The sequence below is a fragment of the Arachis ipaensis genome, chromosome B4 (assembly GCF_059453495.1).
Source record: "Arachis ipaensis isolate K30076 ecotype BB chromosome B4, ASM5945349v1, whole genome shotgun sequence".
Lineage (NCBI taxonomy): Eukaryota > Viridiplantae > Streptophyta > Magnoliopsida > Fabales > Fabaceae > Arachis > Arachis ipaensis.
In genome coordinates this window covers 128824733-128968306 of record NC_142439.1, presented here as the reverse complement: position 1 = coordinate 128968306, position 143574 = coordinate 128824733, and the positions used below count along the sequence as shown (strand labels likewise).

The window sequence follows — 143574 nt, the reverse complement described above, 5'->3', positions numbered from 1 at the left end:
CAACCTGGCGTTGAATGCCCAAAACAGCCCAGGCACGTGAGAAGCTTTAGTCTCAGTCCCAGCACACACCAAGTGGGCCCCAGAAGTGGATTTCTGCACTATCCATCATAGTTTACTCATTTTCTGTAAACCTAGGTTACTAGTTTAGTATTTAAACAACTTTTAGAGACTTATTTTGATCTCATGACATTTTAGATCTGAACTTTCTACTCTTTGACGGCATGAGTCTCTAAACTCCATTGTTGGGGGTGAGGAGCTCTGCTGTGTCTCGATGAATTAATGCAAGTATTTCTATTTTCTATTCAAACATGCGTGTTCCTATCTAAGATATTCATTCGCACTTCAACATGAATGTGATGAATGTGACAATCATCATCATTCCCCCAAGAACGCGTGCCTAACAACCACTTCCATTCCACCGTAGAATGAATGAATATCTCTTGGATCTCTTAATCAGAATCTTCGTGGTATAAGCTAGATTGATGGCGGCATTCATGAGAGTCCGAAAAGTCTAAACCTTGTCTGTGGTATTCCGAGTAGGAATCTGGGATTGAATGGCTGTGACGTGCTTCAAACTCGTGAGTGCTGGGCGTAGTGACAGACGCAAAAGGATAGTAAATCCTATTCCGGTATGATTGAGAACCTGCAGATGATTAGCCATGCGGTGACAGCGCACCTGTACCCTTTTCACTAGAAGGATGGATGGTAGCCATTGACAACGGTGATCCACCAACACACAGCTTGCCATAAGAGGAACGTGCATGCGTGAACAAGAAGGCAGAGGAAAGCAGAGATTCAGAAGACAAAGCATCTCCAAAACTCCAACACATTCTCCATTACTGCATAACAAGTATTTATTTCATGCTCTGTTATTCCTTGCAATCAAATTTGATAAGTGAATTGTTTTATTATTTTCCTGACTAAGAGTTACAAGATAACCATAGCTTGCTTCAAGCCAACAATCTCCGTGGGATCGACCTTTACTCACGTAAGGTATTACTTGGACGACCCAGTGCAGTTGCTGGTTAGTTGTGCGAAGTTATAAGAGAGTAATGTGAATATTGACATTACAATTTCGTGCACCAATATACATAGTTAAATATCAATATAATGGCACACTAGACAGGTATAAAGCAAGGTTGGTTACAAAAGGATATACCCAAACTTATGGAATCGATTAGGAGGAGACATTTGCTCCGGTGGCAAAAATGAATACCGTCAGGATTATCCTCTCCTTAGCAGTACACTTTGGTTGGGAGATGCATCAATTTGGTGTTAAAAATTCCTTCTTACATGGAAGTCTGGAAGAAGAAGTGTACATGCAGATTCCACCAGGATATGGTATCACTAGTGAAGCAAATAAAATGTGAAGACTAAAAAAGGCTTTGTATGGTCTTAAACTGTCACCTCGTGCCTGATTTGGAAGATTTACTCGAGCTATGATATCTTTAGGGTATCGACAAAGCCAAGGTGATCATAATTTGTTTATAAAACATTCACATGAAGGCAAACTCACTCTACTCTTGGTCTATGTAGATGATATGATTATTGCAGGTGATGATGAGTTAGAAAAACAGACTTTGAAAGAAAAGTTAGCAACTCAGTTTAAGATGAAAGATCTTGGCAAGCTAAAGTACTTCCTTGGGATAGAGGTTGCTTACTCTAGACAAGGTGTAAAATCCCTACAATACCCCTTGTTCCTCTTTTTTTTCAAACCAAACCCTAACCCTCTTCTAACACACTCACTCACCTCTCACTACCGCACACACTCTCACTCCCCTCACACCCTCTTCCTCACAGGTTACACACTCAGACTCTGACGGAAAAAAGAAAGAAAGAAAAAGGAAAGAGAGAAAAGGGAAGACCGTGAAAAGAGAAGGGAGGAGGAAGGCGGGAGCTGTCGACGCCGAGCCACCATGCGAGGAGAGAGAGAGAGTCGCACCTCATCACCGCCGGCCTGGAGCACGCCGTTCGTGTCCCGTCGCGTCGCCACCAGCCGCGTCCAGCTCGCTGTAGTTGCGTCACCATCAGAGGCCAGAACCGAGAGAGGTGCATCCGAGAAGGGGGACGAGTGCGAGAGAGGAGACGCGGAAGAAGGACTGCCGCCGTTCTGCCTCGCCATCGTCGAACTGCTACAGCCGCCGTGCCTTGTCTCTGTCGCCGCTAAGCTTCAACCGCTGCCATCTCTGTTGGGGGTCATTGTCATTGCTGAATGAAGAGGGAGAGTTTAAGTCGGCCAGTGAAGGGAGGAAGAAAGAGTCGCGATGGAGGAGCCGTTCACCATCGTCACGTCTATTGTTGCCATCAACGGAGCTCGTCGTCAGGGGAGCATCCCCGACGTCACTGCTAATGAACTGTCTCCGTCCCTGTTGTGATCTTGCTCAGCCCTTCACCCCCTTTATTCTTGTCTCTAAATCAGCACAATTTTTCCCCTGTTCTGACTTCATTTATGAAACTGTAACGCTTCCACCTTTAGTCTGCTATATTTTCTTCTTTTCTTACATGCACTGGTTTTAATTGCGATAATATGTCTCTGTTTTAGTAGTGTCGCCTTACTTTTGTTGCGTTTCTGCTGAAAATTATCTTGAGTACTGATATTAGTACTATCATGGAACGGTTGGAGCTGTTGATGTTATGATTACATCTACGATGTAGTTGTGGAAGTTGCTGCCACTGTCTCGATCTAAATTCAGCGCTCATTCGTTTCATTTTAATTCAATCCTCCTCACCTTAGATTCTGGCACTCCGGGTTCGATATCTTCGGTCCCTTAGGACCATGTTGTGAGTAGGCTTTACATTTATAATTACTTTGGCTTTGCTATAATTATTTTGATATACGGTGCCTGAGTTTATATTATACTTACAAATATTTTTATCAAAAGATTTTAAATTAGTTTTAATGATCGATTTATTAGAACTAAATGTTTATCCTTGTTAAGCTCATTTTAATATGCACATGAGACTATACGTTTTTATGAGACTATATGTATGTTTGAAGAAGTTTTATATTATTTTAAAGTATTTGATTTTACTTGAATATGTATTTTTGAACCATTGAAGTATTTGTTGGTATTCACTTATTTTGAAATTGTGAAATATATTTGAAATGCCTTAAGATTGAGAAAATATAATTGAATATGATTTGGATGAGAAAGTATTATTTGATTTGATTTGATACTTCGTGTTTGAAAGACCGAAGAATTTGTTATATTTGAAATTATATGTTTGAATCGGTTTGGGAGGCTCGTATTAGAAAATCGTAGTTAGCGACGGTTATGACGTTAACCTAGATGCATCTGGCTCAGACCTCAGCTAGCAGGGGCATTGCTAGCCTAACGTGTAGGCCACACGTTGGATCTGTTATTCCGTACGGACACACGAGAGGAAAGGGCTACCCTTAGAGGTGGAGCCGCCCAAGTGTGGACTATTTGATTTGATTTCTGTATGAGAACTCCCTTATTGATTCACTCATTCATATAAATTATTATTTTCTAAATAAAATTATTTTTATAATAATATTTATATGGTCTCATGTGAATTATAGATGTACTGTCTAGTCACTGGGTTGCAAAACTCACTCCGTTTTTTTTTAAATATTTTTCAGGAATAAATATTTGATTATGTGAGTATTTCTAGTCAAGAGTAATGTTCTGCAATGGGTATCTATTTCTTGTTGAGTTCTTAGGCGTCATCTGCTCCATATGTCACAGGCAGGATTCATTCATATTTATTTATTTTATTTTTGATAAAAATATGTAATTATTTATCAAAAAATATGTGTAACCTTCTTATTTATCTTATATTTAAATCAGTTAGGCTTGCTGGGGAACTATTTTCCTGAGCGCCAGTCATGGCTCATTTTGGGCTGTGACAAAGTGGTATCAGAGCTTAGGTTTAATCTGTGTAATATGGAGCAAGTGTCCTATGATAGGATCACAATTGTATAAATAGAAGCGCGCCTATTTGTACAAATTGTGGCACTATCAAAGGCCTATAGGAATGTCATCTTTGTCCTCTTTATCATTGTTGTCTTCTGATTATTGAGAGCATGCGTCCTCTGCCGCTTCTTACTACTCTTGTCCTTTTGTACCCAATCTTGACATATCCTTTGGTAGATTTTCTTGAATGTGTTTTTGCAAGGATTTCAGTTTTGGTTCCGGTTCGCGATTTCTTTCCTAGCTAGTTCTAATTTTCTCCGATTTTGTGAATGTGTGCTTTAATCTTCTTCGTCTTTGGGTTGTTCTCTATGATTCCTAATATCAATAGTTCACGAGTTACTTAAAAGATTCGATTTATGTTTGCTGTGAATTACCATCTGATTTCCTTATAGAATTGTATTTAGATTTATGGATTACATGAAATTGTTGAGTTTCTAAACGAGATGCTTTGTTTTGGATTTGATAAGCGATATTGAGATTTTTCTTCTTATGTTGATGATTTTTTAAGCTAACATAATTTTGATTAGCTTTTGATTCTTTTTTTCAAATCAATAATTTTGAAACAGCTATTTAGTTGCTCAAGAAGGACTATATGATTAAACATATAAATAGAGTGTTATTGTTGTTTGTTCGATTGTTGATTTTCTTTGCTTAAGTGTAGTGAATTATTTGGGTAATAAGTTAGCTGGATCAAAAGTCTTTTTCGATTTAGAAGTTTAGTTGTATTTTTTTAATTTGATGATCTATTTCCATTGTGGTTCTTTGTTGCTGAATATGACTTTTTGTTACGGAACTATTTCCTGCTTGATAAGTTGAGAGAAAATTGTGAACGCTTGTCTTTTGGTTGGTGATTATAAGATGAATTTTGCTTTTGAATATGATCTGAAACCTGAGAATTTTCTTAACCCTTGTTTTTCTGAAAATTTTCTTATTTTCAACTATTGTTCTTATTCTCAGAGATTTAAGGAGATTAATTTTCTTGATTTGTAGTGCCTTTGTGATATTTGGATTGTAGATCTTAGAGATTGGAAAGAATTGTTGACGATTTTTGATAAAAAGACTAGATATCTAATTTCTTAAAGCAAAATAAATTACTTATACGATTTTTTTTATTATATTCAACTAATTATTATAAACCATGCTTTCTTATTATGTATCCCTTAATAACTCTAGTTTTAAAACTATCTGATTGGTTGGGTTTGTGGAATAAAATAGTGTAAGTAAAATTATGTACTTACTTGAGCTATACAATGATACTTTAAATTAAATTTTCACTAGGATTGAAAATATATTATTTATTTTAATGTGATAATATAGGATTTTTGTGAACTTTGTTGCTTTTAAATTTATAAGTGGGAATCAATATTAAAACAACTTGTGATTTTATTAGGAAAATCATAATATATAGAGACTATTTTAGTAAATTTTTCAACAAGTTAGGATTTTTTTTATTGAAAGATTAGTAATTTGAAAGTCTTTTCTCTTATAACGAAGTTATTGCTAATTTTATTATTAGTATTTACTTGAATATTTCCTTGCTTTACATCTTAATCATTAACTTCTTTGTCACGATTATGGAAGCTCTATTCTCTTGCTTTGCACTCATTTAAGTATTTAATTATTATAATTCTTGACTCTTTGCGAAATTGTTAAAGTATTTCAGCATTTGGCGTTTTGACTTCTATCTCCTTTCCTTTTTCTTTTGAGAATTTTTTTTTACAAGGATTTCACATCTTCTTCCAACTATTGATTGATTATATGCTCCTATTTTCATTTTATTTATTCTTATGCATATTAAAATTTTAAGAGCCATTAATATCGGTTGAAAACTGCTGCAAAGCAGATATAGATATTTGTCTATATAAAATATGTGCATCAGTGTATGCATAATGACTGGTTCACAATTGGCAATTTATAGTTTATAGTTGTTGTTCTTCTTTTCACATAAAAGATAGTCAGCCTTTTTCTATAACCATGGTTATACTTGTATGTGTGTTTTCCATTTTTTTAAATATATATATATATATATATATATATATATATATATATATATATATATATATATGAATTTGTCTTTAGTTCGTGAGCTTTAAGTTCAATAAATTATTTATGAAGATGAATTTTCTTTTTGGTATTTTATATTTACAAGAAATCTAATTTTATACTAATTTTTTAAAATTCTTTTACCATTATGTTAAAAGCAAATTTATAATTGGAGATTTAGACCTAAAAAAAAAAAAAGGAAGAAAGTAGTTATTATAATTGATCCTAGTGTGTTAATTGCCAATACTTTAAATTTTAGTTTTATTATTATTATTATTTTATATGTGAATTTATTTGTAACTTCATACTAAGTCTAGCTTCATGATTATAGGGAATTATTTAACTTTATTTTATAATAATGACAAAAATGAGTTAAATGTACAGGTGAATTTTGGCCTTGACAATAATGAGATGATTGCTTACATTTTTCTCGTTATGTTTTATGTTATTTATCTATTATTTATAGTCAAAAGCTATTAAATTTTATTCTAGTATACTTAATATTCAAGGTTATGGCAATAATTATTTCAAATGGTTTTTGTCAAAGAATTCTAGATAAGAGAAAATGAGGATGTTAATTTTTGTGACAATTACTATTTTTAATTTTCATAACTGTACAATTGTCTTTTTAAAAGGTGCGGTCAAATCTTCTATTTGTTGTTTTGCTTTGTCCCTATGTTATTGTCTTTGTCTTGTTGCTTGGGATTTGGATTTATAATTGTTGTGGGTATTTTATTTACGTTGTATGTTTGTTGCTGTTTAGTTTTCCTTACCTATAGTGCTGTTGCTTCTTATTGTTTTCTTTAACTTCATTTGTCCTAGTGTTCTTATTTTGCTCGATAAATATTATAAAATTATTAGGCCTTGTATGTTCTTCCTCTTTTTTGATTCTAAAAGATTGTGTGTTATTTAATTGTGTTCCTAGTCATTCTCTTAAATCTTTGTGAATATCACCGTTGATTTTAGTGGCCATCTCTTGTGAACTTCGTATTTTTTGGATCCAACATAAACTTGTTTTGACTTCATACACCATCTTTTCTTTTATTGTTCTATCGAAGTTTCTTGATTCAGATTTTCTTGCTAAGATGCGATTGATTCTCTTTTTGGCATGCTTCACTGTTTTTGTATATCCTTGTTTAGTTGCGATCCTACGCATCTCCCCGAATTCTTGCGAACACCATCTGTGATGTTTGCTCTTTTATGCTTAAGTTTTGAATCCTTTTAAGCAAACTCGTGTTTATTTCAATGTCACGTGCGATTCCCAGATATAGCAAGTGATACGTTAGCTCTTTAGGACATAGCTATCGATGCGGAAGTTCAAAAAGTTGAAATTCGAACACTTGACATAAGACTGGTTGCTACCATGGATATGTACTACAGAACCAAGATTGTATTGAGAAAAGATTGACGAACAACATGAAGCGGGCTATGTATATCTGAGTTGTCAAGGGAACGAGAATAGGGAAATGCCAATGACATCGTTTTATCAAGATCCTATCTTGAAACTTTTACACCTCGTTATACTCATTTCTCATGTTCGGTAAAGTGCTAAAACCATGTAAAGTTTTGAAGATTATATCAATTTTCGAGGACGAAAATTTTTATAAGGAAGGTAGAATGTAAAATCCCTACAATACCCCTTGTACCTCTTTTTTTCAAACCAAACCCTAACCCTCTTCTAACACACTCACTCACCTCTCACTACCGCACACACTCTCACTCCCCTCACACCCTCTTCCTCACAGGTTACACACTCGGACTCTGACGGAAAAAAAGAAAGAAAGAAAAAGGAAAGAGAGAAAAGGGAAGACCGTGAAAAGAGAAGGGAGGAGGAAGGCGGGAGCTGTCGACGCCGAGCCACCATGCAAGGAGAGAGAGAGAGTCGCACCTCATCACCGCCGGCCTGGAGCACGCCGTTCGTGTCCCATCGCGTCGCCGCCAGCCGCGTCCAGCTCGCTGCAGTTGCGTTGCCATCAGAGGCCAGAACCGAGAGAGGTGCGTCCGAGAGGGGGGACGAGTGCGAGAGAGGAGACGTGGAAGAAGGACTGCTGCCGTTCTGCCTCGCCGTCGTCGAACTACTACAGCCGCCATGCCTTGTCTCTGTTGCCGCTAAGCTTCAACCACTGCCATCTCTGTTGGGGGTCATCGTCATTGCTGAATGAAGAGGGAGAGTTTAAGTCGGCCAGCGAAGGGAGGAAGAAAGAGTCACGATGGAGGAGCCGTTCACCATCGTCACGTCTGCTGTTGCCATCAACGGAGCTCGTCGTCAGGGAAGCATCACCGACGTCACTGCTAATGAACCGTCTCCGTCCCTGTTGTGATCTTGCTCAGCCCCTCACCCCCTTCATTCTTGTCTCTAAATTAGCACAATTTTTCCCTGTTCTGACTCCATTTATGAAACTGTAACGCTTCCACCTTTACTCTGCTATATTTTCTTCTTTTCTTACATGCACTGGTTTTAATTGCGATAATATGTCTCTGTTTTAGTAGTATCGCTTACTTTTGTTACGTTTCTGCTGAAAATTATCTTGAGTACTGGTATTAGTACTATCATGGAACGGTTGGAGCTGTTGATGTTATGATTATATCTGCGATGTAGCTGTGGAAGTTGCTGCCACCGTCTCGATCTAAATTCAGCGCTCATTCGTTTCATTTTACTTCAATCCTCCTCACCTTGGATTCTGGCACTCCGGGTTCGATATCTTCGGTCTCTTAGGACCATGTTGTGAGTAGGCTTTACATTTATAATTACTTTGGCTTTACTATAATTATTTTGATAAACGGTGACTGAGTTTATATTATACTTACAAAGATTTTTATCAAAAGATTTTAAATTAGTTTTAATGATCGATTTATTAGAACTAAATATTTATCCTTGTTAAGCTCATTTTAATATGCACATGAGACTATACGTTTTTATGAGACTATATGTATGTTTGAAGAAGTTTTATATTATTTTAAAGCATTGGATTTTACTCGAATATGTATTTTTGAAACATTGAAGTATTTGTTGGTATTCACTTATTTTGAAATTGTGAAATATATTTGAAATGCCTTAAGATTGAGAAAATATAATTGAATATGATTTGGATGAGAAAGTATTATTTGATTTGATTTGATACTTCGTGTTTGAAAGACCGAAGAATTTGTTATATTTGAAATTATATGCTTGAATCGGTTTGGGAGGCTCGTATTAGAAAACCGTAGTTAGCGATGGTTATGACGTTAACCTAGATGCATCTGGCTCAGACCTCAGCTAGCAGGGGCGTTGCTAGCCTAACGTGTAGGCCACACGTTGGATCTGTTATTCTGTACGGACACACGAGAGGAAAGGCTACCCTTAGAGGTGGAGCCGCCCAAGTGTGGACTATTTGGTTTGATTTCTGTATGAGAACTCCCTTATTGATTCACTCATTCATATAAATTATTGTTTTCTAAATAAAATTATTTTTATAATAATATTTATATGGTCTCATGTGAATTATAGATGTACTGTCTAGTCACTGGGTTGCAAAACTCACTTCGTTTTTTAAATATTTTTCAGGAATAAATATTTGATTATGTGAGTATTTCTATTCAAGAGTAATATTCTGCAATGGGTATCTATTTCTTGTTGAGTTCTTAGGCGTCATCTGCTCCATATGTCACAGACAGGATTCATTCATATTTATTTATTTTATTTTTGTTAAAAATATGTAATTATTTATCAAAAATATGTGTAACCTTCTTATTTATCTTATATTTAAATCAGTTAGGCTTGCTGGGGAATTATTTTCCTGAGCGCCAGTCATGGCTCATTTTGGGCTGTGACACAAGACATCTTTATTTCCCAAAGAAAATATTTCATAGATCTCCTCAAAGAGATTGGTAAGTTGGATTGTAAGATCACTGGAGTGCCCATAGAGCAAAATCATAGAATTGGAAATGATGAGGAAAGCCCAAAGGTGGAGAACACACGGTACTAGAGGCTTATGGGAAACTCATCTACTTATCACACACCAGACCTAACATAGCCTATGCAGTTAGTGTGGTTAGTCAATTCATGCATGATCCAAGAGAGAGACACTTGCAGGCTGTAAACAAGATTATTCAGTACTTGAAAGCCTCTCCGGGAAAGAATTGCTATTCAAAAAGGAAGGGATTTTATCCATGAAAGTATATACTGATGCTGACTACGCTGGATCAATTATTGATAGGAGATTCATCTCAGGATATTGCATGTTCTTGGGTGAAAACTTGGTGACATGGAGGAGCAAGAAGCAAAATATAGTTGCAATATCAAGTGCAGAGGCAGAATTTAGAGTCATGGCCTAAGGGATTTGCAAATTATTATGGATGAAGATCATACTCGATGACCTCAAAGTAAAGTATGAAGCTCCTATGGAACTGGTTTGTGATAATAAGTCTGTCATTAGTATTGCACACAATTCAGTTTAACATGACCGAACAAAGCATGTAAAAATAGACCGATATTTCATTAAGGAGAAATTGAACAATGGTCTTATAGCCACCAAGTACATCCCTTCAAGATTCCAATTGGCAGATATGTTAACTAAGGGACTTCCCACAGAACACTTAAAAGACCTTACTTGCAAGTTGGGAATGATAGATATACATTCACCAGTTTGAAGGAGAGTGTTATAATTATTCTATAATTAGTATGGATTTGTTTATATTAAGACAGATTTGGTGCAGATTTGTTTTGAATAGCTTTTATTACCTGTTATTTTCTTTCCTTAATTAGGTTGTAAATAATCTTTATATTCTGTATGTAATCACTCTCTAAGTGAAACAATTCAGGAATAATATCAAAAAAAATCTTCTTTTCAAGTTTTCTTATTCTATCCAATCGCGTATGACCACTCATCTATCTCAACATCTTCATCTCTGTCACACTTATGTTCGTGCTCTCCTTTAGCCGCTCAACACTCTGTACCATAAAGTATAGCCAGTCTGATAATAGTAATAAGTATATTTAATAAATGGTGAAAACATGCATGCTGTTATCTCCATATAAAGTTAACATTTAAAAATTGTTAGATGATTTGATAACTTTGACTAAATTATTATTTAACAATGTTCAACTATGAATTTCCCTTAAAAGAACTACATGTGAGTAAACAACTGCATATAAGTGCACATCATTAATAAATATGCTTAAGGACCTTAACTAAAGCAATGTTAGGTTTAATTCATTAGCAATACAAACCTACCAGGTATGAATATCATATATGACCAAACTGGTTCTGCCACCTCTCGGAGTTGGATGTTTAACAACTTCCTTGCAAGGGTGAACTGCCACTTCGCCTTCCTCTGAGCTCCTCTACATTGTTTATATATATGTTTGGAAATCCATCACTTACCTTGAAGAAACATAAATCTCATCACTTTTCTTCAGTTTTAGCTCTTAAAATAAAATATAGATGATAACTAGCCTCCAATTTTAACTTATGCACGTCCTTTGTTTGTTTAATTTGTTTGCATAATCTCAGATGCTTTCTTTACTTTCTTCGTTAAATATACAACTCACATAGTAATGGTGGTGTTTGGCTTTTGTTTTTGAGAGCATACAACAACAAATGATAACATTCCTTAGATGAAAATCATGAGTAAAGATGATGAGATCAGAGAATGATAGAAAGAGAAGAAAGTAAAGATGATGGTAAAGAGAGACAAATTAGATCCCGAACTAAGTGTTACTGTGAAAATGATAGAAGGATCGCATTATTTCATAAAGAACAGATTCGAAGAGCGAAATAACCTTTTGTTTTAGTCAAGAATTGCATTGTTTTTTGTGAAAATAGAGAGGATCCGACTGGGTCTACACTCAAAAAATGATAAGGTTTTGGCAAAATATACCATCGGATATCATTATTCAAGTTCGTTAGCCACTACCATGCCTTGACCCTTAAACTATTGACTAAAACACAAAATAGAGCCTTCCCTTTCACTATCAAGGAGGCAACACAAAACAGAAGCATAACCATAAAAAAAAACAAAAGATTCTGAAAACAACTAGCCAATCATGATCATAATGGGATCAAAGATGCGTTTGACCTCATTTAGCATAACCTTGATCACATTTATTTCCTCCTGCTTTTGGTCACCATCAAGAAATTTTCTAGCCTTTGTGATTGCATTACTAATATTGTTCTTGTCATATTGGGAAAGCTTATTACTAATGCCCTTATCCTTTAAAGCTTTCTCCATTTTGTAAACGTAATCATCCAAAGCATTTATAGCTTTAGCCTTTTCAAGAAACTTCATATCTTCAGCCTTGTATTTCTCAGCTTCCCTAACCAGTCTTGCGATTTCTTCACTTGACAATCTTCCTTTGTCGTCGGTTATGGTAATCTGGTTCTTATTGCCAGTGGTATTTTCCTTAGCAGATACACAGAGGATACCATTAAAATCTATATCAAAGCTTACCATAATAGGATGGCCTCGAGGAGCAGGAGGAATACCAGAAAGTGTGAACTGGCCCAGCAAGTTGTTATCACTGGCTTTCATCCTCTCACCCTCGTAAACTTGTTGAAGTACAGAGTATTGGTTATCATCGATTGTGACATATTTTCTGTCTTCTTTATAGGAATAGTAGAATTCCTAGGAATCACTACACTCATGATATCTCCTTGTACAGCTATACCAAGTGACAATGGTGTAACATCACGTAGCACCATGTCTGGAACATTCTTCATGCCTTCACTCAATAGTGCAGCCTGAACTGCTGCACCATAAGCTACAGCTTCATCAGGACTAATGCTATTGTAAAGATCTTTCCTGTTGAAAAACTTCTGCAATAACTCCTGCACTTTGGGAATCCTAGAAGATCCCCCAACGAGGACAACATCATGTATAGAATTCTTCTCTATCTTAGCATCTGTAAGACACCTATCAACTGCTTTCATACACTCTTTAGAGGTAGCTCGAGTGATTGAAGAGCACAAGTCAATGCCTTGGGATAAAGCATCTACTTCAACAATGGTATCAACTGCGAATGACAGTACCCTTTTTGCCCTCTCACATGCACTTCTCAATCTTCTTAATGCTCTTGGGTTTCCACTAATATCCACTTTGTTCTTTCTTTTGAACTCCTCCACAAAGTGGTTAACCATTCTGTTATCAAAGTCTTCTCCACCAAGGTGTGTGTTTCCGGCAGTGGCCTTAACTTCAAACACCTTATCTTTAATAGTAAGAAGAGACGCATCGAAAGTACCACCACCAAGATCAAAGATGAAAATGTTTCTCTTTCTAGCACAATCAGCTCTCTTGTCAAGGCCATATGCAATAGCTGCAGCCGTGGGTTCATTGATTATGCGCAACACATTGAGGCCTGCAATGGCACCAGCATCTTTGGTAGCTTTGCGCTGAGAGTCATTGAAATAAGCAGGCACAGTAATCACAGCATTATTTACATGTGACTCCAGATATGCCTCTGCAATCTCACGCATCTTTGTGAGAACCATAGCTGAGATTTCTTCCGGAGAAAAACGTTTCTTCTGACCTTATACGTAACAACAATCATTGGTTTGTCATTAACACCATTTGTGACCTTAAATGGCCACAACAAGAGGTCATCCTTAATAATGGGTCGTTATATTTTCTACCAATCAACCTCTTTGCATCTGAGAAGAAAATAATAATAATAAATTACCATGAGCTATTAATAGGAAACACATAAACATTGAAGAACTGACTAAAAGAAGTAACATACAAAGGAAGATCAATTACCAAAGACAGTGTTGGTTGGATTAAAAGCAGCCTGGTACTTAGCAGCATCACCAATCAACCTCTGCTGATCTGTGAAAGCAACACAAGAAGGAGTTGTTCTATTTCCCTGGTCATTATGAATGATCTCCACTCGGCTTTGCTGGTCTTTCCACACAGCAACACACGAGTAAGTCGTACCAAGGTCGATTCCCACGGCATGTCCCTTATATCTTCTGGCCATCCTAAGGTAAAAGAACGTTCATATTATGCTTAGGAAGATACAGAGCATAGGGTCTTTTGGTGCAAAGTAAGAAAAAATGCAGGTTGTTTTCACATGGTAATGCTGAAAGGCATTCTTTTATCAATAGTTTATGACAGTAGACAATGAAAAAAGTTCACATTTTTTTCTTCAAAATCAAATGAATAACTTGAGAGTGACATCTAAAAGCTTAGAGCATCTAAAATTCTAATCTAGCCCTAATAGCTCAAGACTTGAAAGTTGAAAGTTTTTGTGGATATAAGCAGCAAAGTTTCAAACTTCATTTAAAAAAGAATGATGTTTGGATTATTGAATAGCACATGAGAAGAAAACTCATCATGCTCCTTTCTACTTAATCTGCATGTCTGATCTCTCTCTCTCTCAAAGACTCAACAAGAAATTAAAGATAACAAGCTGAAGCAAGTGCAAATTAAAGTGACATCAAGATTATAAGGTGTCATGAACAAGCATCATTTGCTAATTTCATTTGTGATTATCAGAAGACAAAAGTATGGAACATAACATTGTTTTGAAACAATACCCATACGGCCATACCTTAGAACTCAAAAACCACAAAATTCAAACTTCAGACCCAAAAACAACGAAGAAAAAAGCAATAAAAAGAAAAATTCTCATCCCCTTTTATATAGTTAATATTACTCATATTAAAGTATTAAACTATTATAACATTTTTGAAAAAAAAAATAGACTATTATAATTATAACATTATTATAAAAGGTTTAAAAAACTGAAAAGTCAAACATATTTTTTGGTATTAATTTTAAAAGACTAAAATATTTTTTAAGATTAAAGTTATTTAATTTGAATTAAAAAATTAATTTAATTTTAAAAAGAGTAAAACTCATTTTAGTTTAATTATAAAAAAAGACAAAAATATACCATTCGGGTTAGAGTTGTTTAATTATTTTAAAAACTAAAAAACTATATTTAAATTTAAAAAGATAAAATTATCTCTTTTAAAGATTAATTTTAAAATTCTAAAATATTTATTTAAATATTAATAAAAAGGCAAAAATACCCTTTTGGTATTGATGTTGTTTAAATGCATCAAAAAATTAGAAATTTAAACGATAAAATTATCTTAGAATTAAATTTGTTTAAATGAATTAGAAAATATAATTTTAAATTTTAATTTATCAAATACTCTTATAAGTAATTTAATAAAAACAAAAATGCCCTTATGAAAATTAATGACCGACTTACAAGTTCGAACAACCAATCCAAGACGAATTATATAATTTTTACTTAATCCTAATCTCACTTCAATTATCATTCACCTTTTTTTTTTCTTTATTCATATTGTTCTTCGTTGCAGAAAATTTTTTTCTTTTCTTTTTTCTTTTATTTAGAAATCTAATTCTAATTTGGATTGATATCATTTAATGAATTTATAATGTTAAAATTTAAATTTGATTTTAAAAGACTAAAATGCACTTTTCATATAATTTTAAACGATAAAAATGCTCTTTAAATAATTAAAGTTATTTTATTAAATTAAAAAATAAAAATTTGAATTTGAATTTTTTTTTGGTAACTAAAAGAAACAACAAGGGAATTTGAATTTGAATTTAATTAATAGAACCAAATATATTATTTAGTATTAAGTTTAAATATTAAGATGTTCTTTTAGAATTAGATTACTTAAATGAGTTAGAAAGTAAAATTTTGAATTTAAAGTTAAAACACTAAAATAGAGACAAAATAGAAGACTAGAACAACCAAAATATATCTAATATATGTTAAAAAAATTAAGAAAATTATTAATATTATTGTTTGATATTATATCATTCTTAAGTTTTTAGTTTAATTTATGTTATATATAACTATGGTTATATAAATTTTGTAATTTAATTTTATTTATTAGATTTTAATAATTAATAAAGGCAGGTAAAGACGGGGCAGGTATCCTAAAAATAGGGACAATTTAGGGTATAGATTTTTAATATCCACAGATAGGATTAAAGCAAATTTTATACGGACTTCTGTAGAACGGAACGGGATGGGATAGGATAAAACCGCCCCTACCCGCTCTGTTGCCACCCATAATGCAAATAGTGCCTTTTGTTTCTTTATTCTCTTCAGTTTTGGGCCTAACCAAGGTAATAAAGTTAAGCTACTTAGGTCAAATTTGCTATATGCCATTACTGGAAAGCAGAACATATCTTTAGTCTTGACTTCTGAATTAAAGATACATGATTACATGCAGTTTCTTTGAAAACACTTCCATTTTGCATTTTTACTTTAAGCTAATATATACTTCTACTATGCGGCTTAAGACAATATCAAGATGGATCAAGCTTGTAGATTTTAATCATAAATCTATCAGAATTGATGAATAGAGAATAACCACATTTTACATATTTAATTGAATCCATAAAATTTGCTAAGATATTTGAAACTAGCTTATTCCTCTATGATTACATTCAGTATTTTTTATTCATGTATGCAAAAAGCCAAAAACTTGCTTTACATTTGAGGTCATTCTACAGAACTGCAAAGAATCACAAAAGGTTGCTACAATTTTATTCCTAATGATGCTTAACACATCCAGTGACACACTAACAGAAATTAAAGAGACTAGAGTCCCAACCCTCAAGCAGTGATACACAAAAACTATGATCACACTTGATGTATGAGAAAACACAAAAATTGCCAAAAAGAATGATGCAACAGCAGAAGATCAAGAAGCCTTAAGGAATCCTTTTTACACTCACAATTCTCAAAACAAATGCTAAACCGCACCCTGTCCCTTCTTCATCTTTGAATCATAGGAGAGCCTCACAGTGGAGTAAATCACCGCGGGATCAGCCATCTCTGGGTTATTCCCGGAAGGCGGGGGGACTAAATTAATGCCAAGGTCTTCAATGGCGATGCAATGCTTTTCTGAAAAAGGGTTTTTCCACATTAAAGTGTTCATGGATGTTGCAACAAACACTGGCTTGCTGTAGTCCCAAGCTCTTACAATACATGTCAGTAAATTGTCACTAAACCCAGCAACAATCTACAGCAGCACATATGTCACAATGTTAGACATAGCTTTATACATAATAACAACTGAACATTACATGATGCCAAGGAAGTAGGAATTAAATAACATTTTGCGAGAATCACCAATTTGGTCCATAAAAGACACAGCATTGTGATGCCAAATTAGTCCTTAAAAAGTAACATACTAACAAACTAATCCTTAAACTATCAATTTGCTAGCAAATTAGTCTCTGAAAAATTAGTTTGTTAACGCTAAGAAAATCTATTAGCAATAACATAATTCATCAATGGAGTACCTCAGACCAATGTAATACCTTTTGGGAACTAATTTGTTAGCACTATGATCTTTCAGTAGCAAATTGGATTCATTATAACAATTTTTATCATGTTATATGAACATAATTTATAAAATAAAAAAAGAAGCAAATCTCAGTTTGATTACCTTTGAAAGAGTATTTGCTGATAAGGGGGCAATGACTAAGATTTCAGCCCAGTTAGCAAGTTCAGTGTGAACAACTGGATCACCCAATTTTTTCCAAATAAACGATTCATATTCATCCGTATATATAGCCACAGTATGGGGAATATCAGAAACTTTAACAAATTTCTGAGCAGCTTTTGTTACAACTGTTCTAACTTCTGCCCACTCTAAGAAATAGTTGCAAAGGATTGCAAATTGGTCAGCAGCCAAACATCCGCAAGCAGCGAGTAGAATTTGAGGCTTCCTTGGAGGGGCAGGTGGTACTTCGAGTTTCCGTTTTCCGCGTTGAGAAGCCATCATCCAGAGATTCCAACAACGATTTCTAATGATGTACAACAAAAGACAATGTCTGTAAGACTGTAGTATGCCCTGAAATATTTGAAAATACAACCTTATGTCAGTTTTTGACTTTTCATATGCCAGCTACAATGTCTATATCTACAGCAAAATTATTAAACTTTAGACCATCAAGACAAACAATGCAGGTCCAATCCATAAAACAAACAGGAAGCATAAATGTTAAACAGGATTAATTCTTCTTACAATTTAATAACATAAGCACATCCTAATTAATGTATGAGAAATCATAGACATAAATCATTGTCAATAATTAAGGGATCATAGTTAATTTCTAATGTTTTTTAACGGAATTTTTATCAAGTGCAAAGTTCAGTATCCACATCACTAGATTATTGTCACTAGTTTTAGCACACCAATATTCCACAAGAAAATGATAATACCAATAATGAAAAAGAGCACCAAATCATAAAATTTTCATAATTTTTGTATGCAAACCCCTAATCAAAGAATCTAGATTCTCATGCAATCACTGGACGGGAAAAGAGGTGATTGTAGCAATAACAGTGAACGACTTAGTTGACAAACCGGAAGCTGCAAGAAATGATACAGCTTTGAATTCACCAACAAAACAGATTTTGTTACACATTGAAATGAAATTATTTTTTTCTCGAATAAATTAGTAACAGTTTCACACCACCCATGATCACAAGAAGAAGAAAGCAGAGAGAGGTGGATTGATATTCTACCAAAAAAATGCAAGAAGTGCAACGATACATGATTAAAAATGCCAAATTCCCATCAAAGACTCGATTTTGAGGCTAAAACTTTAATGGGTACTAAGAGAATCCATTATCGTATGACACCAAAAACCAAAGGGAAGTAAAAAAGAAAAAGAAAAAGAAAAAGAAAAAGGAGAAGAACAACAACACAAGAAGAATTACCTTGTGAGCTTGGTCTCTTTGAAGATTCAAGAATCTCTGAATTTCTCAGCATTCACAATCAGAATGAAAGAAAACAGAGCCACGCCAAGCACAAGCTTTATTTTTTTGAATTTTTGGTGGGAGACTGGCAAGTCACAAAATTTAGTTATCTGTTTTCCTCTTTTTTCTTTTTTCTTTTTTTTTTTCCGTTGACGTAAAGAAAAAAGAAAAATTATTCTAAAACATCGGCTTTAATTATTAAAAAACATTTTTAGTATCAAATTATTAAGGAGGATTAATTTTTGAATATTTTTAAAAAAATGACCAAATAGTAATTAAAATTACTAACTAACTGATATTTATTAAAATAGTATCTTTTATAATAAAAAAAAATATCATCTTGGTTTTATTAAAAATTTATAGTAAGTTTTTTCATTCATTTTTTGCGTTGTTGCCTAATAATATGTAGTACAAAATTATTAGCATCGTCATATATCATATTTAGCATATCAACAAATATAGATTGAAAAGAATTAAATATAACAGATTCATTATAAATTAATAATATTTCTCCAATAAATTATTAATAATGGAGTTCAAGACATTTTTTAAATAAAAAATAAAAAAGGTAAAGAGAGTGAATTTATGTAATGTAGTGTGAATGAATTAACTCTAAGTTGTATTTATATTTTGTGAATTAGATGCAATAAGAAGTTCGCCTAATATCTAGATAAACTCATTAAAATGGAGTGCAATTCATCTAATCATCTTGACATGAGGCGAACTGACAAAAAAAAAATTTAATATTTAAAGTTATTTTAATTTTTTTTAGAAAATAATAATTTTTTTCAGATTTATTCTAGAAAAAAATCTTGGACTTGGTCTAAAATAAATGTTTGTCTAATATTTCAATTGCAAAAGTACCTTAACTGCTCTTTTTGAGGATATGCAGCAGCCACATGAGAATTAGAAACAAAATGATTACAAATAGATACATGGTTGGTGAATGAAAGTCAACAGAGTAATTCCAGCGAAGATTCCCTTGCCACCCTTTCCAGAGTAGAACACAACCCATGCAGCTTCTACCCACTTTGGTGTATTCACACTGGAATTCATTTTAGTAATACTATTTATCTGAGAAATGTGTTGAACCCGGAAGAGAGGCACCGCCGAGCAGCATATAGCTGAACATATATGGCGTCTGCTTTAGGTGAAGGTGAAGCCTCTTCTTCTACCGCTACCGGAAACTCTTGTAAGCATCAGGTGTTCTTGAGTTTTAGGGGAGAAGACACCCGGAAAGGCTTCACTGATCATCTATCTGCCTCACTAGAAAGACGAGGAATCACAGCTTACAGAGACGACAAGAACCTTGAGAAAGGTGATGTTATTCAAGATGAACTTTTGAAAGCAATAGAAGAATCTATGTTTGCTGTCGTTGTTCTGTCGCCAAACTATGCTTCCTCCAGTTGGTGCTTGGACGAGCTACACAATATCCTTGAGTGCAGCAAGAATCATGGGCTATCTGTTGTGCCAGTCTTCTACAATGTGGAGCCTTCTGATGTTAGGCATCAAAAAGGAAACTTCAAGAAAGCTCTTAGAAAGCATCAGAATAGATTTGGTCAAGACAGTGATAAGATTAGAAGATGGACAGATGCTTTGACCCAAATTGCTAGCTTTTCTGGTTGGGACTCCAAGAACCAGTAAGTTTTCTCACATCGTTTTCTCCCTCATAATATGTACCATAAACATTTATCTACCAGAATATTTTAGTTACTTTGAAACGGTTATTCATCAACTTTTATCCCTGGTGAACAAAAGAAATTTAAAATCCCACCAACTTGAAAATCTGATCCAATTTCATTTTTTTAATGGGTTGGATTAGGTATTTGGGTTAATATCCATTCTCCAATTTGATCATTCATGAAGAGAGGAGGGGGGGGGGACCAATTTAATCCTTTAACTCAACGAATTTCTTGGTACATCTTTCTTAGAAGAGATGGGGGCCAATAAATTTTGGTAATTTTGGCCAGCTCAAATACCAAATTGTTTTCGATAAATAAATTTTACTGATTCATATGTGTAAACTTCGCTAAATGTGGATGCAAGTTGTGTTGACTCCGGCATAAATTCTAGTAAATATAAGTGCAAATTATGTACAGAAAGTGTAAACCATGTAAACAACATGGGTGCAAACTATTGTTAGCTAAGTGTTAGTGTAAAGTAATATTTGCTAATTATGTAGCATTGTTGTTCTTAGAATTAGCCAGTGTTTCTTGTCAGATTGGGTAGATGTATGATTTACCTTTCTTCTCTTTATCAGGCAGGAGGCAAGACTAGTGGAGAACATAGTTGACCACATACAAAAGAAGCTACTTCCAAAATTTCCATCTTGCCCAGAAAATCTTGTTGGGATTCTTCCAAAGATGGAGGATGTGTTCTCACTTCTAGGTATGGGGTCAAATAATGTTCACTTTGTAGGCATATGGGGCATGGGTGGCATAGGTAAAACTACCGTTGCTAGAGCAGTCTATGAAGCCATCCAATCTAAGTTTCAAGTTTGTTGCTTTATGAGGGATGTTAGGGAGGTTTCCAAGGCAAAAGGTTTTGTTCACTTACAAAAACTTCTTCTCTCAACACTAAATGTTAGTGATGAATTTTATGACATTGAAGATGGAAAGAAGATGATACGAAACTGGTTATGCAAGAAAAAGGTTCTTCTTGTTCTTGATGATATAAGTGAGGAAATCCAGTTGGAAAATTTGGCTGGGAAGCAAGATTGGTTTGGTCCTGGAAGCACAGTAATAATCACAACTAGGTACATGCATTTGCTTGAGATACATAGAGTGAATGGAACATATAAGGTTGAAGGGTTGGTGGAAGAAGAAGCCCTCCGCCTCTTTTGTTTGAAAGCCTTTAAAAGAGATAAACCAGAAGAAGGCTATTTGGATTTGTCCAAAGACATTGCCAAATATACTGGTGGCCTTCCATTGGCACTTAAGGTATTAGGTTCCTATTTGTGTGGCAGAGATCTTCATTTTTGGCATAGAACTGCTAGAGAATTGGGGAGCGTTCTACCCTCGGAAATCCTCAATACATTGAAAATAAGCTTTGACCATTTAGAGCCAACAGAGAAATATATCTTTCTGGATATTGCTTGTTTCTTCAAAGGAATGAACAGAGACGAAGTAGTAAATATATTACAGATGTGTGATTATTATGATGGAATTGAAAATGGGATTGTTACTTTGATTGAAAAATCTTTGATAACTCTAAGTAAGGATGAGATGTTGGAAATGCATGATCTGCTTCAAGATATGGGAAAAAATATTGTATTTCAAGAATTTCCAACTAATCCCGGGAAACGAAGCAGGTTGTGGTCTAAAATGGACATTGATCAAGTTTTGACAAATGATATGGTAGGTGCCAATTTCCTTGCAACAAATGTGGTATGATTGTGTTACATAAACAAATCATTTTGTAAGATGACGGTATTGCATTTTGCAGGGAACTGAAGCAATTCAAGGAATTGTTCTACACTCAAGTTATGAAGCTCGGTGGAGTATTGAAGCCTTTTCAAAGACAAGTCAACTGACATTTCTCAGTTTACATGGCATGAAACTTCCACTTGGTCTCAACTACCTTCCTAGATCATTAAAAGTCCTTCATTGGAATTACTGTCCCTTGAAGACTTTACCCCTGGCGGATCAAAAGTATGAACTGGTTGAAATTAAACTGCGGAATAGCAAGATTGAGCAAGTTTGGCACGGGAAAAAGGTAAGTTCCTTTTGTCAATACCTCATTTGAATGAAATTTAAATGATAAGTTAAGATCACTCGTTCTTCAAATTGATCTCCGAAAGTTTTTTTTTAATCAAATTCGTCCTTCAAAAATTTTAAGTTAGTCACATTAGTCCTTTTGTCATTTACGTTGTTAACAATGTCAAAATTTGTTGATGTGACACGTTAAAGTGACACTATATTGACCATAGTATACTCCTAGCTGTCCTAATTGACTGTTAATATGCTAAGTTTATACAATTAGATCAAATCAGTTCCAAATTGAGCAAGACTTTGAAACATTGAAATTTCTCAAATTAGGATTGATTTGATCTAATTTTATAAATTTATCATGTTAGCACCTAATTAGGATAATCAGATGTCTGTTGTGGCATCACTTAAGGTGCCATATCAACAAACTTTGACGCCATGAGAAATGGAAGTGACGGAGGGACTAATGCGACTAACTAAAAATCTTTAAAAGACGAATTTAATTAAAAAAATCTTTCAGTGACCAATTTAGAGAATGAGTAACCTTTTAGGGACGAATTTGACTATTTACTCGATAACTTAAGGTTATATCATATTTCTCTTTTTGGTTCAGTTTCTTGAAAAGTTGAAGTACCTGGATTTGAGTGTGTCTGAGAACCTAACTGGAACCCCTGATATTTCTGGTGCACCAATGCTTCAAAAGCTTAATCTGCAATTCTGCTCAGGGCTGAGTGAGGTTCACCCATCCCTTACACACCATGAGAACCTTGTTCAATTGGATTTCAGCAATTGCACAAGTCTCAAAACTATTCCAGGCAAACTGAAGATGAGTTCACTGGAGGAATTAGACCTGAGCAATTGCAGCAGTTTTGTAAACTTGCCAGAATTCGCGGAATGCATGAAACTATCATTGCTTTCATTGAAACGAACCTCCATAAAAAACCTGCCACGTTCTGTCTCATCAAGTCTACCTTTGCTATGCAGTCTAGACTTAAGTTGCTGCAATCTAACTAAACTGGCATTCCCTTGCAACATTTTCCACTTGCCATTGTTGACTGATTTGAATCTGTCTCGTAACAAATTTGTCCATGTACCAATAAGCCTTCATAAACTTCCCAAGCTCAAACGTCTTTGTCTAAATAATTGCCCAAATCTTAAGTCTCTCCCGGTGCTCCCCTCAAGTATTGAGAAATTGGAAGCATGCAATTCTTTCATTGCTTATCATGAATCAGGATTATTTGATCGTTGTGAATCCATATTCAATTTCTTTCGATCATCGAGCAGTGATCGTTCTCAGGTCTTTATCATGGAGTTCACATCATGGGTATATACGAAAGAAAAATTTTCACCGTGGCAATCTTTTTTAAGTTTCAATCTAGAAGATGGTGAACATCTTTCTCTCCCACCACAAGGTGATTTCGCTCCAAATGATAGGTTGGGAATTATACTATGCTTTCAGACAGCTACTTATTTGAACAAGACGGATTTGTGTGTCTGCAATGGTAGAAGATGGATCACCAAGAAGAATTCAGGTGAAAAGGGCAATCGCGTGTATTTTATCCTTCTAACCAATGACTATTTTAGTGATGAATCATGCCCTGATTATACGTTTAAGCTCTCTGTCAACAATGACCTTAATCACAACATGCACAAACAAGCATGGAGCTATGGCTCCAACCAATGCTGGGGCCGCTGGGTGCATCAACAAGATTTTATTGACTAAATGTATGATTATGATTAGAGTCATGTTAGGGAGGCAAGGGCTTATTTGTAAGATGTGTACAATAGGTTATATGAATTAATTTTGGGATTTACTAAAGATCGAACTCTTGATCTTTCGGATCTAGAGTTTTAATACCATGTCATGATACTACTCATCCTAGAAACTTACGCTGATGATTAAAGGTAACACTAATGGTTATATCTCTAATACTCTCTAAATCCCAATTGTTTATATTGTACAAATATTCCATTAGCTCCCATACTTTTTCTTATGGTTATTACAAATTAAATTATACTTCTGCCACTTACACTGATTTATTAATTGAATGACAAATTATTAATGATTATCTATAACAAAGTCATTTTAGTGTAAGTCTTTTTATTTTACCTTCAGAGCACTTAATAATGCCTTTATGTTGTATTTGCTTACTTAAAAAGACACTAGAGTATAGACAAACTCAAAATATTAGTGTGTGTATTGTGTTCGGAAATTGCGGACCGTAATTAGATTTGGTCATTTGGACCCGTGCTCGATGTCGCTTTTTTATTTCATTGTAACTAAGTATTTTTTAAATATTATTTTTTATTTTATTTTAAAAAATAAAATAAAATAAAAAAACAAATAAATTTTTAAATTTTTTGAATAATTGATATATAAAAATAAATATTTAAATAATAATTAATTTTTTAAAATTGACCAAAAATTAAATTTTAAAAAATAAATAATATTTTTATTTTTATTTTGATGTTGAATTTTTAATGGTGTTTTTGAATAATATAAAAATTTAAATGTATTTTATAGAGTTAATATTCAAAATGACACTCGAAATTTGATCACCGATTTAATTTGATCTTTTAATTTTTAATTGACCAAATTTATATCTTAAAATTTAAGACGTATTTTAGATTGGTCCTTTCGTTCAACTCCATTACTGGAGTGATAACGTAGCACCCAAATCTCACCACATGCTTCTCCTTCTTCTTCTTACCATGGTCACCACCACCTCCCCTCTACCAACACCCTTTCTTCCCCAACAAACAATAACATTCATAACCCACAACACCCACACATTTTCACGACCGAAAAGTCTTTATATTATCCGATCCTTTTCTTTCTCACAATCACCGTCTTTCCTCTACCAATCACCAACAAACAACATTAACAATCACTATTAACAAATTGAAGAGAAATAGAAATAGAAAAAGAAAAAGAAACACAACACCACACTTTAGATCGCTCTTAATAGGAACACAAAGATTGGTGCAATAGGTAAGGGTGCTTCGAATTTGGGGCAATGGGTGATGAGACCTTGTGTTGATGGTAACATTAAAAATGTATTTCTTAACATGTATGCTAAGTGTGGTTACATGAAAATGGGGTTCAAGATTTTTAACACAATTGTATATAAGGATGTTATTTCTTGGGGTGTTGTTATTTGTGGCATAACGATGAATAGTCAGGGAAAGCAAGCATTGTAGCTCTTTTCACAAATGGTGGTTCATGGTGTTTCTCCTAACGAGGTCACATTCATTGGTTTGTTGTTTGCTTGCAGTCATGAAGGAATAGTGAGTGTAGGTGTTATGCTCTTCAAAGTTATGGCAGTGGAAATGTGTGGGTATTGGTAGGTTGTGAATATTGTTGTTTGTTGGGGGAGAGAGAGTGTTGGTAGAGGGGAGGTGGTGATGGTGATAGTAAGAAAAAAAAAAAGAGAGGCATGTGGTGAGGTTTTAGTGTCACGCCCATCACTCCGACGATGGAGTTGGACAAACGGATCAATCTAAACCACACCTTAAAATTTTAAGATATAAATTGGATCAATTGAAAATTAGAGGGTTAAATTGAATTGGTAGTCAAATTTTGAGAGTTATTTTAAGTATTAACTCATATTTTTTATGTGGAGAGCATTCTCTTATATTTGTAATTTTAACATTTTTTTAAACATACAAATTTGAGGGTCATGTTTTTTTTTTATTTTAATTTTTTTAAATATACAAGAGTTTAGGATTTTTTATTTTATTTTTTTAAATATATAAATTTACTCAAATTTATATTTTAATATTAAAAAAATTTAAATGTACAAATTGAATCTTTTAATTTATGTACTATAAAATTTAATTTTCAAATTTTTTTACAAATTTTATTATTTTTTAAATTTAAGAATTTAATTTATTATTTAAAATAAAAAAATCATATAAAAAATCACACAAATTAATCATTACGATGAATTACACACTATCTTTTTCTATTTCCAAAAAAAAATTAGCCTCAGAAAGCTAAAAAAATAAAAGTATGAAATTATATAGTATTTTTAAAAGGAAAAAAAAAATATACGTAAATAATATAAATATTGAACTATGTGAAGAATAATTTAAAAAAAAATTAAATTAATTATTAAAATCAGATTCTCAATTCAATTTTAAATATTGAATTTAAATTATTAGAATTAGATAATTTAACTTTCTCTTTAAGTCTTAGGCTTGGTTTGGTAAAATTTTTTGAAGAGGTATTTGTGTTTTTTAAAAGGTCAAGCTTCTCATTTTATTTTTGATAAATAAAACAGATCATGTGCTTATACTTGCAGCTTTTAAAAGATCAGAGTATTTTTGAAAGCACCTAAGATAGAACTTTTTAAAATTGGCTTGTACTTTTTAAAATTTAAAAGTCTAATATAACCTCATATGTTAACTAATTTTCAAATTTAATACTTACATTTTATGTCTATTATAGTATTTTTAAAATTTAAAAACTATTTTACCAAACATAAATGTTACAACTTTTAAAAAGCTATTTTTTATAAGTTAACTTTTATAAGTTACTTTTGAAAAATTTTACCAAACAATTATGTCCTTGAATTGTGATGTGTTGGTATACGAATGATTATTTTTGTCTGTAGATGGTTATTCTTTAGTGTCGATGAGGGTCTTTGTTGATGAACCAGCGACAGTGAGGAGGATTCCGACGGCGACAATGAAGCTGGTTAACGACCAAGCGACGGCTAAAAGAACCCAGGAGGCAAGGATGATGTCCGGTGAAGGAGAGAGTGATGTCGGCGAAGAGGCTGGTTGGTGAGGCGGCGACGATAAAAGATTTGGGGAGAAGCTGGTGTTTTGGTAAATTAGGGTATAATGAATATTTAAAATTTTTGAATTACTAAATGGAGTTTTTTTATTAGATAATTTAGATGAAATTTTTTTTTAAATTTTATTGAGCTACATTTATAACTTATTTATTCTCTATCTAACAAAGTTGTTTCTCATATGTTTATTAATCTTTGGTGAAACTAAGTCTCTGCCTCACAATGCCGATTTGAAACTTGAAAGTATCAAACGATGTAACTTTCTAAATAACAATTAATAATTGACAATTTATTATAAACATATCCATCCGTATAAACAAAATTAAAGAACACAAAAATGATTTGTGTGCAAAAGTGTAAGATTTTTATGACAAATATTTCATCTTTTAATTCAGTGTTTTTATTTTTTTTTTAGAAATGAAGTGTTTCTATTAATTATGCAGATATGTATGCCACTGTAGTAAGTCTAAATAATTAGAAATTTTTATGTAACATATATTCTTAATATATAAAAGTAGATACACAAGTTTACTCATATTACTTTGAAGCTATTCTTCTTCTTCTACGAACGCCATGTCAGCAATATTGTTTACTTGACAAAATATTAGAATCAACTAATAAATCTTGCCAAATCAACTCTTATTTTCAAAAAAAAAAAATACAAAACAAAACTAAAAAAACACAAAACTAAAAAACACAATAAAAACCAACTTAACTTTTTCCAAATCAATCCTTATTTCTAAAACAACAAAAACACAAATTAATATTTACTCAAAAAAAACCCCTTACCTTTCTCATACTTCTAGAAACCCTCTTCCTCTTCGCACCTCTCCGTACCATCCTATGAGCCATTGTTTTTTCCTACCTACATCCTCTTCCGATCCCATGAACCATTGTTTTTTCCTCGAAATAAATTGTCCATCGCGATGTCCATCTTCGATGGAGTCGCATTGCATAAATTGCAGAAACCAGACCAAACTCCATTCCACCTATTGCGGTTTTCTGCCGGAGCTCGATTCTGGATCTCAAGTCAACGTCACCATTCTTCCCAGATATTTTCCTAAAGATTTTTAAATTTGTCGTTTACTCTTCTCATTCTATTGTTATAAATAATATTTTAATTGTGAAATCATTGCAAGTAGCACAGGTTTATGTATTCCTCTTTTTTTAACAGGTTCTGTCCAACGGTCACAACTAAAATTAATGTGCATTTAAAATTATTCCACAATTTACATTTATGTGTTCTTCTTTTTCAAATTGTTATTCCACATGTGCAATATTGCTTTCACAATTTACTTGGAATGGATTATTATTCTTTGACCATGTCTTATTCTCTTTGTTGTAGAAGGATTTGCAGTGGTACAGACTAGAAGAGTTAATACCCAAAATTGCTAGATTAAAGAGGCGGAGAGCAATTCTTTCAAAAAAAAGAAGACAAGAAGATATGTGCCTCTAACATATGATTCTGCAGCTTGCTTTGTTTAACATAATTTTTATTGCACTTTTTTTTATTTTATTGTAAATTGATTCATAAGGTGATTTTGATACCTATTTTGAAAATATAGAAACACAATTATTTGAAACACTTAGATTTATCCAATTTGGACAAGCAAAAATGAGGAGAAAGCAATATCTCCGGTCGAAGAGGAGTGCCAATTTAGCTTCCAGTTCAGGTTAGTACAAAAGAGTCTTATAACATATCTGTTCTGTTTTTTGTATTAATTTTTGGTACGAATAGAAAAAAATTCTTTTGTAATTGTTTACGAATCATTACATAGGATTTAAATAAAATATTTTGTATTATATTTAAAATCATAAAAATCGGTGAAAAAAGGATAATTTTTGGGTCAAAAAATCACATGAATAGTAATTTTGTAGTCCGTAGAAAAATATGGATATCTTTCCAATTTTATTGTGTAATAAGATTGTCCAATCCATTAGTTAAATCAAATTGTTGAGAAAGAAATTGAGAAGTCTATTTGTATTTTTAATACTTCATGGGATAATTTTAGAAAAAAAATTACTTCAATAATAATTTTACAACCCTTGAAAAGAAAGCTATGTCTTAGATTAAGAAGTATTGCCAATTCAGCTTTCACTTTAGGTGAGTACAAATTATTTTATAACATGTTTTATTCTAATTGTTGCTACTCATAGTTAATTAATAGGAAAAAATCCGTATAATTTATTGTAATTGTTTGCTATGTAGGACGAAAATGAAATCTTTTGCATCTATCTATCTATCTATCTATCTATCTATCTATCTATCTATTTAAAAGCCGATACCAACTCTCTCCACAATGAGTTTGAGCCATCTTTTCTTTGCTAATGATGCCACATTAGCAATTCTAAAGACTTGGTACAAGATGAAAATTAACCAATCACTATTTAATAAAATATTTAAAAAAAAATAAAACAAAAAACTCTTATCTATTATTATTCAATTGAAACATCAAGTGCTAACTAAATGCAATAAACATATATTAAAAGTGTCATAATAATAATAGTTATAAAAAATTTCAGTTACAAATATTCAAATTCTACAACTTATACATATTAAGATTCTTACTACTCTTTATTTTTTAATCTCTCGTACTAATTGTCAAAAATTCCTTAAATTTAATATAATATCCACAATGAGTTTAAGCCGTTTTTTCTTTGCTAATGATGCCACATCAGCAATTCTAATGACTTGGCAAAAGATAAAAATCAACCAATCACTATTTAGTAAAATATTTTTAAAAAATTAAAACAAAAAACTTTTATCTATTATTATTCAATTGAAACATCAAGTATTAATTAAATGCAATAAACATGCATACATTAAAAGTGTCATAATAATAATAATTATAAAAAATTTCAGTTACAAATATTCAAATTCTACAACTTATACATATTAACACTCTTATTACTCTTCATTTCTTAATCTCTCATACTAATTGTCAAAAATTCTTTAAATTTAATATAACATTTTTATATATTTTTCATTCTCATTCATTTATTTTTTTAATTATTTACAAACAAAAAAAACTACAAGAAAAGACAAAGTGTAGCCATTAATGTAAATTAAAAAATAAAAAAAAATAAAAATACAGTTTTGTATAACTCTAATATAAATAACCTATGTCTTTTTTAAAAATAAATAAATTCAAAATCTATTTATAATATATTCTCTAAAATATTTTTAATATAACATTTATTAAAATATACTATAGTATAAATAATCTATCTCTCCGCGCATTGCGCGGATCTCACTCTAGTTGTAATAAACTCTTATCACTTATAATTTTATTATGTAAATTATAAAAGTTGAGTTTGTTTATTACATTCTGAGTTTGGATGGTTGTTTATGTGATTCTAAATTTAGTTTGAATGCTGAGTTTGACTTCTTTACTTGATTTTTTTCCTTTTAAATTTTTTAGCTTTAGAATTAATTCTTTGCCACTGTTGATTTGAATTTTGTGTACATTTATATTTTCCATTGTTGTTGATTACTTGAATTACTTGAACTCTACGGTGTTGTCTTTTTTCACCTTTTTCTTGACAGTCCTTGTCTGGATTCTGATTTTTAAAAAATTTCGCTTTATCAGTAGCTTCGACTTACGCATTTGAATCTCTATTTCTGGTGAAAGTCTATCAGATAGAGAGACTTGACTTGAAGGGAGCAACGGCATTCCTCGTCGTTTGTGGTGTAGGTGGAAGTAAAGCATTTTTTTTTTTGGTGATGGACTTGAGGTTAAAGATAAAGGACGAAAGTAATTTAAAGATTTTATTAAAAGGTCAATAAAAAATTAGAATTTGAATACTTTTAAAATACCAAACTCATCTTTTATGATATAATGTTAGTTTTTTTATTTAATGAATTTTTATCAGCATTTATAAATGCTGATGGATATAAATGATTATTTTTCATATAAAAGAAAGAAAGATGCAACATGCAACGCATTTCTTTTTCTGTACATAGTAAAAGTGTACAGAAAACAGAGAAAAAGTGAGAGAGAATGATAAATTTATGTGGGTTTCATCAATTTTTATTTGAAGAAAATATTCTTCCACCACTAAACATATCTAGTTTCTGTAATCTGTGTACATTAGTAATATGCAGCGAGTATTGGTCTTATTTTCCACGTTACTTATATTTGGAGGCGCCACTTGGTATGAAAGTAGAGATTCCAAAGGCTTGTACACACTTGAAACTACAATTTATGGTGATGATTTGGGCCCCATGCATCGGTTTAAGAGTAAGGAAAATGACTGGAGCATGTGCATATGCAGGGGAGAGCTCAAATGTGAAGCGTTGTAAAAGCAATGTCAAGAATATCTTTGCTTCCATTAAGGAGAAGTTTTGGCCAATGCATATTCTAGGCCCCCATCCAAATGGAAAATATGAGAGCCGACCCTTAGTCGCTTTAGCAATTCCTTCTGAAAATCTTTCTGGTTTGAACTCTGTTGCATCATCACCCCATAATTCACGATCCTTGTGTATCAAAAGTATTGGTAATGTAACCTTAACTCCGGCAGGTAGTGATAGATTTTGCATCTTTATATCTTTCTGGACTCTTCGATTGAAAAAAAGGACCGGCGGGTATAGCCTTAACACCTCGTTTAAGATAATTGTCACCTATGTTTAAAATCATCTTATCAATCAACATCTCAAGGGCTAATACAATTAATTATACTAAGTAGAACAAATTATATATACATGCTTACAGTTTTAAGGCGATTCAGGCCATCACTGTCTGGCTTTCGGTTGCCAAAGACTTGGAATACTTCCTCCCTCGCACGCGTTTGCCATTCCGGATACCTACTTAGCATCACCACTGTCCATACCATCAAATCAGCTGTCGTTTCTTGGCCTGCAAGGTAAAATGTGTTGCATTCTTCCACTATCTCTCGATTACTCATTCCATGTTCTTTTATTATTTCTTTGCTGTTTGATTCCAAAAGTATCCCTAATAAGTCACTCTTGTTAACCTCCTCATCATCCTTCATTGCTTTCTCTCTTTTGCTAACGATTCGATTGATGCTTGTATCTCTCTATCAATTTTAATCATACTCCTGTTAACACTATTAGGAAGCAACCTACAAGATAAATCATCATTAACAACAAGCTAGGCTGTTCTCATTCACAACATGATGAGAACCTAAATAGAATAGATTTGAACTAGTTGTGTGTTATTACCACCATCCTGGGATGTGAACATATTTTAATCTCATTATAAGTCTAGCTTGCTTGGTAAGGAGTTCAAAAATTCTTTTTCCTTCTTGGTAACTGCTTCCAAAGGCTGTTCTGGAAATAACATCGCAAGCCAAATTTTGGATGGAAGGCCATACATCAATGTCGCATTTACCCTCTGAAGACAGCATCTCCTCCCATTTAGTAATCACATCATCGCAGCATTGGACCATTGTTGATGTTAGAACCTATATATATATATATATAGAAAGTAGCAGTCAGCAGTGCTTAACATACATATTTAAATAAATAAATGTAAGAGAATTTATTTGAATAAAAAGCAAATTAAGCCAACTTTTAATTTTTCGAGATGGAAAGCAGGGTTGATGATCCTTCGATGTGTGTGCCATTGTTGGTCCTCATAGTTCGGAAGTCCAGATCCCAGTAACGTGGCAAGACGCATCATATTAGGCTTCTCTTTCTTGAAGTAACGGTTATTGGTAAGAACTTCTTTAATATGCTCAGGGTTTGTGATATTCACCTTGAGTGTCCGACCTTCCCAAAAGAATGAATTCTTCCCTGTCGATCACACGAGTTTTTGATGTTATCAACAGCAGAAGCAAAAAAACTTATACGACTTGAAAATTATATAAGTGGGAGCGAACCAAATTTCATGATAGCATGATCGGCTTGAGAATAGACACGTGGAGTTATGTCCTTGTCATCAGAGAGAGTCATTGGCTTCGTGTTATTAGAAGAGTTGTTGTTGTTGGCGAAGAGCGTGTAGAGGTTGCCATGGAAGCCTTGCTCCCTGAGAAGGGTCTCGAGCTTCTTAGGCCTCAGCCAGAGCCAGTTCAGCAGCTTCCATCCCCCCACCGCCACCAGTAGTCCAACCGCCGTGACAAACCATGTTAATGAAGAGGAAAGCATCCCCTTCTCCATTAGTGTGTCTCTGTGTGCGTGTGTGGGATTGGATCGGAGAGCACAATCAATATTTCAACGCACATCCAGAGAAGAAGGAAGGTGAGAGTGCAATTGTGCAAACAACCAGCCAACCTTTATTTTGTTTTCTCAAGAGCTCTAGTTGTGTTAGATAAAATTTTTGTCAAATTAATTAAATTATTTAATAATTCTTAACTATTTAACTTCACATGACTATACCTGAATTTATTTTCACTACTATTTATAATATGTACAATACATACAGATAATATTTTTATTTTAAACGTGGTGTTGGAGTAGTTAATCTTAGTGAGGCTTTTTTAATCAATTCAAAATACGTTTGTTATAAAATATTGATTCTATTTCTTTTACGCAACCGCGGTGGAAGATTATTAATTTATTATTGCTTGCTGCATTCATCGCGCCATGTGCAATTAATTATACTATATAATATATTTTAATAAATATTATATTATTTAAAAAAATTAATTAAATAATATATAAACTAATATTAAATTTAAATTATTTATATTAAAAATATTTTATAAAATATTTATTTTATAATTTGTATATAATTTTGTATAAATTAAAATATGATTTATTAATTTAAAAATTTGTATTTATTTATTTTTAAAAATGATCTAAATTTTTTATATTAGAGTGATATAAAATTATATTTTTATTTGTTGGTTTGTTATTTTTATTTTTATATTTGTTTTAGTTATCATATTTTATTTTTTTATATGATTTTTTGCCATGTAAATAATTAAAAAAAAAACTAAAATTAAAAGAATAAAAATGAGAAACAACAAAAATATAATATAAAATTATAAATTAATTTTATAATTATAATATATTTAAATATATCTAGTAAAGAGATGTGTCAAATTTAAACTTATATTTAGAAAAATGAATGAGAATAAAAAATACCAAAAATATGATATAAAATTATACATTAATTTTATAATCACGATATATTTAAATGTATTTAGTAAGAAAATATGCTAAATTTAAATTTTTTGAAAGAATTTATGCTAATTAGTATGAGAGATTAATAAATAAAGAGTAATAAGAGTCTTATGTAGCATGCATAAATAGACCTAATAATATAGTAATAAGAATATTAATATATATAAGTTATAGTATTTTAATATTTGTAATTGAAATTTTTATAATTATTATTATTATTGTTACACTTTTAATGTATATTTATTGTACTTAATTAGTACTATATGTTTTAATGAATAATAATAAATCAGAGTTTTTTCTTGTAATTTTTTTAAAATGTTTTACTAAAAGATGATTGGTTGATTTTTAAGTTTTGTCAAATTATCAAAATTGCTGACGTGGCATTATTAGAAGAGAAAGCATGGCTTAAACTCATTGTATAAGAATTTGGTATCAACTTTTACATTTTTGGTATTTTTATTTTCATTCATTTTTCTAAATCCAAGTAAGTTTAAATTTGACACATCTCCTTATTAAGTATAAATATATCATAATTATAAAACTAACTTATATTTTTGGCGTTTTTCATTCTCATTCATTTAAAAAAAATTAATTATTTACAACCGAAAGAATACCATATATATGAGAAGACAAAGTATGATAACTAAAACAAATATAAAAATAGAAGCAACAAATGAAGATGTAATTTTGTACAATTCTAATATAAAAGGTTTATGTCTTTTTAAAAATAAATAAATTTAAATTTTTAAAATAATAAATTATATTTTAATTTATATTAAAATTTTAGTTGAATAATTACATGATTATATACAAATTATCAAATAAATATTATGCAAAATATTTATAATATAAAAAATTCAAATTTAATTAATATTAATTTATATATTATCTAATCAATCTCTAAATAATATAGCACTTATTAAAATACACTATATAATATAATTAATTTACATCTCTATACATTACATAGGTCTTACTCTAGTTATGGTGAATGAATGACACATAAAATTTTAAGTTTCATATAAACTTGTCATATCATCTATGATAACAACATAAAAAAAAATATCTATCTTAATTAAAACTACATTTATACTACTATAAAAAATAGCATCTATATAATCAATTTAGTATTAATCTTATCATTTTATATACTAAATTATTTAATTTTATAAAAAGAATTATATTATAAAAAATATTAATTCATAACAATGGTCTAAATTTTAATATTATATATCTTATTTGGAGAAAAAATTTATTTTATGAAAAATTTTTTGTTTATATTATCTATCTATCTGTCAATTTATTTATAATGTATAGAAAAGAGAATTAAATAACAATATAATAAACTTTTGGCATATTAGATAACCTCTAATTGTATCACGTGTATATTTTAGTAAAATTGTCATTTTATAATTTTCTATCATCATAGCACTTTTTATTCTTCTTATGTATTAGCCTTACCTTTTAATATTTTTTTTACTTTTTATTATTGTGTAGGTTATTTTATACCTTTAGTAGTAATGTTTTATCTTTTATTAATAGATATAAATCGGTTAATAAATTCTAATTCATTCCTTCTTTTTATTTCTAATTCTATTCATGTTTATTATATAAATTAATATTCACTTCATACATTTTTTTTTATCTCCTTTCACATAATTTTATGTCTCTCACTCTTTTTCTTCTATCTTTGCTAATCTTTTGCATAATTATAGGATTTTTTGAGGCGACGTCGGAAGATCGCCCCAACCCAACCCAACTTTATATAGAATTTCGAAAAATGACTAACTTCTGATTCACGATCGAATATCGCGATGTTCTGACTCTGCAGGAAGTCGCACTACTATCTGTCCATTCAGTCATAGGTTCTCCATCAATGGGTAAGTTAAATATATGAGCGACATCTTCCAATGTCACTGTAACCTCACTCACCGGCAATACAAATGTGTGAGTTATCCTCTACCTTTCAACCAGAGCAGCTAATAAGGGGTAAAATCCTCTTATCACCCCAATCCTAGAGACGTGGTAGAATTCCGTAGCGCGTAAATAGTTTTTATCTTTTCGACCATCGGGTTCCACGTCTGTAGCGGATCCAGTTTACGCACCAACAAATTTATGTTAGGTTGCATCAACAAAAATATATTTGTTAGTTTAAATAAATAATAATTCTTACTAATAATAAATCGACATCAATATAAATATTTTAATAAATATTCACATATTTATTTTAATATTTTATTTATTAAAATATTTAACAAATATTAGCATATTTATTTAAAAGGTATATGTATTCATTTATTAATATACAAATTGTTTATTAATTAAATTCATAAAAAAATAATTTCATTCTAAAAAAATTATATATTAACATTTTTTCTTTAAATATTATAAACAAATATTTATACTTACACTTCTTTTTTTAAATAAATAAATATAAATGATTGATATTTTTTCGAGATAAAAAATATTTATTTTTTCAATATTTAATAACAATATATTTTTTAAATATTTATATATTTATTTTAATATTTATTAATTAAAATTTTGAAAATAGAAGACATGCATATTTATTTTCAAAAAATTCGAATATTTATTTATTCATGAGTATATTCATAACAAAAATTATAATATATATATTCCTTTATAGTATTTTTATAACAGAAAATTAATTCAATTATAATAAAAAAAATTATATATTCACATTTGGATCATATAAAATAAAATATAATATAATTATATTTTATAAATAAAAATTTTATTTTAAAATATTCATAAAATACAAAAAACAATAATAATGCTACTATATTTTAATATGTTAAATAATAAAAATTAAAAAAATTTAAATACATAAAAAAATATAATTTACCATCTTACATAAATTAGATGATTCAAATAATTTATAATATGTTTCTCGGAAGCCGTATAATAATTACGTACTATTTTTTAAAATAAATACAAACTAATATTTTTTTCTATCTTTTTTTCCATTCTTTTTCTTTCTTTCCTCGGAACTCCCTTCTTCTCTCTAACATACACTACCAACAACCCTTCTCTCTAACATACACTAACACTAACACACTCAAACACTCTAACGCGCATACTGGGGGAGGGAGGGAGAGGCTCTCTTTTTATAGAGCCATGAGTAACGTTTGCTACTTATCGGAGTAGAGGAGTTGTCCCCTGCATGTAGATAGCTTCCAACACACCCACCCCCGTGTTACTGCAGCACATTGGAAAGGCACAAAACTCTGCAAAGTCTGTTTCAACACGCCCCCTGCATGTTGCTAGGGAACTACATGCGCGCCGTGTCACCACGCCCTCCGCGTGTTGTTGGAGTGCTGACACGTTTCTGACAAACAGCGGTACCACGCCTCCTGCGTGTTAACCGCCGTAACGTCCACATACCGACAAAACATCCACTTCTTAATATTCAGCCAAAATATCAATACACTCTCCATATAAAAAATAATTTCTGCAATAATTGTTATATAATACTTTTGATTTTGTAATTTTAACTTTCTTCCCCCCTCCCTCCTCTCCTATTGTTATGACTTTTTTCTTGAACACTTCAAAAATTCTTTTTAACAAATAAATCAATAAAAATAGGTTTTTTTATTTAAACAAATTAAAAAAAAATCTAAAATTACATAAATCTCTTAAATCAAATTTCAACATATAAATCTTTTTTTTATATATTTATATAACTCGTTCCAATCCAATTAGCTTTAAATTAATTTGTTAAATATAGCACTTTAACAGGACCGAACTAAAACTCTTATTTAGAATGAACTAACATAAAAATTTAAATTAGTGTCTATCTCTGGATCTCTATTATTTAATTTTTATCTCTCTTCTAACTACATCCTAAAAGAATCTAAACACATGCAATACATGATGATCAAGTTTTTACAATTATTGCCAAGACATGACTACCTCAACTATCACCTTCTTTTCTTTTAACTAAAGTGACTAGATTTTCACAAGGACCCACAATAAAATGACCATTTAACATTAATCTCTTGTACCGTACACATGACTTTGAAATAACTAAATATGTACCGTGAAAAAGGTTACAGTGCTTTAAATAAAGATTCACCTTTTTTTAAATATATATATATATATATATATATATATATATATATATATATATTCAATTAAAATTATTTTTTTAATTGTAATAAAATATATTCAACTAAGAATTAAACATGGTTATAACAAAATATATATATATATATATTTAATAATATGAATTTTTTTATATAAAGACTAAATAATACCGTATAATTCTAATTCGACTATTGAATTAATTTTAATTGAGATTAATTTATTCATAAATTACAATATCATTCACTTATATTATTTTAAATTTATTTCATAACTTCTAATAACACTACAAAGGAAACGGAAAATTGCGGCATTTTTTGGAGTGATTTGCAACGATTTTAAGCTGCTGCGAAATGGGATTCCAGCGGTTCGTTAAGCGTCGGCTATTAGGGGGTGGTTATATGATTTAGCGGCGGTTCTACGGAACCGTTGGCACAACCGCTGCAAATCAGATAGTTGATTTTGCAGCGATTTTGAAACCGCCGCTATTTGGTCAGTGAATTAAAAAAAAACTATGGCGATTTTAAAACTACCGCAAAACTGTGAGATTTTTTAAAAAAATGCACGGTTTTAAATCGCCGCAATTTCATACATGTGCTTTAAAAAAATGACTAATTACAATTGTTTAGGCCATTTTTTATTAACTCTGTCACGTTATCAATACTTCAAAGCCACACATAAAAACCTTATTATAGACTAGTAAAAACCTTATTATAGACTACACCATAGAAGAAAGAAGCCTCAGACTTTCAATATTCATAGAATTTGATCAACTTGTGATATGTATGACTGGATGCTATAAACATTTATGGTTGATTAGCAATTTAGCATTGTGCATTCCATTAAATAAATATCTTCTTACATTGGGTTTATGATTAGTATCCTCAATTAAATTAATGCCACTGTCTACATGTTATTGTCATGTCTGTTGGAGTGGGTTAAAAACTAGCTAACCTAACACTTTGAAGCAATGGAAAGATTCTAATCTTTTATTCATGAGGAATGTATAGCAGATCAGCTAATGAAAGAGAAAACATCAGCTTCAATTCAAATAAATTGGATAAGCTTTTAGTATTTGTGGATTGTGAGGCAGGCCTGTGCTAGTTCCGATCTCTAAGAATAATATATAACTAGTAGATAATACTTTGAAAACTGAATCAATTGAGTAATTATCTCCAAGCCTAGGATCCACCAGTTCTTTAAAACCACCTTGACCAATTTTGTTAGCCAAATTGAAGTTACTTGTTGCTGTTTTCATCTGGAAAGTGAAATGAAAAGAAAATATGAAAAATTTCTCTCAAGGTTTAAGTTCCTGATAAATTAATTTGAAACATACATTCATAACCACGATGCTAATTTTATTAATTATTATACTCTTGAATGCATTTAAGTTCAACTACAAAAAGCCAAACTGCTTAGGAATTAGCATAGATATGAGGGACTACTCTACTTTCAATTCTATCTATAAATGCACCATATGTCACAAATCTTAACATGTACATAATCCTCATGAATTTATATAAGACGACCTAAACATGGCATCGAAATCAGAAAGCGAACCTCTGCCGAGAATATAAACCAGACCACTCCCTTACCTGAAATTTACACCGGGGTTGTATTTCATCAACAACTCAGGATCAAGCTTTGTCTGGTTTGCAATTGACTGCAAAGAATCCTCAGGCTTAAGAGGGTATGTGATGAACAATCCATAATCTTTTCTAATATTACTGTCTCCACAAGAACAGTTTAACTATCACATTAACCTTTCCACCGGCCGGAATAGCATCTTGTGAATAGCTGTTAGTGTTCTGCAGCCACTCTGCTATGACCAAGTTGGAAAAAGTCCCATTGGCAATGGCTGAGTAGTTGTCGCGAGTAACTGAGTACTAGAATGTGTGGCACAGAAACTCTCCATCTATAATGCAAATGTTAGAATTTTGTGTTAGAATCAAAGTTTTAAACTAATCAGTTCAAAGGCAGCAACACAAAAGTAGCAAATATTTTGCTGTATATACCTGTCCAGCAACAATGAGAGCCAGCAAGGCCCACGATGTGTTTACAAGATGAGCCATGTTATTTTCAAGATTTGAATACACCTGAAAAACAGACATTGGGAGAAACATAACTATAACTCTCAGCCTTTAGATTCCTGAAAGTAATAGAGTATTCTAACTGAATGTTACTTAAAAACAAAATACAATACGTTATATCAAAATTTTATTAGTTTCATAAAATTCATCGTCTTATACTCCCCTTTCCTTCCTACACACTTTCCAGACAGTTATAATCTCAGCAACTTCTTTATCGTATTTATGCATGCACTACTCGAAAAAGACTCTCCCACAAGAAAATGCTTAGTAGTTTTAGGGATTTCTAAGAAGAAAAATAAATGATATTGGCATTTAGAAATAGTAAAATTAACCTTATTTTGACAAAACAAATAACCCTCTCTCCAGCCACCATTTGAAACCTGCTTAGACAGCAAAAATTCACAAGCTTTATGAATGGCTGGGGAATCACTATAACTCTTTCCAGAAGCAATCAACTCATTTATTCCAAACCATATGGCATAGGTGAAGCAAACTCCCCATGAACCATACCTGTTAAGCAGATTTGAGTGGTTTAGAAGTCTACTAAACTAACAAAGTTTCATTCATGCTAAAAGCAAGAGAGCATAACCACAACATGCATAAATCAACTATCTCAATAGAAAAACTTGAAAATAGTGGTTTCCAAAAAGGAAGTAGCAAATCATGAACCATCCAAAGCTTGAACGCTTTCAATATATGCAGTGGCTTTTTTAATACAGCAGCTTATTTCTTCTGGGTGATGCATGGGATATAATTTCCAAAATGATGCCAATGCTTGCAGAGAGGCTGATGTACATTTCACATAACTATAGCACATAAGAAATAGAAATATTCAAAGATTCAAATGATGGGTTAAGGGATAGGAAGAGGAATGCAAAAACTTATACTGAACAAGCATTTGACAGCTTACCAATAATCAATAACTATATCGTTTTCCGCTGAATTTATTATCTGACAAAAGAGAAAGCATTTATCTAAGTGTGTATCAATAACAATAAAAAAATATTAAATAAACACTGTTAGATAATGTAAGCAAAAGAAATTGTGCTTTCAATAGAAGAAATATAATACTACTCATGACATAAAGTATGTACTAGATTGAATTGTGATTTTTCATGTACCTGACCGTGATAGTTCCTAAGATTGATATCAACTCCAGACTCAAGCAAGAGATATACTATCTACATCAATGTAGAAAACATTAGTGCATACTACCTTACCCCTCTATAACCCCACTTCAAAAACACAAACCAAGTAAATATGGAGTTAGAGAATAACCCCTCTACATTACAAAGCACACACATAATTTCACTTTCATCCAAATTTAGTAACAATTAGCATTCTATATGCTTTACTTCTTACACTATTCACATCTGGTAACATTGTCCAAAGTTACAAAATCATATAAAAGGTTTGAGGTATAGGAAGAGTTTAATTGTTCTGCACTGGAGGTATACAAAAGAGTTTAACATTGTTATCCAGTAAAAAGCTTGTGTAACTTGAGTGCCATAAAAAGCTTTCCAAGTGATTTATCAAAAAATAAAATTAAGGAATGCATCCATGCAAATTTCTGCAACTTCTTTTTAAAGAAAATGTGTTGTGCATGCAGATCAAAATTAGCGAAATGGTTTAAATAATGTAGCAGCTATTTTGATCACACATTCATGTACATATTTCAAAAATGGGTATACACACCTTCACCTGAGATAGGAGAAGAATACTAAACTAATTTTGTGAAGCTGACTTATAGTGACTCATATGTTCAATACAAATCACACTGATACAGAAATTGAAAATGTAGAATTTATTAGATAAACAAGTATCTGTAGTATACCTGAATTCAACTTTCTTGAAAATTTTGACACCAGTAGGCTTTATTATTAGTGTCACGTAAACACCAGGCTCAAATTGTTCACTAACTTGTGTTTCTCTATTTCTCAAATAGTTCAGGATGATGTACTTGAAATTCTAATCAATGAATTTGTTCTGTTTCTCATATATTCTCTTTGAAATATTTTATGCCATTAATTTGGATGACTAAGCATTTTTTATAAAGAAACATGATGCTTAAATAATAAAGTAGTTTGTAATAAGAAGTGTGGAATTGAAAGTTGAGCAATCGAGATATTTATATATATAAGTCAATGATTTCAACTATATCCTTAGTAAATAGAATGAAGATACCTGAATAATAGTGGACTCAAAATTTTCTAGAATTGCGTTATGCTTAGAAGACTCATCTGCTGCCAATGTTATAGGTTCCTTAATACCATCGATGAAGCAAAGTAATTACTGGGTACAAAAAAATTAGCAAAACCAATTTCAAAGTGCATAGAAAGAAAGTTAGGAGAATATTGGAACAAAATAGAAGCAGAACAGATTCAAGAAAGGAAGAAGCAGAGTCCCGGTGAGTCTGTCCCGGTTTCGGCGACGGTTGTAACTGGTGGCGGTGTGTTTGACGGCGACCTCCTCTCCCCTTTCGGCTCCTCCTAGCGGCGGCGCTATCAATCGCAGCAGCAAAATACCCTAATGGCGACTGGAATAGGGTGCGACGGCGACGGCCTTGACCCCAATCGACGGCAGCCGCGGTGGCAGAGCAGGACGGTGCGAGAACGGACCTCCTCCTTCTCCCCTGGGTTCATCGTCTTCTGCTTCTCCTTCACTCTTCGTCATTCTTCTCCTTCGTGAGCGCGCGCTCTCCCTCTCTTTCCGAACTCTCTCTCTCTCTCTCTCTCTTCGGCTTCAGTGGCGACGACGGCAAGCTTAGTGGTGGCCGCGGTGGCAAGACGCGATGGTACAGACCCGCGATGAAGACAACGGCGGCACTGGCTTCGCGGTGAGCTGATGCGGTCTCCCTCTCTCTTCACAGTTCTTTCTCTTGCCGTTATGGCTTTTCGGCGGCACGACAACTCGACGGCGGCGGCAAACTCAGCAGCGGCGGCCCGGCTCCTTCCTCCCTTTCCTCTCCTTCTCCGTTTCTCCCTCTCTTCTCTTAACATTTCTTTCTTTCTTTTTTTATTTGTTGAAGCTGCTGAGTATTGTGTTTTTGGGAAAGGGGAATTAAAATATCGCAAAAAAAAAATTAGGTTAGCAGCATTTTTTAAAAATTTGTGGCAAAATGAAATCAAATAGCTGCTCTTCCCACTATCACCACTAAAACTGCTGGGAAACTATCAGACAGCGACAATTGTCAAAACAGCTGCTAATTGTGTGCCGCTATCTTGCGTTTTTGTAGTAGTGTAAAGATTTTAAAATATTTAGATTATATAACTTAAGGTAATAATAACATATCATGGCATGACTAAGATTTTAGCAGTGACAAAATGATGTCTGCTTTTTATTATTGACAAAATAATCCCTGAAAAATTTTAAAATTTGACAAAATCACCCAACCATAAAAGAATGACGTCACAATGAATAAAAAAGATGATGTAACTGTCAGAAGCAAGCTCCAATGATGGTAGAGAGCTGAGGCGACATTTCCGGTGACCTTCTTCTTTTTCACACACCACGCTACTACGTCCCCTTCCTCTATGGCACCTGAAGAAGAAGACCGCCATGGCACGCCACTGCCTCGCCGCGTTCTTCGTGTTCGTCGCTTTTTCTTCTTCAACACATTGTTGCGTCCCCTTTCACCATAGCAGTACCTCGTCGTGTTCTCATGTTCACCGCTTCTTCTTCTTCTTCAATACACCGTTGCGTCCTTTCTACGTCCCTTCCACGTCCCCTACGCCATGGCAGCACCTAGCCAAGAAAAAGAAGAAGACTAGAAACGTCGCCGGAGCTCTCTGCCATCATCGGAGTTCTTATTAAACCATTCTTCTACCTTAGCCCATGACAACAATAAAGAAATCTCACGGCCCACAAATTCAGCCCAACAGAATACATAAATTCAGTTTTAATTTTAGCCTTTATCATCTTATCTTATCTTTATTATGTTACCTTCTTATCTTATCTTTGCATTTATCTTTCGTAGACAATACTCTATATATATTCAGTTTTACTTTTATAATTCATTCAATCAATCAAGAAATACATAACAAAGCATTCTTTATTTTTGCGTACTCTTTATGTACTCTTTCAATTTTATTATGGTATCAGAGCTCTTCTTGAGCTCTGCTGACATCCATGGATAAACCAATCGATTCAGATCCTAAAACTCCTTCAACTCTCCCGCCTACCATGAATAATCAACCTTCCAATTTAGCTCAGGATACAACCAATTCCTATTATATCCATCCAAGCGAAAATTCTACCTTAGTCTTGGTTACCCCTGTTCTCACAGGAAACAGTTACTATTCATGGAATAGATCCTTCACTATGGCTATGATTTCCAAAAATAAATATGGATTTCTTATCGGTTCTATCTCCTCTCCTCTACCTGATGATCCTCTCTTCTCGGCTTGGGAACGTTGCAACAAATCGGTCTTATCTTGGTTGTTCCGTTCTTTGTCCCCTTCTATAACCCAAAGTGTCATCTATTTTGCCACTGCCTCCTCTGTCTGGACCGATTTGAAAGAACAATTTGCTCAGAGTGATCTTCTCCGAATTGCTGAGTTGCAAGAAGAAATCTATGCACTTAAGCAGGGCACTCTGTCTGTCACCGAGTTCTACACGTCACTGAAGTCTCTTTGGGAGGAACTCGTCAGTTCTCGCCCTCTTCCGGTCTGTTCATGACCAGCAACATCTCACATATCACAAGATTTCATAATTCGCTTTCTTAAGGGATTGGATGAACGGTTTTTGGTGGTGCGATCTAAGTACTTCTCCTAGACCCATTACCTCCAGCAACCAGAGTTTTTGCGTTGGTCATCCAACATGAACGACAGCTACAAGTTGCCATTGGGATTCTAGACAATCCACGTTCCATCACTGCCGCGCCAATTCGCAGCACCCCTCACAAGGTCGCGGTCGCGGTCGCAATGGCTTTTCTTCCGGCAAGGGTCGCAGTGGTTTTTCCTCCAGTGTAGGACGTGTTGGTTCCTCTAAGTTCTGCGCACATTGTGGTCATAGTTGCCACACGATTGAAGTCTGCTATTCGAAATATGGGTACCTGCCAGGGCATCCACGTCACCCTGGTAGTCCACATCACTCTGCTGCTATTGCCGCCACTCCTCCTTCAATCCCCCCTCCAGTTTATGATGAGAGGGCAGCCCTAGGTCATGTTGAAGGGCATACCCAGCAGCCCAATCCAAACCCAATTTTAGACCTCTCACTAGCCCAACAACAAGCTCTCATAGCACTTCTCAAAAAGGCCGAGTCTCCCTCTTCAAAATATAGAGATAATGGTTCATCAAATCAAAATGGGTTTTTGCCTAGTCTAAGTACTCATTATCTTTGTTCTTTAAACACATTTTCTATTTTAAATAATTTTTCCAACAAAAATACATTTTTAAATTCTTGGATTATTGATTTTGGTGCCACAGACCATATTGCATCAAACTTATCTTGGTTTATTTCATATTACAAAGTCTCTCCCATTATCATTCACTTACCAAATAACACTAAAGTCACTGCTTCCTATAAGGGTGTTGTGCAATTTTCTTCATCCTTAATCCTTCATGATGTTCTTTATCTGCCTTACTTTAATTTTAACATTATTTCCATATCCAAAATTACTTCCAATCTTCAATGTCAACTCACTTTTTCATCTTCTTCTTGCACTTTTCAGGCCAACACTTTGAGGACGATTGGTTTGGGTAGAATGAGAGAAGGCTTATATGTTGTTGAAAGTACTCCCACTCGCACTCCATCAACTTCACATTCCATTCATACTATCAAAACAAAATCAGCCATTACACCATCTGAGCTATGGCATTTTCGTTTGGGTCATCTTTCTGAACAAAGACTTAATTATTTAAATAAGCAATTTCCTTTTATTTCTATGCATTATAATAAAACTTGTGATATTTGTCATTTTTCTAAACAGAAGAAACTTTTATTTTCTCAAAAATTTAATAAAGCTAATGCAATTTTTGATTTATTACATTTTGACATTTGGGGCCCGTTTCGACGAAATTCTATTCATAATCATAAATGTTTCTTAACTATCGTTGATGATTTTAGTCGCTTTACATGGGTTATTTTGTTAAAATCAAAAGGAGAAGTGCAAAATCATGTAAAGAATTTTATTGCTTTAGTTGAAACACAATTCAGCTCTAAAGTCAAAACTGTCCGTTCCGATAATGGACCAGAATTTATTTTACATGATTTTTATGCTTCCAAGGGCATTATTCATCAACGTAGTTGTGTTGAAACTCCTCAACAAAATGGACGGGTAGAACGCAAGCATCAACATATTTTAAATATAGCTTGTGCTCTTATGTTTCAATCTAATTTACAATTATCTCTTTGGTCTTATGCTGTTAAACATACTGTTTGTTTGCTTAATAGAATTCTATCCTCTGCAATTAATTTTCAAACACCATTTGAGATTTTATTTAATCATCTACCAAATTATCATGACCTTAAAATTTTTGGATGTTTATGTTTTGTGTCTACCCTAATGACAAATAGATCAAAATTTGATCCAAGAGCCAAAAAGGATGTTTTCATTGGTTTTCAAAATGGTTTAAAAGGATATATCATTTATCTTTTGGATGACAAAAGGATTGAAATTTCTCAAAATGTTATATTTAATGAATTAGTCTTTCCTTTGGTCCACACAAATGGCCCAATTCCTCCAACCCAATAACAAATTCTGAACCAAACAATTTTTCTGTCAACACACATAACCCAAAAATACCAACCCTTCCAGTTGAACCCTCACCCATACCCATTGACCCAACTTCATCTAATTCTTTATTTTCTCTAACAACATCTCCTTCTTCCTCACTATCGTGTCCTAACTAACTTAAATCCATGACAACCGAATCTCTTTCGAGGCCCACACCCTCCTCTTCTTCCGCACTAGACACTAGTCCACCGACACCTCCTCATCCCCCGTCACCTTCCTCACCGCCTGAGCAACCCTATCCTCGTCATTCTGATCGACCTCACCGATCTCCAGTATATTTCTCTGATTACTTGTGCAATTCCCCTCTCACCTCTACAAATCAATCTCCCTTAAAGTGCAGGTATCCTTTATCTTCAGTCATGTCTTTTTCTTCTCTTTCATCTTCACATAAAAAGTTTCTATTATCTCTACATTCTGACGTTGAGCCAAAGTTATTTAAAGATGCCAATCAACATCCCAATAGGCGTAGTGCTATGAAAGATGAGCTAGATGTTCTTGAGTTGAACAAAACTTGGCGACTTATTGATTGTCCTGCAGGTGTTAAACCGGTTGGCTGTAAATTGGGTCTATCGCATCAAACGCAAGCCTGATGGTTCAGTTGATCGATATGAGGCTCGCCTTGTGGCCAAAGGATTCACCCAGACTGAAGGTGTTGATTTCTTGGAAACCTTCTCTCCTGTTGTCAAGCCTGCCACCATCAGATTAGTTTTGGCATTAGCCTCTATGAAGCATTGGCCCAAACATCAGTTAGATGTCAATAATGCTTTCTTACATGGGGATCTTTCTGAAGATGTTTACATGACTTTGCCACCCGGGTTCACATCTCCTCGCCCAAATTAATGCTGCAAGTTACTAAAGTAATTGTATGGTTTACAACAATCTAATCGTATGTGGTATGACAAACTTTCTCATCTTTTGCTATCTCATGGATATTAGCAAACCTTATCTGATTATAGTCTATTTGTTAAATTTACTGGAGCTCAAATTTCTATACTTCTAGTCTATGTTGATGACATCATTTTCACCGGTAATTCTATTTTTGAACTTGCTTCCATTAAGTCTTTTTTGTACCAACACTTCTGAATTAAAGATTTGGGCCTTTTAAAATATTTTTTGGGTATTGAAGTAGCTCAATCAGCAAAGGGAATTTGCTTATCTCAGAGAAAATATTGTCTTGATCTTTTAGAGGATTCTGGTTTATTAGGTGCTAAACCTGCCTTTGTTCCAATGGATAGTTCTACAAGACTATATCAAGAAAAAAGTTCCTTGCTATCTGACCCTTATGTGTATCGCCGTTTGGTTGGGCGTCTTATCTACCTTACCACTACTCCACCAGACATCATGTATACCACTGAACAATTAAGTCAATTTATGGCAAATCTTACTGAATCTCATCTTCAAGCTGCCAAGCATGTGTTACGATATCTGAAACTAGCCCCGGCAAAGGACTTTTCTTTCTAAAAGAATAAAAAATTCAGCTTTTCGGCTTCAGTGATTCTGATTGAGTTAGATATCCTGACATTCGGCGATCTTTAACAGGCTATTGTTTCTTCTTAGGCAACTCTTTAGTCTCTTGGAAGAACAAGAAACAAACCATCGTTGCCAGCTCATCCACTGAAGCAGAATATCATGCACTTACCAACACAACTTGTGAACTTCAATAGATACTAAATCTGTTACAATTTTTACGCATCTCTCCTATCCGCCCACCAGTTTTATATTGTGATAATCAAAGTGCTCTTCATATTGCTGCTAATCCAGTTTTTCATGAACGGACCAAAAATTTAGAGGTCGATTGTCACTTGGTTCGACAAAAAGCTCAAGCTGGAGTGATGAAACTTATCCCCATTCCTTCTTCTGGGCAATTAGCTGACATCTTCACAAAACCTTTGTCTCCTCAACCCTTCCATCTTAATCTCAATAAGCTTGGAGTTCTCGATATCTTTCATCCTCCAGTTTGCAGGGGCGTATTAAACCATTCTTCTACCTTAGCCCATGATAACAATAAAGAAGTCTCACGGCCCACAAATTCAGCCCAACAGAATACATAAATTCAGTTTTAATTTTAGCCTTTATCATCTTATCTTATCTTTATGTTACTTTCTTATCTTATGTTTGCTTATATCTTTCGTAGACAATACTCTATATATATTTAGTTTTACTTTTATAATTCAATCAATCAAGAAATACATAACAAAGCATTCTTTATTTTTGCGTACTCTTTATATACTCTTTCAATTTTGTTAGTTCTCTTCTAACGGCCACATCAGTGTTTTCTGTTCACTGCGACGTCATTCTTTTACGGTTGAGTGATTTCGTTAAATTTTAAAATCTTTCAAAGGCTATTTTGTCAATACTAAAAGTCAGGTACTATTTTATCAGCGCTATAATCTTTCGAGTACCGATTTGATATTTACCTCATTTATTAAAATATTGAATAAAAGAAAATTTTTTCTTTATAATTGATTAGTCAATTTTTTTCAATTAATAAACAATTAGTCTTTTTTTTTACACGTAATTCATATAATAAGCTAAATCAACCATTAAAGTCTTAGTCAATTGTGAAGTAAAGCATGCACCTTCTTTCTCAAAAAAGCAAAGCACATTCAATATTTTACATCATTACTAAAACATAGCAATTGTCCTTCTTTTCTTTCATTAACCATATTTGGCATTAACATCTCTTATACACTTTGAATTTATCAATAAGAGTGGAGTAATACTCCAATCAATTCTTAAGAGAAAACTTCTACAAGTTGCAAGTAGGTATGTGCTAATTTAATTCGTTGATTTATTTAGCCAATTCCATATAAATACAATATAGAAACTTAATTTAATCTTTATTTCTCAATTTCAATCTCCCTTCTAAATGCAACCAAAAATTTGATGAGCGAAAAGTGAAGCTTATGGATACCAACAAATGCACTGGATCGTTTAAATAATACCACGGTGAGTGGATATCGTTCTTACGAGGATTAAAAGACTGAACACACAAATATTAAATTAAACTACTAATTAAATCAACAGAACGTAGAATTGATGAATGCTAAAACTTGCTAAAAATTTAAAAGGCCTGAAACTTGAAGAGTGAATGCTTCGGACAGTGCTTATGAGTTTGAAGAAATTAATGGTGGTGAATGTCTAGAATTTCGGAGATGTTCATGTTATCAAAAAAATTAAACCTTATTAACCTAATTCTAAAGCTTACAAATTTCTATTCACGATGAATTTAAAGCAACTGATTTTCAATATCTCGACTCCTCAATTTCTCTTTAACGAACTTAATATTTTTGATTAATCGAGACCGACTAAATTTTTACAATTGTCAAAACATAGCTATTGTCTTTCTTTTCTTTCACTGATAATGAGCCAACAAGTTAATCATATTTAGCATTAACTTCTCTCATACACACAACTTTAAATTCATCAATAAGAGTAATACTCCAAATCAAATTTTTTTAAAGAAATTTTTAGTTAAACATGTTAGTCTTTAATAAATTTTAATCATTAAATTAGTTTCCAAATTTTTAATAATTAAAATTTATTAAAAATTAAATTCTTTAATACTGACTTGAGATATTACTCATAAAAGGGACATATCACAAGATCAATGCCACGTTTAAATCATTCTTCCTCTGCAGTTTACCTTTTCTAAATTCATTTATATATTGCGTAACATGACTCTATAATATCATCATTGTTATGTAATATTTTGTAATTTTTAAAAAAAATTTTCATACTTTTATATATAACTTTTGATATGCATTTCAGAAGATAAATAGATATTTTTTATTTTATAAGACTATAATATTATTAATTTTGGCTAACACTAGGTTTAATAACATAAAGAGAAATGTTAAAAGTTTGTTTTAGAAAGTGCAATATAGCAATTATTATTCAATATTAAACTTAGTTTACATTTTTACTTATTTGAATATTTAATTTAATTTATGTATTTTTCAACTTTATTTAATTTAGTTAGCGGGTTAAGTTTTATGTGGTCTAACGTTTTTTTTAAACCAAATATAAAAAATATAAATAACTCTTAAATAAATTATTTTAGTAGGTGTTTTGTCGATTTTTAGCAAATCGATAGTGGTTCGATTCTAATGGTTTAGGAGCGAAACCTACTCTTCTTTTGCGGGTACCAGTTTTATTTGCATCAAAATATATGTCTTTGACAATGACGAAGAAGAAAGAACTAAATTTTGTAGAAATTCGAAATGAACAATAAAACTTAAATGGCTTGAATAAAAGGGAAATCAAATTACAAGAAAAAGTGTTTGGAAAAATAAATGGCAAATTAAAAGGTAAATACTGGAAAGGATAAAAATTATTGAATTTAAAGAAAAGGAAAGGATATTACAAAGAAGATAAATGGCATGAAAAGAAAGTTGCAGGGAATTTAAATGAAAAGTAAAGACAAGGAAGGAACCCTTCAAAGAAAAAGACTCTTGACTGACTCAGAAAGTCGCTGGGGATGTGAGTGAGTGTGAGTGTTTTCTCTGAAAAGATTCCAACATTTTTTCCTTCGATCTTTTACGTATTTATAGAAGTCTTCGACCAATCATATTCAGATATAACTTCCACGTGCGTCAATTCTTGAATAACTATTCCCTCTCTCCTTGAGTGCCGTCTGTAACTGCCACTAACCATCTTCACTTATTAACTTTTTCACTTATTCGATTGCTTCGCTCTTTCTTGACGAGTCTTAGTCGATTAAAATCCTCTCCTTCATCGATTGGCCATCCTCGATGAATCCTATGTGGTTAATCTTCACTTCTTTTTTTTAACCGACAAATTGCTTTAGAGATTGAAACTTTTGCCTTCAATTCGGTTTTCTGTCTACCATCTTCGACACCAGTAACCTCTTCTTCGATACAGCTAACCTCCGTCGAGTCTACCTCTTCGATTTTCACATTTGCGTCAATCGATTAATAGAGAGTACTTAAAGGAGTACCTAATTGGCTCTAATCCAAAGTTAATTCTAACATGTATTTGGAGGTTGATCAAAATATTTTTGGCACTTGGGAATGATCGAAGCCTATTCTTGTTGAACATTGGCTTGTCAAAGAGTTCAATAATATCTTTATCGAAAATATTATTTTCGATATAACAAATGCCCCCTAAGTATTTATTTTTTCGACTAGAAGGAAGAAAGTATAAATAATTACTATTATTCAATATTTTCGACGATGGTACCAGTCATTTCTTCATCTTTAAAATTTTTCTCGACATAGTTAATCCATTTTTAGGAATGGAGTTTCAACTGCTTTACTTCGATCGGTCGAAGTAGAAGGAACACGACGCAACTGTCGACCACTTTGGTTACCACCAATTCGATCTTGAAAAATGGTATCTCTTCCACGGCCTCGATAAAAAATAACTACATCGAACCTGTTGCGGTCGGTATTCTCTCGTTTTCTCATTCACCAAACTCTTGCCAATTCTTGATCCATCCAACCCCAATAGCATGGGGTGGACTCTGAAAAAATTGAGCCTAAGTGTCTAGTTTACCCTTTTTTGTCGAAATTGGTCTTTGATGGCTTGACCAATTCGAAACTGATCCCAAATAATTGTTTGATCAACTTTATATATTTTACAAATTTTCACAAATATTTTCACGTAGTACATGACAAAATATTAGTGAAGCATCGTGTCATTCTTGAAGAGTCAAGGATAATAAAATGGATAAAGATATCCCATATTTCAACGATGCTTTCTTTTTTCAATCTATCGAAGAAAAATTATCTTCGATATAAGGAATGCCCCCAAGTATTTGTTTTCGACATCTTGAGGTAAAGTGGCTGTTTGTCGAACTATTGGATCTTCGACATTTTGTTGAATATTTTCAGCCGTATTCATTTTCGATATCTTATCAAATTTTTTTATGACAACATATTACCCAAATCATGGTAATTTTCCTTTTTCTTCTCAGATCATTGTGGTCATAGAGTTGTCATATTTGATGATTCGAAAATATCATAATCAAAATTTTTTTTTCAAATTTCCAACTTCACAATTTTCAAAGTGAACAGAGAAGCTTTTTCTTATCTGAAATTTGATCAACTTTATAGAGTTTCAAAGTTGAATAAATTTTTTTTTCTCTTTTCCACAGTTATATCTAATAACTGCCGATAACCGCTTCTCAAGAACTTCTTTTCACAGACATACTTGTACATACCTTAATAGAGTACGCAACTCCTTCCAAAGTATCCCAATATGCACCTGTAACTTGATAAAGTTTGAATTTGTCGAATATTGGCTTGTCGAAGAATTCAACAATAACTTATCGAAAATATTATTTTTGACGTTTTTTTTGCTAGATGGAAAAAAGCAAAAATACTTATCATCATTGAATATTATTTTTGATAAACTCATTCAACCATTTCTCTTTCTTTCTTCTTTTCTTCTTTTATTTTTCAACTTGTCGAACTCTCTCAGCCAAATAGGCTAAATCAGAAATATGCATATTGAGTAATTTTCGACGCATATACAAGCCAAGACCTTTGATGCCTATTTTGAGAATCTCGCTTTTAGGGACCGCAACATAACATCGATTGCGAGCATTTTTTAATCAAATTATATAGTCATCTATCGATTCTCCATCATCTCGTTCTATTGCAAGCAAATCTGTCAACGAGACATTCAATTCTGCCCTGTAAAATTGAGCATGAAAAGTATTTTTCAACTGTGCCCACGTTAAAATCGAACTGGGTCTCAGATTTGAAAACCAAGTGAAAGTATTTTTTGTTAATGAAGCAGGAAAAAACTTTATTCTTAGGTTTTCATTATTTGCCAAATTTTCTAATTCGACCATATAGCAAGCTATATGCTCGACGGTTGACTCTCTAGCCTCTCCTGCAAATTTTGTAATTATTTTGGAATTTTTTACACCCATTGAAACTTCTGTCATTTGCACTGCAGAAGGAAAAGTAGAAACAAAATATGGTCGATGCATGAGACCCACGTTGATACCCATTCTATTGAGGACATTCTCGACAATCCTTGTCACCTGGTAATGATATCCACGCTGTGTGTGAAGTCTATTCAAAACTTCATCATCATTTTGATCTCGTCGAACGAGATAAGGGATATTTTCTTCCATTCAGGATTGTTAAATACATTCTCCTCATTATATCCTACGTTCTCCTGGTCTACTACCAAATCTTGGGGAATAGGCTGCCCTCATCATAATCGACAATTCGAGCAATTTTCTCGACTTGTTTAACCAGTCGATCATATTTTGACTCATTGTCAGCCAGGATAGGATTCAGAATAGTAGTCATCTGGTGAGTCAACAGGTTGACTAAATCATGATGGCTTTCATCAATATATTATCGAAACTCAGCCATCGATCATGAATTATTCGATGAGGAGCCCACTTGGTAATCTCGATTAACGTTGGGATATGAGAAAGAAGGTTGGTTAGAAACCGTACCTGGCACATTTCTAAATCTGACCGAAAATGTGTAACTGCCCATAGGAGGCGTATAACCAGGAGGAAGGCCAAAAAGAAGCCAACTTGCGGTTACTTACGGTTGATTCTGCATGGTGGTGATCTTAGGGCGTGAATTTCGCCCACTACCACCAACACTTGCATCAATAACTGCAATATTCTCCCCAGAATTATACTCTGCATGTGGAATCAAATTTGCAGAAATTTGTGTAGCAGTTATTGGGGCATTATTACTTGTTTCTGCATTGTCATTTGAAATTTCGTCAGACATGGTAACAATTCTACCACTTCTTAATCGCATGCACCAAATATCAACACTGCATGCACAATGCAACAGTTGAAAGCAACAAATTTTGATACAATTAAATTTTAAAACTGTCCCACTGGGCGTGCCAATTTGTTTTGTCAATTTTTAGCAAATCGATGGTGGTTCAATTCTAATGGTCTGGGAGCAAAACCTACTCCTCTTTTGTGGGTACTAGTTTTATTTGCATCAAAATCTATGCCTTTGACAATGACAAAGAAGAAAGAACCAAGTTTTATAGAATTCGAAATGAACAATAAAACTTAAATGGCTTGAATAGAAGGAAAATCAAATTAGAAAAAGTGTTTGGATAAATAAATGTCAAATTAAAAGGTAAAGACTGGAAAGGATAAAAGTTGCTGAATTTAAAGGAAAGGAAAGGACATTGCAAGGAAGATAAATTGCATGAAAAGAAAGTTGCAGGGAATTTAAATGAAAAGTAAAGACATGGAAGGAACCCTTCAAAGAAAAAGACTCAGAAAGTCGTTGGGGATATGAGTGAGTGTGAGTGTTTTCTTTGAAAAGATTCCAACCTTTGTTCCTTCGATCTTTCACGTATTTATAGAGGTCTTTGACCAATCATGCATTAATCCTTGAATAACTGTTCTCTCTCTCCTTGAGTACCGTCTGTAACTGCCACTAACCATCTTCACTTATTAACTTTTTCACTTCTTTGATTGCTTCGCTCTTTCTTGACGAGTCTTAGTCGATTAAAATCCTCTCCTTCATCGATTGACCATCCTCGATGAATCCTATGTGGTTAATCTTCACTTCTTTTTTCAATCGACAAATTGCTTTAGAGATTGAAACTTTTGCCTTCGATTTGGTTTTCTGTCTACCATCTTCGACAGCAGTAACCTCTTCTTCGATACAGCTGACCTCCGTCGAGTATGCCTTTTTGATTTTCACATTTGCGTCAATCGATTAATAGAGAGTACTTAAAGGAGTACCTAATTGACTCCAATCCAAAGTTAATTCTAACATGTATTTAGAGATTGATCGAAATATTTTTTGGCATTTGAAAATGATCGAAACCTATTCTTGTCGAACATTGACTTGTTAAAGAGTTCAATAATATCTTTATAGAAAATATTATTTTCGATATAAGAGTAGATAATTTTTTATGAATAAAAAAAATCTTTTTTTCACTAGAGTCACAAATCCTTACATTAATAATAAAAAATTAAATATAATTAAATAATTATATAAAATATTTTATACGACAACTACTGTAGAGCTTCAAGAGAAATATTTAGGGGCCAAAAACTTCACTTTGATTTATAGGAGATTTGTTGAAGAGTTAAAAATAATTATATACCAATCGAGCTTCTCTACAAAATACATTATCTTACTACCATATCTTTTATTATTAAGAAAAAAAAAACTTTGGATGGCCATGAACTCACCACTAAAATTATTAAAAAGACATAAATAAAATTAAATTGATTTTATATCTCTAAAAATATATTTAAAGTTCCAAATTCTTTGCATCAAGAATGTATTTTTCATGCCAATGAGTTATAACTCAAATGGCATAGTCTCCCCATACTCAATTAAGAGGTTGCGACTTGCGGGTTCGAGTCTCCTATCTTTGGTAAAAAAAAAAAAAGAATGTATTCTTCATATTATAAAATAATCATATTTTTCTTGATAAATAGTAATACAATAAATTAACCTTATATATTATTATGAATAAAAGAATGAAGATAAACCTAAAAGAAAATATAAGAAATCAACTTTTAAATAATTAATATTAGTTTATTTTTTAATTTTAATTTCTGAAGAATTTAAAATTAAAATTTATAATTAAAAAAAGTTAGTTATGTTTTAAATTCAATCTAAAATAATAGGTAAATACTACTCGTTGGAAGATCCACATATATTATGGCATTCGAAAATTCTATGATATGGTTGGGTTTAAACCTCTATACCTCTGGATCATACATGTAGAAGGCGCTGGTGAGACGCGTCACAAAAAAAAATCTGTGACTAATGTAAGTTCTTGATGTCAAAGCTAACAGCAGCAGGTTATGGCAGATCTTGTCTTCACTTCATATAGTGTTTTTGGCAGATGAACTTAAGATATATATAGACAATAGAGTGATGTTTATATTTTTGTATGAGAAGTCTTTTTGTTGCCGAAAATATATACTTAGATGATGTGGTTATATACCCAGAAATGAACTGTGTGTCAATAATAATTTAAAATATTAGGAAATTCTACGAAAAGCTCATTTTATTAGTCCAAAACAAAAAAAAAAAAGGAGAAGAATCTACTAATGTTAGCACAAATAAATATGAGCCTTAGGAATTACCAACAAATTTAATGACTTATGATTAAAAGTAACGAAAATAATTGTTATTGTAATAAATAATAAATAATAAATAATAAATAATAAATAATGTTAAATGGGAACAAATAATAGAATTATTTTTATGATTTTTTCAGAACAAGAATAATATAGCTGAGAATAAAAAGATACATATGAAATTGAAAATACTTTTTGTTTATATGTTAACGTTTTTTGATAACTCCGTTAATTGAAAATAACAATGTTTTTTCTCTTAATTGATGAATAAATTTAGTTAGATTTTTAACCATCTAATTTAATTCATTCAATTTTTAATAAAATAAATAAGATATTAAAATTTAAATACGACAAAAATAAATACTAATACATCATGAAATATTTAAGAAATATGAATTTTACAATTATTAATTTTTTTTATTTTCTTAACGTTCATATGTTTTCAATGCAACACTAGGCTGCTGTTTTTCAATTCTATTAATAACATCACATTAGTAAATAATCCTTCTGCTTTGACAAGATTGTTTTTGAACAAAGTTTCTGATTCACTACTATTATAATCACACTTTTTTAAAAGACTGATTTTGCATATTACTGATAGCGGACGTCTCTTACGTATCATTTGTTTTATATATATATATATATATATATATATATATATATATATATATATATATATATATATATATATATCTAATAAAATAGACACAAAAATACATAGAAGTATATGTATAATGTTTATTTATTAAAATAAAAATAATAGAAGACACGGTTATACGTAAACATCCATTAAAAACATAAATTTTGTGTTTTTTTAAAATGTTGAGACACAAATTTTTAACATGAGACACTAATTTATTTATAATTTTTTGTTCTATCTAATTTATTAAATACAGTATAAAATTAGTGTCTTTTTATGTCTATGTATTTTTATGTATCTATATTTATGTCTTATTTATAGTGAGACAACACCCAAACACAATCTTATTGAACTTACACACATGTAATCTAGAGGTGTAAATATTTTTACATATATCCATACTAGAGACAACACAACCTTATTGAACTCACACACATGTAATGCAGAGGTGTAAATATTTTTACATATATCCATACAAGAGACTTCTCTCAGACTCCCACAAATAATTCAAAACAACGATACCTGAAATCTCATTATGATTCTTTTTACTAAAGTTTTGTAGAGGAGACAAGAGCTCTTCATAATCAATGTTTTATTATTTATCAAATTATTATTTTATTCGCAAGTGGCTTTAATTTATATTAAAAAAATAATAAAAGTTGTGAACGAAATCACCGAAGAAACAAAACATCAACATTTTAGAATTGAGCTTCCAGATGTTGATATTGGTATTGTTGATGTTGAAAGAGAGATATAGTTGAGGAGTTACATCCTGGTAGAAACTTGAAAGAGTTATCAATTGATGGTTATAGGGATGAAATATTCCCCGATTGGTTAGGCCTTTCTTGCTACTCCAATATAACCAAATTGAGTTTGAGGAGTTTTAAGAATTGTCGTCAGCTTCCTTCATTGGGACAGTTACCCGCTCTGCAGCGTCTGGTGGTATTTAGACTTGATAGGCGGGAAAGAATTGGTGGTGAGTTTTACAACAACACTGAATCATGTCATGAGGTTGAGGGGACACCCTTCAGATCTCTTCCAAGTCTGACATTTCGTGAAATGCCTCACTGGCGAGAGTGGCATATTCCTCATGACTTTGATGGGTTTCCAAAACTTGAATGGCTTTCAATAAAAGACTGTCCGGTGTTAAGTGGAGAAACTGAGTCTGAATGCTGTATCCCACTGTCTCAATAGGAAGGCTGAAGCGTGAATCGTAATACATGGATGAGGCAAGGTCAGAATTGGGATGCACTGAAGTAAGTTTTAGCATTTGTTCAACCTCTCATGTTATTTATCATTTCAATTTTTCCATATGCCTCCTACTTTTTCCTTATCTCTGTCTGATGCAGAGTTTAATGTTGCAAGAAACTCATAGATATGGTATTGCAAGCATTCAATGAAAACCAGTGCAAGTGATGTGAGTGCTTGGCACGACATGCACTTCATCCATTTTAGATGAGTAATTGCAATAGAATTTCTCGTCTCTAATTTAGAAGTCATAACATGCAAAACTTCAGTTCCAACACTCTAGTGAAAAAATTAAATTGATTAAATATGTTGATATAGCACACAATTCTAGCTTCATTGGTTGATGTTTCATCTTTCATACAACACATGTTCTACTTTCTACATTCTTTTAGCATTATGGTACTCTCTCATTATGCTTCTTATAGTAAACTTGACAGTTATCAATTTATCTAGACTGATTATTCTTTGTTCTGTTAAGATGATGAAATCCACCATGGGGGCAATTATGCGCTTCGAAGCTAAAACTCATATGGGGAGCTCAAGACAGATCTTTATCATCCCAAGTAGGAAATGAAGGAGCACAATTCTTTGTATAAGCAAGGAGAATAATGTGGAAGAATTTTAAGGTTGACTGCAAAATTGCAAATGCAGCATGTTCTTGATGTGGTTCAGGCTCCATGAGAATTTTTTATTTCTTGAATCATTGTTTGAGCATTTTAGTCAATTAAATAGATTTTGATACAGGTGCAGTATCAGAGCAGTTAAATGTCAACTTGTGAATATATGCCATAGTTTACAAATAGTTTTACTATTCCTATTGCTTGATTAACATCTCTTTCTCAAGTATGCTTGCATCAGTAAATTAAATTATTATAACGAAACTTTTGAGAAACAAGTGTTAGTATAGTGTTTAAAACTTGAACTATAAGATCAAGTCAGCACTAACCAATAGTTGCATAATACTTTTCTATGTTACATGCTGTAAAGGATAGGCGAATACGATTTATATATATATATAGAAAATGTTGCAAAATTTTATATAACCATAATTCTGTGCTATTTCATTTTTAATGTGCCATTTTTTGCTCCACATTAGCTATAATAGTTCAATTACATTCAATACAATCTAAAGATACCTTATTCTCCTAACTCTTACCGCAAGAGTACCTTTCTTCTTTTCTTTCTTTCTTTTTTCCTGCTTCATTGGATTTCCAATTCAAAACCTGTCCTTAGATTGTAAATATGATTATTAGTTTTGTATTAAATTAGCATTAAAACTTTCAAACCTGAAGCTTTTCAGTTGCTTCTTGTAGTTCTTTTTCTCTTGTTACAGCATCATTAGAAAGTTGTCTTATTTCCACTTGTAGCCCCAACAACAAAGTAGCAGTTGAAAGCAGCTGATCGCTCAGTTGCTTTCCGTTCGCCAGCCAAGGACATTCGAATAGAGAAACATAACAAAGGAGGAAGAATATAACATAGAAAAATAAAGAAAAAGAATCAATTAGAAAGTTGAAGTGGCAACATATTATCAATGAATTCCTTTGCAAATCTCACTAGAAGCAAATAAATAACATTACCTTTTCACTCTCAAGTTCTCTCCTTAGTCTTCCTGTTTCTTGTTCAAGTTCTTCTACTTTCTGCTCCACAAATTAGCGTTTATGAAGAATAATACAACAAATCAGCTTGCGTCAATTAAAAAAATAAAACAAAATATCAGATTGATTGCCTTTGTTCCATTCGCAGCGATCAGCTTCGCCTTGCTTAACTCAGCTTCCAACTGGCGAACCTTATCATCAGAGAGAGCTAACTGTTGCCTAACATTTCCCTGCAACAGAAAGGAAGGAATGAAGGGACAAATCTCCTTACACGGAGCGTAAGCTGTGGCCTGTGTTATGCTAACAACCAAAAGCAGAACCATACCAGCATGGACTCCAAGGTATTGATCTGCTGAGATCTTTCATTAACTAACCTCTGCAATATATAAGAATGGGAACAACTTGTTAGCTTCTCATACTAGAGAGAAAAGGTTCATACTACTCTAGAATAAAAACTTTCAAACCTGAAGCCAATCTATTCGATTTTGTAGGGCTGCTCCTTGAGCCCTGCAACTACTATGATCATTTCCCATGGCAGGCTTTGTATTTGATCCACAAATTTGCTGCAATTCTTCTAACTGATCAAGGTTAAATTTTTCAATGGACTCTTTAGACTCATGCTAGTTCCATGAATCATACATTATCCATGAGATTTTAGCTTACAAAACAATGCAAACAAGAATTATCTTTAAATTATACATTTGTTTTGGAATCCATCCAATGGTATAGATAGTAGTTAAGGTTAGCATATGCTTTTGTTTTATATTAAGATTACAAAATAATATATGCAAAAAAGAATACATAAAGGTTAATAGCATATTCTCTTTCTTTCTAAAAGGAAAGGTCATGAACCAGGACCAGATATATTACGAAGTGGTAATAAACTAATAATTAATAACTGCCTGTGCCATTCTTTTCCATGGGTGGGAAAGGTTTTCAATCAAATTCCTTCGTCAACATTACCTCAGCTTCCGTAGCAAGGCTTCTCCACCGGAAGGCTGCTGCCATGACACCTCTGGCGGCTGCAAAACACTATTGGGAGTCGTGCTGTTCAGATCCAATATCATTGGTGTTGCACCTATACAATTAGTTTTTTTGTTTATTGGAAAAAGTTTACTTAGGTTGATTAAGTTGGCCATCTCACTAGGCTAGGACATTGCTCAAGGACGCTTACAATGATTTTTACTTGATTATCTACTAATATAAGCTTTACAGTAATAGTAAGTGCTTAAAGAGTCAGAAGGTTGTGTTCCTAACCCATATAGGAAACTACTAAAACCGTCTAAACTTATAACATAATCAAATAGGACACGTAAAGTAGAAAAGCCCTCCTTTTGTGATTCTTAAAGCAGGTACATGCCCTGTCAAGTAGCCATGTTTATTGTTACATGTATGCCTCGTTCAGCATATTACTTGCTTTGATAGAACATTCCTGACAAAATCATGCAAAGTGATTAACATCTATATGAATGACAATAACATTCAGTAAAGTGTCTTACATATAATATAATTACGAGGGGAGAGAAGAGACTAATCACTTATGTACATGAGATCTCTGAAGTACATACCCGCGTATGTATATATGTAGGTATGTATATACATATACACAATCCCCAACTTTAAAAGAGGTCCAGTTTTCTTCTGTTGATTCATCACCTCCGTACATAGCATCCATCCTGGTTATGATTCTTCTCACCATGGGAATTACCCTGAGTTTCTATAAGATATTGATCTAGCTTCTGCATTGACTCTATCATTGTTGCCACAAATATTAGTAGTATCTGAGTCAGATGAACCATATAAATACATTCTGTTTGTCACAATCATATGCAGAAACTCCAAACTGCTCCCTCAAATCAGATGCAAAAATTCTTGCTGTTCTTTCTGTCCGGCTGCAGCAGCATCAGGAGTTAAAAGGTCAGCTGTTCTAACTGCTTCTCCAGCTTTGTTATCCTTGGTTGTTTTACCAGTTTCTATAGGAGAATATGGTAGCAATAAATGTAAAACTTTGTGATCAGGTCTTTGAGCATGCTCCTCAGTTTCTTGTGCATTTATACCCTCATCAAACTGTCTAGTGTCCATGTCCAGTGGGACACTTCCGTTCAAATCAATATTCTGTTCACTACGATCTCTACAACTCTCAGTTTTGAGAATTGGCTGGTACTTCTGGCATCTCCTTTTATCATGGATGTTTCTGTGCCAACGTCACTATTAGAACCAAAGCCACCTCTAACATCATGTTCATGATCTGCACAGTTGAACTCGTGTATTTTGGCGTTGTTCTCCTCTTATATCAGAATCATGCTTACTAGTGACACTTCCTTCATTGATTGAACTTTGAATTTGGTCGTCTTCATGTGTATTTTGGCATTCTTCACTTCTAACATCAGAATGACTCTTCTCAGTTCTACTTGCTTCGTTGGTTGAAGTTTTAACTTGATCTGTTTCATGTGTCTTTTGGGATTCTTCACTTCTAATATCAGAGTGATGCTTCTCAGTGACACTATCTTTGTTGGTTGAAGTTTGAACTTGATCTGTTTCATGTGCATTTCGGCATTCTTCACTTGTAATATCAGAAGGATGCTTCTCAGTGACACTTGCTTCATTGGCTGAAGTTTGAACTTGATCCACCTCTTGCGTATTTCGGTGTTCTTCACATTTTTTATCAGGGTCATGTTTCTCAATGACACTTGCTTCATTGCTTGAAGCTTGAATTTGATCTCCGTCATCATGCTTCTGCACAGTAGTAGCCATTCCTGTCTTAACATCTGTTAGGGACTTGGGTATTATGGGTGCTCAAAGTCCCACATCGAGTAGTATGGGATGCTTGATGTTGTATATAAGGAGAGTGGTTCTTCCCCCTTAACAACTAACTTTTAAGTTGTGGTTTCCCACTTTCCTTAGATACTTAACAACATCATTGTTACTATGTTCCTCAGCAAGCTGTTTTTCTCTGCCTGAGGCTCCACTGACCAGACTTTAACACTTAGCTTTTAAGGTGTGGTATCCCACTTTCTTTAGATACTTAACAACATCATTGTTACTATGTTCCTCAGCAAGCTGTTTTTCTCTGCCTGAGGCTCCACTGACGACTCCATTCTCTTCGTCTTCAAGAGTTCTTTGCATAGACTTTAATTGCTCGCTCACATGTTGAATGAAATGCCCGAAGTTGTGTTTCCCTACATAACATCGTTGAACATTAGTGGTCTAAAATTCTAATATCACAATGAAGTTGAACATTAGTGGTCTAAAATTCTAATATCACAATGAAGTAAGATGCAGGTGAAGAAGTTGCATCATGAAGCGGAGGTGTAAATCAGCATGTAAAGTGACTATTATACAGAAGCAATTTATGAATACTGCATTCAGAAATTTTTATTGAAATAACAGAGTAAGAGTAGAGTGTATATATAAAAGAAATTTTTATTGAAATAACAGAGTAAGAGTAGAGTGTATATATAAAAGAAATGTTTAGTAGTGCATATTCTAATCAAGACAACACAATTAATCATCCAGAAACCTGCATTGTTGTTTAGGCTAAGATCATAGCTCTCAAATTAGTAGTCAAGAACTATAGAAATAGAACCTTATAATTTTGTGTCAATTATTGATAGAGGAAGGGTGTATAAATAGAACAATTGTTTTTAAGTAGCAATAACTCTGAAGTTTTCACTAAATAAGGCTCCCCAAACCCTACCCTTTTTTAGGATTTAGATCTTCTAAAGTTTGAATTTCACTTTAGAAGGTAAAGTTTGATCTCTCACCATTTATTTCATAGGTGGGACTAAGAGAAAATATGAGAGAGAAACCATTCAAAGGTGAGAGATCAAACTTTATCCTCTAAAGTGAAATTCAAACTTTAGAGGATCCAAATCCCCTTTTTTATGTCTATTTCTATGTCCATTACATTTCATTTCCGTTTTTCAGAATAGTTCAAGAAAATCCAACCAAAACCTATGAAAGTATACACTATTTATGATGATTCTAGTTAAAATTTCCTATTCTTATCAAATTTTACTCTTGACACAAATTGTTAATGCAATGAAAAAGAAACAAAGAAGCTGGAAGAAGTATTGTAACTTGAGTCTACATTGGAAAATAAGATGATCGTCTTTACTCATTCAACATAATTTTCAAATCATACACATCCCATTATTATAATAAATAACAAGAAATAATGCCTTACTGAAGCTTTAGCCTTTCCCTGGCACCTCTTAACCTCCGCCTCTCTGAATCAAGATCTTGCATTGCAGAATTTATCTGAAGCTCAAGAACAGAAACCTTCGAGAGTGCTTCTTCTCGGGCTGCCTAATAACAATGGCAATGAAATTTCTTAGATTCAAATAGAGAGGCTTCCTCTGCAGTCTCATTGAAATAAATCAATAACGTTACCAACATGCATGTGCGAAAAGCATACACAATTTAACTAAAAAAAACTTTTCTATTAAAACATTCTGATACCTACCTTTTCACTCTCAAGGTCTTTCATTAATCTTCTTTTTTCCTGATCAAGTTCTCCAATTTTCTGCTCCATGAAATACCATGTATGTTCAGCTAAATATTAAACAAAACATGATAAAGGCAACATGATACTCACCATGAATAGGTTTAAGAGTGTGCCATAAAAAAACAACAAAAAGAAAAAGGTTTAATATATCTGGAGGTGCCCATAGTTTCCCTCAAGTTTCATTTAGATCCATATAGTTTAAAACTTTGTAATTAATTCCATATATTATACAATAAATTTTAATCAAGTCCCTATAACTTAAATGTTTTTAGTTAAGTCTCTATATTTGACAAACATTTTTTAACAGGTCTCTTTACTATAAAACTTTTGCGATCAAGTCTCTGTATTGTACCGAAATTTTCAAGAGAAAAACAGGGATTTATCATCCAGTATAGGAGCTTCATTGCAAAATCGTTTAACCAAAGGGACTTGATTTAAAAAACATGTCAACAGTATAGGAAATTGACTAGAAATGCTTAAAGTATAGAGACATGACTTGATTAATTATTCTTATATGATATAGAAACTTGATCCCAAACTTTTAAACTGTAAGGATGTAATTCATAATCGAGTACAACTATAGGTGTCTCTGGAGTAACCAAACAAAAGAGTTACCAGTCTACCTTTACTCCGTGTGCAGTGGTCAGCCTCTCTTCATGTAATCGGTTTTCCAATTGGCGAACCTTACTATCAGAGACAATTAGCTTCTTCTTGGTATCCTCCTACAACAGGAAAGAATGAAGTGAAAAAAGTCTTTATAAAGTACATAAGTGGTGGATTTCTTATGTCAACAACCAAAATCTAAACCATACAAGATTTGACGTCAACATCTCGATGAGTAAACGCCTTTCTCTCTCAGACTCCTATAATATACCAAAGGGACAGACAGCTTGTAAGCTTCTTAAAATGTAGAGTACAATTTCTTATTCCTTTATTATTAAGAACTATCAAACCTGAAACTTATCTATTGTTTCTTGTAGCTCCTTTTCTCTTTTAGCAGCAGCATCAGTGAGTCGTCTCCATTCCTCGTGTTCCCGAGAAACACTTGAACCGTTTCCCATGGCAGGTTTCTGTTCTTTGGTTACTCTATCAACGACCCCTAGCTAGTTTCTTCTGTTTCGGATCCACAGTGTTCTGTATTGCTTTTAATAGTTCAGGTAATATTTTGCAATGGATTCTTTGTGATTTTAATTCCTGTACAACAAATCATAAATTAGGCACCACGCTGTAGCTTGCAAAATAACAAAAAGAATAAGTCATTTCTTTTAGAATCAACAGAATACAGAGAAAGGTGTTATGAATCAGATATGCTTTTCTTTTAGAATCTATAGCATGCTGAATTAAAGATCACATATGCTTTTCTTCTAGGTGAAGATTACACACTAATAGAAACAAAGAAAGAATAAATTAAGACAGTTGTTGAAGGATTTCGTATAAATTTCTTGACAAGACAAGAAAAACCATTTTTATTAGGTTTCTGAATTAATAAAATATAGATTTGTTACAAAATTTGTTTTGAACTCTAAAACCATTCATCAATATTCAACAACCCAAACAGCACCAACAAAACAACATCGTTCAACAACTTGCTTAACTTCGTCTTGTCTTTTAAGAATAAGCCCATAACATTATAAAACAATGTAAAATTCTAATGACCCTGCAAAAGTTGATATATATATATATATATAAATATATATATAGCTTCAAGCATAAGATGCAAACACTATAAATAGGATTTCAACACTGAATTTGGGATTCTCTCCCAAGTGAGATTCTTCACTCCTTAGTTTCAGATAGGATGGGAGTGTCAATGAGGAGAGGAACGAAATGCTATTTGTTGTTTAATAAAATTCTGTTGGAGTTTATTTTTACCATAATAAAATTTAAAAGTAACTTAACTAATGATCAGAGAGGAGTATTTTTATAAAAATACCCATGGTGGACATTGTTAACTTCCACCATATTGCAGGTATATTCACATCTACCTCGCCATATCTTAATTGAACCATAGCAAGTATAATACCTTTCCTTTATCTCACCAGAAATCCCCACAATTGCATATGCCGTTCTTAAAATGATGGAATCGACTTGCATCTCTCACTATTATCTCCCTATTTGTTATGAGTGCCATAAACTTTATTGCAGAATGGCAGTCAACACAAATTCTCAGATTTTTTGTAACTAGAATGGGCTTGGAGGGGCTGATATTAAGAAGTCCAAATGCAATGGCTATTTTTTCACTATGATATAGGAGAATCTGTTCTTTCTCCTCTTCTTCAACATCATGGAGAACAAAATTAGAATCTGCACTGTATCCCAGCCTTTTCATTTGCACTAGCAGCTCCTGTAATTTTTTATTTATGGATGCTGATTGTGGATGAGATTGATCCCCGCCAATAAATCCATGGATTACGCCAGAGACCTTAACCCAACTGCATCCTGGGCTTTTCTTGTAACCTTGATGCTGTTGTATTGTTCTGATTTGTGCTGCATCATCCCATCTCCCAACAGAGCTATAGATGTTTGACATAAGAACAAAGTTTCCTGTACTTTCAGGTCCCAGCTTCTGGATCCTCTTTGACACTTCTTCCCCCATTTCAATATTTCTGTGGGTCCTACATGCAGCAAGCAATGCACTCCATACACGAACATCAGGCTCGAATGGCATCCTTTGAATAAAGATGTATGCTTCATCCAAATTTCCTGCTCGGGCGAGAAGGTCCACCATGCAAATATAATGTGCCATTCTTGGAGTGATGCTGAACTCTTGGTTCATGGCATTAAACCAATATTTCCCTTCCTTGACAAGCCCTGAATGGCTGCAGGCAGATAAAACAGCAACAAAGGTCACATCATCTGGCTTCAAGCCTGAAACCTGAGACTCATGGAATAAAGAAAGTGCCTCTGTGCATTCCCCATGAATACCATAACCAATTATCATTGTATTCCATGAAACCACATCCCGTTTATGCATCCTATCAAAAACTTTCCTGCTGATATGAATCTTTCCACACTTTGAGTACATGTCAATAATGGCATTACAGATGGACGACTCTGACGTGAAGCCCCGAATGACTGAGTATCCATGGCAACAGGCCCCATGTTGTAGAGCAGCCAAATGTGAACAAGCTGGTAGAAGGGCCATCATGGTTGCCAAATCTGGTTCAAACCCAGACAACTGCATCTGGCGAAAAATAAGTAAAGCCTTCTCAGCATGGCCATTTTGCACACATCCTGACATGATACCACTATATGAAACTGTATCCTTTGAGGTCATTTCTGTTAAGAGTATTGAGATGCCACATGACAAGACACGTGCAACATATTAGAGTTTGTTAGAGAAATCAGTTAGAAGAAAACTGAGTCAGTTACATCTAATAAGAAGTAGTTAGAGCTCACTCACTATAAATACTAATGCACTGTAACAAACTAGTAAGTTCAGCTAATACATCTCATTTTCCAGAAAATTCTCCTCCTTCACTCTCTCTCTCTCTCTCTCTCTCTTGCTCTCTCTCTCTTCTTTCATTCTTGTTCTTCATCTTCAAGAGTCTGATACCTTCACATGGTATCAGAGCTCAACGATCCATGGAGAACACTGCGCCAACACCAAAAGCTCCAACGAGCTTCCTCAATCAGAACACGTTCGCTGCGTTTTCAGCCATTAAACTCAACGAGAACAACTACAAAGCATGGAAGAAACAAGCACTAGCGTGCATAAAGGTGAACAAGCTTCAAAGTCATCTTGATCCAAGGATGGTACCTGCTAGGTTTAGCTCAGAATCAGACAGACATGAAGGAATCGAAGCTCAAAGCTACACAGACTGGGAAGTGCAAGATCAGTGCCTTGTGGCTTGGTTAACAGCAACAATGGAGTCTAACTTTGTCAACCGTGTAATTGAGTACGATTATGCATACCAGATCTGGAATGTGTTGAGTGAATATTTTGAATCTAGAGTCAAATCGAGGATTAAGCAGCTCAAGACTCAGTTAAAGACACTCAAGAAGCACGGTTCTCCAGTCACCGAATACATGGCGAAGATCAATCAAGTTGCTGACGCACTTAGTGCACTTGGAGCTCCACTAACCAAAGACGAGTATATTGAAGCTGCACTGGGAGGGCTTGGCGAAGAATACAATGTTTTCATCACCGTGGCAACAGCAAGGATTGAAGAGACGTCAGAAAGCGAGTTTGAATCTCAGTTGCTCGCTCAAGAAGAATTAGTTGACAGATTTCGAAGGACGGAGCTAGGACCAGTTCAGGCAAACATTGCTCAAAGAGAAGATATTCCAGAAAGATTTCAAGGAAGAGGGTTCAACAACTATAGAGGAGGTTTTCGAGGCTCGAGAGGCAGAGGCTATTTCAGAGGCACAGGAAGGTCATCATGGTGGCAGGGCAGTAGGCCACAATGCCAACTTTGTGGGAAACTTGGCCATACAGCAGTGCAGTGTTTTCATAGGTTCAACCAAGACTTCATGAATCCACAAATGCAGCCCCTCAATGCAGCGCAACCACCTTCAGCAGCATTCCACAATGGAACAAGCTCTCAAAACTCTCAACAAAGATTTCAAGAAGTGAAAACTCAGCCTCCCGCACCACTCAATCCTCAAGCATTCCTTACATTGCCTTCAGCTCTCCCAGACACAGCTTGGTACCCTGATTCGGGTGCATCTCATCACATCACGTTTGACAAAAGGAACCTCATCACAGGATCTGATTATGATGGCACTGAACAAGTGTTTGGAGGTAATGGCCAAGGTATGGATATTGAACACATTGGAAGTTCATTCATGCATGCATCTTTATCTAACAAACCTTTCAAATTGCAAAACCTATTACATGTACCTAATATATCCAAAAATTTAGTGAGTGTAGCCAAATTTGCCTTAGACAATGGTGTGTTTTTTGAGTTTTGGCCTTATCTGTGTAATGTTAAATGTCAGATCTCCAAGAAAATCCTCCTTCAAGGATTGCTTAAAGAAGGACTTTACAAGTTTGAAGGGATCGAAATTGGCCCAAGAACAAAGTCTGTACCTGTTAATCCTACTTGTTTCAATGCAAATACTGTTGAAAACTCCCAAAATACATATGTTGAATCTGAAAATAAGCATGTGCAAGCCACTGCCAATGCGAGTTCAGCATTGAATAATAAAGAGAGAGCTGCTGCACCCTCTCACCTAGCCAAACTGAATTGTAATTCAACGGCAAATAAAGTTGTCACAAGTCCAATTTCAATTTGTAATTCTGCCTCTCAATTGTCTGTAAATACCTTAGTAAGTCCTATTTCAAATGCAGAAGCCCATGTCACTTGTAAAAGGGTTAGTGATACAAGCCAATTATGGCATAGAAAATTAGGACATCCATCTGATAAGGTGGTAACTCTAGTGATGAATCAATGTAATGCTTCAAGTTCTGATAATTCAATGAATAAAATTAGCTATGATCCTTCATTATGCAATGCTTGCTGTATTAGTAAAATTCACCAACTACCTCATCTTGAGTCTCATTCTAACTATGCACCTTTAGACCTTATATTTTCTGACATTTGGGGGCCAGCACCTTTATACAGCAGATCAGGTTGCAGGTATTATATCTGCTTTATTGATGCAAGCACAAGGTATACTTACACATACCTACTGAAGACCAAAAGCCAAGCATTTGAAGCATTTCAGCAATACAAGTCAGCAATCGAACTCAAGACTGGGCTAAAAATCAAAGCCTTACAAACAGACAACGGTGGAGAATACTTGTCCACACCATTCAAGCAGTTTTTGGTAACAAATGGCATTCAACACAGACTTACATGTCCCTATACCCATCAGCAAAATGGCTTAGTAGAAAGAAAACACATGCATATCACAGAAACCTCACTCACATTGCTAGCCCAAGCTAACCTTCCTTTAAACTTTTGGGATGAATCAACCCTCACTGCCACTTACCTCATTAATAGACTACCCACCCAAACTCTCAACAACAAAACACCTCTTGAAGCCCTCACCAACACAAAACCAGACTATAGTATCCTACAACCCTTTGGATGCACATGTTACCCACTTCTCAAACCTTACAATGCACACAAGTTTGATCATAGATCCCAAAAATCCATTTTCATAGGTTATGCCCCCAACCATAGAGGTTACAAATGCCTCCTGCCAAGTGGAAAAGAAATCATTTCAAGGAATGTCATCTTCAATGAGTATGAATTTCCTTATAACCAACTCTTTAGGAATCAACCAAGCCAATCCTTGCCTCACACCTCACCTTCCACCTTCATACCTTCCTTGTCAAATCTTCTACATCAAACCAACTTCAATTCCACTCCTAAACCCAACATTATCCAACCTCCAGCCACCATCTTGCCCAACCAGCCCACCCCATCTTCCTCATCAAGGTCATCACCAAGTCTTCCAGAACAACTTCTCACCTCAGCAACAAGCACTTCTAGTCATTACAATGTCTCAACCATCCATTCAACACCAGAATCTTCAATTCGAGGCAACACCTCCACTCCTACTGCAGCAGCACCCCAAGTGACACCAACCCCTTACCCCACATCTTCTCCCCAACCACACCATCATGCATTGCATACATTGAATGACACTTCCAATACGCTCAATTATATATCTGAACCATTATCTACTTCATCTTTTTCTTTGTCTATTAATCATGATTCTGATGTCACTGCTGCTAACTCTTTTTCTCTTGAAACTCCCTTAGCTGCAAATGTGCCTGAGCAAGCTCCGACTGAGATAGTTCCCCCTGCACTATCAGCAGCTACTACAAATCACCATCCCATGCAAACAAGGAGCAAGTCAGGCATCTTCAAGCCGAAAACTTATGCAGCAGTGCTCAAAGAGGCTGACATTGACCTCTCCCAATGCGTCCCTCAAACAGTTGAACAAGCACTGACCAGCGAGCATTGGAAGCGGGCAATGGAAGAAGAATATGAGGCCCTCATGAGGAATCACACTTGGACACTAGTGCCAAAGCCGCCCCCAAGCACAGCCCCTACCATTGGAAACAAGTGGGTCTTTCGAATCAAGAAGCATCCAAATGGTACAATTCAAAAGTACAAAGCACGGCTTGTGGCAAAGGGATTTCATCAAAAAGAGGGAATTAACTTTGATCAAGTGTTCAGCCCGGTGGTCAGACCTCCCACTGTTAGAGTCATGCTGAGTTTGGCATTAGCAAAAGGATGGAAGATCCGACAGTTCGACTTCAACAACGCCTTCTTAAATGGCGACCTTGAAGAAACTGTCTTCATGACTCAACCAGAAGGGTTCATCTCCACCCACACTCCTCACCATGTTTGCAAGCTCCAAAGATCATTATATGGGCTGAAACAGGCCCCCAGAGCCTGGTTCACCAAGCTGAAACTCACTCTCAACAAGTTTGGCTTCGACAACACCAGATCAGACACGTCACTCTTCACCAAATTCACACCTGCATCAGCGACTTATGTTCTCGTATACGTAGATGACATTCTAGTCACAGGAAATTCTCAAGCAGAAATCACAGCCTTAGTCAACCAGTTACATACAGTATTTTCACTAAAAGACTTGGGGGAAATGAACTACTTTTTGGGAATTGAGGCAGTAAGAAACAATGACCAAGTAATGACCCTATGCCAAACAAAGTATATCAAAGAACTCTTAGTTAAAGCAGGGATGCAAGAAGCCAAAGCAATGCCTACTCCAATGGCATCTAGTCTGAAACTCTCAGCGCAAGGAGGAGAATTGTTTCAAAATCCAGCACAATATAGATCAGTTGTTGGAGGACTCCAATATGCAACAATCACAAGGCCAGAGATCTCTTATGCAGTAAACAAAGTATCGCAATTCATGCACCAACCGTTAGACAGCCACTGGAAAGCGGTAAAGCGAATCCTCAGGTACTTAGCAGGGACACTTCAGCATGGATTAAGGTTCCAAAAGTCTGATGAGAGTAGAATCTATGCATTCACCGACTCAGATTGGGGAAGTGATGTAGACGACAGAAAGTCAACAAGTGGATTTTGTGTCTTTTATGGACCAAATCTTGTCTCTTGGTCCAGTCGAAAGCAACATGTAGTATCAAGAAGCTCCACCGAAGCTGAATATAGAGGGATAGCTGCTGGACTTGCTGAAGTCATTTGGTTGCAGAACTTGTTGAATGAAATGAGGATACCTTGTACCACCAAACCAAACCTATACTGTGATAGTCAGAGTGCTGTACTACTTTCAGCCAATCCAATCCTACACAACAAGAGCAAGCACTTTGAACTCAATCTCCACTTCGTTAGAGACTATGTGACCGGAAAGAAACTACATGTGATCCATATTCCAGCCCAAGAGCAGATAGCAGATTGCTTAACAAAACCTCTGTCAAGCCCTGCCTTCCAAAAGTTTAAATTGAGATTGAGAATTGCTGACAGAAGATGTAATGACAGCAGGACAATTGGAAGCCCAGACAACAGAGTTGATGTTAAGAGTTCAGAAAGCACAATAGACAAGAAGGAACAAAGCACAGGTTTCAGAAACTCAAGTAGCAGGATTGATGTTAAGAGTATTGAGATGCCACATGACAAGACACGTGCAACATATTAGAGTTTGTTAGAGAAATCAGTTAGAAGAAAACTGAGTCAGTTACATCTAATAAGAAGTAGTTAGAGCTCACTCACTATAAATACTAATGCACTGTAACAAACTAGTAAGTTCAGCTAATACATCTCATTTTCCAGAAAATTCTCCTCCTTCACTCTCTCTCTCTCTCTCTCTCTCTTGCTCTCTCTCTCTTCTTTCATTCTTGTTCTTCATCTTCAAGAGTCTGATACCTTCACAATTTCCTCAAGAAATCCGACTGCATCCTCCATCATCCCACACTTAGCATAAATTGATATGAGTGAGTTTCCTACCGTTGTATCTAAGTCCATCCCTGATTTAATCATGTAACAATGTAAGCTTTGCCCTTTGTTCAAATCAGTAAGCTTAGCACAAGCTCGAAGTATGCTTGCAAGAGTAACTGGTGTAGGGTTTAACTCATAAACATGTACCATCTCATCAAAAAGGGCCAATGCATTTGTCATGAAATCACAAGCAACATATCCTCCAATCATAGCACTCCAACATATCTCATTCTTTTGCTTCATCCGATCAAAAATCTTCCTGGCATAAGATAAATGATGGCATTTAGCATACATATCCAAAAGACCAGTTCCAACAACAACACTGTCACTGAACATTTTCCTTAAAGAGTAACCATGGATTGCCTTCCCCTGGCTTAATGCATTAGCTTGTCCAACTGTGGGTAGAACTGCTACAATAGTTGAAGAATTGGGAACTATTCCTGCTTGTTGCATTTGTACAAGTAACTCCATAGTTTCATTGTGAAGTGTATGCAGTGAAAACCCAGCAATGATGGCATTCCATGCCACAATATCCCTGCTGGACATACAATTAAATAAGGTTTGTGCTTGAAACAAATCTCCACATTTGGCATACATGTCAACCAAGGCTGTGCAAACATAAACGTCCATTTCGAGACCAAGTTGCTCGGCATGCTTGTGGATTTCTTGCCCAACTTGTATATCTTGCAGAGCCGAACAAGCTTTGAGAATAAAAGGGAAAGTGAATTTGTTGGGTGTCACCCCAAGTTGCAACATCTTATAGTACAAATCTATGGCTTGTTGAAAGGGTGCATTCCAGGCATAAGCTCTGATCATCATGTTCCAACAAACAACACTTGGGTTTGGAATTTTCTCAAACACTTGGCGGGCAAGTTCGACTTCATTACATTTAACATAGAGATGAGTAAGCTTGTCAAGGATAATGGAGAAATCTTTGATGTTAGAATTGTTCTTAATGATATGTTGATGTATAATCTTCCCTTGAGAAAGAGATTTGGATTGGATGCAGGATTCAAGTTGGGCCACGTACCAATGATTTGACTCAAACTCATCTCTCAACTGGAATCTATTAAAACATAATCCAGGAATTACCTTTTTAAAACCTGGAATCTTCAACTTGTCCCCTATAGAAACATGCTTGCCTTAAGAGGTTCACCATTATACAAAGAAACCACAAAGAGGAGTGGGGAAGGAGAGGAAGATTAAACAGACATAGACAAAAATAAGGTTATTTATTTATTTATTTTGGTTCTTAGTACAACACATTTGGAAAGTGTTTTTTGACTTTTTGACAGCTGACGCAATTAGATCCTGTTGAAGTCAGATTACAAAACTTTTCTAGAAAACAACTATCACAAAAAAAAGAAAGTAAAAATAAGAAAAGAGAATCTATCCATTTATAATTTATAATATGTAAAAGATTATAACAAATTATCAGGAAAACTTTTTACATTTTTTTGACAAAAGTCATTTACGAGAAGGTAAAGGAATAGTGTCTCTAAATTCCGGGATTTTTTTCTAATATAAATTACGAAAAATACTTATTTTTTTAAAATTTATTTTTGAGTTTTATTTATTGAAATGTGTTTTTTTTTATTTGGACAAGCGAACTCTATGAAAATTAACAATTTCGCTTTACTAACAGGCGATCGCCTTATATTAAATTGAGTTTGAAAAGTTAACAATAGTAAGTATTATTATTGTCTCTGGAGTACATAAGAGTACATGAATAAGTTGTATTTTATTTTTGGAAATAGTTAATTTTTTAATTTATAATTAAAAAAATCTTTGTTAAATATAGTTTATTATGGTGTATTTATGTATTTTTTGGAGACGATAATACGTATTTTATTGTTTTTTTTATATAATACAACAAAAAATTATAGTTCAATAATTAAAGAATCTATAAGAAATATAACCCGAATTAACAAATTTTAAATTTTTACCAAAATTGTGTGAGAGACAAAAAAAAATTATAAGAAAAATAAAAATTTATATCAAACAATCATAATTCTCCTTATCAAAAAATAATTATTTTTGTCGTCACTATTATAGTTTTTTGAATTTGATGGCAATTATTATCATCGTCTCCAAAAATACATAGGTACACTAAAATAAGTCATATCTAACAAAGATTTTTTAATTATAAATTAAAAAAAATTATTTTCCAAAAATAAAATACGATTTATTCTTGTGTACTCTAAGCCTAAGGATCAGAATAATTAATTGAGCGATTATTTAAAAAAATTTTCAAAAATATAAAATTAATTTAAAATTCAAATATCTAATTTAAAAATATTTTTTGTTTATCAATTTTTTAGAGAATCTTAAATAGAGACCAAAATTCCTATACAAGTATACAGCAAAGAAAAAACATAAGATTTTTGTAAAACCAATCTTTTAAGTTACCTATCATCACTGTTGATTATATCAACATTGTTTATAATCAATCTGATTAATTATGGTGTTCTAGATAATTAGAACACTTTTCAGTTTTTCATCTTCCTTTTTAAGCATAATATCTTTCTTTTAAGTTTTTTTTTATTTTTTTATATATCTTTCTCTAACCGACTCCTACATAATCAGTTTTGTCAAATCTTTTCAAGATAAAATTATAAAATTTAAAATTCAAGTAAAAATATCATTACGACTTTTTCTAATTAATTTAAATCAAATTTCATCTTAATAAATTTGATATAATATGATATGATTAAATTTAAATCAAGCAGAACATAATTAATAGGTAGTTCGCTTCCCTTAAAGGCTTAAATTATGTTCCACTCCTCTTTCTCTTCTTGAATATTTTCATTTTTGGCTTTCAAACAAGTAAGTCATGCTTGTCAGTGACACTAGCTTCATTGCTTGAGGTTTTTACTTGATCTCTGTTGCGCTTCTGTGTAGATGCAGTTGAGCCTGCCTTTGCAGTATTTTTGCTATGGTATCCTGCAACTTCTCTCTCTTCCAGGGGTTCCACTGATAACTCCATCCATATCTACAGAAGTATTCTCGTAATTCTCTTCGTCTTCAAGGGTTTTCTGCATAGCCTTTAATTGCTCCTGTTGCTTAGCAAAGAGTACTTGTATCTCCTCAGTAGTGGAATAAAATGCCCTTAGTTGTGTTTCCCTGCATGACATCAATGAGCTTCAGTGGCAAAATCAAAGCATAATGCGGGTGTAGATGTTGCCTCATAAAGTTAAAGTGCCGATCAGCATTTAATACAAACAGTGCAACGCTGCAGCATGTTAACCAACAGGGACTACTAAACAAAGCTGATTAACTTTAGCATGAATGACATATCCAACAGATGAATACCAGGATCCACAATTTTTACTGCAATGACATTGTTGAGTAGTCCATTCTAATAAATAAAACAAAAACTATTCAGCCGTGGTCCTACTTTTATTTAGGCTCAATTGCTCTGCTAATTGCTTTCATATTCTTGAAGATGTTTATACATCCTTTATTCTTCAAATTTTCAGGATAGCCAAAATCCATTCAGAATCTATGATAGTAATGTTCACATAACCATAATATACACACTGGTGATAATTCTAATTAAGAAGTCATAGAATTCTCGTTCCTACAGATTCATCCTTACATAATTTTCAAACTACAGTTGTCCAGTGATCATATTAAACAGAAACTTGTTCCTTACCGAAGCATAAGTCTTTCTCTGGCACCTCTTAACCTCCTCCTCTCAAAATCTAGATCCCGCATTGCGGCATTTATCTCAAGCTCAAGAATAGAAACTTTAGCCCATGCTTCTTCTCAAGCTGCTGCTAACAACAGCAACAAATAATTTCAGTTTCACATAAAGAAACTTTACCACCAAAAGAAAAGAAGTAAGAGCTAAAAAAAATAAATAACAGATAGAATAGAATAAGGGGGATATTGAATTAGAAAGCTAAAGCAACTTATTAATTAGAATTTATCAGTCTAGCAACATATAAATAAGATACTGTCATACTCTGAAGTCACATAGAAATAAGTCATTAACAGTAACAGCAATCGGTGGAAAGCAGACATCATTTAGACAAACACCTTTATACAAAAACATTCTTGGAACATGAAATTCCGATATCTACCTTTTCACTCTCAAGATCTTTGCTTAATCTTCTTGTTTCCTCTTCAAGTTCTTCTATTTTCTGCTCCATGAATTTACATTTTCGTTCAGCGAAATAGTAAACAAATCCAAAATATGAAAAGGGGACATAATACACACACAAAACCATATGATTACCTTTGTTTGATTTGCAGTGGTCAGTTTCTTCTCATGCAATTCAGTTTCCAACTGGCGAACCTTATTATCACACACAACCATCTTTTGCCTAGTATCCTCCTGCAACAAAATGGAAGGAAGGCACAAAGCTATTTATGAAATATACAAGTTGTCGCCCATTGTAGGCTAAACATAAGCAGAACCATACCAGTTTGGACCTCAAGGTTTCAACTAGCAAACACCTTTCTCTCTGACTCCTACAACATACAGAAAGAATGACAGCTTATAAGCTTCAAAAGTAAAGGGAGTACAGTTTCTTACTACTTTAGCGACAAAACCTTCAAACCTGAAGCTTATTATTGTTTCATGTAGTTCTCTTTTTCTTCTTAAGGCAGCATCAGTGTGTTGTCTTAATTCCTCTTGAGCCTCAATATTTTCGCTGAGTCCGCTCGTCATCTAATTGTTCCTTGAGTTCAGTTATATTTACTTTCTGACTGGAGGAGCAAGTGAGAGGGACTCAATTATCAAACATACAGCTAGCGTAACCAGGGTGGGGGCAAAAGGTTTAAACTAAGCATGGTACCAAAAGGTCCATCCTCCTCCAACAGTCAATACTAAAATTCATCCCCAGGATGTTACACACAAGAATATAGACACATGTACATAAGCACTAAATCATTCCACATTGCCAATTCTCATTGCAATATAAAAATCAGTCAATCAAGGATCAGTTCAAGCTCAAACTACATAAAAATGAACAACTTCACTCCTATGACACTTGCATCAAAGGACTAAAGTAGTGAAGAACTCAACAATCAAGAATTAAATAGCTCAGAATTATATAGATCATACCTGCTTATTATAGCATTTGCTTCAGCACATGACTGCATAGAAGCACTCAGCCTTTTATTGAGGTCTTCGATGGCATATTTCTGTTCAGCAGTTACTCTATTAACATCACCTAGTTCCTTGTATTTTAGATCTACACTTTGTTGTAATTCTTTTAATTGATCAAGGTAACATTTTGCAACAGACTTCTTGGCTGATTGTAATTCCTATAAAATGGATTGTGGATTAGGTAAGACATTGTAGACCATATATTGATATAACAAAGAACAACTTGAGATTGAACATTTTATTTTAAAATCTGCATGCAGAGTTTTAGGAGAGAACATAAATTGAAAATACATCAGCTACATACACTTTCATGACGATCAGCAGCAACACGGTTGTCATTACGCAAAGTATCAATTAATACCACCTGATTCTCCAACTGCTTCCTCAGCTCCTGCCAAGAATAAGATAGGATACAATTAACATGAGGAAAAAGAAGGGAAAGAAAGGAGGAGTTTACAGTGCTTAGGATATTGCATCCTTTTAAATTAACGTACTGTGTTTGATCTTTGAAGGCTTCGAAAATCATCAAGAGAAATGGGACCTTCGGGGGCACCAATGCCTAAGCCTTTCAATCTCTTGCTTTCAGAGGCACAACCCTCTATATATTCAAGATAAGAAAAAGTAAGACAGAAATTTTAAAAGCACCACAAACTCAAATAAAACAAGGATTTGAGTTACACACAAGAATATAGACACATGTACATAAGCACTAAAGTAGCACACCAACAGAACTCCTGGCTTAACTTTGATATCCAGATTTCCGTTGCTTATTTATTTTTGTAGCTTGTTTTCCCCTGATTTGACTATACTCTCATTAGCAATAAAGCACCGCCAAATGGATAGTATAATGGAAAATCTCTAAAGCTTCTACTGAAATGAATTTCACAAAGACCTGAAGTTTTAATGTATATCCGAGTATTCAACTTGACTGTATGTACCATGGTCTGTGCAGGAAGAAATTTTTGGCCCAGTTCTTCTTGTGATGGAGGTAGGTCTGTTTGTCACTCTCACCCTTGTTATAGTGAGAAAATAACAAAAATTCAATTCTTGTAAAAGTTTCCCTGATTCAAAGCAAATTGTGGATAATTGTTTCTAAACCAAATTTTGAACAACTTCACTCCTATGACACTTGCATCAACATTAAACACTAAAGAAGTGAAGAACTCAACAATCAAGAATTAAATAGCTCAGAATTATTATATAGATCATACCTACTTATTATAGCATTTGCTTCAGCATATGACTGCATAGAAGCACTCAGCCTTTCATTGAGGTCTTCGATGGCATGTTTCTGTTGAACATCGCCTAGTTCCTTGTTGTAATTCTTTTAATTGATCAAGTAACATTTTCGATTAGCAGCTGCATTATCTGGCATGGGGGAGGACAAAAGCACCTCTCGAAATACAAAAGAAAATGTAAAATCTGTATAAAAAGATACGAAATATTTTTTGAGGGAACCAAAAAACCTGAAATCCCATTTATTAAAGAAAAATTGATAACTGGAAAGCATTGATACCGTGCTGAGGAGGAGCAGCAAACGATATAATATCACCATTGACAACAGGACCATTCTTTTTTACAGAATCAACCATTCAATTAAATCAAATCAAAATAAAGAGGAGTAATCAATAGTTACAGAAAAAGAACAATTAAATGAAGAAAAGGTGCCAATCCTAATTAAAAGAACAATTAGACGAAAGATTTATGTTTTCCAAACAAATTCTTATTTTTTGTATCTTTCTCTAACAGATTCTTATGTGATCAGTTTGGTCAAATCTTTTCAAGATAAAATCTTAAAATTTAAAATTCAACTAAAGATATCATTATAGACTTGATTCTAATTAATTTAAATCAAATTTCAATTAGATATGATATGATATCATTGGATTTTAAATCAATCAGCACATAATTAAAGATATCATTATAGACTTGATTCTAATTAATTTAAATCAAATTTCAATTAGATATGATATGATATGATTAAATTTAAATCAATCAGAACATAATTAAATTGATAGTTCGCTTCCCTTAAATAAAGTTCTACTCCTCTTTCCCTTCTTGAATATTTTCATTCTTGGCTTTCAAACAATTAAGTCATCGTTGATCTTGATCACAATGGCTACAATGTCTAATGATGAGTTATTAGAGATATTGTCTTGGTTACCTGCAAAAGCAGTCCACAAACACAGATCTACTTCAAAACTCTTTTCAGAGCTTCCAGAAACTCCATACTTTGTAGCAAAACAAGCAGAAAACTCATTAAAGAAAAATCGTCCTTCATGCTTCTTCATTCAAAGAGATGACATTCTGAATCACAACGAGCACGTCGAGTTGCATCCTTTGCCGGGAGAGGAACTTTCCTCGGGCGTCCCTGAAAACATGCTAGGATTCATCGCGCGCTCGCGGCTCAAGATTCTAAGCTCAAGCAACGGTTTACTCCTCTGTCTTCATGGAATAGAATTATTTATCATCAATCCAGCAACTTGTTCCCTTTTAGACATTCCCCTCCCCAACCACTTGCAGCAGCGAAGGAATCTTCCTAGTGTCTCGATGACACTGGAATGCGACTCTGATGATTACAGGTTGATTCTTTTTGACAATGAAGAGTGGAGTTTACATTTTGATTGCCATGTTTATAGTCATAAACAAGGTGCTTGGAGCTTAAGGAAGAACCGTTTCTTTGCTGGATCTAGGAATTTGAAATTTGACAAGCCTGTGATTTGCAATGGCGCCATTCACTTCATCTCGGATTGCTACCGCTATCTTACTGAAGATAGCACTTATTTTAGGCCTTATATAATGTCTTATGAAATCAAGAACGGCGATGATGAAGATGAAAGCATTGAAACCAAGTTTTTAAGGGTTCCTAAAGAAGCAAGAAGGGGTTCTCATGATAACAGTTGTCATATGAATATTTTCAAATGGGGAGAAGTTGCTGGCTATCAAACTATTTGCTTAGTTAGATTGAGAAAGCGTGTGTTTACGGTTTGGATTCTAACAAACTATGAATCGAGTTCGTGGAGAAGGATCATGAAGGTGAGAGTGAAAGGAATGGGTTTAGTGGAACACAACCCTGTGATCAGAGGCTTTACCGTTTTGAATGGTGATCTTGTTTTTGCTACGGAAAAGAAGGTCTACACATATGGTTTAACTAGTGAGAAATATATGGTGCTCTCGGAAATTTGTGACCATGGGTGTGAATCTAGATTTGTTTGTTTTGTTCCTTATTCAGATACTCTTCGTCCATGTGGAATTGGTGCCAAAAGTTTGCGTCCTTATCTTCAATTAAGGAAACATGACCAAGCCGAAAAAGTTAGAATTAGACCCGTTAAATGACTTAATTAGGTTTACGTAATTAGAGGATGAATAAGACTCTGAATTTTATTTAATATCAAATATATTTAGATTATGAATTTTCTTTTGGCCCTGGTTGAATTTATCCCATAATACTTTTCTATGTTACATGCTGTAAAGGATAGGCGAATACGATTTATATATATATAGAAAATGTTGCAAAATTTGATATAACCATAATTCTGTGCTATTTCATTTTTAATGTGCCATTTTTGTTCAATTAGATTCAATACAATCTAAAGATACGTTATGCTCCTAACTCCTACCGCAAGAGTACCTTTCTTTCTTTTTTCTTTTTTCCTGCTTCATTGGATTTCCAATTTGATCCTGGAAAAGTGAAGGAGGCAAAAGGTTTTGGTATACCAATGGATCTCTACAACCACCGACTATTTCAATTAAATAATTTGCTTCTGCAGTAAAGGAAGCAGATAATCAAAGGTAACATAACAGAAGTTTTTTGTGTTGACGTTATTTATTATTTGAATTTTTCTATAATGTCTCCTACTTTTTCCTTGTCTCCATCTAATATACTCTTCTCTGTCTGAAACGCAGAGTTTAATATATGGTAATGCATGCAGTCAATGAAACCTAGTGCAAAGATGCAGTGGTTTCAAGCACCTTGTGAGTGCTTGGAAACAGCACACACTTCTTTCATTTTAGATGGGTAATTGCAATAGAATTTCTCATCTCAAGTTTAAAAAGTTATAGCATGCAAATTTCAGTTCCCACGCTGTAGTGAAAAACTTAAATTGATTAAATATATGTATATAAACACAATTCTAGCTCCATTGGTTTGGTTGATGCATGCTTTCATCTTTTTCATGAAACAAATGTTCTCTTTTCCAATTTGTCAGCATTAACACAAGTGTCACATTATGATTCTTATGGCAAAACTTGTCTACTTTTGTTCTATACAGGTTTCTCATTATCCAGAAGCTGAAATTCAATATGGCTTTTTTCTCTGGAATTGCTGAATCTATGACTGGGGCCCTTCATTCAAGTTTCATGATGAACCATCTCTGGTTTCCACTTTGGGTTCTTCTCTGCATTTGGCTTGGCTGCTGTCCACTGAAAGCCACTTGTATAGAGCTTTTCATTTGCTGCCTAACTTGATGGAGCTTTGTAGAATGTGAAAAGCTAGTTAGCTTTATGGGTCGTAAACAAGATAACTAATAGCAGCTGATGGTAACACCTGAAACTCATAAACAATGAATATCAAAAGACAAGAATGAAAAAAGCTTGACACACATGGGCTAAGATTCAAAACTCAACTTTCACAGCGAGGTTAACAATTCAAGACCAGAGTGATATTCAGTTATTAACTCTAATTTTTTGCTCAATTTTCCTAATTACTAATTCAATTAAATTTAATGTGCACCATAAGAGATCATACCTGCAATAAGCTGGGAATTAATCCAGCACAAAGTGCAGGAACACCTCCTTGTTCAACAATGAAGACACTGATATATATGAAGACACACTGACACAGATGTATATAAATACATGATAGTCTGTTTGGTTGTTAAGACACTGATAAAGAGCATAAACACATTTGTTACCAATTTTATCTCTAATAAGGAAGAAGTTGTTGGTATAAGTGGCGAGGTGAGGTTAGAAAGTGGAATTTTTAAAATTTTGAAGAGATAAAATTGTAATAAAAATTTATATCTCATGTCTAACATGTATGTCCTATACTCCTATGAAAATTTTGAGGTCTTGGGGACAAAAGCAAGAAAGTTATAAGAAAGGACAGATAAAAGTAACAGAATCTATATCTCGACTCACAGTGTCCATGAGCAAGCAGAGGCAACAAATCTCTCAAAATTTGTGGATTCTTGATGCCCCATCATCCTCATTAGTTTATTTCTGTAAGTATCATAGGCATAAAAATTTATAGCCTTAAAGGGTGCTGTCCGAAGAAGCCGCAATTGCCTGGATGTGCTCGAACTATGTACTCCAGCTTAAGCCTCTCAAGAGGTGCAACACAAACTGTGTATGATCTTCAAATCAAAATCATAATGCACAGGCAAAGAGAAACAGCAATTGGAAATGTATAGTAATATTAATACTACCCCACAAACTCTACCTTCCGACCTGAAGATTTCGAAACCTACCCTTCTTCTAAGATGAGATTGAGAAGGACATGTGCGCGTGTCTTCTTGTTAGGCAATTGAAATGAAATGAAACACTCCACTTTATGTCTTGCAGGTTGGTGGAACATGGTATCATGCTGCTTCGATTGATTATCTCAATAAACACGGTCGTTCTTAAAATTTTAATACAACTCACAGTAGGAAATTTTATCTCAAATAACATTTATAAGTTGTGAATTTAATCACACGCATATCACTGTACTAAGGAAAGGCCTTGTTTATTATCTGTATTCTTACATGGAGGGACTAATTGTAGCAATTTGTGCCCCTCATCAAGTGAAGTGAAGGTTTCCTCGACCAACATTTTTCCATTAAAGTAGTCATCAAGTAAATATTCTGTATTCTATGTAAGAGCAAGAAAGAATAATGCCAGGAAATATGGGGATAACTAATTTTCATCTTCATCTTGAAGCCTGCTTTTGCACTGCTTTCTATAAACATCACTTCTAACTCTCTCCTTCCTCTATAGAAACTTGCCTCCTGGTTAAGTATCAAAATTGCCTTATAAGATTTCTTACGGAAAAATCACATAGTTTTTTTTTTTTAAAATAAAAATCAAAACACCAAATTTAACAACTCATTGCTCACCTCTTATCAACAAGATCAGTTTTGTTTCCAACCAAGACAATAATAACATCAGTGCCGCGTTCTTGGCGAACCTCCTCAACCCACTTGCTAGTGTTCAAAAATGATTGCCTGTCTGCATCACAACAGGTTGGGAAAGTATTCAAATAATTATATATTGCTCTTCAATTATCTAAGAAAAAAATTAACTTTTTTATCAAAAAAATTCAATTTAAAAAAAAAAAGTGTTAGTATATGTGTTTAAGTGTTTAACACTAACTATAAGATCAAGTCAGCACTAACCAATAGTTGCATAAACTTTTCTATGTTGCTGTAAAGGATAGGCGAATACGATTTATATATATAAAAATGTTGCAAAAATTTATATAACCATAATTCTGTGCTATTTCATTTTTAATGTGTCATTTTTTGCTCTACATTAGCTATAATAGTTTAATTACATTCAACACAATCTAAAGACACCTTATGGAGAGAGAGGTAAATTAATTATACTATATAGTGTATTCCAATAAATATTATATTATTTAGAGATTGATTACATAATATAATATGTAAATTAATGTTAAATTTAAATTGTTTTGTATTACAAAATTTTTTGCAGAATATTTATTTGATAATTTGTATATAATTCTATATAATTATTCAACTAAAATATAATATAAATTAAAATATAATTTATTATTTTAAAAATTTAAATTCATTTATTTTTAAAAAATATATAGACCTTCTATATTAGAGTTGTACAAAATTACATCTTCCTTTGTTGCTTTTGTTTTTATACTTGTTTTAATTGTCATATTTTGTCTTTTCATATAGTGTTCTTTGGGTTGCAAATAATTAAAAAAAATAAATGAATGAGAATGAGAATGAGAAACACCAAAAATATAAGTTAGTTTTATAATTATGATATATTTGAATATACCTAGTAAAGAGATGTGTCATAAAAAAATGAATGAGAATGAAAAATACCAAAAATGTAAATATAAAATTATGAATTAATTTTATAATCATTATATATTTGAACGTATTTAATAAGAAAATGTGGCAAATTTAAACTTACTTGAAGAAATTTTTGCTAATGGGCATGAGAGATTAAGAAATAAAGATAGTAGAATCTTATGTAATATGTAGAAATAGACTAAATAATGTAGTAGTAAGAGTATTAATATGTTTAACTTGTAGAATTTCAATATTTGAAACTAAAATTTTTATAATTATTATTGTTATTATGAGAGAAGTTAATATATATTTATTGTATTTAATTTGTACTTTATGTTTTAATTGAATAATAATAGATAAGAATTTTTTTTATTTTTTAAAAAAAAAATATTAAAAAATGATTGGTTGATTTCCGAATTTTGCCAAATAAACAAAATTATTGACATGGCATAGTTAGAAAAAAAATATGGTTTAAACAGAATATAAAAGAACTTAAGTATCAACTTTTATATAATAAAAATAGATAGATAGATAGGTGAATGACACATAAAAATTTTAAGTTTCGTATACGATCACCATGTCATTCATTGTAACAATATAGAAAAAAACATTTATTTTAAAACTACATTTATACTATCATAAAGAATAGCATCTATATAATCAATCTAGTATTAATCTCATAATTTCATACACTAAATTATTTAATTTTACAAAAAGAAAATATAGTATAATAAAAAATATTAATTCATATATATGGTCTAAATTCTAATATTGTATATCCTATTTGAAGAATTAATTTTATTTTATAAAAATTTATTTATTTATTCATTTATTTAACTATCAATTTATTTATAAGGTATAAAAAAGAATATTAAATAATGACACAATAAACTCGTGACATATTAGATAACTTCTAATATTACCACATAGATATTTTAATAAAATTGTCATTTTATAATTTTTCTATCACATCACTTTTTTCTTCTTATGAAGTGTTTAATCATACCTTTTAATTTTTTTTTTAGTAATTACCTTTTAATTTTTTTTGTTCTTTATTTCTATGTAAATTACTATATGCCTTTAATATAATGTTATTTTTCTTTAATAGGTTTCTCTTTTTATCTTTCTCACTCTTCTCCTTTATCTTTACTAATATTTTATATAATTATTTAAAAAAAAAATATATGATTACCATATTTTTTTACTTTAATTTGCTAAACAATTTACTCATTATATGTTGGACGATAAATTCCCAAAGTATTATAATGTTTGATGTTTTTAAGTTTTTTTATCTAATTGTATTTATCAATCATATATATTGTTTTTGTTACTTATATATCACATTTTTTTAATAATTTATATTTTTAATATTATATAATTGTAATAATAATGTTAAAAATATATTATATTATGATTTCTGAAAAGATGACTGTTATAGTTCATTATTGAAATATTATACATATTTGCATTATTACATTCATTTTCCCGCTATAATATTTAAGTTTGCTAAACATATATATATTACATGATAAATTCTTTCAAACACTAAAATTTATAATGTCCTTACAATTTTATTTAGATTTAATATTATGTTTTGAGATTTTTTATTAAATAATTTCTTATATATAAAAATTAATTTCACGCAATGTACGGGTAAGAGTGGTAAAACGGGTCGAAACTCATCGGGCCGACCCACCGAACCCGTTAAAAAAAGGCAGGTCGAGCTAGAATTTGGAACCATTCAAATTAAAAAAATCTGTCAAACTCGCACCGCCAAATTTATGGGTTTTTGTGGGACAGGACGGACCGGCTCGCCGGGCCAAAGATTTTTATTTTTTCTTTTTTTTATTAAATAAAATAATAATTATTACTGCAAAACTAATAATTATATAATTTTCAAACACTTTTTTTCATTTTTTGTTTTTATTCTTCTTTTATTTTTTTTTTATACCAAAGATAGGAGACTCGAACCCGCAACCTCTTAATTGAATATGGGGAGACTATGTCATTTAAGTTATAACTCATCGGCTTCTTCTTTTAGTTATTTATTTTATTTTACAATTTCATATATATGCTCAAATTATGTGACTTATATTTTAAAATAAAGATGGTTCTATTGATAAATATTATTTTAAAATTTAAACAATTTTATTGAAGTTAAAAAAAAGAAAAAAATATATTATAATTTGACTATTTTTTATTTGTATTTAATTTTTTAATTATTATTTTTTGGTTAATTTTAATTAATTTTATTTTTCAAAAAAGAAAAAAGAGTCAAGCGGGCTAACTCGCCGACTCGCCAATCCACCATAAAGCAGGGCAGGCTAGCATTTTGAACCCACTTTAGTTGGCGAGGCAGGCCGAACCTAGGCGGGGCGGGGCGGGCCGACCGGCTTTGCCACCCGTATTCAGCACGGGTTTGAATCTAGTTTAAATCAATTCATCTGCTAAGATGCCATTTGAAGCTGGTTTGTTCCGCTACTCACATTCAGAATTTTTAATTCTATATGGAAAAAAAAAGTTTAACATTTGAGGTCATTCTATAGAACTGCAAAGAATCAAAAGGAATTTTACAATTTCATTCCTAATGATGCAAACTAAACACATACAGTTATACACTAACAGGAACAGAAGAGACTACAGAGTCCCAACCCTATATACAACAACTATGATCACACTTGATGTATGTATATGAGATAACACAAAAATTGATAGAAAGAATGATGCAACAACACAAGATCAAGAGGCCATAAGAATCAACCCTGGAAATGATAAGCAAAATATCCCATATTTACACCCGCATTTCTCAACATAAATGCCAAACCTACCCCGGTTTCTTCTGCATCTTTGCATTATAGTAGAACCTCACATTGTAGTAGATACTTTCAGGCTCATCCATGGCTCCGGTGGTATGCCCCGAAGCTGTCTTCTGTGGGAGGATGACATTCATTCCAAGGTCATTAATGGCAGCGAGATGCTGATCAGTGAAAGGGTTTTTCCATGTTGAAGTTCCCATGGATGGTGCAACAAAGAGTGGCTTGCTGTAGTCCCAAGCTCTTACAACACATGTGAGCAAATTGTCACTGAACCCTCCAGCAATCTACATTTTGCGAGAACCACCAATTTAATCCTTAATAATATTGACAAGTTCACCATCAAAAGATAATATTTTTCTTGAGATACTCCCAAAAAGCAATGTGCCCACAAATTAGTCCCCCAAAAAGAAGCATATAACAAATTAATCCTTAAAATATCAATTTCCTAACAAATTAGTCCCTAAATCATTCTTTTGTTGACACTAAGAAAGTCTATCAGCAATAACATCATTCATCAGTGACCTACCATAGACCAATATAATATCTTTTAGGAACTAATTTGTCTTTCTTTTTACCATGTTACTATGTACATAGGGAAAATGCGAGGAAAAATAAATCTGAGTTTGATTACCTTAGCAAGAGTGTCTGCTGATAATGGGGCAATGACCATGATTTCAGCCCAGTTAGCAAGATCAATATGAAGAACTGGATCACCCAATCTTCTCCAACTAAGCAATTCATACTCATCAGTATATACAGGCACAGCTTTGGGAAATTCAGTAACAAATTTCTGAGAGGCTTTCGTGACAACTGCCCTTACTTCCGCCCACTGTGAGAAACATTTGCAAAGGACTTCAAATTTTACAGCAGCTACACATCCGCAAGCAGCAAGCAGAACTTGAGGCTTCCTTGGAGCGACATGTGTTGCTTCGAATCTCCTTGGAGTAGAAGGCGGAATTACAGACATCTGTTTTCATCGAAAGATTCCAACAATGTTGTTTTCATCAGTATATACAGGCAAAGCTTTACCAAACCAAGCCATAGTCTTGTGATGATGCACATAATTATGTCTGTAACATGTCAATTTTCCTATATCAACTAAAATGTCTATATCCAGAGAAAATTGTTGAATTTAAGACCATCAAGACAAATAAGGCAGGTTCATTAAAACCAACATTACATGAGAGGAAGCACATAAAGGATAAGCAAGATTAACTCTTACTTACAATTTAATAGGATAAGCACATGTTCATTAATATGGGAGAAATCATAAACCATTGATCTGGAATTAAAGGAATGATGGTAAATTTCTGTTGAGCTTTTAATGGAATTATATCTAGTGCAAACTTGATATTGACATTTCTAGCATCAACACAGGAAGATTCTACCAGAAAATAAAATGAGCATCAAATCATAAATCTTCATAAAAGTGAGCTTTTAATTGAAGCATACACCATGGAAGCATAAAGTTCCACACCTAGTGTTTTCTTTTTTCAGTAACGCTTTTTGAAAAAAAAAATGGTGTGTTTGGTCATTTTTCTTAAAGTAAAAACAAAAGCACTGCTAAAATGAAAAAATATATTTTTTTAAAAGCTAAAATTTTATCATTTTAGAAAGATCTTTTATTTAAAAAAATAGCATAATAAATATAATAAATGAAAGATACTTTTACATGAACTATCCCAACATTAAATTATTTTTACCTTTTCAAAATATCTTTCAAAAAGAATCACTTTAAAAAAAAAAAAAAAATCACCCAAAGAAGCACCGAGTTCATGCAGAGAACGAGCGCATCCATGATCACCAGAAGAAGAAAGAGAGAACTTAAAGTTGAACGGAATGCGCATTGATATTCAATCAAAAATTGCAAGATGTGCATGATCCATGATTGAAAATGCCAAAAAGATTACAAATTCCCATCAAAGAAGAAGAAGAAGAAATGAAGAATTACCTTTATGAGCTTGCTCTCTTTGAAGAATGAAGAATCTCTATCTGAGTTTTTCAGCACTCACAATCAGAATAAGCCACTCCAAGCACGCGCTTTTTTTTAAATTTTCTGAGAACAACCTACTAATATAATCGCGGGATTTATTTTTATTTTTATTTTTCGTTGAACCTAGAAAATTACAAATGAACCCAAATTAAGCCCAAAGCCACGGGAAAAAGTTAAGCCTCTAACGTCCTAACTCCTAACTACCCAAGATATCCTCTCTGTTTTTCTTTTTCTTTTTCTTTTTTTTTAAACCTACTTAATATAATAGGAAAGGATGGTGAAAGATTTGGTTCACAATACTTTCATATATAATTTTTTGATATTTCAAAAATTAAACGTAATATTATTTACTAATAGAATCATTATTTTAATTATTCTCATATTTATTAATATATATAGTATACACATATAGTAAATAACAAATAAATTAATACGTATATTAGTTACTATTAACTCACCAATCAATGTAAATAGGATCAATTTTTAAGAAAAAAAGTATTCTCTTTGTTTTGGATTTGGATTCTCTAAATTTTGAATTTTATTTTATAGAGTAAAATTTGATTTTTCACTATTTATTTTATAGATGAGACTAAGATAAAATATAAAAGAAAAATTATTCAAGAGTGAGAGATCAAACTTTACTCTCTAAAATGAAATTCAAAATTTAGAGGATTTAAATTCTTTTATTTTATAATATAATAATGAGTAAAGTATCAATTTTGTCCCTAACGTTTGGGATAAGTTTTAAAATTGTTCTTAACGTTTGAAACGTCCTATTTATATTCCTAACGTTTCTAAATCGAATCCATGTTATCCTATTGTCAAAATATCTAACATTTCGTTAACGTCGTTTCACACGTGAAGGTTAAGTTAGTGAGACTGAGACCAAAGATTAACTTGGACACATCTGCATCGTAAGAATATTTAAATATCATTTTAAAAAATATTTAAATCCTTTTAGCAAAATACATGACAATTTATTTTACATGTAAATTCTTTAAGTGTCTAAAGTGTTTTTTAAGAAGTATTTTACCATTTTTTTACTAATATCATTTTAAAAAATACTTAAATTATTTCAGCTACATATTTTGAAGAAATAGATTTTTTTGTCTATTATTTCACTTCTTTGTTAATAATATCTGTTTAAATCAATATTTAAATATTTTTTTAGCAAAATGCATGTAATGAATTATATTCATTTATTCTGTAATTTTTTATTTTAATATTTTGCTAAAAAATTTACAATAAATATAAATTAAATAATAAAAATTAAAGGATAATTATAGTATACAGATTCCATTATATAAAGATTTACAGATATTCGAATTGAAAGAAATCAGAGGTGACACGTGTCCAAGAGCAATGCAATTGGGAGCAGCGTGGTAGTCTGTGTAGAACGGTACGGAGCTAAGCTGCTGAAGCTGAAAGGGTGAATGGCTCCGTTGGGTTTTTTTTTTTTTTCGGAAATGTCAAAACGGATAGTTGGAGCCAAGCATGTTGTTGCAATGCTTGGGCTGGGAGACCAAAAAATTTCACATAAGGCCTTGGTTATTTTAGGTGTTATTATGGATAGTGAAAACTATGATGTAGGAGGAATATATCATTGAAAAGTATATAACTCCTGAACGAAAAATGAAAGAGTATATCACCCAAATGAATATAGTAAATGTGACCAGAAAAAATATTTCTAAGTTAATATAGTAAATGTGATTTAACCAATATTAAATATGCAATTACGCACTGTAGTATTAATAATAGATGTATGACATATTTTGCCCAAAAATTGCAATAAAAAAATATTTGTAAGTTAATATACTTTAGATGTATTAATTACAGTTATTTATTATATTATTGTCTAACTAATATACGTGAAGATTCAAAAATATAAATACATTAAGATTAAATATTTTAATATTTTCGTATGTTATTTTTGTCCAAAAGTCAAAATTTTTCTATATCCGTTACTGGTTGACGCTATAATTACTGAATGTTAAACCCCTAATCTGATGTGGAGTGTTCAGGTGACATTTTTTTTTGTATTCTAAGTATTATTTCTAATTAAAAGAAGGCAATAGAAAATGTTACTTTGATTAGTGTAGATGTGAGTATGCCTCTTATGTAAAAATAGTATTGGTAACGAGTAGAAGTAAAATCAGAAAACAGTTAGCAGATGGTCTTCAGGGTATTTTGGGTGGAAGCTATGAAATAGTGGAAGGAGTGACGATGACACAAAATGAAGGTTAGATTCATGAATAATGCAGTTGACTTGTTTGTTTGTTGTGGTGAAAGTAAACCGTCACACTAAACCATAACAGTAAACCCTAAATGATAAATCCAAAATCCAAAAAATCGACTAATTTGTGAATTTCTTGTTGGGAAAGTATAAGGTAGCACTAACTCCGGAACATTATACCTGAATCTGGTACCCGAAAACTCAAAACCGAAAAAATAAAGTCTATACCTTTAAAGCCTAAATTGCAGTTGATTTGTCTATTTCTCTATGTGAGAGGACACCGTAACACTAATTTCTGAACCGTGAACCATGAACCATGTAAGCTGAACCGTAAACTATAAATCTTAAACTTTAAACCGTAATTCATGATCTATAGTCCTTAAACGATAAACCGCAATCCAATAAACTGGTCAGTAGAGTGGACTGAATCATAGTTGTAAAAACTGACGCGATGATTGAATCGGTCAGATAACTGGTTTATTGATTTGTTGGTTTAATGGATAAGTTATTGGTTGTCCAGATAGAACCGGTCCTATGCAAGTAAAGAAATTAAAATAGTCACAAGTTTAAAATTACAATTTAAAATAAATATCATCACCAATATTTTAAAAAATCAAGTTTTAACAAATTATAATCAATAAGTTATTGTTCAAGGATCATGACATAAGTATATAAAATTGTAGTATATTTTTATAATAAAGAATTTTAAAAGCAGCTAATAAGAGGGAAAAAAAATTAAGAATTCTATTTACGAAATAGATATAAAGAATATGAAGTTATTAGTTAGTTATGAAAGCTTGGCATGAGATAGTGTATCGAAACTGTTTTAACATAGAATTCATCAAGGAAAATGTTGCAAGTGACAAAAAGAAATTCATTATAATTAAAAAATACATTATATCACTGGTCAACTTATAATTAACATATTAACACTCATTATGTCATTAGTGAATTCATCAGCACCTTCGCAAGGAATAAAAAAATATTTTCTCCACTTAACTAAACCAGCAACAGCTATTCTGCCATCTCGTCTTCTACTTAACTGATTGAACTTAATTCACCTGTTTCTTCCTTGAGTGAAAATAAAGGTTGCCCAATGTATTCCTTTCCTTAACAAAACTCACCAATTTTAACTTTTCTTCACTAACTTAAAAACAGAAACTAATAGCCTATACATCATATTAGGCACAACAAAGTTCTCAGCACAATTGTTAACATGAGAGTAAAAATCCTTTTTAGATTTTAATCACAGAAATTAAAAAAAAAAATATGTCTATTATAATATCAACAACAAATTAATATCTAATTATAATTCATTCACAAGCTTCATTATAATTTACATATATGGCCTGTCCCCTATGAAACAAAATTTTGGATTTACCATATCCATGTGTCTACTATCTTTAAAATTACCCATGCTTAGTAGAGTGCAACAAGTCTTTAACTCTACAACAACTCTAATATTCAGAGGCAATCAAGCATAGAACATTCCTTTCTGAATAAACCAAGCAATTTACAATACAACACATGGAACTAACAGCTTAAATCAATTTCCATGGAGAACATATGAACCATCAAAGTGCATACTAAAAGATGACAAAAACCTACATGGGCAATACCAGGAAGTGCCATCTCAACATCTATATATTCATTATCATGCCTACCTTGCTAGCAGGACCCATAGCAATAAGACCGTTTAAAACCCAGCATCATCATACACATGTTAAAATTAAATTCTCTATAGTTGTCCATGTTGTAATTACAGTGCTTATTCCTTCAATTCTTTGCCTTTTCACTCATATTTTTCCTGCAAAAAAAAAAATTACTCCTACAGTTTGATCCCACAATTAACGACTTCAACAGTAAAAGATTGGTTATCTTAAGTTCTTAACTAATCTTACATCAACTATTTATTCACATATAAACAATGACATAACCAAGAACAAGAAATCAATTATGTTCGAAAAAATACTACGCTTATTATGTATTTCTACTCTAGCAAACATAGAATGACATAAGCGAAAAAATTGTTTTGATCTCATGAAGATGCGTCTGCTAATAATTTACGGAAAGAATAACTGAACATAAATGACAAGCAACGGCGGAGATAACGCCAATGACCAGGGTGAAGGGCCGGGGGACAACGACTCCACCGCTGCAACGAAGCAACTGGCGATTTGCGAACTAGGAAGCGAGCTTCACCACGACGAACACACGCAGATCCCAAGCGCCACCAGCAGCGATAGCGAGCAGACCAGTGGCGGCGACCCTCTTAGACGGAGCTAGGTTTTGCTCTGCTGAGAGGAGAGGCGTGAGGTGAAGACCCTAGTTGCCTTTTTTTCATCCACTGTTTTTTTTTTTGCTCCACTTAAGCCCAAAACGCAAATGTCTCACCAACGGAATCCGGCGCACACAAACCCCGTTCCATTTCACGCAACCACCTCAGCTCACTCGGCCCACCCGTGAGCACCCACACAGCCACGCCTCGCTGAAAGCCTGCTCCAGCGGCGCACAAGGGAGACAACACGTGTCGGCAAAAGACACAAGGAGATGGTATATCTGTAAATCTGTACAAAATTGCATCTGTACAGTAGAGCGACCCAAAATTAAATTATTAGGTTACCAATTGCGGTAACTATTTTTTTTGTAAGTTTTAAAATTTTTTTATTAGTATCATTTAAAAAAATATTTAAATCTTTTTAGCAAAATACACGACAATTTAATTTACACATAAATTTTTTTAGTGTCTAAAGTGTTTTTTAAGAGGTATTTTGCCATTTTTTTTACTAATATCATTTTCAAAAATATTTAAATTATTTTAGCTACATAGTTTGAAGAAATAGATTTTTTTTTTATCTATTATTTCACTTCTTTGTTAATAATCTCTGTTTAAACCGATATTTAAATATTTTTTTTACCAAAATGCATGTAATGAATTATATTCATTTATTCTGTAATTTTTTTATTTTAATATTTTGCTAAAAGATTTACAATAAAAATAAATTAAATGGTAAAAATTAAATTATCAGGTTACGGATCGCGATAACTATTTTTGTGTAAGTTTTAAATTTTTTTTACTAATATCATTTTAAAAAATATCTAAATCTTTTTAGCAAAATACACGACAATTTATTTTAAATGTAAATTTTTTTAGTGTCTAAAGTGTTTTTTAAGAGGTGTTTTGTCATTTTTTTTTACTAATATCATTTTCAAAAATACTTAAATTATTTTAGCTACTTATTTTGAAGAAATAGATTTTTTTGTGTCTATTATTTCACTTCTTTATTAATAATATATGTTTAAACGAATATTTAAATATTTTTTTAGCAAAATACATATAATGAATTATATTCATTTATTCTATAATTTTTTTATTTTAATATTTTGCTAAAATATTTACAATAAATATAAATTAAATGGTAAAAATTAAATTATTAGGTGACCGAACGCGGTAACTACTTTTTTTTTGTAAGTTTTAAAATTTTTTTTGACTAGTATCATTTTAAAAAATATTTAAATCCTTTTAACAAAATACACGACAATTTATTTTACACGTAAATATTTTTAGTGTCTATAGTGTTTTTTAAGAGGTGTTTTGCCATTTTTTTTGCTAATATCATTTTCAAAAATATTTAAATTATTTTAGCTACATATTTTGAAGAAATAGATTATTTTTTTTTGTCAATTATTTCACTTCTTTGTTAATAATATCTGTTTAAACCAATATTTAAATATATTTTTTAGCAAAATGCATGTAATGAATTATATTCATTTATTCTGTAATTTTTTTATTTTAATATTTTGCTAAAAGATTTACAATAAATATAAATTAAATAGTAAAAATTAAATTATTAGGTTAGTGAACGCGATAACTACTTTTTTTGTAAGTTTTAAATTTTTTTTATAATTATAATTTTAAAAAATATTTAAATCCTTTTAGCAAAATACACGACAATTTATTTTACACGTAAATTCTTTTAGTGTCTAAAGTGTTTTTTAACACGTGTTTTGCCATTTTTTTTACTAATATCATTTTCGAAAATACTTAAATTATTTTAGCTACATATTTTGAAGAAATAGATTTTTTTTTTGTCTATTATTTCACTTCTTTATTAATAATATCTGTTTAAACCAATATTTAAATTTTTTTTAGCAAAATGCATGTAATGAATTATATTCATTTATTCTGTAATTTTTTTATTTCAATATTTTGCTAACAGATTAACAATAAATATAAATTAAATAGTAAAAATTAAATTATTAGGTTACCGAATGCGGTAACTACTTTTTTATGTAAGTTTTAAATTTTTTTTACTAGTATCATTTTAAAAAATATTTAAATCCTTTTAGTAACTAGTCAAAAAAATTTAAAACTTACAAAAAAGTAGTTACCGCGATTGATAACCTAATAATTTTATTTTTACTATTTAATTTATATTTATTGTAAATATTTTAGCAAAATATTAAAATAAAAAAATTACAGAATAAATAAATATAATTCATTACATGCATTTTGCTAAAAAAATATTTAAATATTGGTTTAAACAGTTATTATTAACAAAGAAGTGAAATAATAGACAAAAAAAATCTATTTCTTCAAAATATGTAGCTAAAATAATTTAAGTATTTTTGAAAATGATATTAGTAAAAAAATGACAAAACACCTCTTAAAAAACACTTTAGACACTAAAAAAATTTACGTATAAAATAAATTGTCGTGTATTTTGCTAAAAGGATTTAAATATTTTTTAAAATAATACTAGTAAAAAAAATTTAAAACTTACAAAAAAGTAGTTACCGCGTTTGGTAACCAAATAATTTAATTTTTACTATTTAATTTATATTTATTGTAAATATTTTAGCAAAATATTAAAATAAAAAATTACAAAATAAATGAATATAATTCATTACATGTATTTTGTTAAAAAATATTTAAATATTGGTTTAAATAGATATTATTAACAAAGAAGTGAAATAATAGACAAAAAAAAATCTATTTCTTCAAAATATGTAGCTAAAATAATTTAAGTATTTTTGAAAATGATATTTGTAAAAAAAAATGGCGAAACACCTCTTAAAAAACACTTTAGACACTAAAAAAATTTACGTGTAAAATAAATTGTCGTGTATTTTACTAAAAAGATTTAAATATTTTTTAAAATGATACTAGTCAAAAAAAGTTTAAAACTTACAAAAAATAAAGTAGTTACCACATTCGGTCACCTAATAATTTAATTTTTATTATTTAATTTATATTTATTGTAAATCTTTTAGCAAAATATTAAAATAAAAAAATTACAGAATAAATGAATATAATTCATTACATGCATTTTGCTAAAAAAATATTTAAATATTGATTTAAACAGATATTATTAACAAAGAAGTGAAATAATAGACAAAAAAAATAATCTATTTCTTCAAAATATGTAGCTAAAATAATTTATGCATTTTTGAAAATGATATTAGTAAAAAAAATGGCGAAACACCTCTTAAAAAACACTTTAGACACTCAAAGAATTTACGTGTAAAATAAATTATCGTGTATTTTGCTAAAAAGATTTAAATATTTTTTAAAATAATACTAATAAAAAAAATTTAAAACTTACAAAAAAAATAAAAGTAGCTACCACGTTCGGTACCTAATAATTTAATTTTTACTATTTAATTTGTATTTATTGTAAATCTTTTAGGAAAATATTAAAATAAAAAAATTACAGAATAAATGAATATAATTCATTACATGCATTTTGCTAAAAAATATTTAAATATTAGTTTAAACAGATATTATTAACAAAGAAGTGAAATAATAGACAAAAAAAAAATCTATTTCTTCAAAATATGTAGCTAAAATAATTGAAGTATTTTTGAAAATTATATTAGTAAAAAAAATGGCAAAACACCTCTTAAAAAATACTTTAGACACTAAAAAAATTTACGTGTTAAATAAATTTTGTTGTATTTTGCTAAAAGGATTTAAATATTTTTTAAAACGATACTATTCAAAAAAAATTTAAAACTTACAAAAAAAAAGTAATTACCGTATTCGGTCACCTAATAATTTAATTTTTACCATTTAATTTATATTTATTGTAAATTTTTTTGCAAAATATTAAAAGAAAAAAATTGCAGAATAAATGAATATAATTCATTACATGTAAGAAGAGTTTTATGATATGCATACCAATGATTTGTCTTGACGGGTGCTTCTTCAAAACATCATATGAAGGTCAACTTCTCACAACAATTGGCTGAGACTCTAACGACTATAACTTATGCAGTGGTTGAAACAGAGACTAAGAACATATGAATTTGATTTTTTACCTTTCTTTGTGGTAACTTCGTCATTGACAAGATAAGGAACTGCACCTTTATATTTGACCAACAGAAGGTATTTATTTGAATACCCAACTCAATTGTGCCTAGTTAATTGAATTATTGTTTCAATTGTTTCTACTTTTTTTAACTTACTGATTCAATTGTTACTAATTTTTTGATTTAATGTTTCAATTATTCCTAGTTAATTGACTTACTGTTTCATTTGTTCGTAGTTTTTTTACTTACTGTTTTAATTGTTCCTAGTTTTTTTATTTAGCCTAGTTAATTGAGTTACTATTTCAATTGTTCCTAGCTAATTGAATTACTGTTTCAATTGTGCCTAGTTAATTGAGTTACTATTTCAATTGTTCCTAGCTAATTGAATTACTGTTTCAAACATTATGCCTAGTTAATTGTGGTCGGCCCAAGAACATTTTTTCAGGGTATGTCGCCTAATGAAAGACATAATTTGAATCATATTCATGTAATATTATAAGTAAATTCTCCACGAATCTATTCAAATAATTTTTAAATTTATCCTCCAAACACTATAAATAAAAGGTTTAATACATGTACAAAATATACTATCTAGTTTTAACTTTTATACCTCTTAGACTATGACTGACCTAAACATCGAAGTCTCTTAGAGGTATCACCACCAATTAGTTTGAGGAGCGTGACCCCATAAAAGTCTCTGTCTCCTTTATGAAGAGTTCACTCAGATAATTTATTAGGTAACATTTGGTATAAGGGGTAACGGGACTAAGACTAAAAGACTGAGATTCAGTATTGTGTTTGGTGGCCAGAAAATGGAACTAAATTTCAATCTTCGCTCCCAAAATTTCAATCCTTAAGTAGCATTTGGAAGAGAGTCAGAGATTGAGAGACTGAGATTGAGAGACTGAGACTGAAATAAATTTCAATATTGTGTTTGGTGTAAAGTGGGAGATAGAGACTGAAATAAGAATAAAGCTCTAATTTAATTTGCACAAATGATAAAGTTGGAATTAATTAATTGAAATGGGAGTATTTTAAGTATAAAATGTTATTAAAATTTCAATCTCCATCTCCAAAAATTTCAATTCCACGTGTCCTCACTTTTTGAAGGGACTGAAATATTGAAATACTGAAATTTTGGAGACGGAGACTAAAATTTTAGTACCAGTCTTTGGTCTAACAAACATGATACTGAGTTCCCGTCTTTGTCTCAATACCTCAAAATAAATGCTATATCTCTAGAAAGTGAAGACATAGAGGATTGAAATTTATGGGGATGAAAATAGAAACTTTAATAATATTTTATTCCTAAAATACTGTCATTCAAAAATTTATATTCCAAGTCTACCTTTCACCTCCAACCCACCTACCTCTTACCCCAGCACCACACTTCTGTTATCACCAAATTTTACCACTAACAATAATAATAATAATAATAATGCAAAAAAGAAAAAACAACAATCTCATCAATTATATCAAAATGAGATTCATCAACTCATAATAAGAGAATTTCAAAATCAGAATAAAAAAGATAAAAATAGTGGGAGAGATTGAGGCGATGCGAAATTAGAGTTGAGGCGGTGCGACAAGCACAACAAAAAACAAAGGTGGCATGGAGACTTGAACACAGTGACACAGCCTAAATAGAGACGGCACGATGCGACGTGAAATTGCAAAGAGAGAAAGGAAAGGGAAAATGGATAAAGTTTTATTAGTATGAGTACTTTGGTAATCTCACTTATTTAAGTTTCTATTTTTATTTTAAACTAAACAAGATATTGAGACAAGACTCACTATTGTATACTTTACACAAAATGTATAAAAACTTAATATAATTTTTGTTTTCAGTTTCTATATTTCAATCTCAAACCTTTTTTGAAACGCTACTTGAACAATTACAAATTGTTTATTTATGAAAATGTCTCATTCTTATAATGAAATATTTTTTTTGGTGTCTGATAAAATAAGAAACAAAGAGCAATTAAGATGGAGATATCATCTCCTTCCTAATGATCTGATCAATAACACTACAAGGAATTAAAAATTCAGTGTAAGGACGAGAATGCCTAGCCGCTGTCTTAACTAAACGGTCAGCTACCGAATTCGCTGTTCGTTGAATCAATTGAACTTGAACCACCCAATTTCGCTGCAGAATCTCAGAAATCTTCAAAAGAAGGTCTGTGTATTTTCTCCGCATCTGGCATGAATCCTTTTTAATCAAGAGATAAGCTTCTAGACAATCTGTTTCGCAAATTACCTCCCTGTGACCACTTTCCCAAGCCAAACAAAGACCCCTCCAAATTGCGAATATCTCACACCAAGTAATAGTTCCTATTGGGATGCTTGCCGAACAACCCAATAACCATTTACCCGTACTGTCCCGAATAGCACACCCAAAACCAGCCAGTTGATCTTGTTCCAAAAGACTAGCATTGCAATTTAATTTAACAACATTGATTGGGGGAGGACACCAAGAATCACATAAAGAGGGATTGTGTGTCACCTGATTAGAACGCTTGATTGCAGCATACTCGGCTGCAGAGTGTCTGATAAGCTGGAGAACTTTTTCCTTGCTCCAAATGTCATTCTGATTAAAGATATCATTGTTTCTATCCCTCCAAATCCACCAAAGACCTGCTGCAAAAATTCTTTCATTGGTCCAAAGTTTTATACGAAGCCAACTTTGAAAATCCAAGGCGGCATCCCAATTTTGCATTCCCACCTTCAAGCTCTCCTAAATCGGGCTCACTTTATTACAAAGTCTGAGGCAATGTTCTACAGATTCTGTTACTTCATTGCATCTGGGGCAAAGATCCGTTGCTGTTAAGCGTCTTCGGTAACGAAGGCTGGCAGTGGGGATGGCCCCATGCAAGATGAGCCAAATCAAACCCTTGACCTTCTCAGGTATTCCTAAACGCCAAAGCCACAACCAATTCTCATTTGTATCCCATGCAACCTTTCTTTCAAAGAGCCATTCATAACCATCCCTTGTTGAGTAAGTCTTTGAGGCATTAGATCCCCAACACCAGTTCGGATCACAACCTGCCTACACTATAGGGTTGTAAGTTGTAATATCTAGTTTTAGGGTCTTAGGCAACACAGTATAAAGATGGTCCAAATTCCAAACTCTCCCAGACCACACATCACCTAGGGAAAGGCCAGTATCTGAAATATGCACAAAAGGGATCTCTGGAGACAAAGACCCCGACGGTCTCCAAGGATGATACCAGAAAGATTGAGTTAAAGAACCAATGCACCAAACATAGCCATTTTTAAGCCTACCAGCTGTCTTTGTGATGTTGCGCCATATGCTCGAGAATTGCGTAGGGCATTGAAGATCCAGCCCCAAGCTTCCTTGAACATATTTAGCTAGCATAATGCGCACCCATAATTTGTTCTTACCATGGAAGAGTTGCCAAACTAGTTTACCAAGGAGGGCAGTATTAACACATTGAGTGTCGCGAACACCAAGGCCCCCATACCTCTTGGGCGTGATCACAGTACTCCAATTCAACAAGTTTAAGCCCCGCTCATCTGTCTTTCCTTTGCACAAGAAATTACGAAGAACAGAATCAATCTTAGAACACACTTTTTTGGGGAAGAGGGAGACCTGCATTTGATATATAGGTAGAGACGTTGCCACAGATTTTATAAGACATAATCTGCCGGCCCTATTAAGCAGCCGACCCTTCCAGCTAGACAATCTGCTTTTTATTTTCTCCACCGCCTCTAGGCAAGCCGCTCAAGATGCCTGCGGATGGTTGATGTTGACCCCAAGTACTTGCCTAGCTCATTAGCAAATCTGATAGAAGATACACCAGCTAGAACATTTCTACGAGTATTGGATACGCTCTTCGAACAAACAGCTTTGGACTTATCTATGTTCACCTTCATGTCCGATGCCTTATAGAATAAGTTCAGAGAATGCATTACCTGGTGGACTTGTGTCTTGCTTGCTTTACAAAAAAGAAGAAGGTCATCTGCGAATATGAGATGGGAGATTCGTGGACCTCCCCGAGAGATAGCAACTGGGTCCCAAGCCCCCAACTCCACTTGATTAGATATAAAGCAAGCTAGCATTTCCATACAAAGAACAAACAAATACGATGACATGGGGTCTCCTTGTCACAACCCTCTATTGGGCTGAAAACTCTCCAACCTATTCCCATTCCACAATATCGAAAGAGATGACGCCTGAATACAATTCATAATAAGACTTCTAGTAGAGGCAGGAAAGCCGAAGCTACTCAAGGTGTAGTTTAAAAACCTCCAATCGACCCGGTCATATGCCTTCTCTAGATCTATCTTAAAAGCAATAGCACCCTTTTTTGATTTCGTTCTCTTCAAGAAATGAAGGACTTCTTGCGCCACTATGATGTTGTCAGGAGCTCCTCTACCAGGAATGAAGCCTCCCTGATTTGGGCATATAATATCAGCCAAGTAGGGTCTTAAACGGGTTACCAGCACCTTAGTTACTATCTTGTACACGATGTTGCAGAGACTGATTGGTCGAAAATCCTTCATTCTGCTTGGGGAGTCAACCTTAGGAATGAGCACAATAAGGGTTTCAAGCATAGAATGATTAATCGTGTCGCCTTGAAACACCCTACACACCAGACTCCACACATCTTGGCCCACTACATCCCAATATTCTTTAAAAAAGAATGCTTGGAACCCGTCCGGCCCTGGAGCTTTGAAAGGGCTCATGCTGTCCACTGCAGATTTAACCTCCAACATCGACATTGGCTTAGTAAGGCTCTCACAAGCTTCACTACTAAGAGAAGGTCTTGGAAAATCACCCATACAATTTACCTCCACCGGGTCGGTTGAGCAAAAAAGATCTTTATAAAAACTTAGTGCCTCTTGCTGAAGAAGATTCGGATCTGAAGACCAAGATCCATTACTCACAAAAAGGCCATGAATTTTGTTTGCTCTCCTTCTAATGATGGTCTGCATGTGGAAAAACTTTGTATTTTTGTCACCATACCTGACCCATTGCTCCCTAGATTTCTGGAACCAGAGCATCTCTTCCTGAAGAAGGACCGAATTAAAATCATCCCTGCACCTTTGTTCCTCTTCTTTGACAATTGCATCATCACAAAATTCTAATCTTTTTTGGAGGTCATTAAGCTTGCTTTCTAGAGACCTTTTCTTAATAAAAATGTTCCCAAAGACACGAGAATTGAACTTCAGAGAAGCCTCTTGCACCTTTCTAAGCTTGCCATGAATGTGTGTGTTGTTGCCATTCCAGGCTTTATGGACGACACTTTTATAAGATGGATGAGTAGCCCATGCAGCTTGGAATCTGAACGGTCTGCTGTCCTTCCTGACTGGCAGTCCAAGGCATCTGGTGAGTAAAGGGCAGTGGTCAGAATGCAAACGACTAAGTACCTCTGTGAACGCTTCAGGAAACATAACTCTCTAACTACTATTGCTACAAGCTCTGTCTAACTTCTTGGCTACCTCCTTGTTCCCCTGAACCTTTCTGAACCAAGTAAAACTTCTACCCACTGTTGTCAGATCAAACAAATTACACGAATCCAAAATGTGAGAGAAATAATTACTTCGATTAACATTAAAGTGGCCCCCTTTCACTTCCTGAGAATGCAAAATTTCATTAAAGTCCCCTGTTATCAGCCACGGGTCTTGTATAGAAGTTCCAAGTGTCAATAGATGTTCCCACAAATCTTCACGAATCGTCGGCTGGGGGCTACCGTAAACTGCACTGCACACCCAATTCTTTCCACCCCCTTTCTATAGCAACAGATAAACATTGTTCCATAGTAGCAATTACTCTACACTTAGGTTTGTCGTCAGAGGATAAAAACCATATACCCCTTTGTGTCCACTAGCTTCCACAATTCCCACAGGGGTGAAACCCAAATGTTCCCAAAAAAATTTCATAGAGCCAAAAGCAACATGTGTTTCAACAAGAATAACAAAAGCTAGATTAAATTTTTTTACCAGTTCTTTACAGTGTACGCGAGTCATCTTGTTAGAGGCCCCTCTCACGTTCCAACTAATTAAGTTCATAGGATCACTATCCATAAAAAACCAAACTTCATGATGGAACGCCACCCCTAACGTCTCACGTTGAGGGTCCTCTGTCTTCCATCTTGGTACCTCCCTCTAGGATATCACCGCTCTCCATCTGTTCGTCGCCATGCTTGACCCTTCCAACCGGTTCATTCGGTGAGTTCCGAAATGAAGGAGGTCTTCTCCTTTTGTAATTAATCTTGATCAGCGGGGTAGAAGCATGTGAGACAGTGCTCCCTTTCTTTACTCCCGTAGCATCGCCAGAGGAAGAAGTAGTCCCTGTGATAACTTTTTTAGGCTTTGGAGAATTTTTCTTGGCTTCATCGTCACCCAAAGATGGCCCCTAATTAGCCCACAAAAGTTTGTGGAATATGACCTACGAAGAGCAATTTGTGAAATAAATAATTTGGACATATTTTAAATGCTAAATTAATAAAAAGAATTCGTGAAACGATTGAATAAAATTGAATATGAAAAATATGGCTTATTCGGTGCTTAGTAAACATTGTAACTACACTATGACTAAACATGCAACACGAAATTCATATGAAATTATGAATTTGTAGAATGGTTAGAACCATTAATCTAGAAACTCGTACAAGGAGGTTTGGTTGCTGCATTTTAAAGTGAGTTTCTTCTCTTTCTTTATACTAAACAAAAAAGGGACTATTATTTTCAATATAAGATTAAACTGAAAACATTTCTTTAATCACCCAAGAGATTATCTAATAGAAAAATTATAAATATTCTTATATATTTATTAACCATTAACTCTTGAGACATGTTATACGTTCATAACTAAAGTGGATTGATTACTGATTAGTACTGAATTTATTTAAAAAAATTTACACCCGAAGAAAAATAAAAGCCGATTGCTACTGAACCGGTACTACCGCGGTTTGGCCGGACCGGCGCAGAGAACATCGGGCTTTGATGGTAAGGGGGAAAATGGTGACTGTATAGCAAAAGACCCGACATGAATCACCACACGCGAATATAGCTTAGCTGCCTCCAAACACTCAACGACATCACCAACCTCCATATCCCGTTGATTCTTACACACTCTTCTTCTCTTCTCTTCTCTTTCTTTCCCTGTCTCTCGCAACTTCGCCTTTTCCTCTTCTCCGATTTTCTCTCTACTTTCTCTCACTGCATTTTCTCCGCCATTTACATTTTCCACTCATCAAATCTCGGTATCGGTGTTTCCGCGATTCAATCACTGAGCTGGAACATTCTAAAAGGTACATCCGATTCCGATTAGTATTTTTTTTCCTATACTGTTTTTTTTTTTTCGCAAGTTCATTTTACTTCTTCAGCAATGGCGGTTTTTGTTACGATCTGTGTGCATTTTCAATTTTCTCTCTCACTCCCGATTGAGTCGCGCGTTGAAAAATGCACGCCACGTTCCGCGGAGATCTGTGGTCTTTTACTTGATCCAACACGTTTCGGTTACTTAGATTTTGTCGTTTTGACAAGATCCAGAACTTGTCAACGCATTTTTACCGAAAAAGGAAAACGGAAGTTATATTGGATGAGCCGGAACACATTTGAACATGACCGTTGGTTACATTAATGTTTAGGTTCCGTGTCTATTAGAATTACTTGACTAAAATGCTTGGAGTTCAGTTTGCTTGCTCTAACAACGTGTCATTTTTGTTTTTGATCTTAAGTTCATGCTGTTATTATTCAAGCTTAGGAGTAAAGCACTTCAGATTTTCTACGTAAGGACTTCTACTAAAGCATGACTTACTTGGATTACATGAGTACATGACCTTTTTCTTTTAATTTTTTAAATGTTATATTTGTTGAGATCACAAATCCTTATTGTTAAGTTGGAATAAATAGAAATTTCAAACGTTTGATAGCTCATGAGTCATTTGTCTGTGAGGAAAATCAAAGGTCCTGTAGTGGTTCCCCTTTCCTAGTTCCTTTGTGTTTGCCAGTTAGGATCTTGGATGGGGTGGTATTGGATCAGAGAAGAAATGGAAGAGAAGATTTCATCATCAAAGAATGAAGTATAAACAGAGCTATATATAATAGCTTTTAGTTACCAAACTAACCACCTAACTCTACCATCCAGCTTTCCAAATAACCCCAACTAACAATAACTAATTTAACCAATCCTGTTAAATATCTACTCTCCATAATAGATGGGAGAGAAGGACATGGTCAAAGAATATGAACCAGAGCAAAGAAATAAAGAAAACAGAGAGAAATGAATTCTGAGAAACTTTGTCTATGAACTTATCAATGAATTGGACATGTATGACTTCTTATATAGAGAAAGCCAGGTGCGGAAAAGTGAAACTACAACAAGTGTGACTTAGCTTAACTCCTCTGATCACTTAGGATAGTGACAACTAACTGTTTCCAACAACATCCTTTCTGTTTCTGTGAGAAAGCTTTATCCGATGTGGGATTTTCTGATAGCTCTGAGAAATGGCTTCATGAATAAAGTGGTGTCTATTCCACGCTTCAGGCCTTCCCTTCCCTTCTTCCTATATCTCCAAGATATTCAGTCAAAAACACACCCTTAGGATTTATATGCATAGTGTTTCATTTTATATGCTGATATAATATATGTCTTTTTATTGGCTTTTTTTTAAACTACTATTTTTTTTTTAAATTTATGGTTGACTTTTTAATTTTATAAATTGTGGTTTCTAGGTTGAATGCATGTAGTTTATTTTTTAACGTGGCATACCATATGGCTGCTTTAATTGGAGCGAATCTTAAATGTTCTATTTGTAGATCTCTTTTTCTTTCTTTTTATTTTTTTTAATAGAGTAATTGGCAGCTGTCCACCTAGTGGGGGCAGGGCTCATTGTTCTATAGGATTCATTTATTTTATAATTTAATTACTTGCAGGTAGTTTGGCTTTTGTAATTTGAATGAATACCTTTTAGCTTCATCAGAAATTGCATAATGGAAGATGAGGAAGAACTGAAAGAGGTGAAATTGTCTGGTAATGGATTACATCCTCACGAAGTAGTAGATAGTGGTGAAAAAGAGTTTGTTGATAGTCTTGATCAGGAAAATGTGATTGCTACCCATAGTATTAAGGTTGATGATGTAGATGGAAGGGTAGGCTTGCAAGGTCAAAGTACCGTTTCTGCACCCACATTAATGGATGAGGACCAGTTTGAGGAAGTGTCTTTGAAAGATCAAGACAAGAGTAATGAGTACCAGGATTCAAACCAATTACCAGATTTTGATAATGCACATAACCTATTTGGTGGAAATGTGGAGGAGTCTAAATCTTCATCTGGGACGTACTCGATAGAGCATGATTCCTCCCCTGTTGTTGAAATGCAACGTGATAATATTCCTTATAGTCCTGGGTCAGATGGGCAGTCTAGCCCAACAATTAGCTTTGATTCTAGTACTGTTAATTCTCCACCAAAGCCTAAGCAAAAACATGCTAAACCAAATGTATCTCCAGAACTGCTGCATTTAGTTGATTCTGCTATTATGGGAAAACCTGAAGGTGTGGATAAGCTGAAAAATATTGCAAGTGGCTCAGAAGTGTTTGGGACTGGTGAAGAAACGGAAAATGTGGCTTTCTTAATAGTGGATTCGCTTCTTGCAGCCATGGGTGGCGTTGAAAGTTTTGAGGAGGATGAAGATAATAACCCTCCTAGTGTTATGCTGAACTCCCGGGCTGCCATTGTTGCAGGTGAACTTATTCCTTGCCTTCCTTATGTAGGTGATTCTGGTGATTTTATGTCACCTAGGACACGGATGGTTCGGGGACTACTTGCCATATTACGGGCTTGCACAAGAAACCGGGCAATGTGCTCAATGGCTGGTCTGTTAGGAGTGTTGTTGAGAACCGCAGAAAACATTTTTACTGTGGATGCTGGCTTAAATGGACGGATGAGGTGGGATGGAACACCTTTGTGCCACTGCATGCAATACTTGGCTGGTCATTCTCTTAGTGTTATTGATCTTCATAGTTGGCTTCAAATCATTACAAAAACACTTGACACAATGTGGGCACCACGATTAATGCTTGCTTTGGAGAAAGCAGCTAGTGGAAAGGAGTCAAGAGGACCGGCTTGCACGTTTGAATTTGATGGTGAAAGTTCTGGTTTACTTGGTCCAGGCGAGAGCCGTTGGCCATTTATCAATGGTTATGCTTTTTCAACATGGATTTACATTGAATCGTTTGCCGACACATTAAATACGGCTACTGTTGCTGCTGCAATTGCTGCAGCTGCGGCGGCTAAGTCAGGTAAATCATCAGCTATGTCAGCCGCTGCTGCGGCTAGTGCACTTGCTGGTGAGGGTACAGCACACATGCCACGTCTATTCAGTTTTTTAACTGGTGATAACCAGGGTATAGAGGCTTATTTTCATGCTCAATTTTTGGTTGTTGAAACTGCTAGTGGAAGGGGAAAGAAATCATCCTTGCACTTTACCTATGCATTCAAACCACAATGCTGGTACTTCATTGGTCTTGAACATATAGGCAAGCAGGGTATTCTCGGGAAAACAGAAAGTGAAGTTAGGTTATATGTGGATGGATCTTTATATGAAAGTCGTCCTTTTGAGTTTCCTCGAATTTCAAAACCTCTTGCATTTTGCTGCATAGGAACTAACCCTCCTCCTACCATGGCTGGGTTGCAACGGCGCCGTCGTCAGTGCCCTTTGTTTGCTGAGATGGGCCCTGTCTACATCTTCAAGGAACCTATTGGCTCAGAAAGAATGGCACGCCTAGCTTCTAGGGGAGGGGATATAGTGCCTTCTTTTGGTAATGCAGCTGGTTTACCCTGGCTAGCAACAAACGCCCATGTGCAGAGCAGGGCAGAGGAAAGTGCTCTTTTGGATTCAGAAATTGGAGGTTGCATTCACCTGCTCTATCATCCTAGTTTGCTTAGTGGGCGCTTCTGTCCCGATGCTTCACCTTCTGGTGCTGCAGGTTAGATAATTTGTTTCCGTAGTTCTTCTTTGATAGTATGACATTTTATACGCTGCATAAATGCATATGATTTCAATGCTGAAGCCCCTTATACATGATGAATAAGCCTTCAGAGGTTTAGTCTGTAGATTTATCGGATGGAAATTAAAATTGTTTCAACATTTTTGATATGGAATTTGTGAGCACCATAATTTTTGTTCTTTCTCATGTCTGTTTTGTTTGATTCCTTTTAAGCATGATGCTTTCTACTGTAGTTCTTGTCTCTTGTTTTTCATCTCTGATCTGAAAGTTTCTTCTTTTTAGTATAAAAAGTTGAAATTACTGTTGAAATATGTTGACATATATTGTTGTTAGATAGCAGTTAGTAGTTTAGGTGGTGCATTTATGGAGAGTAGTTTAGTAGATGCTCTACATTTATCAGTGTCCTCCCTATATATGTGGGTATTTTCTCTTTTAACAACACAATTCCAAAGCTTCCTAAACAAGAGTAATATATTATCTTTCTCTCTTTGTCTAGTTACTTTATCATTTCCACTAAGTAACCATGAATCTTAACAATTACAATTCCAATTCCATTTGGGGTTTTGCCCCTAGGGAGGTAATGCAACCTTGTTTTCATACAGTGATTGATAGCTGTGGAAATACAAAAAGCTTACGATGAATATTAATAAGTAAAATTGAAGGAAGACAGGTATAGAATCTTAAAAGATACTTATTCTTAATTGGATCATTCATTATAAAGCTGTGTCTTGTGATGATGTTATTTGTTGTTATTTGTTAAATATTTGATTGCATTCAGTCAGCTTTAATTTTATAAATACACAATACATTAGCAAAGTAGTAGCTTTTATCTACTTTGTTTTCTTACCGCTATATTGTCTTAGTTTTCCTAGGATGTAAGCCTATTCTTACGGTCAAAGATGGTGCTCCTCATTTCTTATGACTATAAGATATGGTACAAACAACCATTTGTTGGATCACAATGGTTCTCTTCATCTCTCCATGGTGTTTAATCATCGTACATTTATTGTCTCAAAATCTCTATCATGTTTCAATTTGTGCACAGTTTGCTGCATGATTTTGTAGTCTTCTAATGGATCCTCACCATTTTCCAGGAATGCTTCGACGTCCAGCCGAGGTTCTTGGGCAAGTTCATGTTGCTACTCGAATGCGACCTGTCGATGCCTTGTGGGCAATGGCCTATGGTGGTCCCTTGTCTTTGCTTCCCTTGACAATAAGCAATGTACATGAGGATACATTGGAGCCTCAGCCAGGGAAGTCTCCCCCTTCTTTAGCCACTGCATCTCTTGCTGCCCCAATATTTCGAATTATATCTGTGGCTATCCAATATCCAAGGAACAATGAGGAATTGTCTCGTAGCAGAGGGCCTGAGATTCTTTCAAAAATTTTGAATTATCTTCTCCAAATCTTATCTTCGCTTGATGGTAGAAAGCATGATGGTGTTGAAGATGAGGAACTTGTTGCTGCTGTTGTCTCCGTTTGTCAATCCCCAAAGATCAACCATACACTTAAAGTTCAGCTGTTCACTACGCTACTTTTAGACTTACAAATTTGGAGTTTGTGCAGTTATGGTATACAAAAGAAGCTTCTATCATCACTTGCAGACATGGTTTTCACTGAGTCATCAGTAATGAGAGATGCAAATGCCATTCAAATGCTTCTTGATGGCTGCAGAAGATGTTATTGGACTGTTTCTGAAATTAATTCATTGAATACTTTCTCTCTGACTGGGGCAGCGCGTCCCGTGGGTGAAATTAATGCTTTGGTTGATGAGCTCTTGGTGGTAATTGAACTATTAATTGTGGCAGCATCACCTTCGTTGGCCTCGGATGATGTCCGATGTTTACTTGGGTTTATGATTGAGTGTCCGCAACCTAATCAGGTAAAGTAGAGTGATCAGATGTCATTATTCCTGTAATTTTTGGTTGGGAAATAAGTTATTATTATACTTGTCTAGAATGCTAAAAATGCAGTACGTATGTATATTGCAAAATTCATTATTTTTATGATAGAATAGTCAAGTTGTTTATTTTTTTGTTTAATTCTTGCCTGGTAACTTATTTTGTATTGTCAAATTTTCACATGATAACTTGTTTAATATTGAATTGAATGTTGAGTGAGTGGAAAGCTAATGGCCTGTTTGGTTTGTGAAACCTTTTTCTGTTTTCATAACTTTGTGAATAAAAAAGGTGAAGATAGTGAAACAATAAACTCCTATTTTCAATGTTTTCTGTTTTCTCTTCACAAATTTATAAAACGCAGAAAATACTTTTCCTTGTCTTAATGATATCCAGAATAGAAAAAAACAATTAGATACACAATATTTCTTTTATTTTTGATAGGTGTGACTTCTGTTTGGTATTCTGTCAATGTTTTTGCTTTACTTGGAGTTTTGATGAGTTTGAGGCTCTGTTTTGTTTCTTTGTTTGGTAGGGCTTTGGTTTTTCTGTTTTTTATTGAGAATTTTTTGTCCTTATATTCTCTATCTTTTGGTAAATTCTTATTTTAATATTAAGAAACTTAAAAAAATCTTTTTTCTTTTTCTGTTTTTTTGGGGTGTATTGGTTATCAATGATAATAAACATGAAACCATTTCATAAGTTTCCTACTCAAGCTTTGGAGAAGGTTAATGAAATGGCATGAAATTACAGATTGGTCTTGAGTTAATTGCTACTACCATTTTTCTTAATAGAAGTTTAGGTCAATGGGTTTACACAATTTCTACACTAGGAGTGGTGTGTTAGAGATGTGATAAAAATAATGTCTTTTACCTGATAGTTTAAACTTTTTGGAAGAAAATATTATGTCAATTACTTTCAATCAGAGACTTTGAGCTGTGCAATTCTCATGTATGGCATGTTAAGGTTGCTTCCTGGTGTTTTTGGTCATGGGATGGGTACTGGTCTCTAATTGAAAACTCAATAGTGGTGGAGCCATGCCCGGGATTGCCTTTTATATGCCATGATAATCCCCGGAATTGGGCTACCTTTCATGGTTCAAAGCTTTTATGACTAAAAAGGTCTAGAGTTTGGTTCTTTTTGTGCGTCTTCTAGATAAAGATAAAATTTCAACATAAGGCATAAATAGACCTATGAATAATTCACATTTCAAGTCCAAAAGAGGCTCTTGTGTGAGTGCACATGTTAAAAGTATAACCATGCATATGCTTCTACATGATAAGATTTTAATAGAGATCATTCATGAATGTCTCTATTGGAATGCTAACGCTTGGTTTGGTAAAACTTTTTGAAGAGGCACCTCGTTTTGTATTGCAGCTTTTAAAAGTTAGGGGTGCTTTTGGAAGCACCTAAGGAGGAGCTATTCAAAGTTGACTTGTACTTATCAAAATTAAAAAATCTAATATTACCTTATATATTAATAAATATCCAAATTTACTCTTATATTTATATCTATTATGGTTTTTTTAAATTTAAAAACTATTCTACCAAACACAATTGTTGTTGCTAGTGCTTATTGTAAGCTATTTTTAGTTTGATTTATCAAACATAGATATTACAACATTTAAAAAGCTATCTTTCAAAAGCCGGCTTTGATAAGCTACTTTCAAAAGGTAAAAGTGTTACCGAACCAAGCCTAAGTACCTGAGGTAGCTCCAGCTTGACAATACTCTATTCTGCTGTGTGTGGGATTAGGTTGCGAATTTGTGATAGGTTGAATGCAAATAAGCCAATTCCTCTGGCTTCTTAGGTTGTGATATTATTGAGTTTCGAAAAGATCTTCTGTGAACACATAATGATTTTGTTCAATTTCACTTTTGGAATAATTATGAAACCAAAATTATATTTACTGGAAAATTCTGTTCACTTCATTTTCCAGGTTGCTAGGGTGTTGCATCTCTTCTACAGGCTGGTTGTCCAGCCAAACACTTCTAGAGCTCACACATTTGCAGAAGCATTCTTGGCATGTGGTGGGCTTGAAACTCTTCTTGTTATTCTCCAAAGTGAAGCCAAAGCTGGAGATGGTGGTCTCATAGGAACATCATCAAAGAACCCTGAAATTCAAAAAACAGAGATTAGTGTTGAGATTGCAGAAGAAAGTCAGGAAGAGGGAGCAGTGGAGGACAACAAAAGTGAGACCACCTTAAAAGATGATGACCAAGGTTCTCATTCTGTTGATGGTGGCAATGGTCCTAATAATGGTTATAGTGACAATAGAAAGATGACATTTACTGCTGAAATTCCTTCTGTCAAGAATTTAGGAGGAATAGGTTTATCAATTAGTGCAGATAGTGCCAGAAAAAATGTGTACAATGTTGATAAAAGTGATGGCATTGTTGTCAGAATTATAGGTCTCTTAGGAGCTTTAGTAGCTTCAGGACATCTGAGATTTGGTTCCCGTGCTGCGCCTGATACAACAACCAACCTTTTGGGTATTGGACTCCATGATGGAGGTGGTACCATGTTTGAAGATAAGGTTTCTCTTCTACTTTATGCTCTACAGAAGGCTTTTCAAGCGGCACCCAATAGGCTAATGACCAACAATGTGTACACAGCTCTGTTGGCTGCCTCGGTATGCATCAATTCTTGCACCAAATCTTCATTTTCCAATGGAAGCACAGTCGTGTTGACTATTCCCATACTGTTGTGGAAAGGGAAATTAACTTCCTTTTACTTATAACTAAAGTTTTGTCTGCCATGTGACATTGCCGTTCTCTTGTTGATGCAAGACAATTCCTCATTTTTTGCCAATAACTTTTTACAAGTTTGCAATTTGACCATAGAAGAAGACAAAATAGAAAAAATATATAAGACTTCTAGGTTCTTTGAATGTGTATCAAGGAAACCCTTTGAAAAATGCTATTAATGGTTCAATTTGCTTAGCTTACATGTTATATTTCTTTTGACCTTCCTTTTCTTTCAATTTCAGATCAATGCCTCTTCATCAGAAGATGGTCTAAATTTCTATGATTCGGGTCATCGCTTTGAGCACCCACAACTTCTACTGGTGCTTCTGCGATCACTCCCATTTGCTGCTAGGTCACTGCAGAGCAGGGCTCTACAGGTATTAGGTTAATAGAATTCATTCTGGATTATTTTTCTTAATTTGTTGAATTGTCTGCAAATTAATGTGTCTTTGCATTTGCTCGGTTTGTGTATTTTTGGTTTATTTTTATTATGTTGTTAGACTTGATATCAATTGTGAAACACCAAGACCCTTTCTTAATGCCACTTTAGTGTATAATCTTGTGTTTTCTCTCACAAGCTGCTGAGGTGGGCCAAACTAAACTATGACAGAATTGCTTGTTGTAACTTATCACCTACGTGGTTTTTTCCTCTTATTTTAAGTAGTTATTCCTTGCAGTTTTGCGCCTCATTTTTTAATTTGTTCCTGATTTATGAGTTATGACTGGTCCTATGAGAGTAGTTCTTTTCTATTTTTTTCTTTTTTTGTTTGTTTGTTTTTTTTATCACCTGGATGTTGTCACTTTGATGTTGTGTTAGAGTTACTGTTATGAATGTCCATGTATTTGCCACAATCCTTATAGAACCCATTCCCAGATAGTTTTAGAGGCAATAAAAGCTTCCAATTATGCATATAGTTTCCAATAAATATCTTGGTTTATACTGTGTAGTTTTGAGCTTCTTGTTTGTATCTGGTTTCAGGATCTTCTATTTTTGGCTTGCAGTCATCATGAAAATAGAGTCAGTTTGACAAACATGGAGGAATGGCCTGAGTGGATTCTTGAAGTGCTGATCTCAAACTATGAGGTAATCAAACAATAACAGATTTATTCAATAATTCAAACCCCACTCCCCCTCCCCCTCCCTTTCTCTTCTGTTGCCTTCCTTTTTCCCTTCTTTATAATTTTGTTCCTGTCATGTTTTTACTTTCTTTCCTTGTTAGCAACTCTTAGCAATGACTTGTGAACAGGAAGTTTAATGGAGTCTGATAATATTTCTATTAAAGAACAAAGGTTCAAAGGGAAAAGTAGTTGGTTACTAATTGGGGAGTGGGATGCAAAAAGTCATTCGTGCTTTGCGAAGAACTTTAACATAGAACATTGCATGTGCGTGTTCATGGGTGTGATACAAATCCATGCCAACTCATTGTGTAAATGTGTTGTGGGGTTAACTTTTCTAAAATATTTTGATTGACAGATGGGTCCAAGCAAACTTTCTGATTCAACAAGCATTGGAGACATAGAAGACCTTATACACAATTTCCTTAGTATCATGCTGGAGCACTCAATGCGTGAAAAGGATGGATGGAAGGTTGATATTTGTTTGCATTGTTGAATTTTTATGTGGCCTCCTCTTATGTTGCTGCAAATTCTTGCCAATTATGCTCTTTCATGATGTTACTGTTCACAACCCACATTCACAATAAGTTTGTTTGCCTGTTTTCATGTTAATTGATGTGTTAATCATTGCTTTTTTGGCCGGGCTTGTAAATGTTGAACATCAATATGGTTTGAACTTGCAAAGAAATTGTAATCAGTTTCTTATGTGCTTCAGTTTCCATAAGGCTTGCTTATGTAGGAAAGAAACCTTCCTGCTCGAGGGTGGGTGGGGATCTTGTGGTTATCCTCTAAACTCATGGCCTTTAGAGTAAAACAATGTCTCTGAATATCAATATATATTTTAAAATGTTTTTTTTGTAATGTTTCATTTATCAAACACTTCAGCTTATTAATGGGAAGTGAGTTTTAACCTGAAATTTTAAATGGAGCAAGCAAGCATCAGCTGACTGCTGAAGTTTTTTGGAATCTGCACCATCAGTCTGCTGGAATTTTACTTAATTGGTGCATTTTGTTTGAATTTTGTTTGATTTACATTGTCAGGTTTATTCATAATGCTTAGCATTGCTGATTGTCTAGGAAATTGAAGCGACAATTCATTGTGCAGAATGGCTTTCTATTGTTGGTGGATCCAGCATAGGAGAACACCGAATAAGGTATCCCTTTTTTTGTTGGAGATTTTTTCCTTCTCAATTGTGCTATGATGTTATTATGGAAGTTCATAGCTTTTTAGGATGTAAACATTTGTTAAATACTAATATTCACTGGTTGTTATCTAATGCTACCAGATTAACCTTTCACGAGACTTAGTTCTTGTTGAAAGTATGCGAATTTATTCAGTATTGTGATTAGTAGTTGTAGGTAGTTGTGGGATATTTATTGTAAATAGCTGATATATTTTGTTTTATATTGGGGCCTGAGTAATGGTAGTTAGAAGTAGTTAATACAATCATTTCCCCTTCTACATCTCTTCCTATCTCTGATATTATTCTTTCCCAAAAAATTTAACAGCTTCTAACATGATATGAAAACATCTATGACAAACTGGTTAGGTGTTGGAATCTCAGCCACCCCATTCTTCCTCACAAATTACTGATTTTCATTACAATTGGTTTGACTTGGCAATGAGCATGCTTTAAGCAATTAAGCCTGAAACAGGATATTGGGATGGTTTATAAAGGAGTGCTGGGGTTGAAAAATATAACATAAACTCCATACACAACTAGCAAGGCAAGTTAGGGTTGCTGGAGTTGGAAAGAGTAGTAAGGAAAAACTTGGAGAGCAACTTAAAATGAAGCCAAGTCTTGCATATACCTCAGCCATGGAGAATTTCTCACCAGTAAGACACATCAGTTAGATATAGATATCATTATAGGTATGATTCATGATGGGAGGTTAGTGGGAAACGCACCTTGACAGTATTTTCTGGCAGTTCTATACAGAACCTAACAACAAAAGGCAAAAGTTTCTGACATTTCTAACAGTAAACAGAGGTGTTGTTGATGTGGAAGGTGACAGGAAACAGGCTGGAAATGTGCAATTGACTATGGTAGTTGAAGTGACAATTGGTGGGTAGCCATCACGTGCTAGATAGTGGGAAGCGTGTGTTTAGATTAGCCAAAGTTTGGAGCCACTAATAAGGCCATGTAGAAAGGCAGTCAGAGCTGTGACTTTGATTTGAAGCAGATGGTGAGATGATTTGATGGTTTGGTTCCAGGCTGGAAATGTCAGAAGAGTGCTCTACAACAACAAAAGTGGTGATTTGAAGGAGAAAAAGGGTGGGAGAGATGACAGTTTAGTGATGTTAATGATTTACTACCAATATGAAGTGAATTTGGTGGAAGAAAATTCGTAGTTTTGTTGGTCTGAAATCCTCAAAGTGCACTGAATAATAGATTTCCTACTTGCTCTTGAGGAGGAGCTTAGTGATGGAGTAGCATGAGTTTGACTGAATTGCATCAGTCATTATGCCTGAGTGTGCTTGATGTTTTCGCATATGAAGAAATATCTGAGTGTGCTATGATTCCTGTTGCTCAATGCCATGGTTCTGATCAATTGCTGTTATGATTCCAACTGTTCTTAATTCTGTTAAGAACCACAGTCCAAACAAATGTTTCCTAACTTGGAGAGTGCTTTAGGATTCTAAACTGAAATAAGTTTTACAAGAGAGGACCACTGAAGGATGTTCTTAAGGATTGGAAAGATAGTTATGATCAATTGAAGGAAGAAGAGACACTAATTCAATAACCTCTCTTTGCAAAATTTAAAGAAAATGGAAATTCTAGAAGTGTTTATCCTGATTATATATATATATATATATAAAGAATGAACTAATTGGGGCATTATGCCAAAAAGATAGGTGGAGATATGAGGAAAATCTTCCAAATCAGCAATTCCAGCTCAAATATATAGGCGGAGATATGAGGAAATTCTTCTAAATCAGCAATTCCAGCTCAAATATGTTCCCATTACTTTCCAAATGCAAAGACAAGGGAAAAAAGTTATTTATTTTCCATTTTTTACCAGAATAAATTACATTCAGTGCTATGTATTATAATGAATATACGGTTTGAATAATACTCCATTTCATTGCTCAGCTGCAATGTATTCCTCTCTCTTGTTGTCTCATGGTCTTAGTGTGGGGTTATATGAAAAACATTATAAAGAAATTTGAGGAAGACTTTTATGTAGTCTTTCACTACCTAACCCTTCCCTTTTCTTGACTGAGTTTCCAGTGAAAGTTGCCACCATTGCTTTTGCTTTGTGTCATTTATATAATGATTAATTTCTTGATTATTTTCTGTCTTGAAGACGTGAAGAATCATTGCCTATATTTAAGAGGAGGCTCTTGGGGGGCTTGCTGGACTTTGCTGCTAGAGAACTGCAGGTTCAGGTATTACTTTTTCATCTTTCTTGTAAAAAGTTTTCTGCATTATAGGCTTTGCCATGGTTGAGTTGTTCTTTCTGATATTCTCCTCCCAATCCCCTTTCTTTCTTTTTTTTTTTTTTTGGGGGGGGGGGGGGTTCTTATGGCTGAAGTGTCAATGAAAAACAGCAGTAATGTCTACATTCTGTTCCTTGCAGACTCAAGTTATTGCTGCTGCTGCTGCTGGAGTTGCTGCCGAGGGTTTATCACCTAGAGATGCTAAGGCGGAGGCTGAGAGTGCTGCCCAACTTTCTGTAGCCTTAGTAGAGAATGCTATTGTGATACTCATGCTTGTTGAGGATCACCTACGGTTACAGAGCAGACAATCTTCTTCCCGTGCTGTAGCTGGTTCTCCATCCTCCGTTTCTCATACTTATCCAACCAATAATCGCTCAATTTCACTATCAACAATTGAAGAATCATCAGAAATGATGGAAGATGGCAGATCCTTATCTAGTGGCTCTGCGGGAGTCCCTCTAGATGTATGCGTGTTATGTCAGAAATAAATATGAATCTGTTGCATTTATATCATGCATCTCAAATACTGTTTCTATTATTACTCCAAACCTTGCAATGGTGATATGCTGTCCTCATGCCATCTTGATTTCCTATGTATCACACAACTTCATACCATTTTTTATACCTAAATGAAGGGGAGCCTTGGAGCAATGGTTGAGTTGTCTCCGTGTAACCTCAAGGTCATGGGTTCAAGCCGTGGAAGCAGGAAGCAGCCACTGATATGTAATTATCAGGCTAGGCTGTCTATATTACACCCTTTGGGTGAGGCCTTTTCTCAGACCTTGCGTTAACGCGGGATGCTTGTGCACTAGGCTGCCCCTTTTTTTTTATTATTTTTATACCTAAATACTTTTCTCAGCTTTATCCTTAATATCCAACTTCAGCATTTGTTCTATTTAAGAAACATGTAAAGCTTTTTATTTTTGTTTCTTGATTTCTTCTTTGATTGGCTTGTTAATCAGTTTCATTCTTGTTATTGTAAACTTTTTGGTCTTGCTCATTTTCGTTTTTGTTTAAAGTCTTGCCTACTTCTATATTATTTAAACTCATTTTGTCTAGAACTTTTAGGTCCTTTCTTCAATGGCTGATGAAAGTGGCCAGATCCCTCCTTCAGTGATGGAAAGGCTTGCTGCTGCATCAGCAGCTGAGCCTTACGAATCTGTTTCTAGTGCTTTTGTGTCATATGGGTCCTGTTCTAAGGATTTAGCTGATGGCTGGAAATATAGGAGTCGATTATGGTATGGTGTTGGACTTCCACCAAATACAGTTCCATTTGGTGGTGGTGGGAGTGGATGGGACTTTTGGAAGTCTGCCTTAGAGAAAGATGCCAACGGCAATTGGCTTGAGCTTCCTTTGGTGAAGAAATCCGTGGCAATGCTCCAAGCATTATTGCTAGATGAGTCTGGGCTGGGTGGTGGTCTTGGTATTGGTGGAGGATCAGGTACTGGAATGGGAGGGATGGCTGCACTATACCAGCTTTTAGACAGCGACCAACCATTCTTGTGCATGCTTCGAATGGTTCTTCTTTCAATGAGAGAAGATGATGATGGAGAAGATCATATGCTGATAATGAATCCAAGTATTGCGGATCCAGTGTCTGAAGGAAGAAAATCACGCTCAGAACTTTTGTGGAGGTAAAACATCCCATTCATTCGATCATTGGTTGTCCATTTTTTAACCCATTAGTGAAGAATCATCATTGGCATAGATTGGATCTTTTCTTGAAGAAGTTTCACACAAGGTCCAGCTACATTGATGCTAACTTGCTTTCCATTCCTCATTTTCCCTGTAGTTAGCAGCACTTAATTTCTACTTTCATCACCTCCGTCTATGTCCTTTTTTTTTTTCCATTGCATTTTTCTTAATTTCATAAACCAAAGAATTGGAATGGAAAAATCTTAGATGCAATACCCCCTGCCCCCTTTGTGGGACTTAAATCATGTGGGTTGGTTGGGTCACTTATATATGACCTGGATGCAAGGTTCTATTGGGACCCAAAAAATAACCCGATGGGTTGGGCCACAGTGAATTCAGCCAGCATGCTAGGAGTACGACATATTGCACAGCTTAGTCCAGAACATAGCATAGGTTCTGACTTGAAACAAACAAATATTGCTCATCCTCATTAGACTAATAATATCACATTTCCTATGACTAGATAGATGCAATGTATTCATTGCATCTGCACTCAGTCTTTCTCTCATCTGAGTCCATCTTCTGGTTAGATCTTACAACATTTTGAAACAGCTGATCTTTTATATCTTTTTTTCTTTCTCCACACATGACTGATACAGAAGTTTGCTTTCTTGACTCCCTCATTCATACTTCATTATAGAACGGGAACTCCTAGTCTGGATTTTACTTGTATGGTCAACTCTAGAAATTACTTTGAGTTCTGATGACCATTCAAAGTCGGATAAAGCTCTAATTTTGACAACCTATGCATGATTGAATAATCAAGTTTCACTGTTTTACTCTGATAATGGATATTGCTTTTCAAAAGAGTTTCTTTAGCTGATATGCTGAGTGGATGGGCTAAACTTTTCCCATGTAGTTCTAGTTTTCCATTCTTCATTATGGAGGAGGATCCCCACCTTCTAAATTCCTTATAATTTGGCACTCATCATCTTAATTACTCTTTTTAATTGAAAGATAAACTCTTTTGTTTCTTTGTCTTTGAGTCTGGAATACACATAATGAAGTGATAAAGTTATAGAAAAATGTTAATTGCTATTTTTCTTTATTTGTTTTTGCATTATTTGTACAATTGATTATAAAGTTTCAAAATTATATCTCGTACAAACTGATGGTAGTTTAAATAAGCTTAATCTTGTCTATTTATTTCTAATTTGAACAGTGTTCTCTCTCCTGTTCTCAACATGCCAATATCTGATTCGAAGAGACAGAGAGTCTTGGTGGCATCTTGCGTGCTTTATTCAGAGGTCTGTGTTTCAGCTTGTCATTTTTTTTTTGTGTCTTTTTCGTGTGTATAATCACTTTTGTTTCCATGGTACAACATCTGGTCAGGTATACCATGCTGTCAGCAGTGACAGAAAACCTCTTCGTAAAAAGTACCTTGAGGCTATTTTACCACCATTTGTTGCTGTGTTAAGGAGGTGGCGACCCATTTTAGCTGGTATACATGAGCTTGCTACTGCTGATGGTTTGAATCCTCTTATGGAAGACGGTCGTGCATTGGCTGCTGATTCCCTGCCAATTGAGGTACTCTAATCTATATTTGCATGTATATACCTTCTTTATTTACAGGGTTTAGTGAGGATTGTCTCTCTGGGGGATAAAAGAAGAATATCATTAAGATGGGTAAAAGAATGTTACAACATTGGAGGATAAGAGATCCCCCAAAGAATAACAAAATATACCAAAGATCAGGGAAGCTTAGCTTTTGAATCTCTCAACATGTCCAAGAGAAATTTTTACTTTTGAATCCTAATCTTTTCTCTTTGTCATTGGCTTGACTGTTTTTTACTATAAAAGAATTTAGATACACATTCGATGCTTCTTTCAGGCAGCTCTTGCTATGATATCCCCAGCCTGGGCAGCTGCTTTTGCTTCTCCACCTGCTGCAATGGCATTAGCTATGGTTGCAGCTGGTACTTCAGGTGGTGAAAGCCAAGCTCCTACATCTGCTTCCCATCTTAGGCGTGATACCTCAATGCTGGAACGGAAACAGAATAAGCTCAATACGTTTGCAAGCTTTCAGAAACCTGCAGAAGTCCCTAATAAGACACCACCCCTTCCGAAGGACAAGGCTTCTGCAAAAGCTGCTGCTTTGGCAGCTGCTCGTGATCTTGAACGATTTGCAAAGATTGGTTCTGGTAGAGGTCTTAGTGCTGTTGCAATGGCTACATCTGCACAGCGGAGGAGTGCTAGTGATATGGAACGGGTTAAGAGGTGGAATATTTCTGAAGCAATGGGAGTTGCCTGGATGGAATGTTTGCAACCAGTTGATACAAAGTCAGTGTATGGGAAAGATTTTAATGCTTTTGCATATAAATATATTGCTGTTCTTGTTGCCAGTTTGGCCCTAGCAAGGAACATGCAACGTTCTGAGGTTTGTTTGCTAATTGTTCCTATTGTATTCATACTATTATGAGAAACAACATTCAATATCTCCTGGTTTTTTCAGACTGACAGGCATGCTCATGTTGCTGTAATTGCTCGGCATCGAATCACAACTGGAGTCCGTGCATGGCGCAAACTTATTCACCATTTACTTGAAACAAAGAGTCTTTTTGGGCCTTCTGCAGATCACTTATGCAATCCACCTCGTGTATGTCATGAATTTATGATAACAGTTCTTTGTACTTTCATTACGGATCTTATGTTCTCATCCATTTCTGGCCATAAATTCTTGCTTTGATAGTATCATGACAATGCTAATTTAGGGAAATTGCCCTCCATTGGTTGTTGTCTGCTCACTGGTGCTTATACTTGGAATGGCCAACTTATATACATATGCTAATACTGAAAGTTTAAAACTATTAAACTTAACAAAACATGATCAAATATTGAAAACCTAAGTTGAATTCATTATGCTATTTATTCTATAATTTCCTAGGTTTTCTGGAAGCTAGATTTCATGGAAAGTTCATCCAGGATGAAAAGATGTTTGCGGAGGAATTACCAAGGGTCTGATCATTTAGGATCTGCGGCCAATTATGATGATTCTGCTGAGGAGAGAAATGAGCAGAACACACCAATGTTGTCATCAGAAGCATTCTCACCAGAGACCGTCAATGAATATGAAGAACAAGGAGAAATAGACAATTTGGATGCTAGGGTTAATGATATTGAAGAGAAAGGAGAAAATGAGACTAGGTTTTCTGAATCTGCAGAGAAGAGTGTGCAGTTATCTTTAGAATCTAGTTGTACACAACTTGCAAGTGATGAACACATTGTGCATAGTTCTTCAGCCATTGCACCTGGGTATGTTCCCAGTGAGCTTGATGAAAGAATTGTTCTTGAGCTGCCATCATCAATGGTACGGCCACTCAAAGTCGTACGGGGAATTTTTCAAGTAAGTCTATGGGCCTAGTGTAACTACTTACAATAATATTTTATGTGCTGTTTTTAGTTATACATGTGAATGCCTCCCAGGTGTTGGAATTTCCTGGTTATATTGATGATGTGAAATTGTAAATGTTGTAGTGTTTGGTATAAATCATTACAAGTGTGATCTTACTGAGTTGGATGAGTGGCATACAAGAAAAGCAAAGTTGTATGAAAACTTTTGCTCTAATTTTATATTGCAGGAAAGGTGTATGGTTAAATTTTAATTGTTTTTGCTTAGGTATGGTAATTTTTTGCTGATATTGTACACTGCTCTCTAATTGTAGATAACCAGTAAGAGGATAAATTTTATAATTGATAGCAGTGAGAGCAGAACCACAAAGGACTCTGTAGATTCCAGTTCTGAGGTGGGAGACCAAGAAAAGGATCGTAGTTGGTTAATGTCATCCCTTCATCAAATCTATAGTCGGAGGTGAGCTCATTTTCTGGATTCTTTATCATCTATTCAGGCCATTATACTTTTGTGTTCCCATTTGAAGTATGACTTATATGTTGTGTTGTTGACCGTGCATTTATGTGGCCGATATTTGTTTGAGCCTGTGGGAATATTGTAGTTAAGAAAGAATTGAGTGTTTCTCTCTTGTATAGTAGTGTCTTCCCTTGCTAAGCTACAAGGAAAAATTCTGCTTCTGCCTTGTCGGTTTTATCAATGACCAAAGTTATTTTTCATATTCTTTGGACATTCGTTATGGGAAACACAAATGCATGATTCGGTGATTTATAGGTTTTGATTCCTATTGCAGGTACCTCCTTAGAAGAAGTGCTTTGGAGTTATTTATGGTGGATCGTTCAAACTTCTTCTTTGACTTTGGGGTATTCCTTCTTAAGTGTGCCACTTTATTTCGTTTCATTTTTCCTCCACCTCCCAGGGGTTGTTCCTTTAGCCTGTACTTGATACTCTATAATGATATAATCATTTATTGTAACATTGTTCACTTGTAGTCTTCCAATTATTAAGTGGATGCTCAGAAATATTTCTATTTCTTGATTACAATCCTCAGGCAGTCATGCAGAAGCCTTGAAGCATGGATAAAGAACAGACATGTTTCTAGATTTTTTTGTTGTCTTTTTCCCCTCACCTCCTACCCCTCCCTCCCCCCCCCCCCCCCCCCCAACTTTATTTGGGGAAGTGGTTAATGTCTCAAAAGCTTGGTCGATGATCCCCTGATGGTTTTATTATTCTCTTTGACATTCACTGCTTGTTTTTCCTTTCAGAGTAGCGAAGGGCGAAAAAATGCTTATCGAGCAATTGTTCAAGCGCGACCTCCACACTTAAACAATATATATCTGGCAACTCAGGTAATAGCATTTCTATTAGTTTGCATTCTTGAAGTTCAAATCTTTGGTTTCGAGAGAAATTTTGAATTGGTGTTGATGTGATCCTTTTTTTTTTATTGTCACGATCATTTTTATTATTTTTTGGGGGTTTATATTGTTGTGATACCTTCTCATTGCAGAGGCCTGAACAACTTTTAAAAAGAATTCAACTTATGGAGCGCTGGGCTAGATGGGAGGTAGGGGTTAATTCGTTATAGATAGCATGTGTATATTATAATATCTTACCATTGCTTGTGGACATGACTTTTATACTTCTCTTGCACAGATCAGCAATTTTGAATATCTAATGCAACTCAATACACTGGCTGGGCGTAGTTATAATGATATTACCCAGGTAATCATTTCTTCTTAATTTGTTTCTTTATTTAAGCAAATAATGTGTCATGATGTTGTTCATTTATCATCTTACCTGTTTTTGGCAGTATCCGGTCTTCCCATGGATTCTTTCTGATTACAATTCAGAGAGCTTGGATCTTTCTAACCCTTCTTCTTATCGCGATCTTTCAAAGGTGTTATATCCTGAATATTGCTTCAATCAATGGTGGCAGAAATATTTATTTCTCTCATTCTCATAATAAAAGCTTTTAATGTCATGCAGCCTATTGGGGCACTGAACCCAGAGCGTCTGGAGAGATTTCAAGAGAGATATGCTAGCTTTGATGATCCGGTTATTCCAAAATTCCATTATGGATCACACTACTCGAGTGCAGGAACTGTGGGTACCACCTTTTTTTTTCTTTCCAAATGGCAACATAACAATGACTTTCTAGTTGGTCATACTTAGATATAGTTAAATAGATGCCTTTTCTCTCTCATTCTGAGGGCCTATGTGATGTAAGACAATATATGCACAGGTTTTAACCAGTTCACCTGTTTCTGTGGGAAAGTAATGGTGCCATACACAAATTGGTTTTTTATTATGGCTTACTAAAGGTAGGAGTAGTTTGCATTCACTTGGTTCGAAATAGAAGCTTTCTGGGTTCTATGAACGGCAACTGCAAAATTTGGACTTTAAGGGTGTGTTTACGAGTTCCTATTGTTAGTAATTAAGAGTACATATTATGATATATTTATCACATCTTCGCATATCATATAGTATCTCCTAGGATTAGTTTTGATGTTTTTTCATTTTCTATGATTCTTTCCTTATTTGATAGGATTAGGCATTTTATATTATTAGAGGATTCAATGTTCCTCTTGTAACACACCACAATATACTCATATCAGTATTGTCATATTATCTATATTGTACCTTTTTTTTCCTCTCCTACCTAAAACCCACAATCTCAACAGATTTTGGAGAAGGGGGGAAGGGAAGGGATTGAAGGGTAAGACTTTGTCTATTTCACACTTCAAGCAGTTCTTTTCCCCTCTCTTTCCCTAAAAAATCATAGATCGCAAACATACCTTTAAGTGAAAGGGTTATAGGGCATCGTTCGATCAAGAATCAATGTGAATTTCAATAGAATTTGTTTATGCTGATTGCGAAATATTGTATATTAGGGGAAAAGCCGAAGACCTTGGAAAATTGAAACGAGAAAAAGAATCTTAACAGAAGCTCCACATATATTCCCAGATATAGGCTTGCTAATTACAAGTCAATAAGGAAAAGTTGACACTTAAGAAAGTTATTTCCCTTATGTAGATGTAGTTATCTAGCATGAATATTTTAGTTGCTGATCTTGAAGGCACTAACGTTTATTATATACTTTTGCAGGTTCTGTATTATCTTGTTAGGGTTGAACCATTCACTACCCTTGCAATTCAACTGCAAGGTGGAAAGTTTGACCATGCAGATCGGATGTTTTCTGATATTTCTGCTACTTGGAATGGAGTTCTAGAGGACATGAGCGATGTGAAGGAATTGGTATGAAAATGATTAGTTAATATGCTAGTGTACATTAAGTAGCTTCTTTCTGTTTGCCTTAGACTTTAATGTTTTTTTCTAATATTAAATTCTTTTCATGGTTTTACAAAAATGTTATCATAAGCAATTTTTCATTTAAACTCTTAGGTTCCTGAGCTATTTTACCTCCCTGAGGTCCTTACAAATGAAAATTCAATTGATTTCGGCACAACACAGTTGGGAGAAAAGCTTGGTAAGATTTTCTACAGCTGCTTTTTTGTACGATTACATTGTATACTGCAAATGCTTATCATGGCTAATAACTTCTCAATGTCAGATACTGTAAGGCTTCCTGCCTGGGCTGAGTCTCCAATTGATTTTATTCATAAGCATCGGATGGCTTTGGAGAGCGAGTATGTATCTGCTCATTTGCATGAGTGGATTGACCTCATATTTGGGTAAGTTTCTAATATGCACATAAGGTGTCCCTTCTCCAATTAGTTTTTTTTTTTAATAATTTGTACCGGTATCATCAATGAGTTTGAATATGCAGGTATAAACAACGGGGCAAGGAAGCTGTTACAGCAAATAATGTTTTCTTTTATATTACCTATGAAGGGACAGTGGATATTGATAAAATCTCTGATCCTGTATGTCTCCTTTTCCTATCGATAATTTCTATTCAATTCCTATATGCAGAGTTATCTCAACAATTTTTTTATGAACTTTAATCAATGAATTGAATTTTGTATTAACCATTGAAAATTTGAAATTCCATTTCCCTGTTTATTCATCTTCTGTGACCATAACTTCTGTCATTGTTGCTCCTTTTTAAATGATTTATTGTCACAACGTCTTGTGATTATTTATCTTAATGTTTTTGTAGCTTATTGTTTTCTATTGTACTTGAAAATTATAGGTACAACAACGAGCCACACAAGATCAGATTAGATACTTTGGACAAACGCCATCGCAACTCCTGACTGTTCCTCACTTGAAGAAAATGCCATTAGCAGAAGTTTTGCATTTGCAGGTAACTGCTGGTTATTTAAACGGCTTTTATTGATAAAAATTCGTAAAATTACATCTTGAATGAGTACCCTCTGTGCATGACTGTGCTTTCCTCCCTTTTTATTGTTTCTTATATGTATATATATGCTTTCCTTTTGCCTTCTATAACCAGTAACCAGTATTACTTCGAATGTGGAAAAAATCATTATAATTGGTATTCTTTCCAATGACTTGCACCATAAAAAATTGTAATTAGAGCTCTCTTGAAACATTAATAGGAGTGATAATGATGGTGATTTCCAGTGACTGAGTGGCTCTTTGAAGGCTCACAAATGGTTTTTAAATCTAAAGAAATAATCCTTAATGCTATTGATTGAGCCAGCTCAATATGCAATGCATATTCCTGGATCATCTCTGATATATCAAGCTGCATTCCACATCTTATAAACACTTGTTCTATTCTTCCCTAAAAGGCAGTCACTTATAGCTTTTTGAGGAAACTTGTTGATTGCTCAAGGTATTGCAGCCTATCAAATCTAGCTGAGCTTTCTCTTTTGGGTGACAATATAGAATATTTATTGCCACTAATCTTTGAAAAGCTGTGAGCAATATTTCTCATGAGTCTGACTGTTATTGCTTACTTGCGCTAAAACTTCTATAATAATGTTGTTTGAGATACCCTTCAATTGCTTCATGTTATTGTTCCCTCTGATTGTTGATGGTAAGTGCAAGTGATTTTGCTCATACTGCCTACCTTTCTTTCTGTATTAGACAATATTCCGCAACCCAAAAGAAGTCAAACCATACGCTGTTCCATCACCTGACCGGTGCAATCTTCCTGCGGCTGCCATTCATGCATCTTCAGATACAGTTGTGGTTGTTGACATGAACGCACCAGCTGCTCATGTTGCACAACACAAGTGGCAACCAAATACTCCTGACGGCCAGGGTACTCCTTTCCTCTTTCAACATGCGAAAACAACATCAAGCTCCAGTGGTGGTACATTTATGCGCATGTTCAAAGCGCCAGCTGCATCTGGTGAAGAGTGGCAATTCCCTCAAGCAGTGGCATTCTCTGCATCTGGAATTAGAAGTCAAGCTATCGTGTCAATAACATGCGACAAAGAAATCATTACTGGTAAATATAGAAGAACTAAAATTGTTCGGATCAAGTTTATAATCACTAGGTGTGTCTGGTTAGGACTTAGGAAGCAAAATGTGTGTGTGTGTGTGTGTGTGTGTGTGTGTGTGTGAGAGAGAGAGAGAGAGAGAGAGTATATTCACATTATGAAATTTTACCCTCATCACCTTTTATTGGTGTTGCCTATATTTTGTATTTTACATCTAATTTTGAAAATTTGGATGCTTATTAGGTGGGCATGCTGATAATAGTATCAGACTAATATCCTCAGACAGCGCTAAAACCTTAGAAACAGCTTATTCACATTGTGCTCCTGTGACTTGCGTCAGTCTTTCGCCAGATAGCAACTACTTGGTGACAGGATCCCGGGATACAACAGTATTACTCTGGAGATTACATAGAGTACTTGTGTCTAACCCAGGTGTCATATCAGAACATTCTCCCAGGACTGGTAAACCATCTTCAACCAGTAGTGGTTCATCATCAATCTTGACAGAAAAGGATCGGAGGCGTCGTATTGAGGGTCCTATACATGTGCTTCGGGGGCATCGGAGTGAAATACTTAGTTGTTGTGTTAATTCAGATATTGGAATAGTTGTTTCATGCTCCCATTCATCAGGTGTTCTCCTGCACTCTGTAAGAAGGGGACGTCTAATGAGAAGGCTGGATGGTGTGCAGGCCCATGTTGTCTGCCTTTCCTCTGAAGGGATTGTGATGACTTGGAATGAGTCACAGCATACTCTTAGTACCTTTACTCTCAATGGTGCTCCGATCGCAAACACACAGTTATCTTACTTTTGCAGTGTCAGTTGCCTAGAAATTTCTGTGGATGGTAGGAGTGCCTTGATGGGAATAAATTCTCTACCAAATGGGGGATCCTATAATAACAGCCTGAATTTGCAGTTGACTAAGTCGGGAATTGTCGATTTTGATTTAGAATCGGAAGAAACAAATGAAAGGAACAGAATTGATGTTCCATCACCATCAATATGTTTCCTAGATATGCACACCCTGCAGGTACAGGATTAAGATATCAGTGATAATTCTTAAATTTATTGTGCGTCAACCTGTTACATTTTATTCCTTGTTTTCATGCACCATGGGAAAGTTTTCATCAGGAATAACCAACTGTCAAATTAGCATGCTTTATTTCTTGTTATTGGCAGATTAACATAGAACACATGAATATTTGAATTTTCAGAGTAAACAATCCGCTTCTAATAAATCCTAGTGAATACTCTTATTGATGTGGAATTATTCTGTCGGTATTCATATACATTGCTATTTCACCAAACTGTCACTCAACGCCAATGTCATGTTTCTTCTAGGTATTTCATGTGTTGAAGTTGGAAGAAGGACAGGATCTCACAGCTGTGGCACTAAACAAGGATAACACAAATCTTCTAGTTTCAACTTCAAATAAACAATTGATAATCTTCACTGACCCAGCTGTAAGTTAAATCTTTCTTGATAAGTATCTTCGTCAAATAACAGTCTTCTGATTCTTATAAAGTTGTACTGAATATATTATGCCTGCGGTTTCATAGTTTCTTGAAAACTAATCATGATTGCACGTTATTTAGAGTGATATCAATGATCACATTGTTTTTCTTTCACTTTCTAGAAGTTACACATTGTTTACCAACTTCTGAAAACTTAAACTATTTCCTTATCAACTATAAGTTGTTCAGTTGTTCCGTTTAGACAACCTTCAATTGTTTTCAAATAACAATTATGTTACCAATAACATGTTTGATTGTTCTCCAATGCCTGCACGATTTGATGGGTTTTGACATTGCTGCTTATTGTTTGCAGTTAAGCTTGAAAGTGGTCGATCAAATGCTCAAGCTTGGCTGGGAAGGAGATGGGCTTCGGCCTCTTATAAATTCATAGCTTTTAGGATACACACCATTCGATTACAGATCTAAACAATATGAATTAGGAAAATTAGGTTGACGTTATGATACTCCTTTTTGTTCGTTGGTTTGCATCCCTATTGTTCATATATCTGTAAAATATGTATAACATCCAATTGATACCACAAGTTTTAGGTTCTTAGATTTAGTTGAGGTTCTTTGCTATTATTACAGCTGTGCTGAAGCGTTGGATATTGGACAAGCTTCTGAGTTGTGACTTGAGGTTTGAGCCATTAATTTTTGTTCCCAATTTTTTAATTAAAGAGAATGAAGCTATAATAGAGATATTCTTTCTTGTAACGCCGCTGTTGTTTTGAGACAGAAACATTGCTGAGGTTGAGTCTTCAAAATTCTTTAGGAGATTGAGATAACTACAATTCAATTCATCATCTTGTTTGATTTCCTTTTTTTTGGTCTGATTGTTTTTTTCTCGATTATCTCCTCTCTAATTACAGGTAAGTTAACCGATAAGCGTTTATAATGAGATTGGAGCTTGAGGGGTTACATAGCTAGTTAGGTCCTACTCTGCTCATATGACTTGTTATTTGACCAAAATGCTTTAGAAAATTGTGCGCGCGCGCGCCTGTGTATTTTGGTTTCCCAAGGGGTTGATTTAAGTTGGGTTCTGAGGGGAATAAAGGTTAAAAATGCTATGTGAATATTAAAATTAGTTATTATGTATTTATGTATAAATATATGTATAATTTTGTATAATTTAACTTATTTTAATATGTATTTTGTATTTTAATGTATATTCAACTTTGATAACTAATTTTGGTATACGGTTAATATAATTGATAAAGATTTGCAATGAAAAAGATCAAATTTTAACACTGTTGATCGACTATGTGTGTTTGGACTACAGTTTATAAATGGGTATAAAATTGATTTTAATGAAAAATAAGTTTGTGTTAAAATGATTTATATTTGGCAATTTTTATATCAAAATTGATTATAGTAAAATAAATATTGTTTGAATTATACTACTCAAAATTATTAAAATAGACGCCAACCTAAATAATTTTTATATATTATCTTATCATTTTAATTTAGATATTTGAATAGATCTTATTAATTAATTTTATAATAAAATTAATATTTATATGCTAAAATAAAAATAACATATAAAAATTAGCAATATATATTCTTAATTAAAACTAACAAAATATAAATTTTAGAGAGTACTAAGAATAATAAAAAAAATTAAATATTTACTTTGGTAGTAATTGAAATAAATAAAAAAAATTTTGATCATATTTTTTTATATAGTATATTTTTAGTATTCTTAGTATTTTTTTTAGTATGTTATAATTTATTATTATTATTATTATTATTATTATTATTATTATTATTATAATTAATTTTTTATTTAATTTACTTTATCTAATAGGATCAATAAATCATATAAAAAGATAATAAAAAATAATACAAAAAATCACAATTATAAGAATGTATAATGTCAAATAAATAATAGAAAAAGAGAATTTATATAAACAAAAATAATAAGAATTTCATAAATAATACAATAATATGCATAAAGGATAAAATTAGTAAAAAGTAAATAAAGATTGAATATTAACAACGGTTAACATAAGTTATATATAGAAATGTCAATTAGAAGGTTTGGTTATTTATGTATATAACAATCTGTCATATATATTTTTGGTAGGAATAAATTAGGATAACAAATCAAGCGGTTATATTAAGAAAAGATTTGCTGTGATTTGTTGATTAGAATGTGTATATATATATATATATATATATATGAAAGTTTGTATCAAAGAGAAAACATGCCGATTACCATTATTTATTAGAATGTATATATATATATATATATATGAAACATCATCGGAGACAAACCACACTCCTCAGGAGGAGACGAGAAGAAGACTCACTCGCCGTACGACCTCAACGCGAGTGATAACCCAGGAAACATAATCACGCAGGTGTAATTGCGTGGGAAAAATTATGACGAATGGGTGAGGGCTGTGAAGATTTCTCTTCGAGCTCGGAGAAAGTGGGGATTCATTGACAGGACTCACACAGAATCAGGAAAGGATGCACCTGAACTTGAAGATTAGTGGACGGTCCAATCCATGATTGTTTCGTGGATTTTGAATACGATCGAGCCAAGCTTGCGGACCACCGTGGCGTATGCAAAGAATGCGAAAACGCTGTGGGAGGACATCAAAGAACGCTTCTCTGTTGTGAGTGGACCTCGAATACAGCAATTGAAAGCAGATTTGACAAGGTGTAAGTAAGAAGGTGCATCTATGGCTGCGTACTATGGAAAGTTGAAAATACTTTAGGATGAACTTGCAAATTGTGACCAGATTCCCAAATGCACCTGTGGTGGGTGCAAGTGTTCAATTGGCTCTCAACTTGAGAAGCGAAGGGAAGAAGAAAAGGTTCACCAACTCCTCATGGGCCTTGATGATGTCAGCTATGCCACTGTGAGGTCGAGTATCCTTGCAACCGATCCCTTACCTTCGCTTAATCGTGTGTACGCGATGTTAATTCAAGAGGAAAGGGTGAAGACAATCACCAAATCAGCGGATGAAAGGGGACTGGTTGTGGGACTTGTGGCGCTTGTCGGCAACAAGGCTAGAAGGGGAGGTGAACATGGAAAAAAGGCCGTGACATTTTTCAAGTGCGAAAAAAATGGGCATGATGTGAAAGAGTGTTTTCAAATAGTGGGTTACCTCAAATGGTGGGGTGACCGGCCAAGGGACGAAGGAAGAGGCACTGGCAGAGGATCAGGAAGACAAGGGATGCGCAACCGAGGGGCTCAAACGCGTGCTAATGTGGCGTGTACTGGATGAAGTGGAAGTCGTGTGAATAACCTAGAAGAAAAGAATCTTGACATGACAGGTTTAACTAGTGAGCAATGGAAGGTATTGGTTGATATGATCAGCAAACAAAAATCAGCTGAATCTGAGAAAATGACTGGTAAGAGAATTTGGGATTTGTGGATAATCAATAATGGTGCTTCTAACCACATGACAGGTACCTTGAAAAATTTGTGTGAAAAAGGACCATTCCAGGATGCCCTGGTGAGCAGGTGCTTGCTTGCAAACAAGGAACTGTGGTTCTTGACGGAGGACTTTAGTTGAAAAATATCCTTTATGTACCAAAATTAAAATGCAACTTGTTTTCTGTTCCACAATTGACTGATGAAAAAAACTGTGTTGTACAATTCACTGACAATCTGTGTATTATGCAGGACCGCACTTCGAAAAAGATGATTGGAGCGGGTGAACGGAAGGATGGGCTCTATTGGTATCATGGTGTGCACAAGGCTCAAGCAAGTCATGTCAAAGATGAAAATAAATTGACTCTGTGGCGTAAGAGATTGGGACATCCATCATTTAAAATTGTGCAAATGATCCCAATGTGAGTGACAAATGTACTAGCGAAGAGGTGAATAAAATTTGTGAAATTTGTGAAAAATCCAAACAAACAAGAGATAAGTTTCCATTAAGTGATAGTCATGCTTCGAGTATTTTTTATTTGATTCATTGTGACTTGTGGGGGCCTTATAAAACTCTGTCGTCATGTGGAGCCTCATATTTCTTAACCATTGTGAATGATTGCTCACAGGCTGTTTGGATATATTTGTTAAAAGAAAAGACGGAAGTGTCTGTTACATTGAAAAATTTCTTTGTTTTGGTTGAAAAACAATACAATAAATGCGTCAAAATGGTGCGATCCGATAATGGAACATAGTTCATGTGTTTAAAGCAGTACTTTATGCAACAAGGAGTGATTCATCAAACTTTGTGTGTCGGAACTCCACAACAAAATGGAAGAATAGAGCGCAAGCACAGGCATATTCTAAATGTTGTCCGGTCCTTGCGATTCCAAGGTAATCTCCCTATTGAGTTTTGGGGAGAATGCGTTTTAACTGACGGGCACCTAATCAATCTCACACCGTCCTTAGTGTTGAAAGGAAAATCCCCATATGAAATTATTCATGGAAGAGCTCCTAGTTATGAACACCTGCGAATTTTTGGTTCTTTGTGTTATGCTCATAACCAAAGTAGGAAAAATGACAAATTTGACAGTCGCAGTAGAAAATGTGTGTTTGTCGGGTATCCATTTGGGCAAAAAGGATGGAAGCTGTTTGATTTGGAAAAGAAAGTTTTTCTTGTCTCTCGTGATGTCCATTTCATTGAAGGTGTGTTTCTCTTTCATGAAGCCCAAAGAGCAAACTCACGAGTTGACCAAATTGAGCCCCAATGCTGGAGCATGTTTTTGAAGAGGACACTCCAATTAGGTCAATTTCCACTTCTCCCACAACTGAGCCCATTCCTCCAAATCAAAATGAGACTCTAGAACATTCACCCACTGCTCCTGACATTTAAGACAGGGGGGACATGAGCTCCGAGACGACCCAGACGAGGACGTCGTCATCCCCTCCAAAATCAGCGCCGAGAAAACGGTGCCGATCTCTGATTTGCCACCAGCCGCAACCGAAGTCCCCTTTGGCCGTGGACACCGTGTGAAAATGTCCTCCATCAAGCTGCGCAACTTTGTCACCACCGCCACTGTCCAAAAGAGCCCCTCCATCTAGAATCCGACTTCATCAACTTCCTCAGGTGTGTCCTATCCTATACAAAACTTTGTGAATTGTAACAATTTCTCTGACCAACACCGCATTTTTCTTGCTTCATTACAAGCCGAGCAAGAACCTCAGTCCTTCTCCCAAGCTATCACAGATTCGCGATGGCGAGATACCATGTCCAAAGAAATTCAAGCACTGGAAGTTAATAACACGTGGAAGCTCACACCTCTTCCTCCAGGAAAGAAAGCTTATGGTTGTAAGTGGGTTTATCGAATTAAATACAATTCTGATGGGTCAGTCGAGCGATTCAAAGCACGGTTGGTCATCTTAGAAAATCAACAAGTGGAAGGACTATATTATAATGAAACGTTCTCTCCGGTGGCAAAGATGGTGACCATTCGAACAACTCTTGCCGTTGCAGCAGCCCGGGATTGAGAACTTCACCAAATTGATGTCCATAATGCCTTTCTACATGGCAACCTTGATGAAGATGTGTACATGAAGCTCCCACCCAGATTCCAAGTGTCTCAGCCAAGCTTAGTGTGTAAACTTCAAAAATTCATCTATGGCTTGCAACAAGCTCCGCGTTGTTGGTTTGCAAAATTATCCTCTGTCCTTACTCGATTTGGTTTCCAGCAGTCTCAAAAAGACCATTACTTGTTTAGTCTCTGTAAAAATGATGTCCACCTGGTTGTTTTGGTGTATGTTGATGACCTTGTGATTGCAGGAAATAATGGTGATACAATTAACAAATTCAAACAGTACTTGCACAAGTGCTTTCACATGAAAGACTTAGGGCGCCTGAAATATTTTTTGGGGTTTGAAGTTGCCCGATCTTCCAAGGGAATTTTTCTGTGCTAACGGAAATACGCCTTGGACATCATCACTGAAGCAGGTTTGCTAGCTGCTAAGCCCGCAGCTACTCCGTGTGAGGAAAATCACCGGTTGGCATCCGCTGCTAGCCCTGTTATCTCTGATCCTAGTCGCCGCCTCATTGGAAGACTCATATATTTGTGCTTCACCAGACCTGACCTCGCCTATAGTGTTCATGTTTTGTCCCAATTTATGCAGAACCTACGTACTGAACATTGGCACGCCGCTTTACAGGTTGTTCGGTATCTGAAGGGACATCCGGGGCAGGGCATACTTCTACCTAAAGAAAATGATTTGCAACTCTATGGCTGGTGTGATTCTGATTGGGCTGGCTGTCCGCTAACGCGCCGATCTCTTACAGGGTGGTTCATTCAATTCGGTACCGCCCCTATCTCGTGGAAAACACAGAAACAACAAACGGTCTCCGCCTCTTCTGCTGAAGCTGAGTACCGCTCAATGGCCAAGACAACCAGGAAATTAATATGGATAAAGGATATACTGTCCTCGCTGCACGTGTCGCATCCTGCTCCCATTTGCTTGCACTGCGACAGTCAAGCGGTGCTTCACATTGCTAAAAATTCAGTCTTGCACGAACGTACCAAACACATCGAAGTCGACTGTCATTTTGTCCGGGATGAAATCATACACAATCGACTATTACCTTCTTACGTTCCTACTCATCTCCAACTAATTGATATTTTCACCAAGGCTCTCGGGACGAAACAATTTGGGAAACTCTTAGTCAAGTTGGGCATTCAAAATTTACACGCGCCAACTTGAGGGGGGGTAACAACGGTCAACATAAGTTATATATAAAAATGTCAATTAGAAGGTTTGGTTATTTATGTATGTAACAATCTGTCATATATATTTTTAGTAGGAATAAATTAGGATAACAAATCAAGCAAGAAAAGATTTGCTGTGATTTGTTGATTAGAATGTATATCTACTTAATATACTAAAACTGGGTTTTCCCCCAGCTACTAAAGGTGACGTGTCGATCTCTCATGCCTCCGTTTTCCCTCCAAAACGAATAAACTTTTTTTTATTCTAAATTATTTTATTGTAATTATATTATAATTAATACTAAATTAATAATATATAATTATACTAATTTAGCAACATATCTTCATTATAATTATATCAAATCAATATTTAATGCACTATTAAACTACTTATCAATTATCAATTAAAAATACTTTTAATAATTTTAATGATAATAATAATATCAATAATAGTAATAATAATAATAAAAAATCTTTGTTACCCTATTCACGTATATTAAATAATTTTTCTAAATTATTTTATAAAAAATATCTTTAATATAATTATATTGTAATTAATATTTAATGAATAATATATAATTATACTAATTTAGAAACATATCTTCATTATAATTGTATCAAATCAAAATTTAATGCATTATTAAAAAATTACCTTAATAATAGGTAATTTACATATTTATTTTTGTTTTACTAAAGTCTATATATAGTGTTTTTCTGTGGTACATGAATCTAAATTTGAGAACATATATTTTATTAGTGACAAGTTGTTAACCCATTTATATTGATAATAATAATAACTTTATTAGAATAAATATCAAATTCTATTCCTAATATAAAAATATAAAATTTAATTCCTTCCATCTTCATTTTACCACTATAAAAGACCATGTATACTAGAAAAAAATATCATTCGTTTACCAATAAATCTTTCATTTGATAGCTTTTACAACAATTCTTTTTCTTCCTATGAGGCATCGTTGCAAGAAGGCAACTATCGTGGACACAAACTACCACACTCTCCAACTTTCGTGCTCATCATTCGGAACTATATAAGATATGTTATCTATGAAGTATTTATAGACCATGGTGTTATCATGTATGCATAAATAAAAAATGTTTCGTATTTAAATTTAAGTCATTTACCTGTTTGTAGTATATTGTAGTGTGAAATTACTTTCAATATGTATTGTGTAACGATATTATTATGTTCTAATTTAAACTTTTACTTTAGAACTGTATTATGATTTTATCTCATCATTTTTTCTTAGATATCAAGTTGACGTATTTTTATTTATTATTATTATTGAAACGGATGTGATATGAAATGTACCCAAAAAAAAAACTCTCACATTCAATTTATTTTATTGTAGTCTTCTATCTATTCTATTTATTTTTATTTTCTTCTTATTCATTTTATTTTCTTTTTAAATGTTATATAATTTATTATAATTTATACCAATCTATCTATTTAATATACTAAAACTGAATTTTTTTCCCAACTTATGATGGTGAGGTGTCATTTTCTCGTGAATCCATTTTCCCTCCAAAATGATTGCACTATTTTTCTCTTTCAAATTTATTTTTAAAAATTATCTTTAATTGATATAATTGTATTATAATTAATATTTAATCAATGATACATAATTATACTAATTTAAGATAATCTCTTTATTATAATTATACTAATCTCTTTTAAATTTATTTCAGAAAATTATCTTAATTATAATTATATAACAATATTATACTTAATATTTAATGAATAATTCATAATTATACTAATTTAGAAAAATATCTCTACTATAATTATATAAAATCAATAATTAATGCATTATTAACCTAATTATCAATCAGAAATATTTTTAACTATTTTAATTATATTGATATAATTCTATTTTTTATTCATTATCCTAAAATTTTATTAGTGACAAGTTATTATCTTAATGGTAACCTATAATTATAATAATAATAATAATAATAATAATAATAATAATAATAATAAGATAGAAAATAATATTTTAGGAAAATATAAATTGGTTATTAATAATGATAATTATATGATTAATTTTTAGTAATCATTAAATATATTTAATATAAATAACTAAGTTTAATTAGTTAACAAATAAAAGGAAATATTATTGCACGATTGTAGAAGTAACAATATATATATAACCAATTTAATATTAATAACGATAATTATCGTTATTATTCAATAATAATAATAATAATAATAATAATAATAATAATAATAATAATAATAATAATAATAATAATAATCTTTTCTTTAATTAAAACACTCATCTAATTGAATTAATATAAATATTTAATGAAAATAAAGGATGAATTTTTTGGTTTGAAGGATAATACAATCGAATATTCTTGAAGATTTTAAAGTTGTGAGTATATATTCTTTCTATATTAATATACGCATGTATATTACCTCCTTTCTTTCATAAATGGAAAATAACATTTACCCGTTAAATTTGTTAGTTGCTCAATCAATTCATCTTATTTATTGTGATTGAGATTGATATATAAACAAAGATTTTTTTTTCTTTCATTAATTTTAGTAAAGAAATCCATGACGTAAAATAAAATAAAATAAAGTCAGTATCTACTTTTTTTCTCAATATTTTTTATATTTACGGTAAATATTAAATATAGAAAAGAAAAAAATAATATTAATTATTATCACTTTTATTTATTTACATTCATAATTAAATTTAATATAATTATAGTAAGTCTCTATAATTATAACAATTTATATCTGTTACATATATAGCAATCATATTATATATAATTATATATCTCCTCTTTTATATATAATTAGCAAGTATTTCTATTTATATAATCTACTTAATATATTAAAATTAGGTTTTTTCTCAACTAATGAGAGTGAGGTATGAATTTCTCATGAATTCATTTTTCCTCCAAAATGAATGCATTTAATGAATAATGCATAATTATACTAATTTAGGAAAATATCTTTATTATAATTATATAAAATCTATATTTAATACATTATTAAACTACTTATCAATTATTAATCGAAAATATTTTTAATAATAATAATAATAATAATAATAATAATAATAATAATAATAATAATAATAATAATAATAATAATAATATACTTCTACTTAATATACTAAAATTGTATTTTTTCCTAATTAATTGAAGTGATGTGTCAATTTTTCATAAATTTATTTTTCTTCTAAAATGAAATCACTATTCTCTCTTCTAAATTTATTTTAGAAAAATATCTTTATTATATTTATATTACAATTAATATTTAATGAATAATGTATGATTATACTAATTTAGGAAAATATATTTATTATAATTATATAAAATTAATATTTAATGCATTATCAACTAATGAAAGCGAGGTGTCAATTTTTAATGAATTCATTTTCTCTCCAAAATAAAAGTACTATTCTCTCTTCTAAATTTATTTTAGAAAAATAAAAATTCCATGCTGAATATAGGTGGCAAGTTAAAAAAAATAAGCAAGTTAATGGAATCAAATCATATTTCTATAACATATATAAGAATGTATATTTTTATTATATAAAAATTGAATTTCTGTACTTCATGATGGCGTGGGATACTTCTTAGCGTATTTCTTAATTTATTTTTATAACTCATTGAATACAATTTATTACAGTAAATTAATTATATCAACTAATTGATTTGATTAGGTATTTAAATATCACACGATTTATTATAATTTATATCAATCAAATAATTATAATTTATTATATCAATTATTTTAATTCATTGATTTATAAGGTACATAATAACATAAATGATTTGTTACTTATACTGATTAAATACAATAAATACATATTAATTTAGTTAAAAAAATCATTGTCTCCTATGTTTTCTATTTATTTTTTTAATTCATTAAATCCAATCAATTATAATAAATTAATTATATCAACTAATTAATTCAATCAATTATTTTCTAATTTATTTTTTTGAATTCAATAAATCAAATAAAATTAATTATACTAATTATTTGTATCGACTAATTGATTTGGTTAATTCTTAAAAATATTTTTATTTAATTTATTTAATTTATTTAAATATAGCTAATTAGTTATTTAATTTTATTAGGATAAATATCAAATTCTATTTCTAATATAAAAATACAAAATTTTATTCCTTTTGTTTTTATTTTACCACTATAAAAATACTAGAAGAAAATATTATTCATTTACCAATTACTCTTTCGTTGGGTAGCTTTTACAACAATTCTTTTTCTTCCTATGAGGCGTCGTCACAAGGCAACTATCATGGACACAAATCAGCACACACTCTTCAACTCATGTGCTCATCATTCAGAGCAATATATGATATGTTATCCATTAAGCATTTATAGACCATGGTGTTATCATGTATACATAAATAAAAAAAAATCCGTAAAAAATTCGTAATTAAGCTTAAGTTATTTACCTATTTGTGTGGTATATTGTAGTGTGAAATTACTTTTAATTTGTGTTGTGCAATGATATTATGGTTTAATTTAAGCTTTTATTTTAGAATTGTGTTATGATTTTATCTCATCATTTTCTCTTAGATATTAAGTTGATGTATTTTTATTTAGGGTAAAGTATACTTTTTGTCCCTGAAGTTTTCTAAAAGTTTCAAAATTACCCCTAAGTTTCAATTTGTTTCAATTTTATCCAGAAGTTTTCGATTTGAAACAAATTGAAACTTAGGGGTAATTTTAAAACTTTTAGTAAACTTCAGGGACAAAAAGTATACTTTACCCTTTTATTTATTATTATTGAAGCAGATGTGATATAAAATTTGTAAAAAGAAAAAAAATCTCACATTCAATTTATTTTATTGTAGTCTTCTATTCTTCTATTTCTTTTTTATTTTTTGTATTCATTTTATTTTTTTAATATCATATAATTTATTATAATTTATACCAATTAATTAATTATAATTTATTATATCAGTTACTTTAATTAATTAACTTATAATATACATGATAAAATAGATCATTTGTTACTTATACGTTTATTTTTTTAAAATCTAAATCTGAATAATTATATTTTTAGTTTTTGTTATGAACAAAATATTATTAATAATGAATAATAATTAACCACTCATATTTTTTATCAAAGTATTT

The 143574-nt window shown here is 33.3% G+C and overlaps 13 protein-coding genes, 1 long non-coding RNA gene and 2 pseudogenes across 17 annotated transcripts; 5 read left to right on the top strand and 11 right to left on the bottom strand.

The window, feature by feature from the left end:
* Window positions 1-11996: 11996 nt before the first annotated feature.
* Window positions 11997-13932, bottom strand: LOC107637013 (heat shock cognate 70 kDa protein-like; annotated as a pseudogene).
* A 2445-nt stretch (window positions 13933-16377) lies between these two features.
* LOC107637012 (phosphopantothenoylcysteine decarboxylase HAL3a-like) lies at window positions 16378-18776 on the bottom strand. Its single transcript, XM_016340470.3, has 3 exons — window positions 18682-18776; window positions 17402-17809; window positions 16378-16972 (listed from the first exon to the last, which is right to left on the bottom strand). Exons 2-3 carry the CDS (start codon window positions 17738-17740, stop codon window positions 16703-16705), a joined length of 609 nt encoding a protein of 202 aa, XP_016195956.1. The 5' UTR covers window positions 17741-17809; window positions 18682-18776; the 3' UTR covers window positions 16378-16702.
* Window positions 18777-19731: 955 nt separating this feature from the next.
* Window positions 19732-24359, top strand: LOC107639791 (TMV resistance protein N-like). Its single transcript, XM_016343390.3, has 4 exons — window positions 19732-20360; window positions 20981-22076; window positions 22165-22434; window positions 23041-24359. The coding sequence occupies exons 1-4, from the start codon at window positions 19855-19857 to the stop codon at window positions 24148-24150; spliced, it is 2982 nt and encodes a 993-aa protein (XP_016198876.1). The 5' UTR covers window positions 19732-19854; the 3' UTR covers window positions 24151-24359.
* Window positions 24360-31290: 6931 nt separating this feature from the next.
* On the bottom strand, window positions 31291-33386 carry LOC107639789 (11-oxo-beta-amyrin 30-oxidase-like). Of its 2 annotated transcripts, XM_088484066.1 has the most exons (4): window positions 33068-33386; window positions 32758-32981; window positions 32409-32650; window positions 32068-32308 (listed from the first exon to the last, which is right to left on the bottom strand). In XM_088484066.1, the coding sequence occupies exons 1-4, from the start codon at window positions 33342-33344 to the stop codon at window positions 32215-32217; spliced, it is 837 nt and encodes a 278-aa protein (XP_088340192.1). In that variant the 5' UTR covers window positions 33345-33386; the 3' UTR covers window positions 32068-32214. The 2 variants fall into 2 exon arrangements, with proteins under 2 accessions (XP_088340193.1, XP_088340192.1); XM_088484067.1 differs by lacking the exons at window positions 32758-32981; window positions 33068-33386 and adding an exon at window positions 31291-31847 and having other exon boundaries at window positions 31937-32308; window positions 32409-32502.
* A 6853-nt stretch (window positions 33387-40239) lies between these two features.
* Window positions 40240-41008, bottom strand: LOC107639788 (cycloartenol Synthase-like). Its single transcript, XM_088483647.1, has 4 exons — window positions 40979-41008; window positions 40840-40887; window positions 40433-40513; window positions 40240-40332 (listed from the first exon to the last, which is right to left on the bottom strand). Exons 1-4 carry the CDS (start codon window positions 41006-41008, stop codon window positions 40240-40242), a joined length of 252 nt encoding a protein of 83 aa, XP_088339773.1.
* A 19245-nt stretch (window positions 41009-60253) lies between these two features.
* LOC110271219 (uncharacterized) lies at window positions 60254-62555 on the bottom strand. The gene is made up of 5 exons (XM_088484919.1): window positions 62495-62555; window positions 61762-61820; window positions 61263-61418; window positions 61124-61174; window positions 60254-61028 (listed from the first exon to the last, which is right to left on the bottom strand). The coding sequence occupies exons 1-5, from the start codon at window positions 62553-62555 to the stop codon at window positions 60882-60884; spliced, it is 474 nt and encodes a 157-aa protein (XP_088341045.1). The 3' UTR covers window positions 60254-60881.
* On the bottom strand, window positions 61681-66531 carry LOC148569175 (uncharacterized). Its single transcript, XM_088485799.1, has 7 exons — window positions 66259-66531; window positions 66118-66168; window positions 65929-66027; window positions 65264-65323; window positions 64985-65106; window positions 62367-63977; window positions 61681-62230 (listed from the first exon to the last, which is right to left on the bottom strand). The coding sequence occupies exons 1-6, from the start codon at window positions 66364-66366 to the stop codon at window positions 63908-63910; spliced, it is 510 nt and encodes a 169-aa protein (XP_088341925.1). The 5' UTR covers window positions 66367-66531; the 3' UTR covers window positions 61681-62230; window positions 62367-63907.
* An 809-nt stretch (window positions 66532-67340) lies between these two features.
* On the bottom strand, window positions 67341-77904 carry LOC110271578 (pentatricopeptide repeat-containing protein At3g16610-like). Its single transcript, XM_088484918.1, has 4 exons — window positions 77843-77904; window positions 77138-77310; window positions 74129-75329; window positions 67341-68586 (listed from the first exon to the last, which is right to left on the bottom strand). Exons 1-4 carry the CDS (start codon window positions 77902-77904, stop codon window positions 67341-67343), a joined length of 2682 nt encoding a protein of 893 aa, XP_088341044.1.
* Window positions 68764-70625, top strand: LOC107638463 (retrovirus-related Pol polyprotein from transposon RE1). Its single transcript, XM_088485798.1, has 2 exons — window positions 68764-70061; window positions 70247-70625. The coding sequence occupies exons 1-2, from the start codon at window positions 68891-68893 to the stop codon at window positions 70279-70281; spliced, it is 1206 nt and encodes a 401-aa protein (XP_088341924.1). The 5' UTR covers window positions 68764-68890; the 3' UTR covers window positions 70282-70625.
* LOC107639786 (uncharacterized) lies at window positions 76928-80916 on the bottom strand (annotated as a pseudogene). Its single transcript, XR_015881352.1, has 10 exons — window positions 80519-80916; window positions 79798-79901; window positions 79608-79694; window positions 79259-79461; window positions 78753-78900; window positions 78615-78663; window positions 78428-78526; window positions 78273-78332; window positions 77843-77963; window positions 76928-77310 (listed from the first exon to the last, which is right to left on the bottom strand). The product of XR_015881352.1 is annotated as an uncharacterized LOC107639786 (transcript).
* A 502-nt stretch (window positions 80917-81418) lies between these two features.
* Window positions 81419-82639, top strand: LOC107637003 (F-box/kelch-repeat protein At3g06240-like). Its single transcript, XM_021122563.2, has one exon. The coding sequence runs from the start codon at window positions 81419-81421 to the stop codon at window positions 82637-82639; it is 1221 nt and encodes a 406-aa protein (XP_020978222.2).
* Window positions 82640-83472: 833 nt separating this feature from the next.
* LOC148569174 (uncharacterized) lies at window positions 83473-85726 on the bottom strand. Its single transcript, XR_015881351.1, has 4 exons — window positions 85678-85726; window positions 85399-85510; window positions 84443-85290; window positions 83473-83849 (listed from the first exon to the last, which is right to left on the bottom strand). It is a non-coding gene; the product is annotated as an uncharacterized LOC148569174 (long non-coding RNA).
* Window positions 85727-88812: 3086 nt separating this feature from the next.
* Window positions 88813-90117, bottom strand: LOC107637010 (phosphopantothenoylcysteine decarboxylase HAL3a-like). The gene is made up of 2 exons (XM_016340467.3): window positions 89782-90117; window positions 88813-89434 (listed from the first exon to the last, which is right to left on the bottom strand). Exons 1-2 carry the CDS (start codon window positions 90115-90117, stop codon window positions 89159-89161), a joined length of 612 nt encoding a protein of 203 aa, XP_016195953.1. The 3' UTR covers window positions 88813-89158.
* A 12617-nt stretch (window positions 90118-102734) lies between these two features.
* LOC148569173 (uncharacterized) lies at window positions 102735-106766 on the bottom strand. The gene is made up of 7 exons (XM_088484917.1): window positions 106618-106766; window positions 106177-106246; window positions 105812-106067; window positions 105524-105633; window positions 105141-105442; window positions 103979-105035; window positions 102735-103298 (listed from the first exon to the last, which is right to left on the bottom strand). The coding sequence occupies exons 1-7, from the start codon at window positions 106764-106766 to the stop codon at window positions 102735-102737; spliced, it is 2508 nt and encodes an 835-aa protein (XP_088341043.1).
* LOC107639785 (WD-40 repeat family protein / beige-like protein) lies at window positions 106689-132508 on the top strand. 2 transcript variants are annotated; one of them, XM_016343388.3, is made up of 32 exons: window positions 106689-106965; window positions 108593-110645; window positions 111761-112548; window positions 114504-115196; window positions 115554-115688; window positions 116291-116395; window positions 116786-116899; window positions 117505-117581; window positions 119737-119818; window positions 120010-120333; window positions 120938-121503; window positions 122727-122811; window positions 122897-123091; window positions 123396-123941; window positions 124017-124160; window positions 124449-124907; window positions 125227-125372; window positions 125704-125773; window positions 126176-126259; window positions 126418-126474; window positions 126564-126632; window positions 126721-126807; window positions 126897-127013; window positions 128016-128165; window positions 128313-128397; window positions 128482-128602; window positions 128698-128794; window positions 129064-129177; window positions 129927-130293; window positions 130529-131313; window positions 131625-131747; window positions 132112-132508. In XM_016343388.3, the coding sequence occupies exons 2-32, from the start codon at window positions 108650-108652 to the stop codon at window positions 132187-132189; spliced, it is 8859 nt and encodes a 2952-aa protein (XP_016198874.1). In that variant the 5' UTR covers window positions 106689-106965; window positions 108593-108649; the 3' UTR covers window positions 132190-132508. The 2 variants fall into 2 exon arrangements, with proteins under 2 accessions (XP_016198874.1, XP_088339842.1); XM_088483716.1 differs by lacking the exons at window positions 106689-106965; window positions 108593-110645 and adding an exon at window positions 111199-111336.
* A 1800-nt stretch (window positions 132509-134308) lies between these two features.
* Window positions 134309-135034, top strand: LOC148569172 (uncharacterized). The gene is made up of 2 exons (XM_088484916.1): window positions 134309-134419; window positions 134522-135034. Exons 1-2 carry the CDS (start codon window positions 134309-134311, stop codon window positions 135032-135034), a joined length of 624 nt encoding a protein of 207 aa, XP_088341042.1.
* The last annotated feature ends 8540 nt before the right edge of the window (window positions 135035-143574 follow it).

Excerpts from the sequence above, each read along its gene's own strand:
- LOC110271578 (XM_088484918.1), bottom strand. The coding sequence starts at position 77,904 with ATGCGGGATCTAGATTTTGAGAGGAGGAGGTTAAGAGGTGCCAGAGAA. Across the intron at positions 75,330-77,137 it reads AACCCCTGGAAGAGAGAGAA|GCAAGCATGTTTCTATAGGG; the intron begins GTTGCAGGATAC and ends GAACCTCTTAAG. Across the intron at positions 68,587-74,128 it reads GATGCAGTCGGATTTCTTGA|AGAAATGACCTCAAAGGATA; the intron begins GGAAATTGTGAA and ends AATACTCTTAAC.
- LOC107639788 (XM_088483647.1), bottom strand. The coding sequence starts at position 41,008 with ATGGGGAGTTTGCTTCACCTATGCCATATG. Across the intron at positions 40,888-40,978 it reads TGCTTCACCTATGCCATATG|GTTTCAAATGGTGGCTGGAG; the intron begins GTTTGGAATAAA and ends CTGTCTAAGCAG. Across the intron at positions 40,333-40,432 it reads CTCTCATTGTTGCTGGACAG|ATGGAGAGTTTCTGTGCCAC; the intron begins GTATATACAGCA and ends TTTGCATTATAG.
- LOC148569175 (XM_088485799.1), bottom strand. The coding sequence starts at position 66,366 with ATGGGAAACGGTTCAAGTGTTTCTCGGGAACACGAGGAATGGAGACGA. Across the intron at positions 66,169-66,258 it reads AAACAATAGATAAGTTTCAG|GAGTCTGAGAGAGAAAGGCG; the intron begins GTTTGATAGTTC and ends GGTATATTATAG. Across the intron at positions 65,324-65,928 it reads CCACTGCACACGGAGTAAAG|AAAATTGGAGAACTTGATCA; the intron begins GTAGACTGGTAA and ends TTCATGGAGCAG.
- LOC107639789 (XM_088484066.1), bottom strand. The coding sequence starts at position 33,344 with ATGGAGAAGGGGATGCTTTCCTCTTCATTAACATGGTTTGTCACGGCG. Across the intron at positions 32,982-33,067 it reads TCATGCTATCATGAAATTTG|GGAAGAATTCATTCTTTTGG; the intron begins GTTCGCTCCCAC and ends TGTGATCGACAG. Across the intron at positions 32,651-32,757 it reads TCCATCTCGAAAAATTAAAA|GTTCTAACATCAACAATGGT; the intron begins GTTGGCTTAATT and ends ATATATATATAG.
- LOC107639791 (XM_016343390.3), top strand. The coding sequence starts at position 19,855 with ATGGCGTCTGCTTTAGGTGAAGGTGAAGCCTCTTCTTCTACCGCTACC. Across the intron at positions 20,361-20,980 it reads GGTTGGGACTCCAAGAACCA|GCAGGAGGCAAGACTAGTGG; the intron begins GTAAGTTTTCTC and ends TCTCTTTATCAG. Across the intron at positions 22,435-23,040 it reads AAGTTTGGCACGGGAAAAAG|TTTCTTGAAAAGTTGAAGTA; the intron begins GTAAGTTCCTTT and ends TTTTTGGTTCAG.
- LOC107639785 (XM_016343388.3), top strand. The coding sequence starts at position 108,650 with ATGGAAGATGAGGAAGAACTGAAAGAGGTGAAATTGTCTGGTAATGGA. Across the intron at positions 121,504-122,726 it reads CGCTCAGAACTTTTGTGGAG|TGTTCTCTCTCCTGTTCTCA; the intron begins GTAAAACATCCC and ends TAATTTGAACAG. Across the intron at positions 130,294-130,528 it reads CGACAAAGAAATCATTACTG|GTGGGCATGCTGATAATAGT; the intron begins GTAAATATAGAA and ends GATGCTTATTAG.
- LOC107637010 (XM_016340467.3), bottom strand. The coding sequence starts at position 90,117 with ATGTCTGTAATTCCGCCTTCTACTCCAAGGAGATTCGAAGCAACACAT. Across the intron at positions 89,435-89,781 it reads CAGCAGACACTCTTGCTAAG|ATTGCTGGAGGGTTCAGTGA; the intron begins GTAATCAAACTC and ends CGCAAAATGTAG.
- LOC107638463 (XM_088485798.1), top strand. The coding sequence starts at position 68,891 with ATGGAGAACACTGCGCCAACACCAAAAGCTCCAACGAGCTTCCTCAAT. Across the intron at positions 70,062-70,246 it reads GTTTGGAGGTAATGGCCAAG|ATCTCCAAGAAAATCCTCCT; the intron begins GTATGGATATTG and ends GTTAAATGTCAG.
- LOC107637012 (XM_016340470.3), bottom strand. The coding sequence starts at position 17,740 with ATGATGGCTTCTCAACGCGGAAAACGGAAACTCGAAGTACCACCTGCC. Across the intron at positions 16,973-17,401 it reads CAGCAAATACTCTTTCAAAG|ATTGTTGCTGGGTTTAGTGA; the intron begins GTAATCAAACTG and ends GTGCTGCTGTAG.
- LOC148569172 (XM_088484916.1), top strand. The coding sequence starts at position 134,309 with ATGATTGTTTCGTGGATTTTGAATACGATCGAGCCAAGCTTGCGGACC. Across the intron at positions 134,420-134,521 it reads TCAAAGAACGCTTCTCTGTT|GATGAACTTGCAAATTGTGA; the intron begins GTGAGTGGACCT and ends AAAATACTTTAG.
- LOC148569173 (XM_088484917.1), bottom strand. The coding sequence starts at position 106,766 with ATGGAGGTTGGTGATGTCGTTGAGTGTTTGGAGGCAGCTAAGCTATAT. Across the intron at positions 106,068-106,176 it reads ATATTCAATTTTATTCAATC|GGGCCATCTTTGGGTGACGA; the intron begins GTTTCACGAATT and ends TGGGCTAATTAG. Across the intron at positions 103,299-103,978 it reads TTAAGATAGATCTAGAGAAG|GTCTCCCTCTTCCCCAAAAA; the intron begins GCATATGACCGG and ends TATCAAATGCAG.
- LOC107637003 (XM_021122563.2), top strand. The coding sequence starts at position 81,419 with ATGGCTACAATGTCTAATGATGAGTTATTAGAGATATTGTCTTGGTTA.
- LOC110271219 (XM_088484919.1), bottom strand. The coding sequence starts at position 62,555 with ATGATAGAGTCAATGCAGAAGCTAGATCAATATCTTATAGAAACTCAG. Across the intron at positions 61,821-62,494 it reads AACTCAGGGTAATTCCCATG|CCGCCAGAGGTGTCATGGCA; the intron begins GTGAGAAGAATC and ends AGTGTTTTGCAG. Across the intron at positions 61,029-61,123 it reads ATACCTTGGAGTCCATGCTG|GGAAATGTTAGGCAACAGTT; the intron begins GTATGGTTCTGC and ends TTTCTGTTGCAG.